The 121,896-nt window shown below is 37.3% G+C and overlaps 1 protein-coding gene across 3 annotated transcripts; it reads left to right on the forward strand.

Moving 5' to 3' along the window:
- Positions 1–19,774: 19,774 nt before the first annotated feature.
- On the forward strand, positions 19,775–121,314 carry RXFP1 (relaxin family peptide receptor 1). 3 transcript variants are annotated; one of them, XM_044224716.1, is made up of 18 exons: positions 19,775–19,997; positions 52,192–52,329; positions 79,695–79,793; positions 83,610–83,715; positions 88,537–88,608; positions 91,803–91,874; positions 95,823–95,894; positions 95,980–96,051; positions 96,641–96,715; positions 103,872–103,943; positions 106,256–106,327; positions 107,416–107,487; positions 111,068–111,139; positions 111,979–112,047; positions 114,092–114,321; positions 116,413–116,823; positions 117,799–118,017; positions 119,909–121,314. In XM_044224716.1, exons 1-18 carry the CDS (start codon positions 19,949–19,951, stop codon positions 120,208–120,210), a joined length of 2,274 nt encoding a protein of 757 aa, XP_044080651.1. In that variant the 5' UTR covers positions 19,775–19,948; the 3' UTR covers positions 120,211–121,314. The 3 variants fall into 3 exon arrangements, with proteins under 3 accessions (XP_044080651.1, XP_044080652.1, XP_044080650.1); XM_044224715.1 differs by having other exon boundaries at positions 19,776–19,997; positions 111,976–112,047; XM_044224717.1 differs by lacking the exon at positions 95,980–96,051 and having other exon boundaries at positions 111,976–112,047.
- Positions 121,315–121,896: the final 582 nt, after the last annotated feature.

Consider the following 121,896-nt stretch of genomic DNA (forward strand, 5'->3'; position numbering starts at 1 on the left):
CTTCCAGAGAAGACAAAAATGTAAAACAATTGAAATAAGAACTGCTTCTGTGGGAGTGAGAGGTAGGAACCCAGATGTCATTCCACCTGGGAAAAAATCAGAGCACATCTCCTCCCTCAAGTGAGCTGCTTGGAGCACAGCTGAGCATGAAAGCACAGGTGAAAGAATCACAGGAAGAAATCTCCTCCCGCTGCCATTCTTTGAACTGCTACAATAGTTTCCCAGTAAGACTTCCCCACCACCAAAAATAATTGCTATGCATACAGTCAGTGCTTAGTCAATACTTTATGTTGGCCTCACTTCTTTTCTATCCATCTCAGATATGTTGAGGCTTAACCATATACAGTTTCTCAGCATTTTTACTCTCGGTGTTGTATTGCCTTAAATTGCTTTGCCTGATAGGATCATGTATAAATCTAATCAATATTCCCTAACTCCCATCTACCACAAGTTCTCCAATTTTTCAAGGATAGAAGATATATATAATTGTTGACTTGGCTAAAGTACTAGGATCAAACATCCAGTTCTGAATTGAGCATTACTATGAATGAAGAAACTATTGAAAGGATTCAAGAGAAATAACAGATGAAAATATGTGGAAATTAAAGGAAGTGAACCTGGGGACTGGTTAACTGGTCAATGACAATGCAATGAGAAACTCAGTAACTGTCTTCAGGTTAGAAGGGGGGAAAGCATTATGCATTAATAACTTCAACTCTTACTATTTCATGAGAAATTTAAGTCAGAAAAGAGAGTATTCTTTCTTTTTTATTAATTTAATTTTTTTTCAATGTTCCAAGATTCATTGTTTATGCACCACACCCAGTGCTCTGTGCAATATGTGAGAATTCTTTCTTAATGAGAACTGACTGAATCTCCCAGTGCTACTCAGCCACTTCAAAACTGCAAACACGCCCATTCTTCCGAATGGCTTTTGCAAACACTTGCCACATTCTTTAAGATTTCTATAGCACTCCCACTCTCCGGTAATATGCAAGAAAAATTAGAAGGCATAAATAAAAGCAATGGGAGTGGGACTGTAAAACAGATGTGGCTTTAAAAATAAGGGGAAAATGATCAAGGTGGCAGGTCCTAAGAACAAGAAAGGATAGTTGATGCATAGCTCAGAGAATGGTGCTGCTGTTCACCCAGACAGAGCATGTTGGAGGAAGCTGAAAGTGAAAAGGGATAGGAAGAAATTGTAACTGAATCCCAGTTCCTTCTGCTTGCTGCACAACAGGACAAGTTGAGAGGCAAGATGGTGGGGCAAGGAAAGTGACTTTATTCAGAAGACAAGCAAATCAGGAAGATGGCAGACTATTATCCCAAAGAACCATCTCTCCTCAGCATGAAATTTGAGCTTCTTTTATGTTAGCAAAAGGGGGAAACAGAAGGGGTAGGAGTCAAAAGATGACAGACATCTGTAGACATCTGAGGAAGGTCGTGTAACTTCTTTACAGAGTGTGGTCACGCTGTTCCTGTAAATCTTAAACCTAGCATAGTCATTCCTATACATACTTCTTTATCTCCTCAGGTGAGGTAGATTTCATATTAAAAACGGTTTTTACAGATCTTAGCTATAACATGCTTATGTGCAGGACTAAGCAGAATTTCTAAGTTATAGGTCACAGCAACAAGGGGGATGGAAGCAATATGGAACCAGACATGCTAAGTCTCTCCATATTACAAAATGGTGATAATTAGGGGAGGTGGGTCAGAGTGCTGCCTGTTGAACAGACTGAATCAAGTCACTTAGGAACAAGCAATGGAAATGTCTAAAGGCAGTCAGATATACAGAACTGAACCTGGGCTGAGGACATAGATTTCAGAGTCCTTGATGTGTCTGAAGTCATCAGTGTGGTTGAAATTAACCAGGAAAAGTAGGTGAAGGAGGGATCCTCAATTAGGTTCAAGCACCCCAATAGTTTCTATGAGTCATCTTCAGCAAGTTCTTTTAATCCCCTAAAAATCATGTACAAGTCTATGAGCATGTTCATTTCATATGGGAATAAGGTCTACATCTTTCTTCAAATTCTCCAAAATTCATGACCTCAAAGGTTTTGAACCAGAGGCCTAGATTCAGAAATGAAGACATCTAGGAAGCACACCCTGAAGAACAGAATGTTCATACACATAAAAGGCATCAGGACCAAGAGAGAGTCTGAAAAGTTGCTAACAGCAAGGGTCAGAGAAGCGGAAAGATTGAGGCCAGGGTCCAAGAGAAGGAAGGCTTTCAAGTGTAAGAATGCCCCATCCCATCATTCAGGGTACAACTCAAATGCCCACTCTCAGCAAGGCCTTCTCTGACCACTAGCTCAAGCACACATACATATTTATGGTATACCTCCACCATTAACAGGCAAGCTTCCTGTGGACAGGAAGCCTGAGTCCCCAGTGCCTGGAAGAGATGGAATCTAATTGTTGACTGAGTATTTAATCCACTGGTATCAGAGACCATCTGCCATTTTTTCCATTTGCTTTTTACCTTTCCTTCTTCCAAAAATAGATGAGTTTCAAGTGGTTCATGTATATTTTTTGAACAATTGACTAAGTGGAACAAGTGAACATATATCTTCCCATTTATTTCCTAACACTACAAATAACAATTCAGGCAGAATGCCATCATGGACTACAGAGGAAAAGGGAGAAAAATAAAACAAGTAATGAAACAATAAGGTAATGAAAAGGATTCATCACTGAAATTTTACTTATTTGTCAGTTTTCTGCTAATTAAAATTATTTATGTGATCGACAACTTCTCTTTTATTCCATAATCCATAATGTGAAATAGGAATGGAGGGACCCATTGTCAAAATTTGCTAAAGGCCAAGCAAACTGGACAACTCAAAAAGCTTTTATTATAAGCGAAATTCTGTGAAATAGAATGTCCTAAGGCATTTAGACTATAAATGTCCACTGAGGAAAAATGAAGTCTGCTTTATGAGGGCAATTTGAATTACAAGAACATTATGTTCATTAAACAACATTAAAAGGCATTTCAACAGTTTCAATATGTTTTAACAGTTTTAAGATGCTACACACTCATTTTCAACAAAGTATCTTATTTCTCAGAATTGTAGAAAATTATCTTATTGAATCCAGACATGTTTCCTTAGTTTTAATATTTAAGCCATGCTTACCACTCACTACAAATAAACTTAGCAGGACAAGAAGAAATCCCACCTTGAACAATGTACCCCAAACTTCCGCTCTCAGACGTTCAGAATAACAGTTGAGCTAGATTCTAAAATATTAAATTCAGCTTCTGAGATCCAGGTGTAACAAATACATCAATCTGAGGAAAACCATTTCTATATAATAAACAGTGCCGGTAGGAGGTGGTCTCTACAATCAAAGACCTTGTAAACGAACACATTTTTAAAGATTCACTTCAAAGGAATACTTTGTGGGACAGCAGTATTTTCAAAGTGGCAGCCATGTCCTCATTGGTATACTGACTCCTAAGAGCCAAGAACAGAAAAAGGCAAGTTGACATGTGGGCCTCAATTCCGTTGGCACAGGCACAAGGCCAGCTACACGAGTTGCAAGGCCCAATGCAAAGTGAAAATGTGGAACTCTGCTTTTATGAAAAACAGAGCAAACTGCCATTAAAAGTATGAAAATAGAAAACCCTCTCTTTTTTCCTGTGGCTGCTCTCTCCCTCTGTTTCTCTCTCTCTTGACTCGTCACAGTGTTTTTTATTTCCTGTTTAATATTGTTCTAAGTAAAGAGAAATTAAAATTTTATTTTTTTAATATTTTATTTATTTATTTATTTGAGAGAGAGGGAGGGAGGGAACGTAAGCAGGGGGAGCAGCAGGCAGAGGGAGGGAAGGAGGAAACCCCCTGCTAAGCAGGGCACCTGATGTGGGGCGCTATTCCAGGACCTCTGGACCTTAACCAACTGAGCCGTCCAGATACCCCAAGAAATTAAAATTTTAAGCTATTAGCATGAATTTTGTCATCCACCTTTACATCATATAATGCTGGTTTTAAGTGCAGATATAAGAACATTTAACTTGTATGCAAAATCACCAAACTTACAAGATTTGTGTTTTGTAGCTCCTATAGGAATACTTAGTAAAACAGTGGAAACACTGCACAAAACTAACTTAACTGTTTTTATGTCACTTCTTGACACAGCATATTCTGCAATACTCTCCGTCTTTGACTTAAAATCAGGAAGAGCTGAAAGGAAAAGGAAGTATGAGTCTCTGTATTTTTCAACTCTCATTCTATGTCGTGTTTTTCCTGGTGAACGGTTAGCTACTTCATGGAAGTAATGGGAGTAAGCAAGGATATGCTGCTAGGGTCCGTAGGATATTGGTGTTTCTTAGATGCCGTTGTCCACTTTTGAAGATTTTACGTATGTATGTATGTATGCATGCCTACATTTGTTTATTTATTTATTTGAGAGAGATAAAGCGGGGAAGGATCAGAGGGAAAGGGACAAGCAGAGTAAACGCTGAGCACAGCGCCCTATGTGGGGCTTGATCCCACAATGCTGAGATCGTGACCTGAGCCAAATCAAGAGTTGGAGACTAAACCAACCGAGCCACCCAGGCGCCACAGCCATTGCCCACTTTTGGAGCAAGTCCAGTTGGAAAGGAACGTGAGTCCCTCAGGGCTCACACCACTACACCTTCTCAGTCACAGGGGTGGCATGCTTCCTCTGTGCTCCCTTGCGTCTCACTCAATTTCCTTTTCCTAAACAATAACCAAATATTCCTGTTCCCAGTCTCCACTTGACTGGGAGATTAGAGATTAGATTTAGAAACTTCCCTTTAAAAAAAAAATTTTCCCTGTGCCAATTCAGAAAATGTTGGGGCTCCAGGGTCCCTGAGGGAAATGGAGAGGAACCAGCTACTCTAGGCCAGAAGAAGGTCTTCACTTAAGTTTCAAGAGATGGTTTTGGCTTCTGCAAGACAAGGAGGCCCATAGGATGGCAGGCTCTGTAAGTTCTGGGACCTGTGCCCAGCTCATAAGCAACATCTCAAAGGGGAAGAAAAGTTCTAATACCGAAGGTAAAGAGCTTCCTGGGTTCTGAGCCTTACACACCTGGCTTAGAAAGTAAGGATAAATATCCACTACCTGTGACCTTATAAAAGAGCCAGACTCTGAAAACAACATCACTGCCTTAAGCACCAGGGCTGCAAAGTGGTTGACATCTGCAATCACATACCGAAAAAGCAACGGTAACTACGGTGACCACCCAGGACATCCAGGGTCTGGGATTCCCATGTCATCCAAGGAAGAGAATGAAGTCAGGTGGGTGTGGGTATAGACCCAAATTTAATTTATTTAGAAAACTAAAGGAAAGTGACAGTCCCTGCATGAGTCTCATAACTACCTCTTGGTTGAGCTCAAGAAAAAATGCACCTCGGTCTCTTCTTTTTTGATTGAGACATGATTTACATATAACATTGTTATACACCTTTACAGTTTAAGGTGTACAATGTGTTGATCTGATACATACCTCAATATGATTAGCACTGTAGCTATAGCTAACACTTCGATGTCACATAAGTATCATTTTCTTTCTGTGATGAGTACATACAAGATCCAGCCTCTTAGACATTTTGAAGTACATGATACAGTATTATTGACTATAATAACCATGCTGCACATTTGATTTCTAGAACTACTCATCTTCTAGTTTCAAATTGATGCCCTGAAACACCATCTCCTCAAGTCCTCCACCCCCCAGCCCTAGGTAACCACCATTCTACCCTCTACTTCTACACGTTCAACGTTTTAAGTTTCCATGTATAAATATCATAACAATATCTGTCTTTCTATATTTATTTTTACCTTTTCAAATTATATCTCTTGAACATAAATCCCAGTCACACAATTTCCTATAAATGCAAAATTCTGAAACCTCTTTTAAATAACATAGGTAGATATTCAAATTAAAATTCAGAACTCAGCAAAAACAAACCTCCTTATACACTAGACATTCGTAACTATTACTTACATCATTTGCTTCTAAATAGAGAAAATCTGTTCGGCTGGAAACCACAGTCTACTTATGCAGTTGAAATCACTTTTAGTTCAGTGTGAGAAACCATACATTAACTTGGAGATTCTTTAAGAACTATGTATGCTTTTTTAATAAAGTAAATCAGTTAATGTAAATTAGTTCAGTAAATATTTCATCAGGATAGAATATGGCATTTTGCAATATTCCTTATTCCTATAACTATCAAAGTCCTTCTGCAAGAGAGTTTCACAATTACATTTGCTTCACTGCACTTAAAATGGCAACGAGATCTACGAGCAGGTGTTTCACTTGGAATTAAAGATACAGCAGACCTAGGTTTGGTTCCAACAATAGAGCTTGGCTTTAGGTCTTCATAACAGAACTTTCTAAAATCACTGGCCTCAAATGTGGTATTTAAAATACAAGATTTTGTTGTTGCCATCAAAAGGAAGCACTGTAAAACCAGTTGCTTATACCTATATGTATCTACCCCATTGCTCCCTCCATTACCGATTTAAGAGAACATTTAACGTTCTTAAAATTCCTTCACAGATTCCTAAGACATATTTTCCAAAACAAACGATTAAAAAGATAAAATAGTTTTTATTTTAAGTCACTGATTGGTCTTCTAGACTACCTTGATTTCTTTTTAGCATCTGGCCCAAACCCAATGATAATTTTTAACCACTTTCAAAAATGTATTTTTCTGGGAATTAAATAAACATACTTTTTCCCTGCAGTCCCCCTGCATTGCTACTGTGGTTTGTTTTCCAAATCGCCAACTTGAAAAGCCACCATAAGAAGAACTCCCATTGTTTTTGTCTAATGATCTGTGCCGATGGGCATTCTTTACTGATTTGGTTTTACCATTTCAACAGAGCAGGACCTAAACCTGAGGACAAAATTCTTCACTATTTTTTCATGTCTCAAATGAGACAAGAAAAAACTCTCACTTCTTCTAGACCAGTGGTTCTCAAACTTAGGTGTGTCTCACAATCACCTGGAAAGCTTGTTAAACCATAGATCAGTGGGCTCCACCCCTAAATTTCTGATTCAGCAGATGGGGCTGGACAATTTCTGTTTCTAACCAGTTCCAGGCCCACACTAGGAGAACCACTGTTAGAAACTATTCTAGAGGTACAATAAGAAATAAAAAGTGTTAAAAAAAAAACTTAAAATTCTACTGAAGAAAATGAAATATTCATACATAAATTTATCAAGACTTCACAACATTTCTTTAAAAAATTTTAAACTTATTTTATTTTTTTTTTTTTAGAGAGAGAGAGAGAGAGTGTGTGTGTGTGTGTGTGTGTGAGCAGGTTGGGAGGGGCAGAGGGAGAGGGCAAAACAGAATCTTAAGCAGGCTCCATGCGGAGGGCAGAGCCCAACATGGGGCTTGATGTCGCAACCCTGAGAACATGACCTGAGCTGAAATCAAGTGTTGGACACCTTAAGCAACTGAGCCACTCAGGCAGCCCAAACTCACAATATTTCTTAAAAGAATTTTAAATAAGTAATAATATTATAAATATCCTTTCTTTCAAATCTAAAATGTGTCTAACATTATTATATTATATCTATTTTTAAGTTTAAGCATAGCTATTAATTTTATTTTAGTTTCTAGATGTTTTCCAAAGAACATGTATCTTTCATTTCAGAATAATAGAAAGTTAAAGACACTGTATAACCCTTGAAAAACAACTTAATTAAAGTAAAATTTTCTAAAGTCGTACATGATTATATGGGTGCAGCTTGCTACCAATTATTTGTACCTCTTTTCAAGACAAAGCCACCTTTTATTTGACTTCCAGTTTGTACAACATATTATTGTATCATCATTTATGAGATAAAGTAAGAAATGGCATTTAATCAAAAAATCAACTTACCTTATATCCTAAATCCAAAATGCACATACCATGTTAGAGAATAAAAAAGAGTAACCCTTGAAATTAATTAGTGTCCCACATCAGTTTCCTAAATCTTACGGTGTAAATTCATGTCCAGAGGAAATACTTTTCATTCATTAGAGATCTGAAACTTCAAAATATTAAACATGTTTGCTTGAGAACTTAATTTTAATTGACATTAGGCCCTGTATATTTTTCATGTTAATTTGAAGCATTTTTTTTAAATTAGTGTGTTTGTTGACTGCCTCTCACTGTTCAGCTCTCTGAACACTGACTCCTCTGCTGTACACTGTTTGGTGCAGATAAAGAGAATTTTGTGGTGACAAAGATAACTTCAAGGTGACAAGGTTACTTCTCAGAACTTTGGGTTGTTTTTCCTATTGTGATGCTTAATAATCAAACATGTTCTTAATTAAACCCTTCTCAAAAACTCATTTAACCATGCTAAGACACCAATTCTACCAGCCTTTCAAAAGGAAATACATTTGAACTATGGCTTGGAGACTTATAAAGAGCAAATCTTAATTACCATATAAAGTTAATTTGGGCAAAATTAACAAAGAGGAGTAAATTGCTGGAGTTAAAGAATGGATACTACTTACTCTAAAGAAAGAAAAAAAGATAAATTCAAAAACAATCATCAAAGATATTCAAGTAAATAAAGTTTGCCATCAATTGACTAATTTGATGAAACACGCCTGAATTCATTGCCTCTCCAACCCTACTCTTCCTAACACTTTAATGCATCACTGTTTTCCCAAGCTTTCTCTTCCAGGAAGTACCAGGGATCCGATTCCAGACACGCATGACTGTCAGGAACAGTCTCAGCTGTCCCAGCTGCTGGCTAGTAAGGGTCTCAGAGGCAAGCTGTCCAGCACACAAGGTGGGCTCGTTTAGCATACACACTCAGAGCCTCATTCTCATCCTACTCGCCCTCCTTTCCTCTTTCATTCATTGTTAGTACTCAATAACTGTTAGTGCCTTCATAGTTAAGGGCCTCCTTTTTCTTAGTGTTTCCATTTTGAATTTTCATGATTCTACTCAGCTCATCCATTTGTCCCTTTGTGCCATGATTAAAGCTGCTGTTCCTCTAGTACCTCCTCTCCACCTCGCTCTTGGTTCCAACACATATCCATGTCCCAAAGTATTCGACCCAGAAAAGTTCTTATTTTCCTATGGCAAATCTGGTGAGACATTTGAACCTTATCCATGTATGACTATTTGATATGTTTGCAGATTGACAAGTTGTGGAGAAAACCCAATTTCACATTTCAAAAAGTAAATAGCAGCCTATTAACAGTACAGGAATGAGGAGCTGCCAAAAAATGTCTAAATTAAGATTTTTACCTCCAGACCCAAGTTTGATTAATTTCTGGAAGATACAATAGCTAAGGAATTCCTTATAGCTATTTCCTGATGAGTTAACATGGGCAACAGCCAGTTATCTGGCACATTAATTAGAAATCCCAGGAACCCAGATTTGACCTCAAGTAATTCTAAAAGAAGATTCAATAAGAACTAGGAGACACATTTTTGTTTTCACAACTAGAATTTCTTATTCCAACACCTTCTTATTTCAGTCACACAGCCTGAAGAGTGTTATCTCACCAGGAGGAGAGTAATATGACAAAACTGATCTGTCTTCCTATAGCAAAATCATAAACTTAATTGCATGGTAATATACTGCTTTTTTAATATTTGCATTTATGACTATTGTGATAACAGTATTCACTTTTCATGGTCTTCATAAGTTCATGTATACCAATTCATAAAACCTGACAATATTCCCATGCAATGTACATTAGTTACTGTTTATTTGCCATCTGTCTTTACCTCTGTCAATCTTTCTTTTTCTCAGTCCTCACCCCAACCCCTGCTCCATTTTCCTCTTACTTATACTCACTAACTCTGAACATGTTCTAAACATGTTCAGCCTTGGTGCTATTTCCTTCTATACTTACTGGCAGAGAAAAGTTCTGGATTGTGGTAGACTATGTACCTGCCCACCAATCTTACCCATTCTGCATCCTCAAATGCAGGATGGGTAGAGCACATCCACAAATAATGTGCTCTATACTACCTTCTAATCATCAAGATAAATGCATAATCTAGTCTCAGACAATTCAAGGCCCTGTTCCCCTAGACACAATGCTTAATTCGTGGATCTGAAAAGATAAGAACCAGAAGTTAACAGGAACCATTATGCCAACCACATAGACAAAATCTATCTAAAGTAATAAAGCCGAGAGAAGCAGAAGTGGAAAAAAAAAAAAAAAGTTAGAGAAAGGAGGAAGATACCTATAGAAATAGACAAAGAGACTTGAAGAGCTTGGCTGAGTTGGAGTTCTGTCATTTGCCCTCCAGGGAGTCCTGACCAATACAAAAATGGGAAATGGTTTGTCACAAATAAGAGAAGCTAAAATGTTGGCATAACTGAGTTGATAAGGGGTGGAAAGCAATAAAGATTCTTCCATCCCATATTGGGAAGTTGACAACTTAGTTATTCAACAAAAAGTCTCCTGATAAAACTACCACCTGTCATATCTTAGGACTAGCTCATGGCCCGCCACCTTCTCTTTTTCCTACTGTTGTGAAATGAGTTATCCAGAGACACTATTGTCAGTTTTGGTCCCTAAGTGACCACAGCGTGAGAAATAAAGTTCCATAGGGGACGTTTTTTACTGCAACTTAACTCAGCATATGCTAGCTGATTCAGGGATTGGTAACTAGACATGGTATGCTGTCATAACAACAAAAAGAGAATATGTAACATTGGCTTAAAAACCAAGTAACATACAGGAAAGAAACTGTTGTAGAAGCTGTAAGGAGAGTTATCCGTTTTACATAGTGACAAAGCATTTGGTAATATTGTCACTAGTGGTAACCCAGCAAGCAGTGTACTAGTGAATTTATAATCCTACAAGAGATCATAGAAATTTAGTATCTGCTGTTGCTGTTGCTGGTTGCCATTGTCTGTGTCTCACAAGATTTTACAAAAACCACATAAGGTTAGCAAAGAATTAGCCAGTTTGGAAAAAAGAAGAAAGAAAGGGAGGGAAGGAGGGAGGGAGGGAGGGAGGGAAAGAAAGAGGAAGGAAGGAAAGGAGGGAAGAAAGAGAAATGACAGAGCAATAATCTTTTTTTTTAAGATTTTATTTATTTATTTGACAGAGGGAAAGAGATCACAAGTAGGCAGAGAGGCAGGCAAAGAGAGAAGGGGAAACAGATTCCCCGCTGAGCAGAGAGCCCGATGCAGGGCTCAATCCCAGAACCCTGAGATCATGACCTGAGCCAAAGGCAGAGGCTTAACCCACTGAGCCACCCAGGCACCCCAGGAGAAATAAAACAGAATCCAGAAATTTAGCACTTGAAGCCCTGAAAGAACTGTGTGCTTTTCAGTCACAACCAGTAAAAAATAAAACTGAAAAATTCTCTTAGCACCAAACAAAAAAAAAATTCTCTTAGCAACAAAGGCCAATCAAAATCAGCCTTATAGTAAGGATAAATTAATGTTACAGCCATTACATCCATTGTTAAAAATCTCTGAGGGAAAACTTCTCTCTCTCTCTCTCTTTTTTTTTTTTTTTAGGATTTTGTTCATTTACTTGAGAGAGAGAGCATCAGCTGGGGGGGGGGGGAAGGGAGAAGGGAGAGGGGTAAGAAGGAAGGCCAGAGGGGAGAGAGAGAAGCAGACTCACTGCTTGGCAAGGGTTTGGCAGGGGGCTCAGCACAGGGGCTCCATCCCATGACCCCAAGATCATGACCTCAGCTGAAGTCAGATGCTTAACAGACTAAGCCACCCAAGTGCTTCTAAACACACTGAAATTTCTAAGAGTGAGGACCTAACTAAGATAGTGGTTCTGTAAATCCTTTCAATTGGACCAAATAGCTCAGGGAAAAGTGGCTGTCCCAACAAAACTTAATAGACTCAAGTTAGTTGCAGTTAAGTCATCAAATACAGAGAGATACAGAGGCATGGGGACAAAAAAAAGTAACATGATATATCAGGGAATTATGTCCACAAAACTTTTCTGAGAAGAAAACTATAAGGTGGCCATCAACACATGAAACTGATTGGTATCAAATAAATAACACAGCTAAGTCCTTGAGAGAGATGTAGTGCTATAAGGACTATCAACCTGAGCTTAAAAAAATAAAAATAAGTAAATAAAAAATCTGAATGCAAAAAGGAAGCTGTGAACTCCTCTCAGCCCCCACCTCTAGACACTGAAGGGCATAGTCTTCAATGTCAGTATATGTGGAAAATCAGATCATGCAAAGGAAGGACGCTCCAGGGTGCAGACCAAGGGCCATGTGAACAATGGACAGGGGATCCCCTCCCAGGGAGCAGACTCAGCCTAATTAAGGAACGTTCCCCATCCTCAGGGTAAGAAGCTCCATCCCCTCTACGCACCAGGATTTCAGAAGTGCTGCACACAACTATCTTCAGGGTTTCCCTTCACCTTCTGCTTTCCAGTAAGAATGTTTATTGCAATTATCTTGTCCCTATTCCACCATCACATATTGGGGAAATACAGCTTGTCATTTTAGTTCATAGATGTTTAGTCAAGAGAAGCCACTGCTAGACATCACATGAGAAGTACCCACAATATATCCCTCAGAGACTCTGACCTGTGGGCTTGATATTGTGACTGGATTCAACTGCTGGAATGTCTGCCTTAGAAAAAAGATTAGTACATTATACTTATAGGTAATTGGAAAGGCAGATCGAAGTCATCAAAATATGTCTGCTCTCCTCCTTCCAGGCACACGGTTGAATGGTTCTTCCCATACCAATTTTAAAATAAGGCCAGTAGAATGTGAGCAGATATGATGTGTATCGCTTTCAGGTAGAATCTTTAAAAGCCAGTGTGCAATTTACCATGTTACCTTTTTCCTACCCTAATGATCATGGATTCATGTGTCAATAAGGAACCTCCATCAGCCTGACACCTGAAAGTCTGAAACCTGAAGTCTGAAATCTGAAAACCTGAAACCTGAAAGTCTGTAGTGATTAGAGCCCCCTACTGACACATGATGGTCATGAAGAGTGAAAAACAAATTTCTGTTGATTTGAGCAACTGAGATTTTTGCAGTTACATTTTATCACAATATATAATCTAGTGCATATTGACTGAGAGAACTTCTAAAAGAAAATAAAACTATGTTAAGAAAGACCTTTTCTATAAAGATCTCTATAGGTCATATGATGATTTTTTTTTCACAGCATTGTAAAATCTAATTACATACCCAAACCAAAAGTTAGGGCCCTGACTAGGAAGAAGAATACCTAGAAAGAGCTAAAGAAATAAGGAAACCCTGACTTCTCAACCTCTCTCCAAGATGCCCCACAGGACAACATCTGAGTTATAGAGGTAACAATGGCCCCCGTCATCAAGAGCCAATCCCTGGAATGCATCCTGGCATTAATGGCAGATTAGCTCTGCCACATGAACGCATGAGTTATTTTACTTGCCTTGAAGGAGAAGCCAAAGTAGCAGCCTTTAAAATAAAGTTGGGGACTCCAGCACATGCTAAAAGGGAGACTTACAAAGGCAGTGCCTAGAGTCATTGACCAAGACTCTAAATTAATTTTTGATTAATAGCTGAGTGCCTCAAAGTCAAAGGCACTAGCAGTCCACCAGGGTTTTAAAAGACCTGAGCTGCCAGAGAGACTCTGAGCCTAGACCAAATCAGTGGTTCCTAAATTACAGTCAACAGATAGGGTCTTGGAGAAGTCTTTCTTTTTATTTGCAAAGACAAATGTCATTATTTTTATGAAACGAAATATATTTAGTTTAAAAGATGGTTTTATGTTTGAACATTCTATCTTCTCCAATTTTGTGGTAGTCAAATGTCCTTACATTTATAAAATGGTGGCCAAAAAAGTGGTAAGTAAAGCTTTTGTTTTTCTTCATTTTTGTGCTTGACCAAACTGTTTGGTAACCTTGTGTTGTTCCTTTTGTTGTTATTAAAATTCTATTTAATTATAAGATGATCATTTTTCTTTGACCTTCAGATTTAAGAACTTCTGATGGCATCATAAAGAAACCTCTTGCCCCATCCTCTAGAGCTGCAGCGTCCAGGAGAGCTGCACACGTAACCACCAGCTACATGAAGCTACGTGTGGCTACTGAGCACTTGAAAGTGGCTAGTCCAAATTGAGATGTGCTGCACGTGTAAGAAACATACCCCAGATTTCAAAGACAATAAAGACAAAGGAACAAAATATCTATTAATAATTTTGTACTGATTACATATTAAAATGTTAATATATAGAATATATTGAGTTAAATAAAATGTATTCTCAAAATTAACTTTACCTGTTTCTTTTTACTTCTTTTCATGTGGCTACTAGAAAATGTTCAATTTCATGTGTGGCTTACTTTGTACTCCTATTAGACATTCCTGTTTTAAAGTCAAAGTCTGTTCAGAATCAACCATGATTAAAACTGTTATCTTTCTGGCAGTGGCTGGTGTTAGCAGCCTTTGCTGTCACACCAAACCCTAGTGGCTGACTTACATCTGTTACACAACAGCTATATCTGTCTGGCTAAAGTCTGTCCTTTCTCATCTTCTGCATCACACGGTCATGAGACCAGTCTTCTTTATTTGTCTTCTTTTGATGTTATCAATTGCTCAGAAATTGATATCAACTTTTTTTTAATATTTTATTTATTTATTTGACAGACAGAGATCACAAAGTTGGCAGAGAGGTGGGCAGAGAGAGAGGAGGAAGCAGGTTCCCCGCTGAGCAGAGAGCCCGAGGCGGGGCTCAATCCCAGGACCCTGGGACCATGACCCGAGCTGAAGGCAGAGGCTTTAATCTGCTGAGCCACCCAGGAGCCCCGAAATTGATATCAACTTTTAATCCTACTTTTAGTTATCTAGTCAACCTAATGTCTGACACCCAGCAGCTGATTACCCCATAACTTTATGATACCATTTCTTCTTATATTTTGGGCTAGATCCATCCAGAACCACCATTTGCACGTTTGCACACACTTGTCTTCAAAGTGAAATGTTGCCTCTATTACTCTCTGTCAGCCCATGACCCTCTCTGCCTTCCACACTCACTACCCAAATATTCTTCCCTAAAGAAGCTCCCCTAGTTGACTCCACCTAGTTCTCTCTATCTTCCTTGGTGCCCTCTTATACCTTCTTTACTACCTTATGTTCAATGGCACCAATTTACATTCACTGAGAAATTTGGTAAAATTAAATTTTAGGTAAATCATATGTATATGCATTGCATGCTAAATTACAAGTTTTTTTTTTTTTAAGCAGAGTATGATGTTTCATAAAACGACAGCACTATAGTTAATCTAAAAGATCAACTATTGGGGTAACCGACTGGCTGTCAGTAGAACATGTGACTCTGGATCTCGGGGTTGTGAGTTCAAGCCCCACTTTGGGTGCAGAGATTACTTAAAAAGTTAAAAAAAAAAAAGTAAAATTAAACAAATAATTAAAAGATCAACTATTTATTTCACAAGTGAAACAACTGAGGACCAGAGTCATTTAAGTGACTTATCAGAGGTTACATGTGTAATCAGTGGCAAAATTGGGACTGAAATTGCCTGCCCATCTTCTACTGGTACTACTGGAACAAGCCTCCTTTACTTTTCTAATCTACTTTTCCTTCCAGCATGTCGGAGATGCCCCTCGCATAAATCAGGTGTCTCAGGTGGGCCATGTAGAGGCATCAGCGGCAGACGGGTAGGATAGTGTGTTCAAGAGAACACTGGGATTGTGAAGTTAGGGCTAAGAGCATTAAATCTCCTTCAGGGTCGACCCCCATGGAGTCAGTACAAGCGGAATTGTAGGCAACTGAGCCAGGGTTAGAGGCAAGGCTTCTCCGGCAGCAGAGGAGCTGATGTTCAAGCTGGGATCCTAAAGCAACTGAAGGCGATCACAGCTGAGCAAGCGCAATGCGCATGTGCGGAAGAAAGCAGGAACCTGCAGGCGCAGGGAGCCCACAGTCTGTTGTAAATGAAACAGCAACTTCAGTTTCGAGATCCCATCCACTGGCTCAATCAACAGACGACGTTTTCCCTTTAATACTGTTGGTATTGAACCACATAGGCTCATTCCAGATAGAATGAGCCTGAAACTTGAATGTCGTTGATTACAATAGTTTGGGGGAATTAAGTAAGGCAAGGTTAATAGGAGTAGGTTCTGTACATAGTTTTCATCTAACAAAAGCCAGCTACTGATATTCTGCATAAGATCATGATCAATGGATAGTTAAAAAGATGGATACAGATAACCCTGTCCTCACCATCCTCACATTATCAACTTTACAGAGGATTGTTCAAGTCTGTTGCATACCTATTATATATCCCTCAAAGGCAATACATGAATCCAAATGGGACTTGGTTGACTATCTGCTAACTGACATAATAGCTTCTGATCACTTCCATCTAGGGTGAAATGGTTTAGGGTGAAATTCTGTATAAAATGTCTTTTGAAATACCTGTAGCTATTCATGGTTCTGTCTCAGTGCCTATTTTGCCTGATATCATTCTCCAGAAGTCATTTCATTTCAGAATTGTGCAATTAATGCTAAATCGAGATGGCTAAAATTGTCTTGGTATGACTTGGAGATGATGAATATCTCAAGAGTGTTGCCTGACTGACAGCTGTCAGTCAGGAATGGATCCATAGGATGAACAATTTGAGTATATGCATTTTAGCCCTGGGATTGTACTTATTCTTAATTCATGAGTTGTTTACTATTGCCTGAATATCTCTACACCATGAGTCTTTGACTGAGATTTTACCAACCTCTTTCAGTTAGACTTTCCCAGGTCTGCAATCAAACATTCAAAGGCTGTTTCCAGGATTGGAAATGATGATAGCAAATAGGCTGGGACGTGTAGACAAAAAGCCCTTAAGTGTCATGATCTAATTTTAAAATATGATGCTGAAGAATGTACTAGTGTATTTCAGTGAATGGAAACACCACAGATGAGAAACTTGAATCTATATAGTGTACACAGATTGAAGATGCTTGTCTAGGTCAACTCATTAGGTTGTCCCAAGAAGTAATTTTCAAATGGAAAGTTTTGTTATTATTCAGAGAGCCTAAGTAAGATTTTTCGAAGAGATTCCAAGGTAAGAAAGGGTGTTAACTATTAGCCTGAGTCAGCACCAAATCTAATGTGGAAAACCATGAAGTACTCAGCCAAAGAGAGGCAATGACGTCACAGAGTCTACCAGGCCCCTAGTATATGTTTTATAATTGAACAATATAAAGAGGAAGAGAAGGCTAGAAACATACACCATCTGTGTGCATTTAAAACACTGTAATGTATGTCCTCAACCTGCAGAACAACAAAATGAGGAAACACATTTTTATTAAATTTTAAATGAGAAGAATTCTATTGTAATTATTTAGTAAAAATCAATACTCAAATATTGTCCAGGCCAAGTCTTTTGCTATGGTGCAGTTGTTGTCCACCAGGAGCAAGTTTGCCCCCCAGGGGACATTTAACTATGTTTAGTGACATATTTAATTGTCCTAACTAGGGAGTGCTATTGACATCTAGTGGGTAGAGGCCAGGGATGCTGCTAAATATTCTACCAATGCAAAAGACAGCATCTCACAATGAAGAATTTTCTGGCCCAAAATACCAATACTGCCTGCTGCAGTGTGTGGTAGAGGCACTCTATGTTCACTCCTGGGTTTTCCACCAATATACCTACATGAGATTCTTATTCCAGATTCACTGTCTTGGCTTAAAATAAGAAAGAAGTGATATTCTTTTAAAAAAAAAAAGAAGAAGAAGAAGAAGAAGAAGTCTGAAATTGCTCCTTCAGGGAAATAACTATTTCAGCAACAGGTAACATAGTCTCAGTGAAATGAGAAGTTATTTTGAAGTTTTGCATGGATAATCTGAGATTAAAGATACAATAGATGTATATTTTGTTGAAGACTACTTCCTGGCAATTGGCCTACTGATTGTATATGTCTGCAATAATCAGCTCAGGCAAAATGCTCAAAGCTAACAAAATAACCTCAGGATTACTTTGAAAACTCAGTGTCAAGAGTCAGTGTCAAGAGCTAAACTTTATGCTGGACAATTCTCAAAGCAAGTTCCTCGGCTTTACAGTTCAGAAGCTGCCTATGGGTTCCCATTCAGCTATTGCCCTTGATATGTCTCTCAGAATCCTTTTAGGAAACACTATTTCTAAAATAAATAAAAGGGGCGCCTGGGTGGCTCAGTGGGTTAAAGCCTCTGCCAGCGGCTCAGGTCATGATCCCAGGGTCCTGGAGACCGCATCGGGCTCTCTGCTCACCTGCTTCCTCCTCTCTCTCTGCCTGCCTCTCTGCCTACTTGTGATCTCTGCCTGTCAAATAAAATAAATAAAAAATCATTAACCACTTAAAACAGTTCAAATATTATTACAAAGAATAAGCACCTAATAAACACTTAATGAGAATTAAATGAGTGTTCAAATTCAGTTAACCATAAACATTTCTACTAAAATAACAACGTCTGTATTAAATAAATCTACTGACATACAAATGACTTGTAAAGTTCAGTACCTTTTTTTTTTTTTTTTTTCCTTTCGTGGTATTAATTACCTCTACAGGAAAAAAGAAAAGTAGTGTTAATATAAACCTTGAGCCACGATTTAGAAACAGGCTTCTTTTTTTTTCTTTTTTTTTTTTTCAATTATTTATTTATTTGACAGACAGAGATCGCAAGTAGGCAGAGAAGTAGGCAGAGAGAGGGGGAAGCAGGCTCCCTTCTGAACAGAAAGCCCAATGCAGGGGTAGATCCCAGGACTCTGAGATCATGATCTGAGCCGAAGGCGAGGCTTAATCCACTGAGCCACCCAGGCACCCCTAAAAATAGGCTTCTTATGTTGAAGTCGATGATATAGAGATATGTAATTTAAATAGATTCTACAGGTAGAGTGATTAGAAGGCATTAACCTCACAAGACAATTTCTCCCAGCAAGGTGCTGTACAGTTGTTTTAAAAATAAATTATTACACACTGCAAAATAAGAATGACATAGCCTGGTTAAAAGAGAAAGCATTGCATGGAAATGTTCTTTACATTTGCCAGCTTTTTTTTCTCTGCTGATTAAAGTCATCATCATATGAATGGCTGCCATTCAGTAATCACCTATTGTGTACTAGAACCAGACATTCAGTTTGCACAGGGCTGGACATCACTGCCACCTTGCTGAATAGATATTTTCCCCCAGAAAACCAAAGCTCAGCCAAGACAGGCACCTACACAACTAACAATTTGAATCAGACTATGATTCAAACCCAGGAAGGCTTTATTCCACAACCAATGACCTATCGTGGTCTCCACTTGTAGTAAAACTCACGAGCTCAAGAAAATTTAAGATTTGTTTTTTATTCCTTTGTATTTATTCTTTATACAACATCCTATCATTCCAGTGCCTAAACTCAGATCACAAAAGATTGCTATAGCTACATTTTAATTCTTGCCTTATAGTTAATTCCACAATGGCATTTTGCCCCGTGTACTTCTGTTTTTTTCCCAGTCCCAAGTCACTGAGGGAAAAAATTTTTTTTTTCGTTTGTAATATATCTCTTGGTTTCTTTCTAGTTGTGTGACTGATCAGCTCAGACATTTGTCAGTTCACACACACCGTCATTTGTAGACTGTTGCCGGACATAGAAAAAAAGATGTTTAGAGTCAACAAGAAGAGCTTGTATGTTCTCTGTCTGAAACTTTTGCTCACTGCTCAGCTTTGTCTGTGTTCACGCTGGGGTGTGTGTGTCTGCTGTGGCAGGGCGGAGGGGGGTAGTGGGGGGGTGTAAAGAAGGATACTAAGACTTTTAGAGAAGGAGGGTGGGAGGAGAGATTCTGAGAAACAGAAAGGAAGAAAGAAAAGAATAGGGAATGGAAAGAGAGGGAGAGGAAATGAGAGAGGAAGGAGGGAGGACTGCTTTGTAGCTGCTAAGATTGCAGACAGAAATAGCACACAACCACCGTGAGCTGTGTGCGACTCAGAGACCAAGACCAAATTGTACTCACTTTTATTAATCAGTTGCTCACAAAGAAGGAAATGACATCTGGTCCTGTCTTCTTCTACATCTTAATTTTGGGTAAATACTGTAAGTATGCTCACTACTTAATTTTATATACCTTAATAATATTGTATGAACTAATCACAATTACAAATGTTTATTACTTACATTTATGCTTTTAATATAAAACTATTTTTTTCTGATAAAATTGTAATCTTACTTCAGAATTATTCTTAAGTCATTTCTGGTATTTATATTGGAAACTGGAATATATTGGCAGAGGCAGTAATTAAGCAAGATTAATATGACATACAAACCTATGCTTCATAACAACCAATTTGTTTAAGCAACAATTATTTTATAAATAATTTGATACTATTTCAAGAGAAGTAGTCTTTTAAGAGATTGTGTTCAAGTAAGATGCCCATGTGAAATATCTGGTAAAGTCTACATTTATTCTGGTGTATGTGTAGTTTTAATACTTCGTGGTCCCAGTCTTTGTGATTTGATATCATAGGTGTGCCTTCTAACTGAGAAATGCATTCATAAAACTCCTTTTTTATTTAAAAAAGATCTTTCACGTTTCCTTGAAAGAAAAGCACAAAGCAATGAAAAGCACAGACCAGGAGCCCAAATGGGCATTTTTTGTTAAAATGACAATTCTTGCTCTCTCTTTGTTTGCTATAGTTTACTTTTCAGGAAAAAAAAAATGTAAATCAAGAGAGTCATTTTGCATTGAACCTTACTTAAATGGTATTATGTAAGTAGAAATAAAATGTTTATATTTCCTAGATAATCACTGATGAGAAATCCAAAGCATATCAAGAAGGAAAACTTTCTGTGGATCTGTAATACCTTCTGATGCTGGAAGGAATTAAGCTTTAACAAATTAGAATTCACATGCATATTTACATCCCTCGATCTCTTAAAAGTTTGCAGAAGTCGGTTTTCACTAAGATAGTCTATTGACAATGCCTCCAAGTAATTTCCCTCCGAACTCTCCCAGTTCTGATGCCCATGTCCTGCATCAAAGTGACTTTTCTTTTTTTCCTCTCCTCCCTTGACCTCCAGTATGCTTTACTTTAATGGTCAAATGGGAGAGACAGCTTCAAAACCAAGGCAACAATTCAGAATCCTGAAGAAACATTCTAGCTCCTAGCTTTCTCTGCCTCTAATCTTGGTAACTATGATTTCATTTTTCATTCCAGTTTTATTTAGAAATAATTGACATACATCACTGGAGAAGTTTAAGTCAAAAAGAATGATGGTTTGATTTATATATATTGTGAAATGATTATACAACAGGCTCAGCTAACATCTGTCTTCTTATATGGATACAATATAAAGCAAAAGAGAAAAGAATAAAGGGGAGCAAATTGTTTCCTTGTGATCAGAACTCAGGATTTACTCTCTTGACACCTGTCCTGTACATCAATCACACTGAAGTGGTGGCTGTCATCATCTTGTTGGACATGACATCCTTACCACTTACTTCTCTTGTAGCTGGAAGCTTGTATCTTTTGACGACCTTCCTTCACTTCTGCCAGCCTCCACCCCTCCCCCATTATTTCTGGTAACCACAAGTGTTATCTTTTTTTTCCATGAATTTATTTTGAGACTTTCCTTTTTTTTTTTTTAAGGCTCCACATATAAGTGAGATCATACAGTATTTGCCTTTCACTGTCTGCCTTATTTCACTAAGCATAATGCCTTCAAGGTCCCTCCGTGTGTCGTAAATACTAGAATTTTCTGGTTTTTATCAGTGAATAATATCCCATAGTGTTTGTGTATACACACACACATATGTATATGTATATATTCTTATATATATGCCCCCACCTCTTTATTCCCTCAACCATAAGGGAATAAAGGATGGACATGTAGGTTGTTTCCATGTCTTGACTATTGTAAATAATGCTGCTATGAATACCAGGGTGCATATTAACAAGTGCATCATATTAACGAGTTAGGGTTTTCATTACCTTTAGATATATTTCCAGAAGTGCAGTTGCTGTATCATGTAATAGTTCTATTCTTAATTTTTTGAGGATACTTCCATAGTGGCTATGCCAGTTTGCAATTCCACCAACAGCGTCCAGGGATTCCCTTTTCTCCACATCCATGCCAGCTTTCTTATCTCTGTCCTCTTAATGACAGCCATTCCAAAATGTATGAGGTGGTATCTCATTGTGGTTTTGATTCACATTTTCCTAGCATAGGACTAGTGATGTTGAGCATCTTTTCATGTACCTATTGGCCCTCCATATGTCTTCTTTGGAGAAATATCTATTCAGGTCCTTTGCCCATTTTTTAATTGGGTTATTTGGCTTCTTGCTGTTGAGCTATGTGAGTTCTTGTTATGTTTTGAATATTAAGTCCGGGTCAGATATACAATTTGCAAATCTTTTTCCCATTCTGGATGTTTTCTTCTCATTTTGTTGATGGTTCTCTTTGCTGTGCAGAAGCTTGTTAGTTTGGTGTAGTTCTACTTGTTTCTCTTTCATTGTGTTGTTTGTGCTTCAGGTGCCATACCCAAAAAATCACTACCAAAATCCATACCCAAAAGCTTTGTTTCTATGTTTTCTCCTAGACGTTTCATGGTTTCAGTTCCTACATTTAAGACCCATTACCCATTTTCCTAAGTAGAGCCAAAAGCCCAATTGTAAACCATCACTAAAAATTGAATGTTTCTCATTACAATCCAAGCATTTAAGCTACTGGAGTTTTTAATATTTGTAGCCAAAACACTCATAAATCAATAACATTATTTTGTTCCCTATTCCATTTCAATGAAATAAATAGGTTAAATAAGCCAAAGGAATACTTCCAAGTTAAGCATTCTAATATGGAAAATGGAATTCTAATATGAGGAATTCAAGGATATGTAATAGGTGCTCATGGCAGGTTAAAAAGCAACTTTAGCTAATGTGTTACTAGCCAATTCAGCTGAGTAAAAGAAAGTTCCCTGTTTACATATTCTCTTTTGTTAAAAAAAATTACTTTCATGAACAGAAAACAAAAAGTAAATGATAATGATGATGATGTCAAAACCTTCCAACTTTTTAAAATTCAAGTTATCTTGTGATTCAAAAAAATTTTTTTGATATTGTAGTGTGAGTGAGTACTTAAAGGGTCCAATTTCTCATCCTTCCACACCATCTGCAAAAGATAAAGGTACAAACATCTGATGCAGAGTTTGGCAAGCAGGATTCCTGGCTATAGGGTGTCAAAGGAGTGGGGAGGGTAGAAGGGCATTTGGCAGGAACCTCCAATTAACAACCCACACCCATAATTCACTTCCTACTTTATCTCACCATTCAACTCCACCAAGAGAGGATTTTCTATGCCCAAAGCAAAAGAAGTCAACAACTATGTAGGGACAAATCTTAAATCTCTGTAACTACCATATGTTGGTTATTGTTTGTTTGTGTGTTTTTTAATCCACTCTCCTATTGCCTGAGAAAGGCTATGGGATCTCCTAGAAGACTGCTGGCTCAAGGTGCTTCGGAGCACCCCCGTGTATTGGTCCTAAGATTTGCAGCAATGACTTACCCTCGCGAACCTTAGTTTGTAAAATTGCAATAAAATTTTTCACCCTACCCACACCCCAGAGCCCTTATGTTTGCTTCTTTCTTACATAAATTACCTCCTTGAATCCTTAGAGCAACTCTATTATGTAGAATGAAACACACAACAAAGGCAAGACCCAAGGACATTCAGTACCTTGTCACAAGATTCAGGCTCATAAATAATAACAAGACTTGAGATTTGAATGCTTTTAAAGTCTATACTCTTTCCACTAGACCATGAACACTCTGAGAGATCGTGTGTGTAAAGACAAAAGCAATTATTAGTTATCTTTTCAACCAAAAATACTTATTGAATGCCAGTTACCTTAATAAGAATGAGACTTAAGGGTGACTACACTATGAACCCTGCTCTGAAGGGGAGAATGGAGAAGATAGAAAGTTAATCTAGGATTACCAGTGAGACAAGGGCAAAAACCTATGTGTACACAGGTTGGGGCAACATTAAGATTTAGAAAAGGTATTTTTTCACCCTTGAGAATTTATAATTCTCCAAAAATTCCTCTGTCTGTAGTCTAGTTAGCTATATTGTGCCGGTGTTGATTTATTGGTTTTGATAATGTACTGTGGTTATGTAATATTTTACCGTTAGGGGAAGTTGGGTAAAGAGTACATAGGACCTCTCTGTGCTATTTTTGCAACTTCTTGGGAGTCTATAATATTTCAAAATTAAGAGTTAAAAAACAATCCCCAGGAAGAATTGTATCTGAAATCCTTATCAGCAAATGCTTTACTTATTACCTAAATAGTATCATTCAATAAAAACAATCATTTTACTTAATACTTCAGAGAGACAGGGAACCAGTGAGGAACTAGGAACCAGAAGAAGCCCAAACATAAACTTGATCCACTGCAGTGTTTGCCAAGAACTGATCCAGCAGGGAAAGTCCTCACTTTTAGATTCCAAGTGGATATTCACAAGACCATCTGGGCTTCTTCTTAGGTCTTACAAAGTTATATCTTCTAGCAATTTTTCTCTAACCATTAAGAAGGAGAAAGGAAGAGGTTTTCCCAGAACAGACGATCAGGATATGAAAAAAGAGAATACTGACCTATTTACCCACCTCCAAAAGATGAGAGAATAAACTCTCCAATATGCAGACTACAGAATTATCTATTATTCCATTCAATATTTTTGAAGGTTACTAATACTTTTTTTATTGTTCTTTCTTTGAGTTTGGAATCATATTTTTAAATTTTAAATAGAAAATTAACAAGTCTGTGCAAATACATCATCATCATCTACATAAAGGGAAACAAAGTACTGCATTTGTGAACAAATAGTTTTCCAAACATAATTTCACATATGAGGACAAACTTGTTAAATTGAAATGTGCTTGGAATTGGGTGTTCTATTTAGGTGGGTTTTTTTTAATTTTTTGTTTTGTCTGAAAAATTATAAACATTTATACCATTTTGATTTCAAGTACTATGATTGTGGTTATAATTGTAGTTGCTATATTTACCATTTAGTGAGAGTTTTCCATGGACCATGAACTATGTACTAAGTGCTTTATAAACATTATCTGATTTTATGCCCATAAAAGCCTGAAGAGATATTCTCATTTTGCAAAAGAGGAAACAGAAAATGAGAAATACTGAGTAGCACGCCTGGGATCATTCCCTAGTAATTGTTGCAAAAGAGATTGCATTCCAAGCCTATCTCCTTGAAAAGCCTGTGTTAGTAAAACATGATTCGGTTCTAATATTTTCTAATAGTATGATATCTTAGAATTAAACAGTCCTTTAAAAATTGATCTATTGGGGAGGGTATGTGCTATGGTAAGTGCTGTGAAGTGTGTAAACCTGGCGATTCACAGACATGTACCCCTGGAGCTAATAATATATTACATGTTTATAAAAAAAAAAAAAACTTAAAAAAAATTTTTAGAAAAAAGATTGTCTGATCTAACTCACTGGCCTTGAGACAAGTTAACTATATCCCCATGTTAGAGATTAAACAATAAAGAAATATTGACCAGTCCAAAATCACAAAACTGGTATATCGAAACAAAAACAGAGTTGCACATTGGGGAGGCTATGTACTATGGTGAGTGCTGTAAAGTGTGTTAACCTGGCGATTCACAGACCTGTATTCCTGGGGCTAATAATACATTATATGTTAATAAAAAAATTAAAAAATTTTTGGGGTGCCTTGGTGGCTCAATGGGTTAAGCCTCTGCCTTCGACTCAGGTCATGATCTCAGGGTCCTGAGATCGAGCCCCGCATGGGGCTCTCTACTCAGCAGGGAGCCTGCTTCTCCCCTCTCTCTCTGCCTGACTCTCTGCCTACTTGTGATCTCTCTCTGTCAAATAGATAAATAAAATCTTTAAAAAAAAAAAAAAGTACCAATAAATATTTACTCAATTCCTAAGTTAGCCTACCTCTCCATCCTCCTGGATATATTCTCCCCTCCTTATCCCCACAACTCCAGCAACTCTATTTCTTGTCCTGCACATAAGGATCAGGTACTTTCTTATCCTCTTCAATTTTATATATTTTCACCCATTACTCTGATCAGAACTACCAAAAGCTTTTTCCTTCTTTGGAGATAAACAGGAATCAACAAGTCATCGATATTTTAAATTTGGCTTTTATTGTCTATCACAGTAATGCCAAAAGCCAAGTTAAGAAGAAAGAAAAAAAAAAAAAGTATCAAGTGAGATCTCCTGTTACTCATGTTAGAAATTGCTATTTTCTGAGGGGCGCCTGGCTGGCTCATTGAGTTAAGCATCTGACTCTTGATTTCAGCTCAGGTCATGATCTCAGGGTTGTGAGATCAAGCCTCATGTGGGGCTCCATGCTGGTCGTTGAGCCTGCTTATTTAAGATTCTCTCTCCTGCTCTTTTTTCCACCTCCCCACGACTCCTCTCCCTGGTGCATACATTCTTTCAAAAGAAGAAAGAAACAGTTGTATTTTATAATAATTTGACTGTTTGATTTTTTTTTTTGCTAAGTTATTCATTTTATAATTATTTCAGTATTACCTAAATTAACTAGAGTCACCTTATTTCTTAAATCTTCTATAATAACAAATATATCTTTTTTTAAGTAATCAGTACTCTCAAAAAAAAAAAAAAAAACCCTCTGAGAATTAGTCTTTGTGAGGACTCTCAGGGATTTTGCACCTGCTGCTGTACAACATGTGGAGTCCTTGCTTCTGGCAATTGTCCCAGCTCCTCTCTCCACCCTCTGTCTCCATCATTCCTCCTCAATTTCCCCTCAATATTGTCCCTGGAACTAAAGTTCTCCTTCCATAGTGCAGAACAACACAGTTCTCTGGCCTCAGCTCCTGTCTCCAAACTCAACTCCAGGTCCATCTCTAGTCAACACGCTCAGTTGAACAAAATGCCCCCCCATATGGTCAGCTACAAAAAAGGACAGCAGATAATCTTATAAGTTCTTTAGCAGTAAGATTCACCCTTCTTAAAAGGCAGCTAAAGAGTTAAAATATTTATTTTGTTTTTATTGAAGAACTTAATATGCATTTGAACTGAGAGGTTGTACAATTGCATGAGCTAATTCATTAAAACATCTAATTATGTTGCTGTCCCTTAACCATCATTTCTCTTAACTAAAATACTTAGAGAAAAATACTCTGTTCTGTTTCCAGCATCTGAGTCTCCAGTGAATCGCTATCTAGTTAGTTTCATCTTATGTCTCTCAAATTCTTTTTTTTTTTTTAAAGATTTTATTTACTTATTTGACAGAGATCACAAGTAGGCAGAGAGGCAGAGAGAGAGAGAGGAGGAAGCAGGCTCCCTGCTGAGCAGAGAGCCCGATGCAGGGCTCGATCCCAGAACCCTGGGATCATGACCTGAGCCGAAGGCAGAGGCTTTAACCCACTGAGCCACCCAGGCGCCCCTCAAATTCTTTTTTAATTGAAGTTTCATATAATTAGGCTTTCGAGTTCAAGAGAAAGTCAAAGTTTCTAGAGTAGCAAGTTCTCATTCTTTTTTTTTTTTAAGACTTTATTTACTTATCTGACACACAGAGATCACAAGTAGGCAGAGAGGCAGGCAGAGAGAGGGAGGGAAGCAGGCTCCTCGCTAAGCAGAGAGCCTGATGCGAGGCTCGATCCCAGGACCCTGAGATCATGACCTGAGCGGAAGGCAGAGGCTTAACGCACTGAGCCAAGTGCCCCACAAGTACCCATTCTTTACATACAAAGACACTGAAGTCATATAGCTATGTTCCCTTTTGTTGCCTGGGGTATTATTCTTTACTCACCATTACCATATGGTTTCACTTACTTGTGGAGCATAAGGAAGAACACGGAGGACATGGGGAGATGGAGAGGAGAAGTGAGATGGGGGAAATCAGAGGGGGAGACGAACTATGAAAGACTGTGGACTCTGAGAAATTAACTGAGGGTTTTGGAAGTGAGGGGGGTGGGGGGTGGGGGGTTGGTTGAACCTGGTGGTGGGTATTAAGGAGGGTACATGTTGCATGGAGCACTGGGTATGGTGCATAAACAATAAATTTCATAAAAATGAAAAGAAATAAAATTAAAAAATTTAAAAATAAAAAGTAAATTTTTAAAAATGGGCCTCCAAATTTCATATGTAGGACAAGAAGGGCAGGAAATATGAGAGGCGTAGAACATCACCTTAAAGTAGAGAGAAACTACGCTGAGGTTATTAAAATAAATTACTTATCCACCAATATCCTGGCCTCCAAGACTAAGACTTTGCCAGTACACTGAGCTTAATATAATCATTATTCAGTTCCCTGCCTAGAGATAAACCTCTTAAATCGTTCTCACAACCAGGTAGAGAATGGGCAGGGAGAGAAGAGTCTGATCACATCTCTCCAAGTCCATGCCTGCAGTCAGACCCTAAGGAACTTCTATGACAGCGGCTTTTATCAATCTCGGAGTAGATTAAGATCCAGCAGATGCTTTCATTATCTGTATTCCCTCTCCAGTCCATGCTCCCATGTTCTTCCTCAGACAACTAAATTGGTTTTAAATATTTATTTACTTATTTTAGAGAGAGCAAGAGAGCAAAAGCATGGGGAAGGGCAGAGGGAGAGGAAGAGAAGAAGACTCCCCACTGAGAGTGGAACCCAACTCATGGTTTGATCTCCAACCTGCGATCATGACCTGAAACCATGAGTCAGACGTTTGGCCGACTGAGTCACCTAGCACCCCACAACTAAATTGTCTTTAAAAATACAGGCCCAGGGCACCTGGGTGGCTCAGTGGGTTAAGCCTCTGCCTTCAGCTCAGGTCATGGTCTCCCGGTCCTGGGATAGAGTCCCGCATCAGCCTCTCTGCTCAGCAGGGAGCCTGCTTCACCCTCTCTCTGCCTGCCTCTCTGCCTACTTGTGATCTCTGTCTGTCAAACAAATAAATAAAATCTTAAGAAAAAAGAAAAAAGATACAGTCCTTTCCATTGTATGCCGCGTAGATACTAAATCTGGCCCTTGGAGCCGTGCCTCTAAGATGCGGGAACCGGAGGATTGCTATGCAGGCGTCCACTGAAGCTGTGGTGGGAGAAATTTTGTCAACTCTTCAGGAGTAATTTATAAACTATTAGAATCTTCCAGACATTTCTAGTTTCCAGACAGATGCTTTCTTTTCTCTAGGTACACCCAAATAACTTGGACATCAAATACCTATAATACCTATAAACTTAACCTCTTCCATCCCCTCTCCCCCAACAAAAAAGAATACCGTGACTTCTGACTTCTATCTTCCTGCCTGTGCTGAGGTGCCGGAGAGGGCAGATACAGTTGAGACCATGTTCATGTTGAACAGTCACCCTAAATTTCTTTCTTCATCTCTCACCCCACCTCAGCACACACAATTTCCTGAGATGGAATAACATGTTTTCCGACTTCACAGAGATTGAAAGAACACTTAGAGAAGCAATGAGAGGCATCTTCACTGTTGTGGGAAGCTACCCAAAGGCATTAGCAATTTATGATTTTGTAGCAAATAAATCCGACACTGGTAGTAAGCTACCCGCTACCATGCCAGTCTGATATCCTCTTTATCCTGTGGGGTGAGAAGATCTTTGCATTGAGATGAAGTGGGTATATGAAAATTGAATGCGTCTCCCTGGCCTTTCCTACTTCCCTCAGGCTTTGATCCTGCTGTGTGTTCACTTTCTCCTCCTTTTCATCTCTGTCACCTATAGTCCACTTAGTGCCAACTGGAATCAGCAGCATTTCCTTGCCTGGCCTCCAAGATGCCCAGATATTGCTTTCCTATTCTAATCTACCACTTCCTCTTCCCCCCCTCACCACCACCTGATTTCTCCTTTTTTCGTCTCTATTCCTCAGCCGCACCAACCTCTTGACGTAACACACACCAAGAGAAACTCCAGCCTCTTGGTCCCCAATCTTGCAACCTGAATTCTTATTTCTGCCTACCTCTAATCCTTGAGATCCCCTCCTCATGAGTTAGGAGGTTCATAGAGGATAGTTTCCTATTAAACACACTTTCTGCAGGTAACATATGCCCCCATTTTGCAGTTACCTGCTCTCAGGGACTTTATGGCTAATATTTGCCTCATTCAGTAAGGCCGTTCCAACATCTAATCCTCACAGCGTAAGGAAGCTATCACCCTGCGGGTTCCTCTAGGTGAAGCCATTCAAACAAATAAATCTTACTTTACAGATTTGAAATTGAAATGTTAGCAAAACATGCTGTTGGACACAAAGTGACAAATTTTGAACAAAATTTATAAATGTACATGCCTGGATCTCCTGAGAGACATCCCATAAGCTACCGCACAAAGCTGTTTTGAAAGCTTGTATCCAGGTTTCATGACGCAGGTATAAATTAATGAAAATAACTGATAACTGATTACATTCTCAGGTGCATCAGGCACCAGCTTCTGAGAACACAATTGGTGCTGCCGTGACGTCCACCCAGGGAACCTCTGGTCCTTGTCTTTCCTCTCCAGCCTCTTCTCTCCTCCAGCTCACCCTCGGCCTTCTGATATTTTAATAGGCTTTCCCAGAGCGGGCTAGAAATATTTGACTCATTTTCAATAGTCTAGAAGATATGCCATTTTTGCTTTCCTAGTTGTGGCTGATTTGTTGGAAACTGCAAAACTGCTTCTTGGTTTATAAATGTTTCTCCTTTCTCACCCATTTCCAGCTTAGACAAGAAGACGTCATCATTCATGCTTTCTGTTAGATTCTCTTAACCTTCACTTAACCTCCCCCTTTGTGTTAAAATCAAGAGAAGTGACTAGTTTAGCTAAGTTAAATTTAGATTTTTATTTCTCCCCTTCTGCCTGTAACCCTCGCCTTGATCTTGAAAGCTCCCTGGAAAGAAGGATTGTTTTTGTTTGTTGAAATTCAATAACTTTTCTCAGCAACTGAACATTCATCCCCAGAGTTGACCTGAAATAATATAGCAAATCATTTGTCCATCCAATCCATTTTAATGGGGAAAAAAATCTATACAAATCTTTTTGTAGTGCTGCTGGCTCTTGGCATCTCTTTCAAAGTTTCTATGTTGGTAATATATAGCGGGTTCAATATTATTCTCATGGTCCATTATAGTCATTACCTGGGAGGAGCTGCACAAAGGAATTAAATAGACCTATTCCCTTCCCTCTAGGAGTTCACAATCTATGACAGCTTTAATGTCTGTCTTATAAGATAGATCCAAATAGGCACACGCTAGAATTATTAACTTAAAGATGTGAAGAGATAGGTCAAGACCAAACATTTTGTCATGATTAAATCCCCTTGACATTTTGCCTTTGGTTCAGCTCTAATGAATACCTGAATAGATAACTAAGGAATGAATGTGGTACTGATCAAGAAAAATGGAACTTAACAAAGTGTGTCATGAAGGAGTCCAAGGAAGAATGATGCTACGTCGCATGAAATAAAAATAAGGGGTGTTTGCAGACCGAGAGTAAGTGCTGAGAGAGAAGAGAATTCAGGGAAATCTCCCAGCAGTCCATGATGGAGAGGCAGCAGAAGGAACAAGCCGAGGCAGGATGTGTTGGTGATGGTGTTAGTGTAACCTTTATAAAGCTGTTATATGTGATCCAGTGTCGGAATGGGTTCACATTTAATGAAGCTCATATAGAACAAGGCATTCACCTTTACTCATGCCTCTGAAAAGATTTAAAGAATCATCTAGGCATGTACATTTAAAGACATCCATCCCGGAGTCTTATTGAAGTAGCATGTAATCTCTTCTCTAGATTTCTCTTCCTCCAGATTTCTCTCTTTGATGCAAGACCATGTAGACCCCTCCTGCCTCCTTTCCCCTATCACTCAGCCCTCACTCCTGATACAACACGCTCCTCTGCCACACAGACTCTTTGCACACAAAATCCATTTTCTATTCTGACCACTTTTTTTAGGAAAATTCATCTCTCAGTATTGGGGGCTTTTTTTTTGCCCTCAGGAAGTAGAGGGTAGGGGAGGAGTTCAGAGAAGAAAGTTAAAAGGCAATGCCAACATTATTGGTCATGAAATTTAAGGATTCAGGAGACGGTGTAAACTATTACACCTTCTATATTACACATATAGACACACACACAAACACACAGAGTAATAGCTTTGCCCCGCCATTAATATTAAGTATATCAAAACCAGATGGGAAGTATAATATACAAATTTTCATTTTTAAGGCACAGATCTCAGAAGTGCAAAGTTGAAATTTTGTTTCTGTGACTAAACTCAGAGCTCATGACTCCCACAAAAAAAAAAAAGATATACATTTAAATTTGCTAATTCAAAGCAGCTTCGTTTACGAATTGGCAACTTTATCTTTAAAGTACAATCTTAATCCCTTAAGAATTGTTACCCATACCACCCACGCATTTCCTCCTCTGCCCAGTAGCAGGTGGGTTCAGAGGAAGCTTGGAAGGCACTTCCTGCATGGAAGTGGAGGGCAAGTGGAGGGATGAACATCTGCAGCAACTTTGCCAGCTCCATGTGAGGTTTAGCTCCTCTGTCGGGTGTTGGCACCAGCACTCGCCAAAGCGTTCAAACACATCCTTATTCTCCAGCTGGCAGGGCCGGGTAATCCACATGCTTCTCTCCCGGCTATAATGCCTCTCTCCACTGACCATCTGCTCATAGCCAACCTTATCCGGAGAGCATAGGAAACCCTCAAATGGCCTTCTCCTGTCAGAAGCCCAGGGAGATTCAGGGCTGACTCGGCCCCTGTTTTAGCTTACCTCGGACCACAGCTCCCCACGCCCCTCATATCACATAGGACATGTGTCTTCTGCTAGAGACGTGCCCTTTCCTTGTGCTGCAAATTAGGATTTGGGACAAGAATCACCTCTGTTTGGGCAACCCCCCAAGCTCTCTCAGTGATTTCTACCTCCCCTCTTCCCCAAAGGAATTTTAGATTCCAAGCTGACAGGGTGTTTCATGCTCACATCTTGTTCCCACCCAGTTCAAGAAAACAGCTTTGAGAGTATCACACATGGTTACCCACCTCTATAGGTTGGGGAAACATTCAGTTCTCTGAGTCCTTCAGTATTTGGTCTTGACTGTCAAAACCAAGATGGTCACATTCAAAGAAATGAATAAAAAGGAAAAATATGCACTCTCAAGTATCTGGCTTTTGCAGTTCAAAGGCATGACTTTTAAGCTTTGGAATTCAGGCAAGAATTTGACTATTCCAGAAATCTGGGCTCTACCCTCTTTGAGCAATAAAGGACAGTCCAATTGCCTTGTATTAGGGGCAGAAGGTAAAAAACGAATAACTAAGAAAGAAGAATATTTGGATATGTGATAAAAGCATGCAGCATTTGATAAGCAGGAATTATATACACAAAACCATAGTAATTTGAAAAATTAATTATAATGCCATATTTTAGTAAAATAGGAAATCTTTGAGAATTTGCAAAATATTTAATGTCAAATATTTACTTAGATTTCCCAATAATGGTAAGTGGATAAAGTGAATATACATGTTAATTCTCACTTTTGGCAAATTCTAAAGGAAAATCAGATTATTCACAATTTAAATAATGGCAAATAGTGTTATTCACTTTATCAAAGGAATATCTTCATTTGGTGTTTGGTTTTGTTTTGTTTTGTTTTGTTTTGTTTTTAAGTCGCATGAAAATGTACCTATTCTATCTGGATTCTAACCCAAATATTATGACTACATTCTATATTCTTGCTGGTACCATTTCTTCCCACCTTTTCATTCTGTTGTCCAAGCCAGTTCCTCTTACTATACTTACACCTATCTTTTGCACAATTTTTATTTTTAATCTCTTTTCCCTACATTTTACTATATGTTTTCTTTTCCTATTGTTCTAACCAACACTGATCATAATATTATAGATGAAAACACCAAAATATAAAAGTATTATTTGAATTGTGAAAAATCTCCAATCATTGTGTTTACCTATTAACTTTCTTCTAATAGAATGTGTGGAACAGTAGAGTTTGTGCTCAACAGTAGGAAGGAACCAAGAGTAGTTTGCATGGCTCTCTCAACACCAGAAGCTGCACTATCACAAACGCTCTTCTCCAGTCGGTCCCCAGGAACCTACACTACTTTTAAACTTATTCTGGGGAAGCTGCTGCAAACGTTTAACATATATTATAATGTGCCATATTCTATGTACTTAGATACATAAAATGTGCCAGACCAAAGTTACCATCTTCTGATTATTAACATGAATTATTTATATTACTGAAGTAACTAGAATCAGTTACATTGTTGAAGTTTTGGTTGAAGATAAACACTTGTAGGTATTGTCTAATTAAATGCTCACATGAATCCTGGAGGGTAAATGTGTGCTCATCTCTCCACATGAGGGACATGTGTGTCCACAGGTGGGACTGTCGCAGATTGGGGAATTTGCTAAGATCACTGGCTCCTAAGTGCTTAATTTAGAATTTGAATTCAGATAGATCTGACAAGTTTGAGTTCTTTCCACTCCTCATATAAACACCCAAATCATGAGTCATAATTATTGCATATTGTCTCTCATTTTTAAAACAAACATTTTTATTCCCAATTATAGATGAGCAAACTGATCAAGCAAGTTGAACTCAGTTCAGATCCACCACTGACTGTCTCCTGGGGAAAAGGAGAAGTCACTGGCAGGCACAGATAGAGTGTGGGCAAAGCCACAGAGGCAGGAAAGGGTATGGTATGTACAGGAAATGATGAGAAGTTGGGATGGTTTAAGAATAGTGCAGAAGCAAACGCTTGCGGATAAAGTTACAGACGATCATTAGAATCAGATTATGAAGTCTTTGTAAGCCGCTCTCAAGAATGGACTCTGGATTATAGTACATAAGAGATTGTAGCAGAAGTTATGCACAGAATGCTATAATGAGATGGATTGTTTTGGAATTTACTCTGGCAACTTACCAAAAATGATCTAGAATGTGAAACACTGAAAACAATCCCTAAAAGAAGTGTCCACAGCACTTAAGTCACTAGAGAGGCAGAGGCTATGACCAAGTCAAGTCTGCTGCTGGTACTTACATTGTTTTCATAGAACCTTAATATATTTTTAATATATTTTCTCCCTGACTTGTACCTATAAAATACACAAAATATGTGTGGAATACAAGACAAAGTTTTTGTCTACTACCCTGATTATGATATGACTGGCTTTTTTTGACATTGTACTCCACAAATATCCAATAATTATCCCTACTTCTAGCCCCCCAAAAAGTCTTTTGATCCACTCTGTGCCTGTATTTACATGTTTCCTATTTTTCTTGTGTTATTTTCTCAGTTTTCTTTAATAGCATAAAGCTTTTGGATCCAAATTAAAAATAAGGCAAAAGACAAAACACAATAGAAAACATTGTAAGAAATGTACATGCAATAATGGACAATGTGTTTATTTGAATCCAATGGAAAGTACTATCTGGAAGTACAATCTCTACTCCTTAATGAATAAGTAACTTTGCCACACACACAAAGCTGTTACTAAGAAAGTATCAGTAAACAAACTCAAGGGATTTTACTCAGAACTCACAATACACAGTAATCTCACAGTAGTGGGAAAACAGTATCGATTTAAATTATTTAAATGCCTTCACAGGACCAAGGTATATCTGTAAGATATAATTTTATTCTTTGTTTTAATATATTTGTGTTTTAATGAGTAACACTACGCATGATAAGTTTGAAGCACAAGGGTACAATTCATTATTTTATTTCTTAGAGTTTCCTTGGTGAAGGTCACAGTAAGAATGGGGTGAAATGGTGCTGAAAGTTTAGGGCATGTTACTGATCAGGCATCAGAGATGTCCTCAACCTTCAGCACATTTCTAGTCTCCCTAAAAACTGCATATCCATGGTCATGCTATTTAGAAAAATAGCTTGCCCAGGACCTTTTCAAAATGAGAGTATATTTTATTATTCCTGCAAGCATTGAGCCAAAGGAGATAGAGTGAATTGGCCAGTTAGTTCAGTTGGTTAGATCGTGGTGCTAAAAGGGATACACAGCTTGGGGCGCCTGGGTGGCTCAGTGGTTAAAGCCTCTGCCTTCAGCTCAGGTCATGATCCCAATGTCCTGGGATTGGGCTCTCTGCTCAGCGGGGAGCCTGCTTCCCTCACCCCTCCTCTTTCTGCCTGTCTCTCTGCCTACTTGTGATCTCTGTCTGTCGAATAAATAAATAAAATCTTTAAAAAAAAAAAAGGATACACAGCTTCTTTTGCAGATATTGTAAACATTATATAAAAACCATTGCTAACAGCTTCTGTGACTAGAAATGTTATAATCACTAGTCACAGAAAACTAAAATATAGTTTCTATATATTTATGAAAAAACAAGAGATTCATTTTCAGTTGGACAAAACTTTCCACTGGATAAATTACTCTCTAGTATAAATTAAATGCATATTTGGAAACTACATTAACTCTTGAAAATGACATAGTCAGAAAACCACATACATTCTGGAGTTGGAATATGTGCGTACTACATAGGATTTACAGTGGTGAGCTGAAGGAATGCCACACATCGAGAACGCACAAAGTTTTCTTTACGGTTTTCCTAAGAGTAAGTTCCAAGCCAATTTGTCAATCTAGGAACACTTAGCTTTTGGATTTCTGTTCACTTGATTAATACAGATGTATATTCTAGATTCAAAATTTAAAATCCAACCTCTCTTTAGGATTTTTACCATCATTTGATGACAGACAACAGCTGTGATAAATACAGTATTATTGCACCACTAGCTATACCAAAGAGCTAGTCAAATTTCAAATATTTCTCCTTGCAGCTCTTTCTTTCCTTAATTTTCTGTTCCTTTCATCCTTTCTTCCCCTTGCCCATACACACACACACATACACACACACACATACACACACACACTCACACACACACACACACACACATCAGTCTAGTCTTTCTATAGATAGAAATTGTGGTCCCTACAGTTGCTATGAGTCTGGTAAAAGAGGTAATGTCCTTTGAAGAAACAAAGATTTGGTGGCTACACAAGGATCAGGCTCAGGATGTGTTTGGGACATTTACAGAAATTGGGTCCTAACTAGCTAATGCCAGAGTCTGGAAAAAGAGCCACAGACATCTTTATAGTACCACAATTTTAAAATACTATTCTAAATGTTTCAAATACATGGACAATTATTCATTCTCCCTTTCCTTTGACTAATTTTTTTTAGTTCCTACAATAACCAATACAAGCATCAGAAATCAATGGCGTACAAAACAAAAAAGATGCCTTGCCTATGGGAATTTACATTCTAGGGTTGATATTCAAATAGTAAAAAGAGGATCTTTGGGTGGCTCAGTGGGCTAAACATCTGCTTTTGGCTCAGGTCATGATCCCAGGGTCCTGGGAACATGTCCCCACATTGGGCTCCCTGCTCAGCGGGGAATCTGCTTCTCCCTCTGCTCCACCCCCTTGGTCATGCCCTCCCTCTCTCTCTCTCTCTATCTCCTTTGCTCTGTGCATGTGCAGAAATAAATAAATAAATCTTTTTTTTTTTTAGATAAACTAATAAACTAATAAATAAACCTGATAGTATAAGTATTGTGAAGAAGAGGAAGGGGGAAAAAAACAGTGTAATAAGGTAGTCACTAGCAAAGAAGGTAAAGAGACTTGAGTTAGAGTGATCCCAGTTCCTGCAAGGCATGGATATTTATGCTGAAACCTGAGCTACGAGCAATAGTCAGGAAAGACCCAGGGAAGAACAATCCAGGCATCCAGATGGTTAGAACACCTAACTCAAAGACTCTAAAGTAGGAACAAACAGCCCATCGAGAGGACAGTTAATATGGCTAAAATTAATTGAAGCAGGAAAAGTGTAAAGAAACTAAATCAGTAAATAAGAGTGGCTCACTCATGTAAGGTCAAAAGAAGAGGGTAAAGAGTTTGGATTTTTATCCTAAGAATAATGGGGTGACATTATCAGTTTTGAAAGAGGGTATTTTTGTGATCTGATTTCTTTTTGAAAGATCCCTCTGGGTAATATATGGAGAACAGGTTAAAGAGAAGCAGGAAGTCTAGGTGAGAGACAACTGCAGCTAAGGAAAGACCGTGGCAGACAGACCCTATGAGGGGAAGAAAGAAGCTGAGATCAGGATACATTGGCACATTCAGAATAGCAGTGAAGAGAAAGTCACCAGCCCTTGCTAAAGGATCACTAAAGGGAGGTGAGGGACACAGAGAAAGAGAATCCTTTACCCTTAAAATATGAGAGAAGGCAAAAGGAATTAAAAGAGTCAAAGATAGCTGAGGGAATTTTCTTTTAAAGGAAAGAAGAATATGTAGGAAAATTGCCATGTGAAGTATAGATTCTCTGTTTAGTCATTCAATCCTGGAGGCATGATGCTTTCCCTTACCTGCCACAGATGAGCATCCAACCCATGTAGCAGTCTTATGAGCTGGTACAGATGGGCAGGTCAGCAGGCAGCCACTCAGAGGGAGCCCAGCTGGCAACAGCCATACTAGAGTATGACCAAGGAAGGGAAGAGAAGACGAATCCTTTCTCACTATCTAACCTGGCGACCTGAATTAGTAACCATCTCCCCATATAGGCTTCAGCTTAATTTGAGATGTCAGCCTGGACAGAAATAGGCAGTCAGGCAGTCAACAACACAAACAGATACCCACAGAGAGCCACCTCATTAGAAACCAATTGTGAAAGGTTTGAGGGTGGAGTGCCCTACAAAAGATTAAGGAGAGTATTAACTAATTCCTGATAGACATCAATAAGAAAAGAAAGATATAAACAATATCTGCTTGTTATCAGAAGGTCTTAGCATCAAAGTGGGGTACATGTGACTCTTAGCATCTCGACCAATATTGTAAGCCCATAATGCTTACAGTTTCATGGATCCATGATTGAATGGATGGAAGAGATTCCATTAAATATATTCTCAGCACAGTTGCTAGTTACAATAGAAATAATCTGGAAACTAAAAACAATGGACTTAGAAAGAAGGGAAATTTGCACGTAGTACACGTGACTTCTGTGAAAGGCAGTGAAGAACAATTTCACCTCCATTAGCTTCATCTAATCATGCCAAAAAATCTGGGAGGGAGACATTACGTATACCTGTGTTCTAGAAGAGGAAACTGAGAAGTTAAAAAACCTGCACCAAATTCACAATGGCACAACTAAAAACTTCCAAGAATAACTCTCCCCACCCAGCAGCAGCCACACTTAGCCTGGGCTGAGAACACGCAGTGCCCGTGAGGGGAGCAAGCCTTGAGGACTGCTGTTGTCTGAGGTTGGGGTAATTCTAAGGAAAGGCACAAGCAGGAAAACAGTCAGATTTAAATAAGCCTCTTTGATTTTGCTAAATAATAAGTAGCTATATGGAAAAGCATTAAAATTAAGTCCATGACGGATGTTATTAACAAAATAGCCACCATGGGAATTTTAAAAAGGAAGCAGTGGTTACTCGACCCAGCCTGCAGACATGCAGTCAGTCAACAGTCAGTGGTGCCTGGAATAGCCCTGCAATGATATTCAGAGTCTTGCCTTTTATATTTCTCCCTCGGAGGTAATAGCCCCACTGCGTACCTTGAGACATCTATGTCATACCCAATTAAACCCTGTCCAACTCCCATGGTATATACATATGCCTTTGAAATTGTCCTTTGGGTTAAAGATGGGAAAGAAACTAGACTCGGAGTCATAAACACACAGATGATATGGAATGACAAATCTTATAAACAATATGTCTGGCATTTAAAGTTGTTTATGTCTCACAGCCATAATTCTCAGAAAACCTAAAGCATACATACATATGTCTCTCTCTCTCTCTTTCTCTCTCTCTCTCTCTCTCTCTCACACACACACACACACACACACACACACACACATATGGTGTCCAGGTAATTTCATATAATTGTGTGTGTATGTGCTCAAATACCAGCCAGAAGGGAGGTTAGATATTCTTCAAATAACAAACATTTTTAAGTCTGGGAACTTGACAAAGCTTTTCAGCTATAGTAATTTTAAAAGACTAAGATATTTACCAAACTATTTCAAATTTTGGAAAAATTTTAAACCTATATAAAGATGACAAAAGCAGTAAATGAACACCCCTATACCTTTCACGTGGATTCACCCATTATTAGCATTGTCTCACACTTGCTTTCTATCTCTCATCAAACATACAAATTTACACGTTTTTCTTGCTGAATGATTTGAGAGTAATTTGCAGACATCATGATCCTTCTCTTCTTTTTTTTTTTTTTTTTAAGATTTTATTTATTTATTTGAGAGAGAGAGACAGTGAGAGAGAGCATGAGCGAGGAGAAGGTCAGAGAGCGAAGCAGACTCCCCATGAAGCTGGGAGCCCGATGTGGGACTCGATCCCGGAACTCCAGGATCACGCCCTGAGCCGAAGGCAGTCGTCCAACCAACTGAGCCACCCAGGCGATCCTTCTCTTCTACTAAATAACTTAGGCTGTATCTCCTAAGAATTATGTTCTCTTATCTCCCAAGCAATGATTACATTCAGAAAAATCTAACACTGATAAAATCAGACTATCCAACATGAAGTCCATATTCATATTTCAACAATAATCTTATGACTTCTGTAGAAAAAAATTATTTTTTTCCTAATCCAGGCTCCAATCCAGCATCACACCTTGCATTCAACAGCCACAGCTCTGTCTTTAATCTGAAGACAATGACGTGAGTTTTGAAGAACGTTGTTCTGTAGAACATTCCTTAGTTTGGGCTTGTCTGACTCAAGGGTGTGCTTTTATAAATACCTAAAATAATACCTTTCTTTTTTTTTTTCAAACACAAGACTGTTAAAGAAGCTGTCACAGAAATATACCAGAGGAAAGCTACGTGCTATGCTTCGGGGCTCATCTCCTGTTAAAATGTCTCCTCATATTGCATCATTTTGTCTTTAAAATAGGGCTTGCAGAACTCCGTTTCCATATCTCACTTGTTCTTTCCATTGTTCTCCACCAATTTTCAAACAAAAACATCGCACTTACCTGACTTATCCTGACTTATCCTGATTTATCCTGACTTTCAAAGTCATTTCTTTTTTTTTTATTTTAAGATTTTATTTATGTGACAGAGATAGAGAAAAAACATGAGCAGGGTATAGGGAGAAGCAGGATCCCTGCTGAACAGGGAGCCCAAGGCAGGGTTGTATCCCAGGAACCCAGGATATTGATCCCAGGACCCCTGAGATCATGACCTGAGCCAAAGGCAGATGCTTAACTGACGGAGCCACCCCGGCTCAAAGTTACTTCTGGAACCTTAACCTAAGCCCACACTTTGCCTTCATCTGTTGGCAAAGATTTTCATTTTCCTAGGTTCCTTTACCTAGAGATGCATTCATAGTTCTCATGCTCCCCTTCAGGGTAGGGAGTCTACGTCACTATTTTTATCAATCCCCTCTGCATCAGAAATGCATTTGAGGGGGCTCCTGGGTGGCTCAGTGGGTTAAGCCGCTGCCTTCGGCTCGGGTCATGGTCTCAGGGTCCTGGGATCGAGTCCCACATCGGGCTCTCTGCTCAGCAGGGAGCCTGCTTCCATCTCTCTCTCTCTCTGCCTGCCTCTCCATCTACTTGTGATCTCTCTCTATCAAATAAATAAATAAAATCTTTAAAAAAAGAAAAAAGAAATGCATTTGAGGTACCCCAAAGGGAAAGATCAAGCAACAATGGCTTAAATAAATAAGGGTTTATTTTTCTCACATGAACACTATCCAGAAGTAAGTGCCAGCTGACACTGGATCAGCTGTTTGGCCATACCATTAGAATCCCAAGCTCGCTCTTTCACTCCACCATCTTTTGAGCATTGGTTATTGTGTTAAATGGTTATTTCCTAAGGCATGCCAAGATGGCTACCGTAGCACGAGACATTAAGTCCATGCTCAAAGATGACATGAAACTCCATCTTTCCCCTTTAATCAAGAAGGCAATAGATTTTCCAGAAATTCTGCCAAGAAGACTTCTGCTTCTCAGATCTCATTGGTAGGAATTTGGTCACATAACCTGCCTAACAGCCAAGGCAGCAGGGGATGCAGGAAATAGGAGTACCATTATTGTTGAGTCCTGCCATCTAATTTTCCAGTACTAAATACATTGTCACCACTGGAAAAAAAAAAAAAATGGGGAGGGAGGATTCCAATATGAAAGGGAAGGGGGAAATAGATAATGAGTAGACAACTAGAAATTCCTCTATCTCCTCCCAATCACTGTTTAACTGGATCCATTATTTACTTCTCAATTTCATTCTATATTTCTTCTTAATTTTTCTTCATTTATCTCCTCTTCCTAGTACTTCCCCTTGAAAAATGAATTTTCAAACATTTTTGTTAGCATTTTATTTTCCACTCAGAATCAAATAATATTACAACAGCTGGTACTGTCTTCTCTCTCAACATGTGGGGAAACCTGAAATCCAGCAAGAGGAAGTGATTTGTCCACATTTGCCCATCAATTTGGAGACATACCCAAGAATAAAACATAACTCCACTGAACATCAGAACTGACATTAAATGGTGCATATTTGTCCACTTGGTTCTGTTTGGTTCTTCTTGCCTATATCTTGGCCACTTAAATATAAAGTTCTCCACAAGGATTCATCAATTCAGTTGTTTATTTCTGGAAACTTCTCTAAGAGGAAAGATCATGAGAATTGTGTTTCCCTTTTTATTTTTAATTTTTTATTTACTCTCTAAATATGAAGAAAGGAGAAACCAGGGTTAGAAGTCATTGTCTTCATTGGTAATCATTGTGCCATATGAACCATGAGTTTGAATTTATAAAACTGCCATCTCCAACACACCTGCCAAGAAACAATAGGAAAATGTCTACTTAGATGCATTATGTTCAAATTTGACCTTGTGGGGAAATATCCAGGGTAACAAAAACATAAAACACCCTGATGAAGTAGTCTCTCTTCCTTGTACTGGAAAGATTTCAAAAAGAGACAGATCGCCCAGAATAGAAGTCAAAGAGGAAGTCAGTCAGAAGGGATAATTGACCTTGATCATGAAGGGTAAGATCTAGAAAAAGAAGATATATAGGGATGCTGTCATAAGCCACAAAAAGGAAAGCTGAAATATGAATGACTTTTCCAGGGGCTCACAAGCAGGTCAATACGGGGGATGCGTTGAGGCACTGTGTTAAGAATACATGCTCTGAAGGGAGTCAGACCTGAGTCTGCATCCGTTCTGCCATTTACCCCTTCTTCGATCCCACACAACTAACCCTCTATGCCTTACCTTCTAAACTGCAAGGTCATGGTAATATTAGTAATTACTTCATGGGATTGTCATGAGGATAAAATGAAGCAAGGCATATGAAATGCTTAGCCTTGTGCCTCACACAGTGTAAGTGCTCAGAAGCATGAAAGAAAGAACTGCAGATCGGAGAGAAAGATTAAAGTAATGGATTCTTAGGTTTAAAAAACTAAATTATGACGAGTTGTGACCTCTTTGACTGTAAGGCTAAAAGTGTAATCAAAAGGAAACCACTAAAAATTTATTACCTGGACATGATATAATACAGACTGGAATCTGTTGAGACTGTAGGAATGGAAATACGGTGCTGAATGGAAGAGCTATTAAGAAATACAACTGCCCTTGATTTAGGGTCTCTATTTCTTGGCTGCTTCACTAGAGTAATCAATAAAACTGACTGCTATCCTACCAGTGGGTAGGAATAAAATGTGCTGGTTGGATAGTCAAGACAACAGTTTTGTCATGATTTGAGAAATATGCTAGAAATGCATAAATAGAGAACTCAGAAACCTTGGCTGCTCTTAGTGTTGGGAAATATGTGCATCCATTCAATAAATCCTTTCTGAATACTTATTATGGCAGAGTACTAAGCCCTAAGAAATGTTTATAATGACATCTCACCCAGCTGAAAATCACTTATGCTGGAACCTCAAAAATTTTCATTCTTAAAAACCATTTAAAAAACAAAAGAAGAGGAAGGAAATCTTGTCCTTTTTAGGCACTTGTTCCATCTTTCTGTGTCTTCTTCAATTTCCTTCATAAGTGTTCTGTAGCCTCCGATGGGAGGGGCTTCAGTCCATTGCTGGATCCTTCATACAGGAGACCACACCATGCATGCTTTGTTCCTGGTTCTCCATCTCGTCGTATCTCCTGGGGAGGCATCTGCTCCCCAACACTGTCCTGCAGTCACATGGGTCAGTCTGCATCTTTCTCCTTTCCCTCATGAAACCTCTCCCAGTCAACTGGCTCATTCCTGGCAACTTCTGTCTGCTCTGGGGAGTGCTGTAAATTTCAGGATGCCCTTCCAGTCCGGTCCAGGACTTCATAAAATAAGACAGTGTGAAAAGGAGCCCTCCGTTCTCTATCCTGAAACACATCTCCGTTTTATTTTACTGAAGCTAATCCATGTGGTGGGGGGTGGAAAAGTTTCATAGAAGTTTGTGATCTCTTTACTCACCCAGGGCATAATTTCCTACTATTTTTTGATCTTCCCTCCAGATTATTTGCTCCCAGCCCAAGGGAATGGAGGTTCCATCCAATCCATTCCCTCCTGTCTTCTGATGAATCCTTATATCTTTGGGAGGCAAGAAAATTACCTCATCATATGCTAAATCTGTCAAGGTTCTACCAGAGAAAAAGAAGCAATAGGATATATACTTTTTTATTTTTATATATTTCTCTCTCTTTCTATATATATATGTGTGTGTGTGAGTGTGTGTGTGTGTGTACACATATATATACACACATACATACATAAGGTGATTTTTATGTTCATATTATTTGCATATATGCTCATATATATGTATGTGTGTATGCATATATGTGTATAGATTGATAGATATAGAGTGATTTATTGAATTGGCTTACTCAGTTGTGGGCTCTGTCTGGTCAAGTCTGAAATTCACCAGGCTAGAAACTCTTGGGAAGGAACTGACACTGTGGTCCACAGGTGGAATTTCTTCTTCCTCAGAGAAACTCAATTTCTGCTCTTAAAGTCTTCAACTGATTGGATGAGACCCACCCACATTGTCAAGGATAATTTCCTTTACTTAAAGTAATTGTGGATATTAATTCCATTTACAAAATGCCTTCGCAGTACTGAATGAAAAACTGGGTGCTACAGCCTAGCCAAGTTAAGACATAAAACTAACCATCACATATGCATTCTCAATCTGTGGTTTATGTATAAATTTGATGTTTTAAATTCTCCACACTAATCAGCCTTTACAAAGTAAAGAAAAAGAAGTGTCTCTCCTCAAAATTCTGGCTCTTGCAGGGGTGCCTGTGTGGCTCAGTCAGTTGAGCACCCCAGTCTTGGTTTTGGCTAGGTCACGATCTCAGGGTCATGGGATCAAGCCCCAAGACCAGCTCCGCACTCAGCACTGAGTCTGCCTGAGATTTTTCCTCTCTCTTTTCTTCTGTCCCTCTTGCCATGATCTCTTTCTCTTGCAAATAAGTAAATAAATGTTAAAAAAAAATTGTTGCCTCTTGCAGTGGAAATCCAGGCTTTCAATAATAATGTTTCATCTAAAACGTTATAAGTTAATTCCAGTAGGAATGTATTTCTTGGTTCTCAGCAATGAATATCACTGAAATAAGTGAAGAGCCCATACAACAAAAAATTTCAGAAAAGGAAGAAACCTCAACTCTTTTTTTTCAAACTTTATCCCACCTAGCTTTAAGACCCACAAATAAACTAAGACTCTCTTTTCTTTCTCCAAATTTTTATTTAAATTCTTCTTAGTTAACATATAGTGAGATATTAGTTTCAGGTATAGAATTTAGAGATTCATCACTTACATACAATGCCCGGTGCTCATCATAACAAGCCCTCCTTAGTCTCCATCACCCATTTGGCTCATCCTCCTCCAAGGCCCCCCACCTTTCCTTGGCAACCATTAGTTTGTTCTCTACAGTTAGAAGTCTGTTTCTTGGTTTGCCTCTCTTTTTTTTCCCCTACATACATTTTTTTCTGTTTCTTAAATTCTACATGAGTGAAATCATATGGTATTTTTCTTTCTCTGACTTATTTTGATGAACATAATAATACTCCCTAGCTCCATCCACATTATTGTAAACGGCAAGATTTCACTCTTTTATATGGCTGAGTAATAGTCCATTGTGTATATATGCCACTTCTTCTTTATCCATTCATCAGTCGATTGACATTTGGGCTCTTTCCATAATTTGGCTATTGTTGATAATGCTTCTGTAAACATCAGGGTGCATGTACCTCTTTGAATCAATATTTTGGATAAATACCTAGTGGTGCAATTGCTAGATCGTAGGTTACTTCTGTTTTTAACTTTTTGAGGAAACTTCATACTGTTTTCCAGAGTGGCTGCAGCAGTTTGCATTCCCACCAGCATCGTGAGAAGTTTCCCCTTTCTCTGCATGCTCCCCAACACCCATCATTTCCTGTGTTGCTAATTTTAGCTGTTCTGACAGGTGTGAGGTGATATCTCATTGTAGTTTTGAGTTGTATTTCCCTGATGATTAGTGATGTTCGGCATCTTTTCATGTGTCTGCTGGCCATCTTAATGTCCTCTTTGGAAAAATGTCTATTCATGTCTTCTGTCATTTTTTAATTGGATTATTTGGTTTTTGGGTGTTGAGTTTGAGAAGTTCTTTATATATTTTGGATACTAAACCTTTATCAGATATGTCATTTGCTTAATCGTCTCCCATTCTATAGGTCACCATTATATTTTGTTGATTTTTTTCTTTTGCTATGCTGAAGTTTTTATCTTGGTAAAGTTTCAATAGTTCACATTTGCTTTTGTTTCTCTTGCCTAAGGAGACATAACTAGTAAGAAGTTGCTATGTAAACCAAAATTTTTGAAAATAAAATGAAATTTATTGGAAAGATATTAAAGACATGAGCTTAATAAAAATATAATATATTTTGCTTAGTTTTTCTAGGTTCTTTTATCTTGGTTTTTATGGGAAGTTATTTTTTTTAATTTTTTATTTTTTTAAACATATAATATATTTTTATCCCCAGGTCTGTGAATTGCCAGGTTTACACACTTCACAGCACTCACCATAGCACATACCCTCCCCAATGTCCATAACCCCACCCCCCTTATCCCAATCCCCCTCCCCCAGCAACCCTCAGTTTGTTTTGTGAAATTAAGAGTCACTTATGGTTTGTCTCCCTCCCAATCCCATTTTGTTTCATTTATTCTTCTCCTACCTATGGGAAGTTATTTTTAACGGTATGTTCTTAGATTCTCCTAGGCTAATGATACAGAGAGGGTAGGAGTGAAATAGAGCATGAACTATTAAGCTGGTAAGAATGAGTAGATAATGCTAATGAAAATTCTGTCCGTCTCCAGTTAATTCAATTCACCACATATCATTCAGGTCTCATTCATTCATTCATTCATTCAAAGTATTGGTTGCCATCTTATACTACCATGCTCAACACAAGAAATATGACCATGATTTGAAACACGGTCTCTCTGCTCCCAGAATGCTAACAGAAGAGACATACATGGACAAGGATTACAATATAGTGCAACAGGGGGCTATTGAAAGGGATAGGTTACAGGATGCTGAGAAAACAGAGAAATATACAGTCCAGCCTGGAGAACAAATAGAAGCTTTCAGAGTAAGGTGATATGTGAATCCTAAAGAAAATATAGGATATTGGCAAGTAAATAAGGAAAACACACTGCCTACTTTTTTAAAGATTTTATTTATTTATTTGACAGAGAGAGACACAGCAAGAGAGGGAACACAAGCAAAGGGAGTGAGAGAAGGAGAAGCAGGCTTCTCACTGGGCAGGGAGCCTAGCATGGGGCTCAGTCCCAATACTCTGGGATCATGACCTGAGCTGAAGGCACACACTTAACGACTGAGCTACCAGTGCTCCAGCGCACTGCCTATTTACTGCCATTTTCTTGGTAGGAAACAGCAATGTGCGTGACACTTTTGGGGACTGCAAACAGTCTGTCCTTGGGTCAGTTTTGTGTGAGGCCTTAAGTCAGACTGGAATCAGGATAGGCAGCAATAAATCATAATTCTTTGTTGTTGTCGTTGGAAGAACGGTGTGTTTATTTTAGTTGGGAGAATGGTATTTTATTTTTTATTCAAGTATGATTAACATACAGTGTTATATTACTGTCAGGTGTTCAAAATAATGATTCAACAATTCTATATGTTACTCAGGGCTCAAGTGTAATTTTTTTTTTTTTTTTTTTTAGGAGAGAGAGCACAAATTCATGGCGGGGTGGCGGGGGAGAGTGGGAAGAAGGAACAGAAAGAGAGGAAGAAAGAGAATCTCAAGCAGGGTCCACACCCAGCACAGAGACTTGGCGCAGGGTGCAATCTCACGACCCAGAGATCATGACCTGAGCTGAAATCAAGAGTTAGACACTAAACTGACTGAGCCACCCAGGCGCCCCACAAAATTGTGTTCTTAATCCCTGCCACCTAGAGAAAGGCATAATTCTTGGGAAACAGAATTTAATTTATCTGTAGCAGTGTAAGTTATGGAAAAGTCATAATAAAATGCTTAAAATGAGAAATGGGGCAGGGGCACCTTGGGTGGCTTAGTTGGTTAGGCGATGACCTTCAGCTCAGGTCATGATCCTGGAGTCCCCGGATTGAGTTCAGCATCCGGCTCCCAGCTCTGCCGGGAGTCTTCTCCCTCTGACCTTCTCCCCTCTCATACTCTCTCTCTCTCTCAAATAAATAAAATAAAAAATCTTTAAAAATAAAATAAAATAAAATGAGAAACTGGGCAGAGGCAATATCTTTGAGAGCTGTTGAGCACCTGGATTTTGTCAGGACAAATGATTTTGGGGGGGGCTATTTTTTTCAACTTTATTGAGGTATAGATTAAAATTTTTTTCAAGAATTTTTTTCTGTGTATACAGAATGCACACATTTCAAACTCTCAAATTTGAGGTCCAAAATGTCCTTTTAAATAATACCTTTTTTTAAACATCTGTTTCATTATTCATAGATTCATGGAACTAGTTTAAGAGGCCTGAAAATGTTTTGTGGCTGATTTTTTTTTTTTTTTTTTACTTTTGGCAGAATATACTTAAGTCATCTATCCAGTTTTTCAGAACCTTCAGAGACCATCTTAGTAACCCAATCCATTGTTTAATAATCCTTGTAGTTAAGAAATTATTCCTTCTGGGTGCCTGGGTGGCTCAGTGGGTTAAAGCCTCTGCTTTCGGCTCAGGTCATGGTCCCAGGGTCCTGGGATCGAGTCCCTCATTGGGCTCTCTGCTCAGTGGGGAGCCTGCTTCCTCCTCTCTCTCTGCCTGCCTCTCTGCCTGCTTGTGATCTCTGCCTGTCAAATAAATAAATAAAATCTTTTAAAATAAAAAAAAAAAGAAAAAGAAATTATTCCTTCTAACTACTATGCAAGTCCTCCCTGGCATTAGTGGACATAATAAGGTGCAGCCACTTTCCCAATTGTCAAAACAACATCAGTCCAAAGATACAACAGCTGCACTGGTCCCTCTGGCAATGTCCATCCACTTCTAAAATCTCTTAAAATCAACTGGAAAGTCTCCACTAGAAGAAGAACAGCCACTGAGTATTAATCAAGTAATCGATTGCCTGTACTGCAAGTGAGCTCATGCATTAGTAGTCTGCAACATGGAGTGCTTTCCCATTGATTTTTCAACAATGCTGAGTCCTGGGTTTCTCAGCCTGGGCACTACTGACATTAGTATAGATAAATCTTTGTTTGGGGCAGACTTCCTGCGCATTGTGAGATATTTACCAGCATCCCTGGACTTTATTAGATGCCAACAGCAGCCTCCCCCAAGTCATGATGATAAAAAATAAAAATTTGATCCATTTGATCCCTGGGGTAAAGTGAACAAATCATTCTTGATTGAGAACCACTGACCCCATGCTACCTTGTTTCAAAAGGTCTAAAGAGAGCTAACTACTATTACAAACAAGATATTTGATCTATGGCTAAGAAACCAAATTTTCACACATTTGAATTGATTGTGAATAACTTCAGAATATTTTTATTATTAAAGGAGTACTCACTTTATGGGATGCCTGGGTGGCTCAGTGGGTTAAATCTTCTGCCTTCTGCTCAGGTCATGATCCCAGGGTCCTGGGGTCAATCCCCGCATCAGGGTCTCCGCTCCGCAGGGAGCCTGCTTCCCCCCCTCTCTCTGCCTGCCTCTCTGCCTACTTGTGATCTCTGTCTGTCAAATAAATAAATAAAATCTTTTAAAAATATATATTTTAAAAAGGAGTTCTCACAAGTCCAAATTTTCTTAAAGATGTAAACTACAAAGTAAAATCTCCTGTTTGTCATGCAATTATTAGTCCCATTTCCCAAAGATGACCACTGTTGACAGTTTGCTGTGAATACATCAGCATTTAATAAACACAAATATTATATAGCCTTTATTTTATATAAATAAGATCAAACTATACAGACTATTGTTCAACATACACATGTGAATATATAGTTCTGAAATTGCCCCCATGTATTTAACAATCCTCTGCTATGACTTATATTTTTGTTTTGTCTTCAAATATCTTAAATAGTTGTTGGAAGTCATCATTTAAGATAGAAATTATTTTTTAAAATAAATGGACTTGGCGCATCTGGGTGGCTCTGTTGGTTAAGCACCTGCTTTCAACTCGGGTCATGATCTCAGGGTCCAAAATAGCATCATGAAATCACAGGCAGGTATGTCTAGTTAAAACATCTTCAAACAGTAACTGTGGCTCAAGGCTGACAATTCATCAGAATTTTTCTGAAACCCTTGTTATTTTTTTAAGCAAGCTATATATCCAATGTGGGGCTCGAACCCATGAACCCTAGATCAAAATTCTCATGCTCTACCAAATGATCCAGCCAGGTGTCCCTGAAACCCTTGAATTTTAAATTTTGTTCTTAAGAAATTAATAGAGATATCAAAAGTCAGCATCAATACAGATTAACCTTATTTTGTATATACTTGAAGTCTCTGAAGTGTGTGGTATTCTACCAGTGACATTCCGTGGTTTACAAATCCTTTGACTTCATTTAAATCAATATGTTGAAAAAATATTGATAATTTTAAAATAACTTCACAAGTGAGAAAACTATTTACAACATAGCTCATTATTACATAGATTTAACTATTTTCTCCTTCAAATGATATGCTCTGAAACAACTAAGTACAGCCAAAACCTGACATAGCTAGATTTCTTCTCTATAAAAGTCACTTGTCATTATTAAAATGTTCTGCTGCATCTTACAAAGAAAATACACACCTTTATTCTTTTCATGTGTTGATGACAGATTACAAATACTTTTTTTAAAAAAGTAAATGTTATTGACAGTTCAAACTATTCTGTTCTTATTTCTCATAATTGACAGTATTCTAGAAAGTTCTAAGCATGTACAAACTTGATAAGAATAATAAGCAACAGAATTACATTTGGAGTCTCCAATAATCTTTAAAATTTATATAAATTGGAGGTTTTAAAGTGGTATAGTTAACTTATATCCACAGAAAACCCACATATGGATGTTTATAGCAACTTCATTCATAATTATCAAAACTTGGAAGCAACCAAGACGTCCTTCCGTGGGTACATTCAGATAAAGGAATATTATTCAGTACTAAAGAGACATAGAGAACCTTAAATGCAAGTTACTAAAGTCATATAAGTCATAGGAAGACATAAAAAGTCATAATAGAGGACACTTAAGTGCATGTTACTAAGTGAAAAAAGCCCATACGGAAAGGGCAGGAAATTCATTTCATTCAATGAGGTTTGCGCAAAATCTTGCACAGAGCCTCACACATAGGAATTATCTAATCCGTGAGTGAGCAGGCTCATGTGCTTTCCTGATGTTCTGTATGACTTCTTCCTCTAGTACCAGACCAATCCTGATTCTGGGTAAGAACTCAATAAATTCCTAATTTTTTAAATGACTGGCTGAGAGATTTTTGAAAAAGAAGAAGGGAATTGAATAAAACTGTAAAATATGGCAGACATTTTATGGGAAAAGGATTGAGGTGGGAGAAGGAAGAAGAGGAGGGTGGGGCTGGGGGTGGACATTCCACTTGGGAAACAGCATGAGAAATGAGAAAAGGCAAAGAAAGGAGAAGCCTGGCATCTTCTGCAGACATGGGAAAGAACGTCCCAATAGCATGGAGGTTCTAGGAAAATAGTTGGCGTCAGGCTAGTAAGCAATGTGGGGCTCCCCTATAGAGGGCTGTACCTGCCAGAACGAGACTACAAGTTTTAGGATATCGGAGGAAACCGCTCTTTTACACGTTTTTGTATTAACCTTCTCTCCTCGTTCCTCGTCAGTGTTTCCCGGGAGTGGGCAGGATGTCAAGTGCTCCCTCGGCTATTTCCCCTGTGGGAATATCACCAAGTGCCTGCCTCAGCTGCTTCATTGCAACGGTGTGGACGACTGTGGCAACCAGGCGGATGAGGACAACTGCGGTGAGTGAAGCGCCCATTGTCACCGCAGGACCCTGGGCTGAAGCACCGAAGGTGAAGTCGCTGAGACCTCTCCTAAGGAGGAAAGAGAAGGGGAAAGAGAAAACTAAATCGAATTACAAAATAGGTGTCACTTAATGAAATCTTCCCTTTCTTTTATTAGCTTAAAATATCCATTCTTTCCCATGTAGTAGTCTCACAGCCAGAATTTCAGGAAAGTGGTGAGTGTGCACAGTGGTTTGGGTCTTTAACCTGCAAACTGGTCCAGTTAGCGTCTTCCCGGCAGAAGCGTGTAGAAACTGAGAATCCGGGCTCTGGAGCCAGACTTCCGGGTTTGAACCCGGGTACAACAAGAACCAATGATACAGTCTTGAGAATGCTTTTTTAGCCTCTGATTGCCTCCGTTTCCTCGTGTTAGAAAAGGGTTTGGAAACTGATCCTACACCAAGAGAATTTGAGAAGATTATATATGAGGGATTGGAAGAAAGCAGGCATACAGCAGGTGCTAATTAAGTGTTCACAGCTATTGCCCTTTGTTATCTTTTGTTTACCACGGTTCTGAAGGACAAATGAGACCTCCTAGAAAAGAACAAACCATAAGTCCAGTTTACTTATTACTTTACCAACAATCATATTTATAATCTCATAAGACCATAGGGCTTCTGGCCAGCTAGAATATCTGGAAAACTTGGCTTTCGGTAAGAATTTTGTTCAAATTTCTGAACCCTCAAAAACACAAATTAATAAAAGAACTTCGGTTGGCTGGATTTGACTCACCGGGAAAATGAGCTTTGGTTAATAATGTAAAATAATGAGATTTCTCACTCATGGAGAAATAAGGTGCTGTTTTTGGAGGATAAAGACATGCATAATAATTTCAAGTGCTGCATAAATAATACACTGAAGAGGACTTGATGTTTTCACTCCCACAAGTAGTAGAGACTTTTTAAGGCACCACTTTGAAGGAGTTAAACTTCTCACTTTGGAACATTGTCTCTAGGTGGTGGAGGTTAACTCAAAACACACTTTCTGAACTGGTGAGCTTAAGCTAAAATTGCCCTTGATTTCGGTGGCTATACATATGTTTTCTTTTTTGAAAATATATATTTTTAAACACATAAATATAAAATATATATAAATATATATTATATATAAGAATATTAATATAAAATACATATAGTATATATTTTAATATATAATATAAAATACATATCCTATCTTGTTAAAATACCTGAATACTGAAAAAATTTAAGAAAAATAAAAAAGAAGTGTTCTGCCCATTGCCAGACACTTTCCTCTCAAGCTTGGAGCAGTTCAGATAGAGAGAGTGGATTAAGAGCTTGCCACCAATGGAAATGTTGGTAGGAAGCAGGAAAGAACTTGGGGAGGGACAAGAAATTCACCACCAAAAGTAGTTTCTCAGTGAAATAAAGCTTGGAAGCTCTTGCTTTAGTGTCAAATTTAAAGAAACCAAGTAACAAAAGTAAAAATCCTCAGAGTAATAATACTTAGTTACTCAAGTTTTTCAGGATCCAGCAAATTCAGATAGAGGCACTATGACACTGGAGTGTGGAGATCAGGTTCAGGAGATCTGGGTTTCATTTCTCCATACGAAGAGTGTGAAAAGGGCTGTTTTCATCTCTGTGAAATGAGAATGATAAAAGTATCTGTGTCCACCCAGTCTTGGAAAGATTCAGTGAGATCTTGTCTATAGCATGCTCAGCCCAGTCCTTGACACATAATCAGCATTCAGTAAATGTTAAGTTGTGTATCAGCGAGCTGTTATTATTACATACTTAGTGACATAAGAAGTAATCATTTATTTAGCTGGCCCTTCTGTGGGTCAACAACCCGAGCTGCGCACAGGCGATTAGCCCGCAGTTCTCAGCTCAGTTGGATTTTCTCCTGCATCTGCGGTTATCTGTGGATCAGCTTTGTTGTCATGCCTGGGATCTCGGCTGAGATAACCAAAATGACTCAGCTCCAGAGTAGTTCTCCCGCAGGCTAAGCCAAGCTTGTTCTCGAGATAGAGACATGGCACCCAGCAGTGAACTGGAAGCATACAAGCACTCCCCACACCTAGTTTCAAAAATGGCACACTCGCCCCCACGTCCATGCCAAAGCCAGTCACAAGGTCAGCTGCGTTTCAAGGGGTGAAATGGACGCCTCCCCCTGCTGAGAAGAGTTGCAAAATCACACTGCCAGGGTCTTGGGCAGAAGGAGGGCAGCAACTTCTGCAAATTCTACTACACGTGTTATTATCATTCCCCCCCACCCCCACACCGCAAGCACTAGTACTAGCCCTCAGCGACTCAGAAGCCCCACCTGATGACTTTAGGAAGTCCTGTTAGTTAAACAATTTAAGTATTTCTAGGAATAACCATGATTTGTCTAGTTACTTATTAAAACAGCAGCTCATATTTGAAGGAATGATATTTGCTTTTGTAGTTATATGTTTATATAAGTGGATGTGTGTGTGTGCATGTGTGGGTGGGGGGGTGCGCATACCTCCTATTGATTATGGGATAGTCAGGAGGTGGATGAGATTTCCCACATCTCCTGAAAATGTAATTATAGTTTATTTGCATGGGGGGGGTTGTTAACTTTGTAGATTTGTATATTTGCATCTTAATTATGTTAGTTATCCTGATTAATTATCCTGGTGAATTTTTAATAGAGAGAATATAACAGGGAAAATATTAAGGCCTATTTCTTTATACATAGAATTTGAATTCTGATGACATGATTGGGCTTAACGCTTACGAAAACAATATAAATCAGAGCAAAAATCTGGTTGGAGACGTATCTATGCATCATGATTTCTTCTTTTTCCACTTCTTTGAATTTTTCTTCCTCCCAGTGTTTTTTCAGCTCTCTGAGGATGTGAGGGCCATGCTCTCTCCTTCCATCTCATCATTGCCATGTCTCCCCACTTCTATTCTGCCCCCGGAACTGTCTCCATCCCTTTTTTCACTCTCTCTCAACTTCCCTTTCTATTTCATGCTCCTCTTTTCCTCTATTCTTTTCTATCTCAAAGCAAGTCATCACAATATTCGTAAATTAGGCTTTAATTATTATTTAGCTCACTTCATTGAGTTTATAAACTGTTGTTTAAAAGATTTTAATATCTTTACCTCCAAAATATAAACCCCAAGCAGATGCTTTTATTCTTTTTTTAAGATTTTATTTTTTTATTTGATGCAGAGAGAGAGAGCAAGTAGGGGAAGGCAGGGGAGAAGCAAGCTCCCCACTGAGCAGAGAGCCTGATATGGGACTTGATCCCAGGACCCTAGGATCATAACTTGAGCTGAAGGCAGCTGTTTAATCAACTGAGCCACCCAGATGCTCTGCTTTTAATTTCTATGTAGTACTCAATAGTTACCTGCTATCCGTACTGCACCTTTGGGCTTTGTATCCCAGGATAGTGGCTTAGATTTTATGGTCAGTAGACTCTGAGGTTCAAGAAAATCTTCAGAGGGTTCTGTGAATTCCCTGGAAACTATAAAATGCTGTATATTTGTGCACATATAGATTTTCAATGAAAACAGTGTCCATAACATCAGCCTTGCAAAAGGTTTTAGTTTTTAAAAAGCAAAAAAGATTCCTAATCCCTGCCATTGACTAAAACAGATTCTCCCCCAAAACTATTTAATCCTGAGTTGGATTCAATTTCCCCCAATTAGCACTCCAAATTCACTCATGTAAAATTATTGTATTGTCAGTAGTTTACAAAAATAATCACAACAACAATAACGAATATTCTTCACCTTCTTTGATTTCTCTTTAAATAGAAATAGAAGGGTGCCTGGGTGGCTCAGTGGGTTAGAGCCTCTGCCTTTGGCTCAGGTCATGATCCCAGGGTCCTGGGATCGAGCCCCGCATCAGGCTCTCTGCTCCTCTGCTTTCCCATCTCTCACTGCCTGCCTTTCTGCCTACTTGTGATCTCTGTCTGTCAAATAAATAAATAAAATCTTTTTAAAAATAAATAAAAAATAAAAAAAATAAATAGAAACATAATTGCTAGAAGATTCTCAACCAGGCATCAGAAATTTCATGCTCAGATCCTGGAAATGCCTCTTTCTATCTGTTGTTACCTGGGCATATCATTTTTTGACTCCGTCCCATTTTCCTTATTTGTGAAATCAGAATAATGTAAATTTGTTGTGAAAAGTAAGTGAATTGCATATATATATGCAATTCATTTACTTTATTTATATATGTGTGTGTGTGTGTGTAAATGAATTTACAGACCAATTTCCTGCAGTTCAGATTATTGATCCCTATATTCAGTAGTTACTCTGGAGTTTACATCTTTTTAATTCAATCCCAGGAATTGTTTATATTTGATTAGACTTCAAAACAGGGAAATACAGGTCTGTGTGTATGAAGGGAAGTGTGAAGCAAGTTAAGTCAAAATAGTATAAACAATCTGATCTGAAAGTTTTGCTAATTTGTTGTCTTAAGGACCTCTGACATGACCAGGGAATTCATTCATAAAAATAAAATATTCAGGTCACAGATGAAATAACTCAAGTTCTAGCTATAGGTGTATATAAAGATCTTAATCTTGGCATATGAAAATGAACAGCATTTTGTTTAATCAAAAATACTAATTACCAAAAATACAAGTGACATTTGAAAAGAAATTAATATTAAAATTTTTTTATTAGCCCAAAAAGAATATGCTATTTTAAAATCTCCTTTATTCACCATTGGCAACATTTGAAAACCCTTAAGTCCAGTTTTGGAAATACGGGTAAAATCATAATCTCTTCTTATGGAAACATATCTATGTAACAAATGCTATGTTAAACTATTCCCGATATTATGTCAGAAATATATCTCTCTGGAAATTCATCTAGACCAGCAGATCACCCAGTGTTGTTCTGGACCAAACCCCTCAGCATTAGCCATGAAGTTGTTAGGAATGTAAGTTCTCAGACCCCAGAGCAGCCGGATGGAATCAGAAACTCTGCCAGTGGCTCAACAATGTTTCTGCAAGTTCTTCAAGTCATTCCGATGCACACTAACCACATTTTGAGAACTACTGACCTACGCCCAAGTGAGCAGAAAATAAGAATGCATGTGAAATAGTAGCATCAGTAGAAATAAACTAGAATCAAGGTTTCCATACACTATGCCAGCGTGCTCACTTGCTAACAAACCAATATCATTATTACCAAATGTGTTCATTTCCATAAGAAACTCTAACACTGTTTTTTGTTGCAGTCATCTAGAAATACCAAAAAAAGGGGCACCTGGGTGGCTCAATGGGTTAAGCCTCTGCCTTCAGCCCAGGTCATGATCTCAGGGTTTTGGGATAGAGCACCGCATCAGGCTCTCTGCTCAGCGGGGAACCTGTTTCCCCCTCTCTCTCCACCTGATGCTCTGCCTGCTTGTGATTTCTCTGTGTCAAATAAATAAATAAAATATTTTTTTAAAAAAGAGAAATATTAAAAAAAAAAAATTGAACTCTGGTTAAAACCTCAACAATGGTCAGCTGACACATTGTTGCTGTCCATGAGTGAGTAGGCTGAAACATCCCACGAAAGGTAACAAAATTTTACCACCACCTTTAGGACTCTGGTGATAAAAATGATGAAATGCAGTTATTTCTTTTGCATCTTATCACTGAATTCCTTTCACCAGCCATGGGTTTTTTATTTTTCTTCTCATTTTATAGTATTTGTGTTCCCCTGGCTGTTAGTTTTTAAGATATTCCTGTTTATATTCTGTTTAATGCTAATTAAATCAAGTCAGAAAGTTGGTTTTCAGAATATGTAAAACTCGTGCATATTTGAATAAACAGCATTAAGTATATTTATGATCACATAAAATACAGTATCTTAACATATAAGTAAAAGAAAAATCCACAGCTAAATATTATTTTCAGGGGGATCATTTACGACTTAACAGTATATTGCCAAATAAAAAACCTTCTTGTAATGGAAGAGGGTGACTTTTCCTTAATTAGATCTTTTAAAATATATCCAAAAATATGCCTCTAAACTACTTAACATTGACACCAATGATAATTATTAAAGAGGAAAAGTAAGTCCAATCAAAATAGTAGTAATAAAATTTAGCAGTTAAAAAAAAAAAAAAAGCACCACTAAATAAATTTAACTGATTCCCCACATATTGAGCTGGAATATGAACTAAATATATTTAGGGGAAAAAATGCAACATTTGTATTATCACAGGCATTTTAAAGGAGCACTCTGATTTGACTATTGAATTCCCAGTTTTCTTTTAAAAAATAATTTCTTGATAATGGAATAACTTACTAAATACAAAAATAAAATTAAATGTCTCAGTATAAAAAATATAACACATCTACTCACTGAACATTTTTCATGGACACAGTGTGAACAAAAGCAATAGATTTAAAATTTTCCGTTACATTCACAAAAATCCCTTTCTTTCTAAAATATTTGGGCAATACAAAATTTTTTTAATATTTTATTTTTATTTATAACAGAGAGAGATAGCAAGGGAAAAAACACAAGCACAGGGGTGCTGGAGAGGGAAAAGCAGGCTCCCCACCGAGCAGGGAGCCCTATGTGGAAACAGATCCCAGGACCTCGGGATCATGACCTGAGCCAAAGGCCGCTGCTTAATAACCGAGCCAACCAAGCGCCAGCAGCCCCCCCTTTTTCAACTGTCTCTTGTTTGATATATCTTTCAAGGAAATATTTACTATTTTTAGAGCTCCTGGACACAGGGAACAAAACATTTGTCATATATTTGTAAAAATCAATTGCACCATTTTTATAATAACTTTGAGCCTGACTGATAAACTTCAACATGTAAATGAATAATTTTTTCCCTGAGTTATACCGTTTGATATAATTCTCATACAATTTTCATATGCTTTTGCCATGTATCACTAACCCATTTTTCTTCTTAGAACCGTCACAGATGCAATCAAACAGGCTAGAGACCAAAAAAAATTTTTTAAAATTTAAAAAAAAGTCTTAAAGAATCATTAGAGCAGTATTTGTTGCAAGAATGACAAACCAAAAAAAAGGGGGACCTTTCACTTTTCAGCTAAAACTCTCAGATACTTGGGAGAATACGTCTGGGTAAACACTGAGGGAACTGGATTACAAAAAGGTGAGGACCCTCACTGAGAAATCATTTATGTCCATTGTAAATGGAGTGCTAACTCAGTAGTAAAAATTAAATATTAAAGTAGAATAAAATTCTCAGATACTATAGCATTTATTCACTACCTCTACATTCTTATTTAAAAAGCCCTCTGCATTTCCAGATTAGAAAGTTGCTTGCCTTCCTTCTTTTGTATTATAAGCAGATGGGGTCATACAAAGAGGACTCCCCACTGAAGTTATGTCCACCCACCTCATCCCCCTGTCGGGGCCCAGTTGAATTACTCTACCATAAAGACCCGAGGTCTGATGTCGCCCCTCTGTAGACTCCTTCTTTGACCATTCCTCACTTTAGCAGAGGACAAGGATGTCTACAGGAAAAATGGTGAAGACGTTTGCTATTCTGTTTCCATGTTAGTATTTCTATAATCCACAGGGGAAATAGAAATCTCTTCTAATACATTTTGAGCGTTATAGTAGGCTAGTAACTACTAAAAATTTATGTCCACCTACAACCTCAGAATGTGACCCTATTTGGAAATAAGGTCTTTGCAGACATAATGAAGGTAAAGAGTTTCTGGTTTCCCCCAGCTTCTGCTGCCTAGGGAAAAGTAAGGGCAAGAAGACCCTTCCATTCTCTCCCTCTCTGGCCCAGGTATCCTGTGCAGATGAGGAACAGCAAATCCCACCCTTCTTTTTTTGTTCTTCCAAATCTCAACCCTCAAATATATGCCTTTGAAAATTGAATGCTTAGAATTTGACTCCTTTCGTTATTTGAAAACTTCTGCTTGCCCTTTCCCCAAGGTAATGAAAGTGGAAAAATTTAGCTGCCTGCCGTAGAAAAAAGGACAGAGAATGCAAAAAATTCAAGGGAAGGAAAACTTTGTTAATACCCTAAAATATTTTCCTGTCACTGGTTTGGTGCTTCCTAACCTATGAGAATTAGATATACAGTAATTTATTTATGAGTGTGATAGTGATGACATATATTTTTAAAATTTTAAAAAGATTTTAAGAATGTTTAAAGTGTATTCAAGGACTCCTTTAATTTTTAATTGGACCTGAATTGAAAACTCTGGAACATCAAATATTCCTTCATTTCCTAAATACAGCTCTTCATCCAGTTGTCAAAATGATGGCAACGCCAAGCATGTAGAACTTAGCTCATTTTAGAATATTCCATTTAAAGTTGGTGGCTAACCTTTTTTAAGGTTAAAAACGCAAGAGAAAAAATGACATGGGTCATGAGTATGTGTTAATACATAACCATGCATTGTATGTTCAAGAATACCTGATTTTCTATTTCTCATTCTCAAAATAACCTTGGAAATACCTAAGTAGCTGAACCTTTGATTTTTCCATACAGACAAACTTCAGTTTATTTTTTTAAGCTTTTATTTAAATTCTAGTTAGTTAGCATACAGTGTGCTATTAGTTTCAGGTATACAACACCTGCGATTCAACACTTCCATACAATACCCAGTGCCCATCACAGCAAGTGCCCTCCTGAATCCCCGTCACCTATTTCACCCATTCCCCCACCCACCTCCCCTCTGGGAACCATCAATTTGTTCTCTAGAATCAAGAGTCTGTGTCTTGGTTTGCCCCCCCCCTCTCTCTTTTTTTTTTCCCCTTTGCTCAACAATTTTTTTTTTTTAAGATTTTATTTATTTGTCAGAGAAAGAGAACAGAAAGGGTACAAGCAAGGGGAGTGGCAGGCAAAAGAGGAAGCAGGTTCCCTGCTGAGCAAGAAGCCCAACTCAGGACTTGATCCCAGGGCCCTGGAATGATGACCTGAGCTGAAGGCAGACACTTAACTGACTGAGCCACCCAGGCGTCCTGACAAACCTCAATTTAACCTCAAGTTCATTTATCCAACAATGCTTAGCACTGTTTGGGTTAGCTTCACCAAAACTTCCATCTCAGGACACTTCCTAGTAGATAGGCCACAAAGGACAGTTTCTTCAGTGGCATTAATTTCCTTTAAAATGGGCCCAGGATAACGTCACACCCCTTAATTTCTTCAGAGTTGCCTCCAAAGAGATTAAGCCTTTGGAGAAGCCATTAACCTTCAAAGAGGTTAATGCATTCTGTCCAGCAAACTACTATTGTCACATGGTTAGCTGGGAGAACCGCTCTGCCTGGCCAGCCGGCGTCCAAAGGTTTATTCTAATGGCCCAGGGCACATTTACATTGGAGATCATTACTTTCTGAGAAAAAGATTCTCCTTATGTCCCAAGAATGGATGCTGAGAATTGAGTAAATGTCTAAGAATCCAGAATGCTCACTTTATGTAAATCCAGACTTTAAAATTATTCATTCATTCATCAATCAGCAGGTATGCTCTGTAACCCATAGTACTTACACCTTCGTTTTTTTTTTTAAGATTTTATTTATTTATTTGACAGACAGAGATCACAAGCAGGCAGAGAGGCAGGCAGAGAGAGAGGAGGAAGCAGGATCCCCACCTAGCAGAGAGCCCAATGCTGAGCTCCATTCCAGGACCCTTGGATCATGACCTGAGACGAAGGCAGAGGCTTTAACCCACTGAGCCACCCAGGCGCCCCATGCCTTCATTTTAATAAAAGAGGAAGACTGTTCAGAGCAGCATCCTTATATCCTCCTTTTGCTGGCCTCCTCTCAGACTCAAGTCCCTTAACTTTTGATTATTCAAAATCCAAATATCAAAGGTACCCAGGAGTTCAGTGCTGAACTGTGGGAACTGCAAATCTGTGGGAACTCTGGGAAGCCAGCTCTCAGAACTAACTGCAGCACTGTTCCGGGGGGCTGGTGAGAGGCGTGAGAGTTCTGAGCTCCACCCCCTGAAATGCTGACCTTGTAGGTGAGTCCAGAAATCTGCATTGTTAACAATGCAACAGCAGATGAACATCACACTCATTAACATTTTGAAATGATTCACTTCCCGATGTACAATTTTATTGCTGTATTTGGAACACTTAGAAAGTGATTAATGAGTGCAGAGCAGTGGTTTTCAAGCTTCAGCAGATCAAGCTTCTTAAAACCTACAGGGCTCAGCCCCATCTCCAGTTTCGGATTCAATGCCTCCGGAATAAGACTGAAGAATTTCCTTTTCTTCCAAGTCCCTAAGTGATGCAGATACTGCCGGTCGTGGAACTACATTTCCAAAACCAGTGATCTAGGCATACTCTTTCTTGTGCAAATGCAAAAGCAAACACTTTCCAAAATGTATGGCATCTTATAACAAGAATTCAACAAAATTCAAGTTATTTCTTTAATGCTTGCCTTCTCCTTTCCTCATGCCAACACGCACTATTAATCCTAAATGCCAATATAGGACACAGCATTTCCAAACATATTTCACCACAGAGCTCTCTTCTCATGGAGAATCCCAGGAAATTATTAGAGGGAAGACTAATACAACACCATAGCAAATTAATGTATTCAAGAAACTTGACCTGGGGCTTGCCCAGTTGGTATGTGACTCTTGATCTCGGGGTCATGAGTTCAAGCCCCACATTGGGGATGGAGCCTACTTAAAATAAATAAAAACATATTTTCAAGAAGAGAGAGAAGAAAGAAAAGAAACTTGGACCTTTTGATTAGCATCCAGACCTCATCCCCTGAACTCCCACCCCTGTCCTGCACCCCATGGCAAGAGAATCTGAGAGCATGGGCAGGGGAGGTGCCTTTGTTGGGAATTCTAACTAATGTGTAATCTACTTTTCCATAAAACTAAATTATAACAAATACTTGGTGCAAGTGAAATTATGTTTTAATATTTCCTGTGCCACATTTTAAATATGTTAAAAGTACCTCTAAAGTCACTGAAGTATATTTAAAAATGTGTGAAGTTTGTAAGATTATTTCCTACTATACTCCCATAAGGAGATAAAATACGCATATAAATAAGCATAGTATGAAGCAGATTATAGTTAGTGTAATAAGACAGATAGAAGCAAAGTGCCCTTAAATGAGGGACCATTTGCATTAATCTTATTTAGTGCTAATACTGACCCGTACTCACCAGATAAATCAGAATGTCCAGTAGAAGAGCCTGGAAAACTGTGTTTTCAGTAAATGCCCCAGTTCCCAAATTTTATTGTAGAAGAAGAGACTGGGTTTTCTCTGAAGTGTGTTTGAGGATAGAACCTCATTCATTCATTCATTCATTCACTCAGCAAATACCTACTGAGCCCAGGCAGCATGTGCCACCAGATTTTTCTTGGTCTGTGTCATTAATTTTTATCCACACTATGTTAAATAACTAATATTCAACTGAATAAATGGATCAAATTGGCTTTATTTAACGATTCATGAATCAAGCAACATCCAAACTCGTAGGTAGAAAGAAGCCTGTTGAGCTGTAGAAAAGAAAATGTTTCTAGGGCGCCTGGGTCCATCATTAGGCATCTGCCTTTGGCTCAGGTCATGATCCCCAGGTCCTGGGATCAAGCCCCATAACCAGCCCTGTATCCAGCCCTGCGTCCAGCCCCACATCCAGCCCCACACCCAGCCCCACATCAGGCTGCCCATTCAGTGGAGAATCCACTTCTCCCTGCTCCCCAACCCCAGGTCCCTCTCTCTCTCCCCCTGCCACACTCCCTCTTCTTCTGACCCTCTCCCTCTGCTGCTCTCCTCTGCTCCTGTTTTCTCTTTCTCAACTAAATAAATAAAATCTTAAATCTTAAAAAAGAAAAGAAAATGTTTCTAAAGGCATAGAGGGAACCAAAAAAAGGAAATTATTAACAAAGAATGCATTGTTTTAGGCAAGGGTGCCCTCCTAAGAGAAACAGAAGGGGTTTATCAGCAGATTACCTCCTAGTGCTGACCGGGAAATTTCAGGTTGGCTGGTTCAAGGTCACATTCCTAGGGCATTCAGACTGCATTTAGGTTAAGTATTAAGTCTTCCATTTGCTGATGCGGGGGATTAGCACCAGTGATACCATTTGGGGCCTGGTGTCTCCTTTTTAACACTAGCATCATTACACCATTTTTTAGTAGAAAAATCACTTTTTTAGTAAACATATATATATATCTGTCATCAATGCTACTCATGCAGCAATACCAGCACATAGGGACCCATAATCCCTACCACAGTGTTCTTTGGGGACAGTGTTATTACACTACCCTGCAATACCTCAAGAGAAGTCAGAGAATCAAACTTCAGTGGGATCATTACTCAAGTGTGAAAAACCATTCTGCTCACTGCCCCAGACATTCTTAAAAATGAAGGAATTAAAATATAGAAACACATATACCAAAAGCCGTTTTCTTAAAAATGTTAAATTTCCAACTTTGCAATTTTGGCTACAATTCCTATGTTCTATGTTCCTGCCTTCTGGTGGGAGGAAGAAATGGGTGGGAAGAAGCAAATGCTTTACGAAGGCGGAAAGGAAGGTAAAAGCTAATTACTAAAAGGCTTGTGTGTTTGAAGATGTTGCTGTTGAAAAAGAGATCTCCCCGGAAAAGATGTGTTCTATCTTGGGGAAGTATAAGCAGTTTTGTCCTGTTTCTTTCTGCATTCTAAAATTCCCAACATCTATCCTGATATCACCTCTCTTCTCCTCCTTTTTCTTTTTTTTTTCACTCTGTGTGTACATATATGTGTTTGTGTTGTGTTGAGGTACAATAAGGTAGAAAGGGAGAGAAGAGGAATAGGATTAAGAAAAAGAAAAGAGGGGCTCCTGGCTTGCTCAGTCAGTTAAATGTCCAGCTCTTGGTTTCTGCTCAGGTCATGATCTCAGGATAATGGGATTGAGGCCTGCCTAGGGCTCCGCACTCAGAGGGCAGTCTGTTTAGATTCTCTCTATCCCTATCCCTGCCCTTCCCTGCCCCCACTCCCACCTCTCTTTCCTCTCTCTCTCCCTCTTCTCTCTCTAGAATAAATAAATAAATCTATTTTTTCAAGATTTTATTTATTTATTTGTCAGAGAGAGAGAGAGAGAGAGCAAAAGCAAGGGGAGCAGCAGAGGCAGACGGAGAAACAGGTTCCCCACTGAACAGTGAGCCCAATGTGGGGCTTGATCCCATCCCAACAGGCTGAAGGCAGATGTTAACTAACTGAACCACCTAGGCACCTCAACTAAATAAATCTAAAAAGAAAGAAAGGAAGGAAGAAAGAAAGGAAGGAAACGGGAAAAGAGAAACAGCATAAAAAACTACAGAATGTGGGGCGCCTGGGTGGCTCAGTGGGTTGAGCCTCTGCCTTCGGCTCAGGTCATGGTTCCAGGGTCCTGGGATCGAGCACCGCATCAGGCTCTCTGCTGAGCAGGGAGCCTGATTCTCCCTCTCTCTCTCTGCCTGCCTCTCCGCCTACTTGTGATCTCTGTCTGTTAAATAAATTTTAAAAAATTAAAAAAAAAAAAACAAAAAACTACAGAGTGTGAATTTGTTTGACCAAAATGTTGCAACCAAGGCCATACACAGTGAACCTCTTAAAATAGAGAGCAGCAGTGAGGGACAAAGGATTAGCCCAGGGCCCCCAAGCCTGGGATTTTAAGCACCGCACTATCAGTTAATGGTTAAAAACAAAAAAACAAAAAAACAAAAAAACAAAAAAAAAAACCAGCAGCACATTAAATAGTTCATTTGTTAAAGTTCAGTTTAATACAGGGCTTGCTAAGAACCAGAGGGAATGAGGAGCACGTGGGTGGCTCAGTGGGTTAAAGCCTCTGCCTTAGGCTCAGGTCATGATCTCAGGGTCCTGGGATCGAGCCCTACCTGAATTGGGCTCCCTGCTTGGCAGGGAGTCTGCTTCCTCCTCTCTCTCTGCTTACTTGTGATCTCTGTCAAATAAATAAATAAAATCTTTAAAAAAAAAAAAAAAAAGAACTAGAGGGAACGAAAATCAACATCTACTGGCACTGGCCCAACCCCTGATCTCATAAATTTCCTCACAGTAGTGAAACACTAACCACAGAAACAGCCCTGTGTTCTGGAGTGCTGTCACCTCACCTGATTTCCATGGCTGTTTTCTGAGGTCTGGGCCACGTGTCAGGAACACGAACATGAACATGGGGTGTGTACATCCTCCTCCTACAAAGCCAATAAGGCGCTGGCAGGCTGCAAGGAGAAAGTCTTCAGACCTTTGCAAACCACTGCGTCCCTTGCTCTGTAGATACATAACAAACTTGCTTATAAAAATAATTACTGTCTCAACATATCCAGAGCCAAATGATTTATCTTACTTGTTTTATCTATAACATTTATAAATGTATAAAAAAATGTGAAAATTAATTTGTTTTTAAATTAATTTTTAGTAATATTTTAATGATTTACAATGCTTTCACTGATTCCATAAATAACAATAGCAATGGACGTAGATTCCAGTTGATAACTATTTCTGGTTGTTATTTTAATGAATTTTTGTATAGTTCATACAATTCTGATGTAAGAGCCTCGATGAAGGAAATGAAATAGAAAACAGAAAAATAAGTAATAAACAGTAATAACTAGGTATTTAAAGCCAACATCACACAAAAGTTGGAATTCTATAGGTAGATTATCAACTGATAAATCATGTATTTGGCCTAGAAAAGAGAATATGAAAATAATTTTATTTTTTAACTCCTTAGTAATTTTTTTTAAAGATTTTATTTATTTATTTGAGAGAGAGAGAGACAGTGAGAGAGAGCACGAGCGAGGAGAAGGTCAGAGAGCGAAGCAGACACCCCATGGAGCTGGGAGCCCGATGCGGGACTCGATCCCGGGACTCCAGGATCACGCCCTGAGCCGAAGGCAGTCGTCCAACCAACTGAGCCACCTTAGTAATTTTTAATAATCTGTTACACTTCAACTTCTTAGAAGTTTTCCATCTGTAAATGGAGATGACAATAATGATCAAAGAGAGTTATGTGGACAAAATAAAGTACCTAAGGTAATTGCTAAGCACAAGTTTTTTGTGCTAAGTGCTAATACTCAATTTCTCTATTAAAATGGGGGAATCAAGGGATACCCGAGTGACTCAGTCAGTTAAGCGTCTCCCTTCAGCTCAGCTCATGATCCCAGGATCCTGGAATCAACTTCCGCAACAGGCTCCTTGCTCAGCTAGGAGCCTGCTTCTCCTTCTGCCTGCTGCTCCCCTGTTTGCACTCTCTCTCTCTCTGACAAATAAATAAGTAAAATCCTTTTTACATTAAAAATAACTAAATAAATAAAATGGGGGAATCAAATCTCTCACAGAATTTTCCTTTCTTATACCCAAAGATATGAACCAAGTTTTTAAAAGTAAAAACTTGCCAAAAAGCCAATAAACACAGCCAGACCAGGAAAAGGGCATAAGACAATGTCACAAACCAAAACCTGACAGCCAAGGAAACAAATAGAAAATTCTGCACTTAATCCTAGCCAAAAGGCTGAGAAGCAATACAAATAGTTCTGAAGCCCAGAAGAGTAGTATGTTTTGTAAGGCTCCTGATCCTGTTCCCAGAACCCACATGGGAGATGCAGAAAAATGTTGAAAAGTGTCATTTCTGTAGCAAAACCACAAAAGTCAACTACACTGAAGCTCAGAGTTTCAGAAAAAATGCACTACTTTTGCATCACTCATGAGGTTCCACTTAAGCTCCCCAAATGCTGTAAATGTCCAGTCACACTTAAACCATATTTTAATCCAATAATTCAAACGGTCTCTGTATCAGGGTTTAACGCATAAAACAGTTCCCATTATAGGTATGTTGAACAGAAATCGTATACTTAGAAAATTCCCAGTAAGGCTATAAGAGTGGGCGTCAGCAAGTCTCCCATTTGCTCCCAAGCAAAATCTTTTGGTATGTCAATCTTCATTTTCTAAGTCCAACTTGTGCTTGGCTCCTGTGGTGTGTTTATAATAGGCTAGGAGTCAAAAAAGAATGCTCAAAATGTGGGACCTGGAGAGACATCACAAGTTATTTACCTCAAGTAGAGTAACTAAGTGTCTCCAACTACAGTCATGGGACCAAGGATGGGAGCTGCTTATGCTGATGGGAGAGGTTGCATGGGGTTGGGATTTAGAGTATTCAAATTCAACTCCACACATTTAAATGTCTCTTTACAGTTCAAAGGGTCTCTCTCCTCCCAAATCAGTATCCTGATGTTCACTTAAAGGAGATAACAACACATGAATTGGGCTTCTACTGTAACCTTGGTAACCCATTGCATCAGATTCTATCTGATTTGAGGTTACATCAACTCTGAGATCACAAGAGATAAGATTATCTTAGAGTGGTCATGGAAGATCCCTGATTCTTTGAACTTTTTCAAACTAATAGTGTTAAACTCTGGGCTTCTCATTTCCTTGCCTTAATCTCTCCAGGACATCTCCATAGCTGTCTTATTACAAAACCCTTGAAGTTCCCCAGTTTCATTCTAATGATTTATCAGAACAAACACTGTGCCAGAGTGTAGCCTTCTAAGAAGCATGTCATGAAGAAGCCATAAGTGATCATTTAAGTAACTTCTTTGTCACAGTGTTCCATAACCTTCGAGAGTCCTATTTTCTGATAGTAACAGTATTGCCTTTATCTTCAAAACCAACCAGGTCAGATCATCAATTCAATGTTTCCATCCTTGAGAGTCCGCAATCTCCTCTGGGAGAAGGAAACAGAAACCACTCTAGATTGGGGTTTGCAGGGGAAGCCCTTAAGAAAAAGAGATTTCATACAAGGAAGAAAGTGTTCATAGAGTTGTAAAGGCTATAGAAGCAGGAGTCAGGAATGGGGGAAACACCCACAATCATTGCAAGTTCAAGATCAGGAAGCATCTGCTACTATTGCCACTAGTCACGAGTGTGTCACTAGTGCTAGTCATCTCTTTACCTGTGATAAATGAACCCTGAGCCTGGCTTCAGTAACGGCGCCAGCTCATGCTAGATACCCACAGGACCGGTATCTCAAACTTCCAGTCTCACTTGCATGCATCCAAACGGTAGAAACTTATCTGTAACAAGAACCCTAGCTGCTCGAGTTCTGGAAAACATAGATTTGAATTACCAACTTCTAAAGAACACAAAAGCATTCTAAACCCACTATAGAAAGAGGAGGATCAAACTGCAAAAAATCCACCCTTGTCTCAATAATTTGTCTCTATTTGTCTATACAAGCTCAATCTTTCCAATTTCCTCCCTTCTTCCTGTTTCTCTGCCTGAAATGTCATCCTCATCATGGGAGAGGCTGGGGAGGCACCTTGAACTGGTTCGTATTTGATGGCTGGTATTTGCTGTTTGTAAGATGTTGTTCCTGGCCATCTAGTTACTGGTACCAAGCTGGGATCTCATGCTGACGTCTGTAGTTGATAAACTTAAGGGCCATCACTTATCTCCCTCTGAATTGAGATACCATTCTATTACTTTGCAACCTTTATTTTGAAGTCAGACAAATCAGACAAAAAAAACTCAGATAAAATAAAGAGTTTTAAATAAATAAATAATTATATACCTAACAAATAAATTATTTTATATAATAATTATATATTATTAAAATATATATTATAATTATATATCAACTATATAATATATAATATAATATAATTATATATTACAACAATATATTAATAAATAAAATTAATAAAGTCAGATAAAATAAAGAGTTTTTAGACAAGAGTTTTAAAACTAAAGAAGCAGGAAATAAAGCTTTGCTTGACCTTCAAAAAAAAAAAACTAATGAAGCATGCTAAAGGAAGGAGAATATTTTAAAAACAATGTTTAAATAATCTCTCCAATTTTTCACTTTTCCTGGGATTTCTTTATAAAAGGAAGTCTAATATTACAAATATAAATAGCATTTATGGTACTATGCATTTCCTTTTCCAAAGATGATCTTCATGGAGGCGTTAATGAGTGTGAAAAAATAAGAAAATTACCAGGAGAAGAAAAGAAATCATACGAATTATATTTCATCAGACATGAGCAAATTCCCAGAAATTTAACCTTTCAGTTTCAGGCAGTGTGATAGATTGTGGAGACCATTCACCAATCCAGATAATTTAGGAGGAGTAACAAGATTATATAGAAAAATATAATGAGTTGCATTTTAGAAATGTTGAATTTGAGATGCCCGTAGTAAACTGAGCATGTATTATCACAGTAGAAAAAGTGCAGGCTGGAGCTATAATTTGGAAGTCCTCTGATCAGAGCTGGAACCATGGATATGATCTAGACAATGTCATCAAATCCATGCAACTATACAAAGTTCTAATATCTGCATTCAAGTCTCAGATTTGAATTACATATCTATGGTAGAAATAATTTATAAAATCAGTGCTAGATTTGGGACACCTGTGTGGCTCAAGTCAGTTAAGCATCTGCCTTCTGCTCAGGTCCTAACTCCAGGATCTTGGGACCAAACCCAGAGTTGGACTCTTTGCTCAGCAGGGAGCCTGCTTCTCCCTTTCCTCCCCACTCCTGCTCTATCTTTGTCGCTATCTCTGTCTCTCTCTCAAATGAATAAGTGAAATCTTAAAAAAAAAAAAAAAATCAAAGCTAGATTTAACACTAGGTTTATAAAAACAGGATAAACTTTATAGTTTTTATCAACCACTCATATGTTTATGCATCCTTAAAGAGTCCTGGCAACATTACCAAAAAATTTTAGAACCTCTGGAAAGAATCACACTTGCACTCTCCCAGTAAGGTAAAGCCTTGTGCCATCTGCAAAGACCTCCAGAGAAGCTGTCCCTACACCCCCATTCATAGTCTATTTTATCATGTGATTGGTTTCATTTTCCCTTATGTATAAAAATAACTAAAAGGTTGTAAGGAATTCTGTGAACAAAAATTATTTTCTTTCTTTCTCTCAAGAGAAAGACTTTTACTATTTTGAGGGTTTTTAAATGATACAGGAGTTTAATATCAAAATCGGAAAATCTGGATGAGAAAATATGTAAGCATTCAGAGGAGAATTTGTCTTTTTTTTAACTTTTTTATTTTTTTAATTTATTTATTCATTTATTTATTTTTATTGACATATAATATATTATTTGCTTCAGGGGTACAGATCTGTGAATCATCAGTCTTACAAAATTCATAGCACTCACCATAGCACATACCCTCCCCAATGTCCATAACCCAGCCTCCCAATCCCTCCCACCCAACCCCCAGCAACCCTCAGTTTATTTCCTGAGATTAAGAGTCTCTTATGGTTTTTCTCCCTCCCTGGTCCCATCATGTTTCATTTCATTCATTCCCTAACCCCCACAACCCCCAACCCTGCCTCTCAAATTCTTCAAATCAGAGAGACCATATGATAATTGTCTTTCTCTGATTGACTAATTTCACTTAGCATAAAACCCTTTAGTTCCATCCTAGTCGTTGCAAATGGCAAGATTTCATTTTTTTAAATATATATATATATATATATATATATATATATATATATATAACTTCTTCTTTATCCAGTTCTCTATTGATGGACATCTAGGTTCTTTCCATAGTTTGGCTATTGTGGACATTGCTGCTATAAACATTCGAGTGCATGTGCCCCTTTGGATCACTACATTTGTATCTTTAGGGTAAATACCTAGTAGTGCAATTGCTGGGTCACACAGTTGATATTTTCAACTTTTTGAGATTTTATGCTGTTTTCCTGAGTGGCTGCACCGGCTTGCATCCTCACCAATATCTTTCATGTCCTGACTTGTTAATTTTAACCATTTGACTGGTGTGAGGTGGTACCTCACTGTAATTTTGATTTATATTTCCCTGATGCCGAGTGATGTGGAGCACTTTTTCATGTGTCTATTGGCCATCTGGCTGTCTTCTTTTTAGAAATGTCTACTCATGTCTTCTGCCCATTTCTTGATTGGATTATTTGTTCTTTGTATGTTGAGTTTGATAAGTTCTTCATAGATTTTGGACACTAGCCCTTTATCTGATATGTCATTTGCAAATATCTTCTCCCATTCTGTTGGTTGTCTTTTGGTTTTGTTGACCCTTTCCTCTGCTGAGCAAAAGTTTTGATCTTGATGAAGTCCCAATAGTTCATTTTGCCCTTGCTTGCCTTGCTTTTGGCAATGTTTCTAGGAAGAAGTTGCTGTGTCTCAGGTTGAAAATTTTGCTACCTGTGTCCTCCTCAAGGAATTTGATGGATTCCAATCTCACATTGAGGTCTTTCATCCATTTTGAGTCTATTTTTGTGTGTGATATAAGGAAATGGTCCAGTTTCATTTTTCTGGATGTGATTGTCAAGTTTTCCCAACACCATTTGTTAAAGAGACTGTCTTTTTTCCCATTGGACATTCTTTCCTGCTTTCGTCAAAGATTAGTGGACCATAGAGTTGAGGGTCTATTTCTGCACTCTCTATTCTGTTCCATTGATCTATGTGTCTGTTTTTGTGCCAGTACCATACTGTCTTGATGATGAAAGCCTTGTAATAGAGTTTGAAGTCTGGAATTGTGATGCTTTCAACTTTGGTTTCTTTTTCAACATTCCTATGAATATTCAGGGTCTTTTCTGGTTCCATATAAATTTTAGGATTATTTGTTCCATTTCCTTGAAAAAAATTGATGGTATTTTGATAAGGATTGCCCTAAATGTGTAGATTATTCTAGGTAGCATAGACATTTTCACAGTATTTGTTCTTCCAATCCATGAGCATGGAACATTTTTTTTATTTCTTTGTGTCTTCTTCAATTTCTCTCATGAGTACTTTATGGTTTTCTGAGTACAGATCCTTTGTGTCTTTGGTTAGGTTTATTCCTCAGTATCTTATGTATTTGGGTGCAATGGGATCAACTCCTTAATTTCTCTTTCTTCTGTCTTTCTGTGGTGTATAGAAATGCAATTGATTTCTGTGCACTGATTTTATATCCTGACACTAGCAGTTCTAGCAGTTTTGGAGTGCAACTTTTGGGTTTTCCACATAAAGTATCATATCATTTGCAAAGAGTGTGAGTTTGACTTCTTCTCTGCTGAACCAGATGCCGTTTATTTCTTTTTGTTGTCTGATTGCTGAGGCTAAGACTTCTAGTACTACGTTGAATACCAGTGATGATCGTGGACATCCGTGCCATTTTCCTGACCTTAGGGAACAAGCTCTCAGTTTTTCCCCATTGAGAATGATATTCACTGTGGGTTTTTCATAGATGGCTTTGATGATATTGATGTATGTACCCTCTATCCCTACACTTTGAAGAGTTTTGATCAAGAAAGGATGCTGTACTTTCTCAAATGCTTTTTCAGCTTCTATTGAGAGGATCAAATGGTTCTTGTTCTTTCTTTTATTAATGTATTGTATCACATTGATTGATTTGTGGATGTTGAACCAACCTTGTAGCCCAGGAATAAATCCCACTTGTTCATGGTGAATAATCCTTTTAATGTACTATTGGATCCAATTGGCTAGTATTTTGATGAGAATTTTTGCATCTGTGTTCATCAAGGATATTGGTCTGTAATTCTCCTTTTTGAAGGGATCTTTGGTTTGGAGATCAAGGTAATGCTGGCTCATAAAATGAGTTAGGAAGTTTTCCTTCCATTTATATTTTTTGGAACAGTTTTGGAACAGGTATTAGTTTTTCTTTAAATGTTTGGTAGAATTCTCCTGGGAAGCCCTCTGGCCCTGGGCTCTTGTTTGTTGGGAGATTTTTGATGACTGCTTCAATCTCCTTACTGGTATGGGTCTATTCAGGTTTTCTATGTCTTCCTGGTTCAGTTGTGGTAGTTTATATGTCTCTAGGGAAGCATCCATTTTTTCCAGATTATCAAATTTTCTGGTGTATAGTTGCTCATAATATGTACTTATAATTGTTTGTATTTCTCTGGTGTTGGTTATGATGTCTTCTCTTTCATCCATGATTTTATTAATTTGGGTCCTTTCTCTTTTCTTTTTGATAAGTCTGGCCAGGAGTTTTCAATCTTATTAATTCTTTCAAAGAACCAATTCCTAGTCTTGTTGATTTGTTCTACTCTCCTTTTGGTTTCGATTTCATTGATTTCTGCTCTGATCTTTATGATTTCTCTTCTCCTGCTGGATTTAGGCTTTTTTTGCAGTTCTTTCTCCAGCTCCTTTAGGTGTAGGGTTAGGCTGTGTACTTGAGACCTTTCTTATCTCTTGATAAATGTTTGTATTGCTCTATACTTTCCTCTCAGGACCACCTTTGCTGTGTCCCAAACATTTTGAACAGTTGTGTTTTCATTATCATCTGTTTCCATGATTTTTTTCAATTCTTCTTTAATTTCCTGGTTGGCCCATTTATTCTTTAGTAGGATGCTCTTTAACCTCCATGTATTTGAGTTTTTTTCCAAATTTCCTCTTGTGATTGGGTTCTAGCTTCAGAGCATTGTGGTCTGAGAATATGCAGGGAATGATCCCAATCTTTTGGTACTGGTTGAGACCTGATTTGTGACCCAGGATGTGAACTATTCTGAAGAATGTTCCATGTGGACTAGAGAAGAATGTGTATTCTGTTGCTTTGGGATGGAATGTTCTGAATATATCTGTGATGTCCATCTGGTCCAGTGTGTCATTTAAAGACTTTATTTCCTTGTTGATCTTTTACTTAGATGATCTGTCCATTTCAGTAAGAGGGTGTTAAAGTACCCTACCATTATTTTTTTATTGTCAATGCGTTTCTTTGATTTTTATATTAATTGATTTATATAATTGGCTGCCCCCGTGTTAGGGGCATAGATATTAAAAATTATTAGACCTTCTTGTTGGACAGACCCTTTAGGTATGATATAGTGTCTTTTCTCACCTCTTATTATAGTCTTTGGCCTAAAATCTACTTGACCTGATCAAAGGATGTCTACTCCATCTTTCTTTTGATGTCCATTAGTGTGGTAAATTGTTTTCCACTCCCTCACTTTAAATCTGGAGGTATCTTTGGGTCTAAAATGAGTTTATTGCAGATAGCATATCGATGGGTCTTATTTTTTTAATCCATTCTGATACCCTGGGTTTTTTTTGTTGTTGTTTTTTGTTTTTTGTTTTTTTTTTCAAGGGCAAATTCCAACTCTATTTCAAAAAGTTCACAAAGAAAGTGTTCAGAGGTGATCTACTACTTAACTCAAAGTTATTCACCTCCAAGTAAATACTGCATTGGGCATAAAGGGGAAAAAAATGGCCATATTCCTCTGCCTTCTCAGTAATGGTACCTAGTAATCAATCATTCCATTCGAATGAGCTCCAGTTACTAGTAGTCAACATACAACTTGGGACTTTCTCCCTTTCATTATAAGGACAAAGTTAAAAAAAATTAATAAGAGAAATAAAAGGTCCCTAAACTTTAAAGTATTATGTTCTAGCTGCCAAACATTTAGAACATAAGCTGACAGAAAGAATTTTGTCCTAGAATTTTCCTGTAGAAGATTGCATTACAATAATCAAGCAATAAATATTACTTTGTTTCTATTTCTACACTACCAGAGACCTAAAACATCGGAAGAAATAATCCTTTAAAAACTGTCATAAATTTAAGGTAAAACCCTCTTAAAAAAAAGATGAAAGAACCAGTTTTTGAGGAAATACAGGGGTAGATATGATACAAAGATTTGCTTTAAGACCCTTGTATTTGCGGCGCCTGGGTGGCTCAATGGGTTAAAGCCTCTGCCTTCGGCTCAGGTCATGATCTCAGGGTCTTGGGATCGAGCCCCAACATCAGGCTCTCCGCTCAGCGGGGAGCCTGCTTCCTCCTCTCTCTCTGCCTGCCTCTCTGCCTACTTATGATCTGTCAAATAAATAAATAAAATCTTTAATTAAAAAAAAAAAGACCCTTGTATTTTAGTACTTGGTTTTCATTTCAGAAAACACCTACATAATCTGAGGGACATAGAGAATTCATGTTTCTCATAGCTAACCTTTTTCAATGCCCCAAAGATTTGTTTTAAACAGGCTTTTTAAAGGAACCTATTCTAAGTACTGCTGTCTTTATAAAAGCAGAAGCTTATTACCATTGGATTTGAATCTGCTATGAGATCCCGCAGAGAATCCAGAAATCCCTGATCTTCCACCATTTGGGCATTGATATCATGGAGTTTTGCCACACAGACTGCTGCTGTTTTCCGAACATAGGGATCTTCATCCTTCAAGCACTTGCGGAGAGGCTCACAGAGATATTCTGTAATCTTGTCCACCTGAATGCACCCCATGGTCCTGACTGCTAAGGCCCGAATTAGAGGATTGGGATCTTCACAGTCCTTCACAAAGCTGTTGACAGCCATGATGGCCATGTCTGGCTGACTCTTGGCGTAGTTCATCAAATAGAGATAAACAAGTTTCTTTAATTCCAGGTTGTCGGTTTGCATACAGTTCACTACATCTGGAAACAGAGAACTAACGTCCTTTCCTACAGTCATGGCAGCAATCACTTTCTTCACAGCCTCCTTCCTCTTTTCTTTCTTTTCATTATTGAGTTCAGCCTTTAATTCAAAGATTTCTCCTTTTATATTGGTTGTGAAGTACTTGGAGTCAGTCATGGTTTTGGATCTTTAATGTGCACCGGAGGCGAGGGCGGGGGTGGCGGCAGCAGCCAGAGAGCACGGCCCGAGCGGTGTTGTAATCTACCCTGGGTTTTTTTTTTGGGGCATTTAGACCATTTACATTCAGGGTAACTATTGAAAGATATGAATTTAGTGCTATTCTACTGCCTGTAAGGTGACTGTTACTGTATATAGCCTCTGTTCCTTTCTGGTCTGTTACTTTTAGGCTCTCTCTTTGCTTAAAGGACCCCTTTCAATATTTCCTATAGGACTGTAAAAGAATTAAAAATTCTTTTAATTTTTGTTTGTCCTGGAAGCTTTTTATCTCTCCTTCCATTTTCAATGATGTCCTACCTCAATATAGTATTCCTGGTTGAATATTTTTCTCATTTAGTACTCTGAATATATCATGCCAGTCCTTTCTGGCCTGCCAGGTCTCTGTGGGTAGGTCAGCTCCCAATCTAATAGTTCTACAGTTTTATGTTACAGATCTCTTGTCCCAAACTATTTTCAGGATTTTCTCTTTGTGACTGAGACTTTTAAATTTTACTATTAGATGACAGGGTCTTGACCCATTTTTCTTGATTTTGAGGGGTATTCTCTGTGTCTCCTGGATCTTGATGCCTATTCCCTTTGCAAAATTAGGGAAATTCTCTACTATAATTTGCTCCAATATACCATCTGCCCCCCTCTCTCTCTCTTCTTCTTCAGGGATCCCAATTATTCTAATATTGTTTCATCTTATGGTATCATTTATCTCCCTAGTTCTCCCCTCATGGTCTAGTGGTTGTTTATCTCTCTTTTTCTCAGCTTCTTTATGTTCCATCCTTTGGTCTATATCACTAATTCTCTCTTCTGTCTCATTTATCCTAGCAGTAAGAGCCTCCGTTTTTTTTAAAAAAGATTTTATTTATTTATTTGACAGAGAGATCAAAAGTAGGCAGAGAAGCAGGCAGAGAGAAAAGGAGAAGTAGGCTCCCCAGTGAACAGAGAGCCTGATGTGGGGCTTGATCCAAGGACCCTGAGACCGAACCAAAGGCAGAGGCTTAACCTACTGAGCCACCCAGGCACCCCAAGAGCCTCCATTTTTTATTGTACCTCATTAAAAGCTTTTTTTATTTCAACTTGGTTAGATTTTCATTCTTTTATTTCTCTAGAAAGGGACTTTATTTCTCCAGAAAGGAATTCTCTAGTATCTTCCATGCTCTTTTTGAGCCTACCTAGGACCTTGATAATTGTCATTCTAAACTCTAGTTCTGACATCTTGTTAATGTCTATATTGAAAAGGTCCCTAGCCATCAGTACTTCCTCTTGTTCTTTTTTTTTTTTTTTTGAGGTGAGTTTTTCCACCTTGTCACTTTATCCAGATAAGAATAGATGAGAGAACAAAATACTAAATAGGTAACAATGACCCCAGAAAAATATACAATATCCAAATCAGAAGAGACCCAAAACTGAGGGGAGAAGAAAGGAGAAAAAAACAGTGAATAGAATAGGGCCATACATAGACTGGTGAATAGAATAGGGCCACACACTTGATTTTGGGTGTATTTTAGTCTTTTAGAAGAAACTGCCTCCCCAAATTTTAAAGAAAGAAAAACTTTTATATATATATATATATATATATATATATTTTTTTTTTTTTTTTTCAAAAATAAGGATAAACATGATGAAGGGATGGAATACGAGTGCTCACGCAGCCTGTGACTGAACGTTTCTATCTCTGGCATACAGCCCCATTTGAAGTTTTCAAACCCAGCAGACTCCTGCTGCGTGCTCCCATGCCACTCCTCCCACAGGAGGAAGGAGGTGGTCTCCCTGGATCTGCCACTTGTATGGTCTCTGCTCCAAGAGCAGTGGCCTGACTTTGCCTCAGATCAGGGTTTAAGGTAACCCCGAGCTAAGAGCCCACTCCTCAGCTCTGTCTCTGCAGCTGGATTCCCTGCTTTGATACCTGGGGCTCTGTGACACTCAGACATCCCTGGTGTTTTTGTGACCCCATGCATCATGAGACACTGTCCCCAAAAGGGCTGCACCCCTGGCTTAGCCTCTGGAGTGACATCCCTCTGTGGAGTAGACTTCTAAAAGTTCTGATATTGTGCTCCACTGCTCCACTGCTTCCCGGGAGCCACCCCCACCCCCTGCAATTTATCTTCCTGTATATCACCTCTCCCCATGTCCTACCTTCCAGAAAGTGGTTGCTTTTCTGTTCCTAGAATTGTCGCTCTTTTTCTCTTTGATCTCCTATTGAGTTTGTAGGTGTTCAGAATGGTTTGATAACTATCTATCTGAACTCCTAGGACTTGATGACATTTAGGTCTCGTACTCCTCCACCATCTTGCTCCTTTCCCCCCTCCTCCCCCAGAGGAGAACTCCTCTTAAAACCATCCCTGACATCATAGTGCCCTTAAAAAAAAAAGAAAAGAAATGCAATCTTGCTGAGCATGTTATTTTTTTCTTCTTTTCTTTAATAGTCATGACTGTCTATCCATGTCAACACACCTCCAACATCAATTTAAATGACAGAAGAAGATTGAAGGAATCATAACTAATATTCTAGGAACAGTGTGCTGTATTTCAGTACTTAAGAAAGTACTGTTTCTTTAAATGTGGTTCAAATACTACTTACAGAAGACTCACCTACAGAAGAGACACCTACAGTGCCCATAGTGGAGACTTGGGGACCCATCTCAGACCTATAAAATCAGGACCTCTGGGTGGGGGAGCCAGAAATTTACATTTGTCAACAAGCTCCCAGATGATGTTTATCTTACTAAGTCTGAGAATCTCTTGTTTCTTTTATTAAAGAGAAGAACTATTTTTCCCAACACACCAGATTTTTTCTGTTTTCTTAAACTTTTCTGCTCTCTGATTTTTATTTTAGGAGACAATAATGGATGGTCTTTGCAATTTGACAAGTATTTCGTCAGTTACTACAGAATGACTTCCCCATATCCCTTTGAGACACAAACATCGGAATGCTGTAAGTAATCAAAAGGATTGAGTCTCCTTTTCCATGAGTTCATAAAAAGATACCATGTTTTCAAAAGTTGGATCCAACATATTTGTTTGAAAAGGTTAGCTATAGTCTTCTAACAGCAAAATCTATTAGACATGCAGCCTTAATTTGGGGATTTTATTTAAAAGTGACTCAAGGATCTTAAGGATAAAAGCAATATATCATGCTAGATATTGTGAACAAAATTAATGTCCATCATCCAGGATTACAATCATAGGCTCTGATACAAAGGAAATTGTAGAAAAGGAAGAGCAGAGGAGCTGTTCGCATTTTAATGTCTGCAAGTGAAAAAGCTTCTGGAGTCTAAACTACTTTAGAACTACAAAAAACCTCATTAATTATAACCTTCTATGCTTAGTCACATACTGAAAACCTCCAAAAACACTGAAGGCGTGGTGGGAGGGTACAACCTCAGGACTGACTGTGATACTTTAGAACAGGAAGACCTTGTAGACAACTCCTTTTAATAAATTTTGTTTATTCTAATAAATTATGGAAATGTAATTTTGTGCCTTAGCGCTACAATTTTGGTCCTAGTTTTACAAAACCTTGGTTAAATAGTGAGGGAGAGGTGGGCCTTACTATAATTTTTCCTTTATGATCTATCACAAATTGTAAAGTCAAGCTTTTTTAAAAAGGTTTAATTTTTTTGTCTTCAATATTCAAACGAGATTAATAAAAAATACTAACAGTCCTCAATTTAAAGACGTGTACATCCATCCTATAAACACACAGGCTACTCAGCAATCTGTCTCAGCCTCACATTTTCTCACAGAGACCAAATTATTTGATCCCTAAATCCTTCTGGGAAAGAAAAAATGTAACAGGTGTAATTTACCTGCTAATACAACGCAAAAAAATTAAACGATTTTGCCATGTTATCTCAAAACACAGGGGTTTTTTTTCTTGTTTTGTTGTATTGCCTTTTCTTTTCATATCTTAAATTTAAAAATTAAGAAATTTTCATTTGTTAAATTTTAATTGAATCTTCCTGTATCTTCTTATTCCTAAATGGATTTTATGCAGTTTACAATAAAAATCTGGCTGCTAACAGACGTTAAGTCATTAATACACCATATAAGACAAAAATTCAACAGTGAATGGGAAAGAAAATGCGAAGAAAAATTATATAAGGAAATCCTCACTGAGAAAAGTTCAATATCTGTTTCCAAGGCTTAGTTCTGAACTTTGTAGTCATCAGGCTAAAGAAGGACGATAATGGGTTACATAACTTTTATAGTCCCGCTTGTAAAGCAAAGACAAACAAATGAGGGAAAAAACAGATCAAGTCAGCAAGAGAGATAATTTTTTGCCTAATTCTGAACTCTGGGAGAAGTGTGTCCTTAAGTATAACTACATAGGAAGAATGGAGCTACACAGTAAATGATATACCAAAAAAAAAAAAAAAAAAATTTATCAGTTTTTAGTAAAAAACAAATATATAATCTTCAATTAGAGTTCTTATAAAGATAGTTCAGAATGTGGTGGTAATAACTAAATGTCTTTTGCAAGCATAAAAGCAGTATGGAACAGAATGGAAAGAGTAGTGTAAATTTGGGGGTGAAACTTTAAGTTCCTTTTGTACTACCTTATGTAAATGATTATTATAAGGATTTATGGGAAATTAAACTGAGAATAGCTTATAATAATTTTTGGCTGGGTGAAAGAGTGTGAGGAATTGGCTTTTATAAAGTCACCTCTCAAGAACAATATCTTGGAAAATATATCTATCATTAACCAATGTATTATTAAAGTTTAAACTTGAGGGATATGGAAAGTACAAAGATTTAGAATTGTTTATTTACTCAACCATAATTTCATCACTCAGAGGCTACTGGCATTAACCTGTTGGTGCATTATTAATCTTTTTTATTTTAACATTGTTGAAATTTCCTGTACAAACCATTTTTATCATGTTTTCACTTAGCATTTTAGCATAATCAGGTATCCATGCTGTTACAAGCTGTTTTTGAAAATACTATATAATATATTTTTAAGTGAAATAATGTGCTTAATCATTCTTTTGATGTTGGATATTTAGGTGTTATTTTTTCATTTTTCCTTATTATAGGTAACCCTGTTAATCAACATATATGAATTATCTTAACTCCATCAATATAAACAGAAAAAATACATTGGAAGTAGTGTTAATTTCACTACCTCCATTTTTACCCTTCCTAGTCTCACACGCAAACCCTTCATCCTCTCTCCCAATCCACACCCTTCCTTCGCCACAACACTCAAGTTAGACGTGGCTTATAACTGGAGACAGAATCAGTTTTCAGCTTCAGAGATCCATAGCCAAAATGGTTACTTACAACCATAAAACTGTTTAAAAGTTCTTGGCAGAGACTCTGTTTACAAAAAACACATATCCTAAGTTATGATTTTGATCTCTTATAACCCTGAAAAATAGTCAGGAGAGTTATTTGGGAGGAGAGGAAGAACACCTGTCACCCCATAGCTGAGCAAAGGGATATTTATTAGGTCAGAGTCTTCCATTTACTACTCAACTGTGCTCATTAATAGTCATCCACCAGCTTTGTCATAGAAATCTCTTCTTTGCCATAAGACACTTTTCTGCTCTGTGGAAGCTTGACTGTAAAGATCATATACTAGAAGCCTACCAGCAGAAAATTCTCATAGAAAGTTTTGTTTGTTCTGTGATGTTTTAAAATATTTTGAGTTGGCAATTCTCATTTTTCAAATAGGTAATCATCAACACAACACTGTATTTCTGGCTTCTTTGAGAAAGTTGGTTGACTTGGCTACACATGTTCCTATCCTAATATGGCAACAGGAGAAGCAGGTCCACTGGGACATCTGGATAAGGCCAACACCTATTTTGCCAGTGCCCTGTAGACATGAGTCGGTAACCTCTGCTATTCAGGACAGGGTTTCAAAGTAAATGTAGAGGGAAAGCACTTTTCGTAACTCTTGTTCATCAACCATTCCCCACAGCGGCAGGAATCACACTCTATAATATGGAATAACAATCTTATTCTACTATTGAGCTATATGAACACATCACTACAAGTCTCTAGTAGACTTTAGAACTATGGGATCACATCTTTAAGACTATGACTGCAGCCCCACAAGATGGCCAAAGGCCAACATCCAATTCTCCCTCTCCCCAACATTAGCAGTGAGAATAGAATGGTTGGCTATGCATAAAAAAAGTTCGCGCCCATAAATGACTTTTTAGACATCCTTACATCCCTGCATAAGCCAAAAGAAGATCATAAAAAAAAAAAAATCCTTTAAAGAACTCCTGAATTTTCCAGGAAAAAACAAAAAAAGAATTCTACCAACACTATGGTTCATGTTTAGTTCTCTTTCTCACTAGTTAAAAATAACTTAGTCTTCCCTTAAGAGTTTGATTATGCTATTAATACTTTAGTCTTAAATAGCAGCTTTAATATGGACATTAAAGCCCATCATCCACTATCATATCACCTCTGAACATAACCACTCACCTTGGGTGAATAAAAGCAGATGACATCACTCATTTTGCAACAAATGGAAAAGAGCAGTCTGCTATTTACAGAAATGCATGGGCTGGTAAATGTGTCTGTTTTATCTTAATGTTGTAACATCATTTTAACATTAAATTAAAAGCAAACTTTGTAACCTTAATTTAAAGCATTGCCCATATTACTTGGGTAAAACATACTTTTGTACTAAATAATTTTCTCATAGCTTTTCATTTCTTTCTTTTCATTACCCTCCTCTTCCTGGTCCCTCACTATCCCCATTCCTTACAACTTCCTTCTTATTCAGTGGTCGGTTCTGTGCCCATGCAATGTCTTTGCCGAGGTTTAGAGGTTGACTGTGATGAGACCAATTTACGAGCTGTTCCATCAGTTTCTTCAAATGTGACTGTAATGTAAGTAGAAAAGAATGGCTTCATCGTGACAGCCAGAATAGCACCTGTAAAACTGTATCATAATTAAGGCCTTGTCATTAGTAATGCATTTTTATTCAAAGATGATGTCATTGTTCTCGGTCAATTATAATGATTGCTGCTATTTATTTTACATTTATTAAATGCTAGGTTCCACTTTAAATTATTCTACATATTAATTTACTTAGTCCCTCATAATAATCCTATGGCGTATTTAGATATATTAACTTATATAAACCCTCATAATAATCCCATTTAATATTTAGTATTATCATACTTTATCTAAACAAAAGATGTCGTCATTTGTGTGCTACTAAAGAAAAAAGGCTGCTAGTTAAACTATTATATAGAGCTTTCTTATTACAAGAACTGACATTTATTGAAAGAGCTCTTTTAGACTTTGTTGGAAACACTCTTATCGCTAAATAAAAAAAGAAGACAAGTGAAATAAATGGGATAAAATATTCCCAGAACTTATTTCACATTTAAAGTCTAACTCTTCTGAATCACATTTGGCTCAGAGATGTTGATGTCTCCCCCACCCACCGCCCAAATAACTCAAACTTCTGTATGTAAAAGAAACTTATCCTCATAATAAGTGGTTTGTTGATCCAGTACTAATTTGAATTCAGCAAACTTTAGCAACACAGTCACACACATTTGGCTGAAACTTTTCAAAAGAAATCAGTGGAAGGAAGATATTTTAATCTGATGTTTTTGCTGAGTTTTTTGTTTCATCCAGATGTTTTAGTGCCATATGGCTCTGACTTTTGAGTACATGAAGACAGAATAGGAGTAATTCTTAAGTTTACAAATATGGGCAAGTCCTGCCTTTGCCAACGCAAACCACATAACATGGCAACTCATATGCTTGATGTATAAGGAGCAGAGAGAGCTAGAGCTCAGTTTCTGTCAGCCAGGATGCCATTAAATTAACAAAATCTGGGAGGGTTTACTCAATCAATGGTGACCTGCAGAATTTATCCAAATGGGTAATGAGCTAAAAACATCAAACAGGTTAAACCACAAAGACTTGTTTTCCCCAAAGGAGCTGACAGTCCCGCCTGAACTAAGGCTGGCATTCTAGTCTATCCTCAAGTCACCATAGCTCTTTTTCATACTAATTAGTCTTAATAGAAAACAATAATAATATTTTACTAGAATAAAATAATAATCTGAGGTTCTGTGAAGAGTTTCCATGATTTAAATCATGACTGGACCTGCTTGGTGTAAAAATTGAGATGATTTCATTCTATTTTCAAAGAGAAACATTTATCACCCCCACTGTCCATATCATATTACCAGAAAGTCAGTCAAAGAATACCCTGAGGCTGCCAGTCTCATTTTTCCCTTTCCTACAAGTAAGAACTGAATCTGTTCTTCCACAGATTAACTAACCTTTGCATAAGAAAGGAAGAGAGGCAGAGATCTGGAGGAATGGAAGAAGATAGGAAATGACTAACCTGAGAGCACATGTCTTTAAAGAATACCCAAAGGCATTCTGATTCAAATTAAAATGTACTGGCTCAGAACATTCATACATACATTCATAAAGAGGTGTGTGCAGTCCTGTGGGCCACCAGCTTGCAGTCCTTGGTATAGAGAAGAAAACTGGAATGGGATAACTCCTCATGATGATGGGCTACAGGAAGGCAAGGGAGAAGGAAATGTCCAAGATGATTTCAGGCTTTCCCGAGTAATAGCGTGCTGGGGGGATGGGGACTTGGTGACAGAAAGTGGGAAAGATTAGGACTCCAATCTTCTTTGCCTTTTCCAACTTTGGGTTAACAGATCAGTCAATAGAAATTCTCAACAGGCATTTGGAGATGTAGAAATAAAGCTCAGGAGTCTATGTCTGTAACACTTTATTTTTTGTTAAAAAATAGCAATTTCGTGTGCTTTGGTTTGAGCAGCTTGATTCAAGCTGTCCATTTCTACTTTACTCTGCAGTAAACGTTAACTCCAGCTCAGCATCACAACTCCCCCCAGTCTTCGTTCAATTCCACAGAGAAAGGAACTGTAGGCTTTACAGCAAATACATTAAAAGAGTAAATATCAAATTTTATTACAGAGCTCATTCCGTATTTTGAATTGGAACTCTCATAGGGAAATGCTGGAAATAGACTAAATCATATATAATCATATATAAGTATCAAAGAAACCAATAATCCCAATAATATTTATTGAAGTGGGGATTTTTAAGACCTTTCACATAAATGCAATTGAACAAAAGAGACAGATAAATATGATGATTTATGTCTTGTTCGGGCTTCCTAAACATTAGTTTTGACTGTGTGAGTGCTGACTGAAAGATCCTGGAATTTAATCACTAAACTACACAATCTAATTGTAAGAACTTTATCAAAACTATAGCTAACTTTGGCAATAATAATTAAACTAGGTAGTTTCTCTCTTTTGCACACACACACACCACTTTGTAAAGAGTCGGACTTGGAATATTACATTTTAAAACACAAAAATTTATCATATTAAAAAGTTTTTTTGGCTTGTCCTATTCAGTAAGAATAAAACTTTCATTTCAACAGGGTATTATGAAAATATGGAGAATGTTATTTGTTAAAATATTTGACATCATTTAGAAATAAGTCGCCTATAAATCCTAGGCACTATCAATAAAAACCAACTTTCTAAGAAACATAATTTAGGAATCCTTAAATGAGCCTACCTTCCCTCCAGTGTAACCTTTCCACTCACGTGCAATTCGCCTTTTCTTCCTGGATTCTGTCATAGAACCCCACTCGTGTCTCTTTGAAGCACATCAGTCTTCCTTGTGCTGCAGTGATTGGAGTCCTAGTCTTCTCTACCAGAAAAAGGGAAGTGCCAGAAGCTCAATGGAGTTTTTCTATATATCCTCCAAAGTTCCTAATAGATACCATAAACCCTGAACACTGTTTTTGAAATGAAGTCATATGAAAATAAATAAAAAATAAAACAAGATGATAGCCTTTTTAGCCCTAGGCTATAAAACTAAAGTTATCATCCAAAGAAGCCCTCTATTTATAGATAAAATAGGTTCTTTGTCACCCTAATAGAGTATAAGCTTCTTAAGAGCAGTGACATTATCCTTTTTTCCCAAAGTACAAATGGAAGGCATTCAACATACATTGAGAAAATGAATGAATGCCTGAATGAATGAACACATTTTTGAAAACACACTAAGCTTTTATCAATAGATTTAAATCAAACTCAAATATTCAACCATTTGTTTTTAAACAACAGAAACATGTACAAGATGTAAAGCAGAATTGAAGATCCAAGCCAAGTGAGAAGGATTAGGAGGACAGGAATTCTCATTTAGCTAACATAAGAAATGAAAGAACATTTAGAGATAGCCCGGCAGCTACGAATGATTTCAAGGGGGAGTTCATAGTTAATCAGCCTTTGGCATTCATTCATTAAAAAACCACTAATGACTGTTATGTACAGTCTAGAACTTAAGTTTTCCTTTTTCTTTTCATTACTACCCTCCAAGCTTTTTTAGACATTTTTTTTCTATTTGTCCCCTCCTGTGAAATTTTAATATTATACATATACTCGTCTATATCTGTATGTATACCCATTCTTCATCCATTTAAAAAGGTAAAATAAGATTTTTTTCCTCCCTCCTTAAAAACCAGTTTTCACACCTCAGAGCAATAACATCCCCATCGATAATACATGGTCTCCTAGACTCTAGCATAATATTTCTCAGATTCCAAAGATGTGTTCTGTGGGAGTCTGAGAAACTATTTTGCTTTAAGAAGTCTTCACTATCAAATTTAAGCAACACTGGTCCAAACCAATATAACAAATAACATTGGTAGTGCCTACTGTATGGTGCTGTTGTAACCGAGTCCTTTTTGCCCGTCAAGCATCTCCAAGTGTTTATCCCACAGTGGTCAACCTAGAGACAATGTTATCTATTGCTCACTTAACAAGAAACATCTGCTCCATCGTATTATATAAAGACAGTAACAATTGCATCATATTATTACAGGTCATCTAGTAGAAATCGAGGTTTTCACAGTTAAAGAGATTGACAAGGAAATATTGTGTATGGTTCTTGCAAGGGACTCCAGCAGCAACAGTTTGGGTGTTTGTCCATTTGGTTTGGTTTTTTGCTTCTTTAAGTTTGTTCCTACTGCCTTACACTGTTTTTCTTTAAGACATTAAAGGTTTAGGTCCTTTCCAGTACAACCACAATTATGTGCACCTCGTTTGTGCCAAACTACATATCAAATTGTGATTCAAGGGGAAATCTTTCTATAAAATTTCCTAGAAATTGAAATAAAATCATTTATTGAATAAAGAGTTTCAGTTGTACTGACCAATTGACAGTTGCCTTCGTAATTAATTTTAAAAGGAAGTAAAAGTAGTGGAATGTGACCAATGAAATACTGAAGAATATAAAATTACTTAAGCTCTTATATGTTCTTTACACAGAAAACAGTATTTTTATTGTTACTTCAAAACCAAGATGGTTTCTAGTGTCTGTTAAATAAAAAGAAAAAAGGAAAATGAACTGATAATTATTTTCCCAGTTACATTATTTTGTGTTTTGTTAGAATTACAATGTTGTAGCCTAAATTTAAGACAAATATCTTTAGTAATACAAAACTAACAGTTAGACTTGGTTCAAATAGTACTATGGATATGAGAGTAACACCATGAAATAAAATGTTTCCTGAAAATTGATACTACACTAAATCAAGCTTGTAATTATTTATATTGTTCCTATAAACTGTTGTAGTTTAAAAGTAAAGAAAGAAACACTTTAAGAACCACAATTTACATTTATTTCAGGTCACTTCAGTGGAACTTAATACGAAAGCTTCCTCCTGATGGCTTCAAGAAGTACCATAATCTTCAAAAACTGTAAGAAAAAATTTAATTCCCGTGTTAAAATTAACACACCATTTTGGCCTGTCTTTTCCCACCTCTGCACATAACAACACTGTATCACCGCTTAAGTCCAATCCGTCCTCGGAAAATTATTTAGCTGTTAGCTAGAGACTACCAGGTAACTGTTTTTTTGAGGAGTTCTAGAAGTCATTCTAGAAAAATCACATTTATTCTCAAAGAAACTGGAGCATGCGAGATATGAGTTCTTCTGGCACACACTAGCCTGTGAAGAATTTTCTTCCATATGTTTGCAAATTCGTTCTCCACCTAAGAGAGCAAGTCGTGGTGGTTGGAAACCCCAGAGCATGTTGTTTTGGGGACTTAATTCCATTTTCATATCTGCCATGCAGTTTTTTATTTTCGATTCATGTAGTATCTGACATGCTAGATTCCCATCAGTTCAGCATTTTTATGTATACTCCCAAAATCCATAATGGTGCAGTTTGTGCTTACCTGTGATTCAGTCCAACTCTGTGACTAAATCTTATCATACTTTCATATCAAGTATGAAAACTGTTTGGTTTAAATATCCTCAGCCTGAATCATGGTCTCCAGAAAACATCCGAGAATTCCTAGATTCATTCTCATACCTATGTCTGTTTTAGTTCTGGTCTTACACTGAAGAAACCTCATACATAGTTGTATATATATCTGTACATTCTTCTTTAAGATAACAGAAATAGAACAAAATCAGAATAAAAATTAATCTATTCCATTCGATGAAATGTACTCAAAACCCAGATAATCTGCAAAAAAGTATGTTTCATATTTAAAAATAAAAATGTCACTAAAAATGACATTCAAAACTACTGGATGTTTAACAATCGAGAGAAGAGCTTTTCAAAATTAGGCCTTATGTAAATATTTCAAGAGAATGCTTCTGTATTCTATTTTCTGATTTTTGGAGGCTAAAGAATTTTTCTGATCTGTAGCACCACCTTATGTCCACGTGTTTAAAAGGAGTTAGTACTCTAATTTTAAACATCAAAATTCAGGTTTATATAACACAGTAGTTTATCATTTTTACATAATTAACATTGAACTAATTTTTTTAAGATTTTATTTTTAAGTAATCTCTACACAACGTGGGGCTCACACCCACCACCCCAAGATCAAGAGTCATGTGCTCTACTTACTGAGCCAACCAGGCGTCCCAAATTACTTCTTGAACAGCCAATTTGTGTTAACTAATAGATCAAAATAGCGTAATTACAAAAAAAATTCTACTTGATTATTAGAGATACAGCTTTGCTCAACCTTCATGCAATACAGTCTATTAATCATTAATCATGAAAATACTTAGAAACAAATAAATACATGCGTAAGCTTCTCTGCGTATTAGCATTCCCTATTTTGTAATCGAAATCACAGTCAGTACATTCCGTGAAATTGTTAAGTGCATAGTAAATTTAATAATCAAATTTTTATAATCAAATTTAGGTTTTCTTACATGTTGGAGAAATAGGGAATCCTCTTTAGTCAAAATTTCTAATTAACTAAGAATTTGTTCATACTGAGAGTGCCTGGTTAAGTGTCTGACTTTTTTTTTTTAAGATTTTATTTATTTATTTGAGAGAGAGGGCATGAGAGGGGGAAGGGTCAGAGGAAGAAGCAGACTCCCCGCTGAGCAAGGAGCTTGATGCAGTGTTTGATTCTGGGACTCCAGGATCTAGACCTGAGTTGAAGGCAGAGCAGACACTTAACTGACGGAGCCACTCAGGTGCCCTGTGTCCAACTCTTGATTTTGGTTCAAGACACAATCTCGATCTCAAGGTTGTGAGCTCAAGCCCGAGCTGGGCTCTGCGCTCAGCTGGGAGTCTGCTAAAGATTCTCTCTGTGCTCTCTGTCTGTGCTCTCTTTCTCTCTAAAATAAACAAATAAATCTCTTTAAAAATGTGTTCATATTGGTTTCTACCTTATTCCTCCTTGTATTTATAAAAATATATATATAAACTTCAGAACTCCCTAAAGGACAATGGTGACCTGTATTCAGTACAAGAAGTCAGGCTTGAAGCCCTTATTTGTCGTTTCCTAAAACCTGGGGCCAGTACATGCAGAGGGACAAAGCTTTGCAAGGGTGCATTTGATGCAATTGCTTGGGTTCTGGTATCTGTTTCCTTTGACCTCCAGTTAACCCGAGGCCAATCATCCTGGATGACTAGTTAACTATTTAAGATTGCATTCTTGTCTTGACCTGCCAGTCTAATTTATATTCTTCTAGTCCTGGGTCTTTTTACTTCTTTTTTCTTTCTTTTGCCATAAATACTCCTTCTAAGCTTCATCAAACACTTTTGGAGCAAGGCTTGGAGGGTCAAATTAATAAAATTAAAGCTAACTTGCTGGGCAGATTTGTGATTAACATGGAATATGATCCAGGACCTTAAAGATGTCACATACTTGTACTTTTGCCAGCGTTATGCTAAATGCCGATCTTTCTATTATAGCAGGAAATGTTAAAAAGTCTGATTTCTGGGCCTGTTGGATTACTGAGTGCCTTATTATGCCTTAAAGTTTTCCTTAAGGAAGATTCAAATATTAAATTTTTAACTATTACATATTCATCTTTATAACTAGAATTTCTAAGTAAAATTTGCCTAATCATACATGAAGTTAACAGCAAAACAAAATGAGATGATATCTAGTTTCACTCAATTATCGTTAGGTCTACCTTTTTTTAATTAAAAAAAGAGGCTTATGGGTAACTGGGTGGCTCAGTCAGTTAAGTGGCTGCCTTCCCTTAGGTTGTGATACCGGGGTCCTAGGATCTAGTCTGGTGTGAGGCTCCCTGCTCAGCGGGGAGTCTGTTTCTCCCTCTGCCTGCTGCTCCCTCTGCTTGTGCTCTCTCTGTGTCAAATAAATAAATAAGATCTTTTAAAAAATAAATTCATAAAAAATAAAAAAATAATTAAAATAAATTTTAAAAGTTTATTATGCAATGAGTACTGTTATGCTGAAAATTAATTAATTAATTAATTGATTTTTAAGAAATGTTTATTATGGTAAAACAAGTAGTACGTAAAATGCACCATCTTAACCAATTACAAGGGTGTATTCAGTGATCCATTAAGTCCATTCCCGTTGTGCTAGGAGAACCACCACCCACCCAAGGAGCTCTTACGTCTTGCAAAACTGAAACTGTGTCATTTTTTTTATAATTATCTTCACAGGTGTCTGCAAAACAACAAGATTAGATCCATACCCATCTATGCATTCCGAGGACTCTACAGTCTTACTAAACTGTAAGTACCTGCGCAATCAGTTCACCAGTCCTGCAGTTTGCCCATTGTGCAGCAGCCCTCCTGCCCACAGCAAGGGAAGGGTGGGTGCAGCCCTGTCCCTGGGGGGTTCCAGCTCAGACAGGCCCATGCTTGAGTCCTGACTCCAGTAGTCCTTATTTCTTCACATCTTCATCCATACTTCTTATTGTCTGGGAGTTTGTTGCTTGGGGATTTTTTTTTTTTAACAGTCATCTTAATGGGTATGAAATGATATTTCATTATAGTTAAAAGCAAAGCTTTTTAAAATTGGCTTTCTGGGCACCTGGGTGGCTCAGTTGGTTGAGCGACTGCCTTCGGCTAAGGTCATGATCACGAACTTCCAGGACTGAGTCCCGCATCGGGCTCCCAGCTCCTTGGGGAGTCTGCTTCTCCCTCTGACCTTCTCTCTCATGCTCTCTCTCACTCATTCTCTCTGAAATAAATAAATAAAATCTTAAAAAATATATAATTTTTTTAAAAAATGGCTTTCTCAAAGTTCGTTTCGTTGAGTTTTACTAAGCAGCTGAACCTAACCTCCTGTAAGAATTAATAGCATGGAAATATAACCAAAAATCGCTTAAATCAACAACTTCCTGTATTTTTTTTATTTTAATTCTTTTTTTATTAACAAATAATGTATTATTTGTTTCAGGGTACAGGTCTGTGAATCATCAGTCTTACACAATTCACAGCACTCACCATAGCACGTACCGTCCCCAGTGTTCATCCCCCAGCCACCCCATCCCTCCTACCTCCCCTCCCCTCCAGCACCCCTCAGTTTGTTTCCTGAGATTAAGATTCTCTTATGGCTTATCTCGCTCTTGGGTTTCAAATGAAACAATTTCCTATATTTCTACTTCTGCCCCCCTTGCTTTCTATCTTATACCACCTTTTTAAAATCCTAATCCAAGAAACTCATTCCAGCCAGATTCCTAGTTTGTGGCATGAGGGTTTGGGATTGAGGAAAGGCTGCCTAGTGATTTTACTAGCAAAATGAAAGAAGGGCCCTGGAGACTCAAAGTCTTAAAAGTAACCTCTTTTGACAAACCCTCTTCCCTTCTATCCCATCCCTGTTCTTTGCTCTCTTGGCAAATCACCCAAAGTCAATACTGGATTCATTCCTATTAGACTCCCGACTATCTTTCTCTCTAATACCCCATGAATCTGTTGAAAACTTAGTAAACCACATCTGCTTGGTTTAATGTTCAATGGTTGTGAAAAACAGTCCAGGCTTGGTTTAGAGTTCCACAGATGCAAAGAATAGTACCACAAATTTTAAAGGGTCCGCCATCTCCTTCCATAGTTATTCATAGCACTGGAATATTGTTTGGATATTAAAGATGTCACACACTTCTAGATTATCTGCGATAATCATTAGATTCCTGCTTTTCATTCATCCATAAATATTCATTAGCCATTGCAGTGTGTAAATTTCTCAGCTAGACACCATGGGGAGGTGGCATAGGAAGATAAGTCAGACAGGCTTCCTTCCAGCAGCTTACACCGTAAAGTTTCAGGCAAAGGGCTATGCTACTGCTAGACAGAGGCATGCCTCTTGCACTCTGGAAGCTTATAATCTAAGGTGGGGAAACAAAACCAGTTTTGTGATAAATCAGTTATATGCAAAATAATTAGAAAATTATAAAAGAGGTTACTTAAATAAATCCTAAACCTGTGTTGTTCAGACCAAAACTGCTACTAAATTCACTGAAAGGGGTGTCTGGGCAGCTCAGTCAGTTAAGCATCTGATTCTTCAGATGTTGTTTTGGCAAAGGTCATGATCTCAGGTCATGCGATTGATCCTGGCATCATCAGGCTCTGCACTCAGAGCAGAGTCTGCTCGAGATTCTCTCCCTTTCCCTATGCCTCTCCTCCTGATTATACATGCACTTGCTCTCTCTATTTCTCTCTAAAATAAATAAATAAAAGAAAATCTTTTTTAAAAAAAGATTCACTGAAATGAGTGACCATTTGGGATCTAGAATAGTGAGGGATGACTCGGGAAAACAGACAGGACTGGGCTAAACAGATGAGTATAAGATATGGGAGGAGTCAAATGCCTTGTATCTAAGGGATTGCTATTGGCTTTTAAAGGAGACCCCTGAGGCACATGCACCCCAATGTTTATAGCATTACTATTCACAATAGTCAAAATATGGAAAGAGCCCAAATGTCTAACAAAGGATGCGCAGATAAAGAAAATGTTAATACACACACACACACACACACACACACACACACACAAAATGGATTATTACTGAACCATCAGAAAGAATGAAATCTTGCCATTTGCAATGACATGGATGAAACTAGAGAGTATTATACTGAGGGAAAGAAGTCAGTCAGAGAAAGAAAAGTACCATATGATTTCACTCATACATGGAATTTACAAAATAAAACAGATGAACAGAGGAAAAGGGAGGGGAAAATAAAATAAGATAAAACCAGAGAGGGAGGCAAACCACAAGACACTATACACTATAATACAGGGCATCATCTCTTGTTATCCCTAAGCGAAAGTCAAACCTGATAGGGACAGGGGAGACTACCAGCAGGAGGAATTTTATAACATGTCAACTCTAAAAATTGTCAGAAAAGAGAGAAATCCATGTGGTCCATGTATCTGTTGGAAGTAAAATTTCTACAAAAACTTGCAAATGAATCGTAGGCAGAGAGGAAAAAGAGGAGAAATCAGAATGGTAAGCATGAACAGAGGTGCTGTTGTCATGAACAATATGTGCTGAGTGTTTATGACGTGTGTTGCCTCAAACATTACCACAACCTAATAAAGCAGATACTCATATTACCTCCATGTTAGTGTTGGGAACACTGAGGCTTTCAGAAGTTAACTGCTTCCTAAGGTCACACTATTAATAAGTAGCAAAGCCAGGACTTGAACTGACAGCAGAGAGAGCCGCACACTGCTGTGCTAAAGAGACTGAGGTAGAAATAAACACGGCGAAAGGGCAAGAGCAGCGTAGCAGAACAGAGTTGGTTCACTCTGCAGTAGGGTTAGAAGTAAAGTTCGGTAGGTAAAGTGGGGTCAAGCTCTTTGGTAAGGCATTCAATGTCCTTTGTTTCTAGAACAGACCCCCACCTGCCTCCCAGGTTCACTCCCTGTCTCTCTTCCCAGCCCCTTCAGGGTGAGGCTGCACTGAGATACCTGGTGATCCCTTCCCTTGTTACTCTCTCCTTCAGACTTCTTGCTTTTGCATAAGCGATCTCCTCTGCCTGTATGAACTCCGACCCAATCTTTGCTTTGCAAATGACATCTTCATCCAAATCTCCATCCATCCCGTTGTGCCCCTTTTAGTACAGGCTTCTGTGTCCTGACTTCTCTGTGCCCTGCAGTCCCCACCTCCAACAAAGCTAAGCGCTGTCTGCACAATGTCAGAACAACCATACCTTGTGCACTTCTCTCTTTTCCCCACGTTGCTATAATAACCTGTTCGTATTCTACCTTCCCTCTAGACTCAAAGCGCCTCAAAGAAAGGGATGATACACCTAGCACAGTGCCACAGAGTAGGTGTGCAAAACAATTTGATTAGTAAAGGCGTAGGTGAATGAATAGAGTGTGATTGATTGACTGATTGATTGATTTTAGGGGAACTAAAACCTACATATGAAAAGGTAAGTGACCAAGTCCTTTTAGAGACCCCAAAGAAGGAAAAAGGAGTGATAAGAATAGCATATAAGAAAATCTAAGATGGATGACTATTGTTTTTCCTTTCCTTATTATAAGATATCAAGAAAGTAACACATTTGGGGCACCTGGATGGCTCAGTCAGTAGATCATGCAACTCTTGATCTCAGGATTGTAAGTTCAAGTCCCACATTGGGTGTAGACGTTACTGAAAAATAAAATCAAAAAAAAATCAAGAAAAAAATAAGAAGGTAACACATTTCTTGTGGTCATTTCTCTTTTCTCAGGTATCTCAGCCATAACAGAATAACTTTCTTGAAGCCGGGTGTTTTTGAAGATCTCCACAGACTAGAATGGCTGTATGTTTATTTACATGGCATTTTATAGTATTAGTTTTTATATTCTAAATATATAAATGAATCAATTTTTTCTTCTGGCTGGCAGGATAATTGAAGATAATCACCTCAGTCGAATTTCCCCACTAACATTTTATGGACTAAATTCTCTTATTCTCTTGTAAGTACTAAAAATTAAAGCAAATATTTCAATTGAAGGAAAAGACATGAATAAAAATTCTGCTTTAAGTTTAACAGCATTAAATATGGAATTGTTAAAGCCCCAAAAAGTCCTTTACAACTACAAACCATCTCTTAATCATATTCTAATGGCTATTTTATAGTTTTAATAATCTTATAAGGTCTGTCTTCTAGGATATCAGCCCATCAAAACTAAATATAGCCTTACTTCCATATTTTATTGAAATATTCTCAAGTACACCATTACTGCCCATATTAATCTTGGTAAAGAAAAATAACATTAATTGAAAATCAATTTCTTCTCACTACCCACTTTTGATGGGAACAGGCTTTCCTTCAGTTACTAACTTTGCTGCTTCTTCCATATGACAACTATCATTTGTCGAATTTTATTACTAACAAGCAATCACTTAAATATAACAAGACTTACAGAGAAAAAAAAGAGAGAGAAGACAACTAACGCAATAGATTTTTGTGGTTTTATAAAGAATAATGATAATACCATGTTTGACTTAAGACGAGAGAAGAACCAGAAAAATGTGAATTCTTTTCTTCCTTTTCTTTTTCAGAGCATTGATGAATAATGTCCTCACCCATTTACCAGACAAACCTCTTTGCCAGCACATGCCAAGGCTGCATTGGCTGTAAGTTGATGAACCTTTCTTTAAATAAGTTAACTAACTTTCCTGGTTTTGCCTAGTACACTTTGGATATTAGGTTTTTAAAAATGATATGTTGTTTATGTCATGTCACATTTCCTCAAATTACTTTAGTATGATTTTGTTATTAAACATGCCAATTATCCAAATTAACTCTTCTAGACTCTTGCCTAGATAAAACACCTCACACGCACACACACAAAAATTGGAGACAGGAAGAAGAAAGACAGAAGAGATGTCACAGTAGCTGTAGAACATCTCTTCCTTCCTTCTGTCATCTATTTTCGCCTATTTATTTGGTACAGAAAGACTAAGTCACTTTAGTCTCGTTTCTAAATTCTGCCTAATGAGAATATGATACTTATAATTTATTTTTGAAGTCTAATCACAATAGAATATGTCTCATGGAAATGTTTACACAGTAACTTTGCTTATGGTAATAAGTATCATTCTACCTGTCCAGAACTCAATTACCCAGTAAATTTGCCTCTTAACATGCAGGTAAAAAATGAAGAAACAAGTAACTAAAATAACTATTTAAAAGTTCAGTATACCACATGTACAGTATTATATGAAAACTTTCTCTTTCATTTTGTAGGAAATTTTCAGAAGCTTTTTTTGTCGCTTGATTTCTAAGCTCACAGCAGAGTGTAAGAGCCAGATTAAAAGTTGAGGGGAAAAGGACACCTGGGTGATTCAGTTAAGCATCTGCCTTTGGCTCAGGTCCTGATCCCAGAGTCCTGGGGTGGAGTCCTGCATTGGGCTCCTTCCTTAGCGGGGATCCTGCTTCTCCCTCTGCCAGCTGCTCCCCCTGCTTGTACTCTCTCTCTCTGCCCTCGGCTCAGGTCATGATCTTAGGGTTCTGGGATTGAGCCCTGCATCAGGCTCTCTGCTCAGTGGGGAGACTGCTTCCCCCCTCTCTCTGCCTGCCTCTCTCCCTACTTGTGATCTCTGTCTATCAAACAAATAAGTAAAATCTTAACAAAAATAAAAAATAAAAAGTAAATTTAAAAAAATTAGAGTGAAAAGATAAGTTCAAAACATTAGTGTGAAGTGACAACAATCGACCTGATAATAAAGCAGGAGTGGGAAGTGCTATAAAAAGCAGACATAATAACTCAAAACACACTAGTTTGGAACCATTTAGAAGAAGACAAACATCCCCAGAATCATTACTGAGTCCAAAGGGCATTTTGGTATGACAGCATAGTACCCTCCCTTGTTGACAAGGTAAAGTATTCAAAAAAAGGGTATTTAAGTTCAATATCCTTTGTTGTAGTTAAATTTTATTTCAAATGAAGACATTAAACAGCTATTACATGCTCAGTAATCCAAGCATAGTAATAAAGCAAAATTGACTGATATTTACATAAGTAAATTAGCAATTAAAAATTCATGTGCTGAGACCAGAAGCAAATGTAGGAGATATTATGCAATACATTAATAAGCATTTTTTGTGCTTTTAAAAAGGCAGCCTAATATACATCTCAGATAAAACTGTATTTTTTTAACGATTTTTAGGTATTTGTGAGAGATAGAGCATGTGGGGTGGGAGGGATGGGATGGTGAGAGGGTGGGCCTTGTGGGGGAGGGCGCTCACAGGGAGAAGCAGAGCAGGGAGCCCCATAGAGTGCCAGATCCCAGGACCTCAGGATCATGACCTGAGGCAAAGCCGGATTCTTAACTGACTGAGCCACCCAGGCGCCCCTCAGATAAATCTTTAAATGATTAAGATTTATTACTAAAGGGGCACCTGTGTGGCTCAGTCTGGTAAACATCCAACTTTTTTTTTTTTTTAAGATTTATTTATTCAGAGAGAGAGAGAGCATCTGTGCAAATGGAGGGAGGGGCAGTGAGAGAGGGAGAGAGAATACCAAGCAGACTGTTCGCTGAATTGGCAGCCCCATATAAGGCTTGATCCCACCACCATGAGATCTCCACCTGAACCGAAATCAAGAGTCAGAATCTTAATCAGTTGAGCCACTCAGGCACCCTACGTTAAGCATCCAACTCTTAGTTTCAGCTCAGGTCATGATCTCGGGATTTTGAGATCAAACCCCAGGTTGGGATCCATTCTCAGTGTGGAGTCTGCTCAAGATTCTCTCTACTTTTCCCTTCCCTCCCCCTCTACTGCTTCCCCTGCTCCCACATGCCAGCGCTCTCTCTCTCTCTCTCAGAATATAATAAATAAATAAATTTAATATAAAAAAAGATTTATTAGTAAAGAAGTGGACATTTACAATTTCATCACTAAAGTTACTATCTTTAAATTTTAGCTATCCAAACAAGTCATTTCATATGCATTCCTGACAGTATTATCCCAATGTTAATGCTAATAATAATAATTTTTGCTTTATAAATATTCATTTCTGCTAAAACTATTCACAATACCTTTATCTTGCGCATGAACTTTTATTTAGCAAAGTATAAACTGAAAAATCTGTTTCATGTGTTGGTAAAGAAAAAATTATTTAACTGATTTACTGGAAAAATATGCATAAAATAAAAGACATATGACAGCCCCAGATAATATGCTTGCCAGATATGTGACAGACAGCAGATTAAAACCTTTACTATCATTGTTTCAAAGCAAAAAATAAAAACTGTAAACACCACAATAAAAATTTGGAAATTCAAAAAGTTGGAAATATAATTAATAAATAAACCACATGAACAGATGGGGCAATAGCCAAAGGTGAACCAAAAATCAAGACAGCAAATTAAACTTATTTTGATGGGAGATGAAGTGGGTTTATAATTATAGGCGGGAGAAGCTAACACGAAGAATTTGAAACTATAGAAGATGATGAAGATACATTATGGAGCAAGGTGCTGGAAGATGTGGGCCCAGATGGAAAAATAAAATGCATTTTAGAGAATATCACACAATGATAAGAGGGTATGTTCATCAAGAAGACATACTAATCTTAGATGAATAAACAGTTTCAAAATAAATAGAGTGATAACCATAGAACTAGAAAGAAAAATAACTTGGGAGTCAAACGTCATCACTTAAAACCAACAAATCCCCCAGTATGTAGGTATCTGATATTCCTAAGATGAACATTATAAAAAACTTACAATTGATCAAAATCATATGGTGAAAGAAAAGTAGAGGAGCATAAAGAAATACAATATATACTCATTTTATCATTGCTTATAAGATAAATTATAACAGGAAATTAATAAGTATTGTTATTCTCTAAGAAAGAGAAGATACGGTGTATTAGGTATGTTATAAAGATAACCAATAGAATATACAAACCTTTCTAAAGATTAAAAGAAAGTTTTTTTAATTTATTGAGAGTTTTTTAACCTATAAAAACTATACAGTGGGGCGCCTGGGTGGCTCAGTGGGTTAAGCCGCTGCCTTCGGCTCAGGTCATGATCTCGGGGTCCTGGGATCGAGTCCCGCATCGGGCTCTCTGCTCAGCAGGGAGCCTGCTTCCTCCTCTCTCTCTCTCTGCCTGCCTCTCTGCCTACTTGTGATCTCTGTCTGTCAAATAAATAAATAAAATCTTTAAAAAAAAAAAAACTATACAGTAATATTTTTAAATAGCAGACTAAAGTCAGATATATTAGTCATATCAGTACACTTAAGCAGGCTTAACTTGTTTTTTAAAAACAAGTTAAGTTTGGTTGGCACACAAACCAAAGCCTAATTCAGCGCTATTTACACAGAAAAAAAAAATACAACTATAACTTAGTGATTAAAAAAGATAAAAAAACAAAAGATAAAAGATAAAAGAAAAAAAAAGGCTGGTCTATAGTATTCCATGTAGATGCAAAACAAAACAAAACAAAAAGCAGACATCATATTTTTTTTTATCTAAGTAGGTAAAATTCTGGCCAGTTTGCAATAAACAACACTTAGAAGAACATTCAAATGATATAGTGTGAAATTTCTCACAAAAGATATTACATTATAAATACATATGCACCAAATAATTCGTATAGTAACCTAAAGGGATATGAAGAACTAAATAGCATAACTAATGACCCAATTTGTATATCAAACTGCAGCGTCCCTTTTCAATAACAGAACTGATCTATTTGGGACAGCATGTGCCCAGCAAAAATACAATATTCCCAGACTTTCCTGCATCTTCATATAACCACACGACCAAGCTCCACTGAAGAAGGTGGAAGAAGTATACTGTGGAATTTCTGGGAAACAACCCTGAGGTGAAATAGGCAGGCTCTTCCTCTGTTTCCTTAATTAGAAAACATGGATATGATGGCTCAAGCTTTAGCATCATCCTGGACCATGAAGACAGGGCATGTAAAAAGCGAACATGAAACAACTTCATAAAAATACCATGCTGTCCCCAGACTACCAAACTGCAGTTATGTATTTATGCTCTTACAGTTGGATGCGTGCTAGACGTACCTGCACCTAATTTTAACGAATATAAACCTGAAAGCAAACAAGAGCCAAAGAACATTCACCAAAACTGACCATGTGTTTTAGGACACATACATACTTAAGTCAAACTCAAAAAAATAGACGGAGGAACTAGCTTGAAACAGGACAAGGGTCATCCTCTTCTTGAGACTAGGAGACCAGGTATTTGTACAGGTAAGTGTTTAGATGTTGAGTAGAAGGTCAGGGGCTTTTCCTTGCTTCATCCCCTCAATTTTCTCCTTGAAATAGGAGCTGGAAATCTTTCAGAAGTATGGGGAGGAAGCAGAGGTTAAGGAGATTTGCATGTTTAGAATGCCACTAGGGGTAGGTGAGGAAGCTGAGAAGAAACAGGCAAGATTATTGGTATTGTTATTGTTCTTCAGCTCAAAGAACCAGATTTTCAGGTTCCTGTGTATCAAGGACTAAAACCTCTCATTTTAGGAAGGAGGCAAAAACAAATTCCCAAATAAAGGTTAAAAATGAACTAAAAATTAAACTAAACTGACAATTTAATCAGAAGTCCCTAAATGATGCCTCGATGTGTGCCTCTTACTGCTTTTTACAAATTAGTACACTAATACTAACAAATATTTTTATCAGCTTAATAAAAAAACATGTCATAATAATAGGTAACAAGAAAAATATATCGACTCACCAAACGATACTTTGTGAGGCTTAAGGAAGTATCACCACCTGGTGGTAGTTTCATGGTAACAGCAATTAGAGGAAAGAAGTGAATCCTCTCTGTCGCTGACAGTATATATTGAGAGACCAGACGCTTTGACCAAAACTAATGACCAAAAAAGAAGTACTATAAGTACTTAGTTTCCAATTTAATAGGATAGTAGAATTTTTTCTTTCAAAGGATGATCTAGAATCAAGATTTAAGACAATACAATATTCCATATAGAACAGAAATCCTGTCTACAAAAATTCTTCAGTTATGACGTATTGCTTCTGTTACATATCTGTAGCAAATATAAGCTATTCTCCAGACACTAGATTTTGAGCTGAAATTTGAAATATTTTGTGTCCTTCATCCAGTAAATCTAATGTTGCAACCTGATACAACATAGAAAAACCTTAGGATATCTTCTACAGCCTGACTTCAAATACAGTTCTCTTATTTTGCACTTTTCTTATACGAATATACCCTTGTACTCAATTGACTTGATTTCTAGGCCCCTTACACCCTGGTCTTCCAGATTGTTCGATATGTCTTGATTTGTCCAAGTCTATTTTTATTGCAATGCCCCAAATAGAAGTATCCCAGATACAGCCTAGCCAGCAGAATATGGGTACTTCTTTTAGTGTTACCTATGTTTGCCTGGCAGATTTTAATACCTGGGTCAGTTCGTATACTTTAGTTTCAATTGTTCTTGAATGGCTCCATATTATTGGTTACCAGGAAACTAAGTATTGGGGTAGACCAAACAGATTTAAAGACCTACTCCTGAAAGTATATCCCTAAGCTCCGCTAACGCTCTGATCTACAAACCTCCACCATCAACCTAACGATAACATAAAAGAGATACAACAAAAGAATGCCTTCATGATCACCATAAAGAAGAGACACTCAAACATACATTTTTGGCATGTTTTACTTCTCAGACCAGACTTCTGCTGGTGACAGCATCACACAGCAAGAGAGCGTAAGCAGGGTCTGTGTACATCTCTCTGAACTGGAAGTTGGAAAGCCAAAGACAGCATAGCCTGTGTGGCAATATAATAAAGCAAACCGTGGTGTTCTTGGCGGTAAAAGGTTATTGAGAATTTTCCTAAGGTGTGTTTAGGCAAGGGGGGTAGAGGTGAAATTCTGTTTTGGCAGCAGAAGCTTCTGCAGCAATAATAGAATCTTCTGCAGACATAGCAAATAGGGTCACAACACTTAGAGAAACGCCATTGGTAACTCTAGACAGATGGTTTTTTATTGTTGCTTTTTTTTTTTAAAGATTTTATTTATTTATTTATTTGTCATACAGAGATCACAGTAGGCAGAGAAATAGGCAAGGGGGAGGGGAAGGGGAACTGGGCAGGGCTAGATCCCAGGACCCTGAGATCATGACCTGAAGCGAAGGCAGAGGATTAACCCATTGAGCCACTCAGGTGCCCCTGTTGTTGTTTTTTAAGGAGATGGGAGTTTTTAAAATATATCACTAGGGGTTGCTATAGACAGATGTTTAACACATATCACTACTAAATGTCTGGTAAGGAAGTGGGTATTTATCATAAAATAATTTTTTTAATTTTTTTAAAGATTTTATTTATTTATTTGACAGACAGAGATCACAAGTAGGCAGAGAGGCAGGCAGAGGGAGAGGAGGAAGCAGGCTTCCTGCCAAGCAGAGAGCCCGATGCGGGGCTTGATCCCAGGACCTTGGGATCATGACCTGAGCTGAAGGCAGAAGCTTTAACCCACTGAGCCACCCAGGTGCCCCTATCATAACAAATTTTTTAATTTGACTTCTCATTCGCTTCACATTTCTCAAGGTAGCATATGTACTCATAAGAACATATGATACAGATATGACTTAAAACATTTTTACTATGAACACAAAAAAAGAAGTATTACATATATGTATTATTTTAGCTCTTATGTAAGTGGCTACATGTGGGACTCTATATGAAATAAACAGTATGTGAAAAAAAGATATTTTATTAGAAAGCGAATAGTTCTTGACCAATTTATTTCTATGATTAAAATTTAGCTTTATTGTTTTTGTTTTTATGTTTCAGGGACTTTGAAGGCAACCATATCCATAATTTGAGAAATTTGACTTTTATTTCCTGCAGTAATTTAACTGTTTTGTAAGTAGAGTTTTATCCTTTTGAAGTGATATTATATCTCTTTACAAACAAATTTAATCATTTATGTGAACATAAGTTAGCATAAACATGCAAAGTAATTATGACAAATGTTCACTTATGACTTAAAGTTTTCTGAAACCAAAGTGCATTGGCAAAATTATTGAAGTTCACACGAACCTTGATCAAGATTCATAACATGCATGGATCATCACAACAGTTCTGTATTATATGAGACCTGTCTTTCTCAAACTTAAGAAATACCCATTTTAATGGAAAAATTTTCATTGACCACCTAAAATCTCTCCTTGGATCTCAGTTTGAGAAACACTAAATTAGTCTTAATCTGTAAGAATGTTTGCCCTTTGCAAATTACAACTGTAAAGATTGTGGAAAAAATTTAATTACAACCAAAATTTTTTAAAAATGTGGCAGAATGTCTACACCCCTGAAGATATAGTTGAAGACACCAGGACAAATTTTAGAATGTTGTTGAGTATAATTTCTCCTACGTCTTTCTGGTCTATTTTAAAGTCACGCTGCTTTTTCCATGGAAAAGCATGATGGAAGGATGATGGCGCTTCTTTCAGGATAAAAACACAATTGCCTCATTTACGGGGTTTTTTTTCAGAATAGTGTTTTTCCAACTGTGGGCTGAAACTCACAAGTGGGTGATGAAAGCAATACGGTATCTTCTGACTAGCTTATCTAATGAAACAAGCTGAATTGAATTGAATTGAATTGAAATAACAGAATGCAGTTCAGATGGTTAAACGTAAATCTTGGGTTCTGTGGATGTATGTTAAGCCCAATGTTTTTAAGAGCAGTTACCATGGGCAAAGTTTGAAATCCACCAAAGTAGAATCTGTCTAGAAACCACCCCAGAATCCATCTCGAAATCCATGCTAGAAACCATAATACAAGGACCTCTGTGTACAGGCAACGCAATAGCTATCCCTGATACAAAAAACTTTTTTTCCAGTATCTTCCCACATTCCAATGGGTTCAAGCCCCTGAGATGTCTGAATTCTTGCCCGATGAGCTCAGCAGTCTTCAGGTGCAGGCTGCCTCATGTCAGTCACGCAAAACAGTTCTTACTAATTGCTGGAAAGAAACCAAGTGGCACCTGAAGGACATAGACCAAAACTTTCAACTTCTTTGATGATATACTTTTCTATGTTTTTAAAGAAGCCTCTGTGTGAGGAAATTATCTGTGAGTTTCCTCTTGGCAGTTGCTTGTGCTTTTCTGGTCTAGAGATACTGGCTGGAGGTGGTAATGTTTGGAGAGCTGAGAGAAAATAAATGCTTCAGGATGGAACAAGGCCAACCTCTGAGCCATCACACATTTAAAGAATTGAAAAAATTTTGAGACTTTTTTTAAGATCTTATTTATTTGTCAGAGAGAGAGAGACGACGGGGGAGCAGGTGGCAGGCAGAAAGAGAAGCAGGCTCCCCGCTGGGCAAAGATTCCATATAGGACTGGATTCCAGGACCCCGGGATCATGACCTGAGCAGAAAGCAGAGGCTTAACCAACTGAGCCACCCAAGCATCAGGCTTTTAAAACTTTTCCATGAGTTACTCCTTTATGCTGGCTCATAGTACATGAGACCAGTGCAGAAATGAACTCGTCAAGAATTACATACAGTCTGTGGGGCTCCTGGGTGGCTCAGTCAGTTAAGCATCTGCCTTTGGCTCAGCTCATGATCTCGGATCCTGGGACTGAGCCCAGATGAGGGTCCCTGATGAGCTGGGAGCCTGCTTCTCCCTCTCCCACTCCTCCTGCTTGGGCTGTCTCTCTCTGTGTCAAATAAATAAATGAATCTTTAAAAAAGGAATTACGTACATCCTGGTTCAACATTCCAAACTAGAGATCTTCCGAATTGGTCCAGTGTAGACTAGACTTCGTTAGAAAGCTCCACCCCAAGTTGCATCGCCGACCAGATGCATGAGTGCTACTGTGCACCTGCACTCAGGGCGTTCTGTTAGCAAGAGGAGCTAGGCAGATTAAATGTGCTCTCTGCTGCAAGAAATCAGTCTGTAGTCTCAAGAGTTCACTTTTCACTATTTCCCTTGCCGAGTTCTTCCCTACTTTACTTAAAATTTTGAATAATATTTTATTTTTATCATCATTAAAATTTGAGACATTTAAAACTAAAATTAGACTGGATAAGTTACTGTACTACAAAATACTTGATGGGAAAATGCACTATATATAATTATCTTTTTTTTTCAGGCTATTAATCTTCTTTCCAAGAACTCATTTATCACTTACTTCAAGGAGCCACAACATATTTTTTTTTCTTTTTACTTTCAGGGTAATGAGGAAAAACAAAATTAATCACCTAAATGAAAATACTTTTGCACCTCTCCAGAAGCTAGATGAGTTGTAAGTTTGTTAAGACTTTTCCTTCTACTGTTTTAGTTCATACTTGTTACACATATATGCTTCTGTACATTTGAGAAATATTTATCTCTTTTCTAACCATTATTTGTATACACTTTGAGACATAAATGACTTCAGATAGCTTACAAAAATATACATAAATATATATGTGTATATATATATATATATATATATATATAACAACTATTTGAAGAAAATGAGATAAAGGAAACATAGCTACAAGGAAATAATAAAGTCAAGGTAAAATTAATAAATAAAATATATCCTACATCACTCTGTCCCACTGCTAGAGAGGACCAGCACATTGCTTTTATGTTCCTTAGAGAGTTAGGATTCAGAGACCATAAGATAAAAGACATACTTTGCTAAATCCAGAAATAAAAGATAATGTTAGATCCACAAAGATACTAGATGTCCTTGGATAACATTCCGACCTATAATAATGGAAGAGAGACATAAGTTAAATCAACTGTTTACACTGTCCTTCTTTTTTAAATCAATGACCCAGTTCCAAAGGGCATTAAAACAACTCTCTTATAAACCGAAGCTTTGTGGCCTAAGCACATAGTAGCTGATTGTCAGAATAAAATATATGTTGGGGGATGGATGAAGTACATGTCCTTCAGACAGTTATTTTATATTTTACTATTAATTTCCTCTAATGGATTTTGCTAAAGTTTGCAAACTACAGTCAACCCTTGAATAACTTGGGGTAGAATTGTGCAAAAATTAAGTCTCCAAATTATATTCCTACTCTAATGCAAAAGGAAGAAGGGAATGAAGGGAAAAGGAAAAGAGGCACAACACATATATTAATTAAATTAAATTAGAAAATTGAAACAAGATCAAATACCATCAAGCATTTGCCTCTGAAGAAGTGATGAAATGGGATCAATTATTTTTCTATTTTCCCACTACACTTGCTTTTCTAAAACTTTTAGACTTCTGGTAATTAATGTACCTCACTAATAGCACTGTTAAAAAGTTTTATAATCATTTCCTAACAAATTACAGAACAATGAATAAAGTCTTAAGAAACTAATATGACATGGTTGCAATTGTTTCCCTAGGGATTTAGGAAGTAATAAGATTGAAAACCTTCCATCGCAACTATTTAAAGATCTGAAGGAGCTCTCACAACTGTAAGACTGATACTAATTTTGTCATTTCACTTGTTTTAATGTCTTTTATTTTTTTTAATTTAATATATATAACTCAAAATTTAGCATTTTAACCATTTTTAAATGTGCGGTTCAGTGACATGAAGTACATTCATGCTGTACTACCATCACCACCTTCCATCTCCAGAACTTTTTCATCCTCCCAAACTGAAACTCCATACCTATTAAACAATATCTCCCCATCACCTCCCCTGACCAGCATCTCTGTTCTGTATCTATTAATGTGACTATTCTAGGTACCCCATATAGATGTAATCATTCAATAGTTGACCTTTTGTGACTGGCTTATTTCACTTAGCATAATGTCCTCAAGGTGCATACGTTTTGGAGCATGTGTCAGAATTTCTGGATATTATTCTGAATAATAGCATTAATTCATAACAATATTGTTCTAAATAGTAATTCATTGTATGTGTATATATAGAGATACATATGTGTATATATACATATATATGACATATACATATGTATAGAGAATATGTATATAGAGAGAAAAATCCATTTCTGAAATTTGCTATTTTACAAATTCTTCATAATTTCTTTATAAAATTTCTTTGAAAATATAATATGTACATATATACACACACATATATATATACATATACATATATATGCTGCTATGAACATGGGTGTATAAATATCCATTTGAGACATTCTTTCAAATCTTTTCAGTATATAGCCCAGAAATAAAATTGCTGGATCATACAATAATTCTATTTTAATTTTTTTAGGAAGCAGCATGCCGATTCCCAAGCACCTACACCATTTTCATTCCCATTAGCAGTGCACAAGTATTCTAATTTCTCTACATCTTCAACAACACTTGTTCTTTTCTCTTTTTTCGGTAATATTTATCCTAACAGATGTGAAATGGCATTGTGGTTTTGATTTGCATTTCCCTAATGGTTAGTGATGTTGAACATCTTTTCATGGGCTTATTGGCCATGTATCTTCTTTGGGGAAGTGTCTATTAAGTCTTTTGCCTTTTTTTAAAGATTGGGTTTGTTTTTGTTGTTGAATTGTAGGAATTCTTTATATATTTTAATATATATAAAGTATATATATTTAGTAAATCCTTTTCAGTTATATGATTTATATATACTTATGATATATTTAGTAAATATAAATATATTTATAAATATAAATATAAATATAAATATATTATATATATATTTATGATATAGTTAGTAAATCCTTTTCAGTTACATGATTTGCAAATATTTTCTTCTATTCTGTAAATTGCCCTTACACTGTGTTGATAGTCTCCTTTGACATATGAAAGTTTTTAATTTACATGTAGTCAAATTTTTCTATTTTGTTGTTGTCATTGCCTATGCTTTTGGTGTGGTATACAAGAAATCATTGCTTAATCCAGTGTCCTGAAGTTTTTCCCTTGTGTTTCTTTTTTCTTCTTCTAAGAGTTTTCTAGTCCTAACTTCTATATTTAGGTCTTTGATCCATTTTGAGTTGATTTTATACATGAGGTAAGATAAGTTCTAAGTTCATTCTTTTGTATGTGGGAGCAATCTGGTTTTCCCAGCTCCATTTGTTGAAAAGACTGTCCTTTTCCCTATTGAGTTGTTGCGGGACCACATACACAAGGGTTTATTCCTGCGCTCTCTATCCTATTCTACTGGTCTCTATTCTCTTCTTTATAACAATACCACCCTGTTTTGATCACTGTGGCTTTGTACTAAGTTTTGAAATTGGGAAGTGTGAAGCCTCCAACTTTGTTCTTCTTTTTCAAAATTGTTTTAGTTATTCAAGCTCCCTTAGGATTCCAAGCAAATTTCAGAATGGATTTTTCTCTCTATGCCAAAAAATATTAGGATTATGATAAAGATTGCACAGAATCAGTGGGTCACTTTGGGGATTTTAAAATATGTATTTAAAATACATATTTTAAATATGTATTTAAATTTTTTTAAAATATGTATTTTAAATATTTTTTTAAAATATGTATTTATTTATTTTAGAGAGAGAGCACAGGAGTGGAGGGGAGGGCAGAGGGAGAAGGAGAGAATCTTAACCAGACTCTGAGCTCACTATGGAGCCAGACACGGAGCTCGATCCCATAAGGCCAAGATCACACCCTGAGATCAAGACCTTAGCCAAAACCAAGAGTTGGATGCTTAATCAACAAACCAACTGTGCCACCCAGGTGGCCCGGGGAGTTTGACATCTTGACAACACTAAATCTTCTAATCCATAAACATACAATGTCTTTCCATTTAATGGTGTCTTTTTAAATTTCTTTTGGCAACATTTTCTTTTCAAACACAAGTCTTTCACTTCCTTGGTTAAGTTTATTCCTTAATATTTGATTCTGTTAGTGCAATTGTAAATGGAATTATGTTTCGAATTTCCTTTTTGGCTTGTTCATTGTTAGTGTATAAAAACGCATTCGGTTTTTGTGTAGTGGTTTTATATCTGGCAACTTTGCTGCATTGAGTTGTAAGTTCTAACAGCTTTGTGTGTGTGTGTGTAAGTGTGTGTGAGAGAGAGAGAGAGAGAGAAATCTTTAGGGTTTTCTACACATAGTATCATGTCATATGTGAACAAAGATAATTTTACTTCTCCCTTTTGAATTTGAATGTCTTTTTTTTTCCTGGCCTAATTACTCTGGCTAGACTTCCAGTACTATGTTGAAAGAAGCAAAAGAAGTCCTCCTGGTATTGTTACTGATTTGGGAGGAAAAGCTTTTAGTCTTTCACCATTGAGGCTGATGTTAGTTGTGTGCTTTCTGTATATGGCTTGTGTTGTGTTCAGATAGTTTCCTTCTAGCCTTAGACTGTTAAGTCCACTTTGTTTCTTTAATACAACTGAACTTTCCTTTTCATTCTTCCTCTCTTTCCTTCTACAATCACTACCTCCCAGAAGATCCCTCAGTTAACTAAAAATCTAACCTGGAATAAGTTTCTCAAATAGAATTTGCCTTGAGAAGCTCCCTTTAATCAATGATTCTTTTCTCAAGGTGTTGTTTGTTTGTTTGTTAACAAAGACTCAGAAAATTTTTCCATCAAAATTGAGCTGCACTGTCTCTCTGATCGCTCTTTCTTTGTTCCCAGCTATAGCCTTTTGCTTTCCATTTCACACCTCACAAATCATTAGCACAAATGTCACTCTTTGGCATAAGATTTTTTGTAAAAACCATTCAGTGTGATTCCATTAATTCAAATTTGACAAAAGAGATGGTTTTTCATTCAACTCAATGAGATCCTAGGAAAAAGGTGTGGTTTCTTGTCGAGACCTCTACTGCTTCCATGGTAGAGCCATTTCTTGACAAGTCCACTTTTGTTCTTATATTGTCTTAGTTCCCCATCACTAACAAAATCATAGTGCTAATTAAAAGTCAGGCACAATTCTAGGTGTTTTATCTCCATTAATTCATTTAAATATTTAATGAACTCTGTAAGGCAAGTGCTATTCCTATACTTTTTTGTTAATGTTTAAAAGTAATCCAGTCAACAGATACACTTTCTCTTAAGAAGTTTCTTGAAATGACCTATTGCTGCCTTTTTTTTTTCTTTTTTAAAAACAGGAATCTTTCCTACAACCCAATCCAGAAAATTCAAGCAGATCAATTTGATTATCTTGTAAAACTCAAGTCTCTGTAAGTATATACCTATGGGGATAATTTTATGATGAAATTGTTATTTATACACTAATAGCTAATAAAGTCTATAAAATTAGATTTGTAGAATCTTTCAAATCAGAAGCTTTATTCCCAGGATATGAGTTAAACACTGCAGAACCATATGGGTGCTCACTAGGCTATAAACAGGTAGTTTTACCTTACATATTTATAAACTAAAAATCAGGTAATGATTTTATATTTTTCTATAATCACCAGGAGCTTATATTGAATTGTTTGCTTTGATTCTCTGAAAGCAACTCTGCATATTCATTTCTCCATTGTACTGGTATCTAAAAATTTATTATAGCCACTTTTATCCCAAAGATGCAATATTCTGGATTATGTAATCAGTACTCACACCACACACACACACACACACATCTGTTATGGTCTAAGAATTGCCTTTAAAAGATAAGTTCAGTTCATTTAATTTAAATGTACCCTCAGTAAAATGACATCTTATTAGAAAAAATATATTATTTAAAAATTATTAGAAAAATTTCAAATCTCTCTGCTTTTGTAATATTGTCTGAAAGATAATGTGTGTTCATTTATTCCACAAACCCTTATTGAGAAGTTACTATGCACAAAGCATAGGTTATGATCTATAAGGATCAAAAAAATTTCAAATAGAGGAGATATTTGTGTATAAATGCCAGAATCAAAAAGGAGTTGGGAAGTACATGCATAGGGCAGGCTGAGTATGAATGTTTGGTTCACAATCAGTGTTAACAGACAGCATTTTGTCACAAAAACTCATTTTATTATACTCTTGTAATATGTTATTTTGATGATTAATTTGATATTTTTAGCAGCCTAGAAGGAATTGAAATTTCAAATATCCAACAAAGGATGTTTAGACCTCTACTGAATCTCTCTCACATGTAAGCAGATGTTTTTCTTGTTTTTCACCCTGATTTCCATCTTTTATGTTTCCTCATGCACTGTGCTAATACATCCATACCCAAAGCATCCAATCTAGCAAATTTTCTGCTGACTTATTTGTCTAATTTATTATTCCTAAAGTGTTGCTATTGGGTGGGATGATTTTTAGCACCCCAAGGTTTAGTAGAATCAAAGGTGATTTTTTAAATGTCAGAGAACATGAGGGTGGAGGGAAGGCACTCAGTCGTATAAGCTCTCCTTAGCACTGATACCATTCATACATAGGGATGTTTGCCTGATGAGCTGGTAATTTGCACACATGGTATAAGTGCTACCAGATGAAGAAATAGGAACTTATATAAACCACACAAAATAACTGTAAATAATTAATTGCTGTAAATGGAGGAAAGCATGGAGAAATACTCCTCAGTAAAAAATGCTGCCAATGGCAGGACATGATTGAAGCAAATGGGTATGGATAAAATGGCAAACTTTGAAAAATCTTTTTTTTTTAATTTATTTTTTATTTATTTTAAGCATAACAGTATTATTTTTTCGCCACACCCAGTGCTCCATGCAATCCGTGCCCTCTATAATACCCACCACCTGGTACCCCAACCTCCCACCCCCCCCACCACTTCAAACCTCTCAGATTGTTTTTCAGAGTCCATAGTCTCTCATGATTCACCTCCTCTTCCAATTTCCCCCAACTCCCTTCTCCTCTCTAACTCCCCATGAAAATCTTTTATTCAAACAGTGTGTATTATGGTGCCATTGATTCTTTGCTTTGGAAACATCTTTCTTTAATTGAGGGCAGTCTTACAGCAGATGTTAGGTTGATCTCAATGCAGGGTAATTAAGTCCCAACAATTTAGAAAGTGTCATGTCCACCAACACCCCTCTATAATTTTGATTATATTTTAAGTCTAATGCAGGACATTCTTTTTGTTTTCCATAACTCTTCAGAGAGGATGCTTATAAAATTTTCTTTGATTGCACACAACATAAAGCACTCAGACAAATGTAAGCCAAATACAGTTTATTGGGAGAAAATGGTTAGCTCATAAAACCCAAGAAACAACTCAAGGAACAGACTTGAATTGGGAAGAAACCATATCAGATCTAAGGGATTCGGGCAGCAAGAGTTAAACAACAGGACGATATACTGTAATTGTCAAGCTTTTATCTTGTGTTATTACTACAGCTCTCTAAACTATAAAGATCATTTATATTTTTTGCCAGAATACATGGCTTTAGAGGAAAATACATCTAATTTGAACTTCAATTTCTACATTTATTAGAAAATTTCGTAGTAAATAATTTGCCTTCACTGAAGATTCATCTCTTCCTATGGTGGTACTGTTACATAATGCATGGAGTTGACTTGAGAATTGATTCCTGATACCGAGAAGATGATCAGTCAATGGTGTAGGTGTTGCTGGTAATACAGTAGCAATTACTGATTATCTGGGTAGTGTCTGTATCAATAAAACAGGTCTCTCTATTGATGAAAAAATTAACTCAACAAATATTTATTGAACACCTTATTATGTACCAAAATCTGGTCGAGAGATAAGCATGTAAACAGGCAGTTACAGCTCACATAATGACTTCTGTAGTAGAAAAGCCATGGAAGTCAGAGAAGAAAACATTTGGCCCTCTCCTCCCCTGAGGGCTGAGAAGCAGGATTAGTTGGAGCAACAAGAGAAGCACGTAAACACTAAAAATCCAATAAAAGTTTCCTTAGATGGATTAATTCTCTCGATCCCATGCTGATGGTTTATTTATGTTTCAAGGCATGTCTAACACTTATAAATTCATGGTGCCTATTTGCTGCTCTGACCCACGCATTCTTTTGCAGTGAAATCAAGTTCACAAGAATTAAAATTTCAACCTTTATCTTTATCTTTAGTGTTTTACCTTCCTGTGAGCCTCATATTAAGATGTTTTCTTCCTCCTGATAAGATGTAGAAAAGAAATACGAATGTACTGTGACACTGAATTAAATTTGAAATCTTATTTTACTTTCTCTTTGTGCATCAGATATTTTAAGAAATTCCAGTACTGTGGGTTTGCACCCCATGTTCGCAGCTGCAAACCAAACACTGATGGGATCTCATCTCTAGAAAACCTCTTGGCAAACATTATTCAAAGAGTGTTTGTCTGGGTTGTATCTGCAGTGACATGCTTTGGCAACATCTTTGTCATCTGTATGAGACCTTATATCAGGTCTGAGAACAAGCTACATGCCATGTCAATCATTTCTCTCTGCTGTGAGTATTTCCTGATTGAAGAGGAATTATAGTTTTGAAATACAGGAGAGCACTGCTATTAGAAAATAAGGAAACAGAATGGTAGAAATATGAGATTTTACATTTTCCTCTTTTTTGCTTCTATGTTGTTTTCATATTCACTGTAATGAAAATCAAATGACTCTGGTGAGAAGAAAATAAGTTTTTAAAACAGGAAAATTCAGTTACCTTACACAGATTAATGAAGCTCTTATTAGCTTTATCTTGTAAAGAAGCTCTCATTCATTAGTTTTCTTCTCTGAAGGTATGTTTTGTTAAAGCCTGTAAACTCTTTTACTATGAATAAAATGACAACCTTTCACAGTCACCTTTTTATATCCAGGGTTGTATTTACTTTTTTGTTTGCATCTCTGGATCCTAGATATTGACTTACCCGATAGCTGGGTTTCTGGTCTCTGAGCTATGAAAATCTCTTCCATTCATAATTTGAGATATTTGAATTAAAAAAATGTTTTTGGTAGTATTAAAATTTTTAAGTTTTTGAAATGTGATTGCAGAGTACTGTGTTAAATGAGGACTACCAAGAAAAAAAAAGTAAGAAACCAGTGGTCAGGCTGTTTACAGTATGGGTCACATGGCCTGTAATGTAGCCATACTTTCTCCAGCGAGTATCAATCTACACGATGTTTTCCTTAATGTTTACATGCCCAGACTCATTTAATGTCTATTGTCTTATTGTTTTATTCATTGCAAGCTACCTAGGAAATAGAAGTCGGAAACTGGTTACTTCTTCATATTGTTAATTACAAAATTTTGAGTATGCTCAATTGCTCTGGGGAAGGCTAGAGTATAACTTCAATGTTCAAGGATTAGGACCAGCTTCATCATTTATACAGTGATGTGATTTCAGAAACCTTGTGTAGAATCCCTGTGTAGTAAAAAACAAAACAAAACAAAAAAACTCACCTACTCTCGGGTATGAAATATATGCTTAAAAAGCAAAATCACCAAATAGGGCATCACACTGACAACTGATTCTGGGGATGGGAGAGCCTGATATGAGACAGTGAATGATGTAAAAATAGGAAGAGAGAATCAGAGAGAACAGATTTGCTTAGACCAGCTCTGGGTAAATAACTCAAGCCCTTCAAAATTATACTGACTATAGAGCACTTATTTTTTGGTTAAGATTTTATTTATTTATATGAGAGAAAGAGAGAGAGAGCACAAGCAGGGGGGAGCGATGGGAGAGAGAGAGAAGTAGGCTCCCCAGTGAGCAAGGAGCCCCATGTGGTGCTCCATCTTATTACCCAAGGATCATGATCTGAGCTGAAGGCAGAGGCTTAACTGACTGAGCCACCCCAAATGCGCCTATGGAGCACTTCTTAATTGTTCCTATCTTGTAAATTGTAGACCCTAAAATTCATAGTCATTAGTCTACCACAACAACTTCTGAATTATTTTCCCAAGAATTTTGGATGATATCCTTAGCCTGTTAAGCTAGGACCATATTTAAACAGAAGATATGACCCAAAAAATAACTTCCCTATACTGGTCCTTAATCAAAGGCTCAACATAATTGCATTTTTTAAAGATTTTATTTATTTCACAGGCAGGGGGAGTGGCAGGCAGAGTGGCAGGCAGAGGGAGAAGCAGCCTCCTCGCTGAGCAAGGAGCCCAACTCCAGGCTCAATCCCAGGATCCCGGGATCATGACCTGAGCCGAAGGCAGATGCCTAGCTGACTGAGCTATCCAGGTGCCCCTCAACATAATTACATTTTATCCATTTACTCAACGCCTCTAGGTAACGAGACCAGAATGGAAAACAAAATAGACAAATCCCTACTCAAACAGACCTGAAAATTAAAAAAAAAAAAAAAAAAAGAGGACATAATTACGTAATTAGCTATAGAGGGTGCTGTAAGAGTGGTTATTGAAGAGAGCTGCTGAAGAGGTCCTTACCCATAAACAAACTGCTAGAATAAAAAGTACCTCCTCCCAAGTGGAAGTAAATGAGATATTTTTTGCTCATACTGAAAATACTGCCACTTATTGTTAATTCCATTATACCTATTTAATTCTCTAAATTTGCAACATCTCCTGATCCTATAGGTGCTGACTGCCTCATGGGAATATATCTGTTTCTGATTGGAGCCTTTGACCTCAAGTTCCGTGGAGAATACAACAAGCACGCACAGCTGTGGATGGAGAGTATTCACTGTCAGCTTGTGGGATCTTTGGCCATTCTATCCACTGAAGTATCAGTGTTACTTCTAACATTTCTGACCCTGGAAAAATATATCTGCATTGTCTATCCTTTTAGGTGTTTAAGACCTAGAAAATGCAGAACAATTACAGTTCTGATTCTCATTTGGATTACTGGGTTTATAGTGGCTCTCATTCCATTGACCGATAAGGAATTTTTCAAAAACTACTATGGCACCAATGGAGTGTGTTTCCCTCTTCATTCAGAAGATACTGGAAGTACTGGAGCCCAGATTTATTCAGTGACAATTTTTCTTGGTGAGAAACTCTGTATTATAAGCCCTTTTATTCAATTACTAGAATAATTAAAATGTCAATCTCATTATTTCTTCCAATGTTTATACATTTTTATTTCAGGTCTTTTTTTTTTAAGATTTTATTTATTTTATTTATTTATTTGCCAGAGAGAGTGCGTGCAAAGCAGAGTAAGTGGCAGGCAGAGCAGGCAGAGGGAGAGAAGCAGGTTCCCTGCCAAGCAAGGAGCCAGATGTGGGACTCAATCCTAGGACACTGGGATCATGACCTGAGCTGAAGGCAGACACTTAGCCGACTGAGGCACCCAGGCTCCTTTTTTTTATTTTGTATCTTCTAACCAGTTTTTCACATTGACATCAGGGATGGATTCTGTCAGGAAAACCCTAAGGGTTCCCCCCCCCCCATGAATTACCACTTTATCATATAAATTCCAATATGCTCCTTAATGACAAAATGGTAAATACTTGTATTTCATGCAGTCACCCTAATAATACTAAATAAAACACATTTTAACTCTTTGCACTTATAATATGAACAAACTGAAAATAGCCACATAAGTCTTTGCCTTGAAAATAGACACACAAGAGTTTTTTTCTTGTAAAGAATATTCTCAGAGGGAGGTTAAAGAAAAAATATATATATTATAAAATATATATTTTATATATAAATATATACATAGTCTCAAAGAATAACTTAAATTAATTGAATTATTTTTTAAAACTATAATGATTAAAAGATCCAGGATATTCACTGAATCACTATAATCTCATTTTAATATGCCATTTTTTAAATTAAAATTCCCTCATTCCTCATCAGTTCAACATTACTTCCATTTTTTTAAAAATTCATTTTTGTGTACTTAAGTGATTCATATGAAAAAATAAAAAACATGTTCATGTTCAAACAGCTAAGAGTATGTATGTTTGTTTTGAAAGTCTGCTCATACACATCAGTAATAATCTTTGTGTTCTAAAACAGGTGTTAACCTGGCGGCGTTTATCATCATAGTTTTTTCCTATGGAAGCATGTTTTACAGCGTGCATCAAAGTGCCATAACAGCAACCGAAATACGGAATCAAGTTAAAAAAGAGATGATCCTTGCCAAACGTTTTTTCTTTATAGTATTTACTGATGCATTATGCTGGATACCCATTTTTGTACTGAAATTTCTTTCATTACTTCAGGTAGAAATACCAGGTACAACTTTTTTTTTTTTTGTAAAAAATTAATAAATCTGTCTCTGCAGTGTTCCTCTAAGAAGGAAAATTAAGATTCTTAATACCAACTCATTTTAAGAATTTTAAGTCAGAGTTGTATGCACTTCAGGCTCTGTTCATCAATCGAAAGTTTACTGGGAGGCAGCTGTTCAGTTATTTCTGTAAATGTCTGAAACACAATTTTTGCAATTACCATTGGAACAAAGTAATGACTCAAATAAATAACATTCTAAGTTTTGTAATTCTGATAATGCCATGCTTAAGAAAACCAAACAGGTAAAAATGATTATGAAATATTTACTTCATTTTTTTCTTTTTTTTAACTTCATTTTCTTTCGAGAACATAAGACATTTTTCTTCCCAGAATACAGAGAAATTTAGAGAACATTATCCCAGAGTGTGAGAGATGATTGAAGATGCATTCCTAGTATTTAAAAATATTGTAAATCATGCTCATTAGAATAGCTATTATCAAAAACACAGAAAATACCACAAATCGGTGAGGATCTGGAGAAATTGGAGCTCCTGTGCATTACTGGCAGGAGTGTAAAATAGCACAGCTGCTATAGAGAACAGCATGGTGGGTTCCTCAAAAAATTAAACATAGAAATACCATATGACCTGGCAATTCCAATTCTGGGAATTGAAGTAATTAAAAGCAAGAACTCAAACAGACATTGGTACACTCATGTTCATAGCAGCATTATTCACGATAGCCAAAAGCTGGAAGTAATACAAGTGCCCATCAATGGACGCACGGATAAATAAAGTGTACTTACACACACAATGGATTATTACTCAGCCTTATAAAGGGAGGAAATTCTGAAGCATGGTAAGACATGAATGGACCTTGAAGACTTCATGCTAAGTGCAATAAGCTAATCATCAAAGGAAAATATTGTATAATTCCACTGTATTTGACTACTCTAGTAGTCGAATTCATAGAGACAGAAAGTTTGTGTGTCATCAGGGGTTGGGAGGAGAAGGAGATGACAAGTTACTGTTTAAAAGGTATGTAGTTTCCACGGGGCAGGATGAAAAAGTCCTGGTGGTGGATAGTGGTGAGGATTGTACAACACTATGAGAGTACTTACTGCCACTGAACAGCACACTTAAAAATGATGAAAATGGTAAATGTTATGTTATGTATATTTTACCACAATAGAAAGATGTACAAAATGCTATTAATTGTGAGTGCAGTATATAGTCACATTTTTAAAAATTATAAATATACAATTTTAATTTTGTTTTATCCCATGGTTGGTGATAATAGTATCTTACATTTTATAAGCAACAAAGAGAAAAAAAGAGCATCAATTAAATTATAAGAACAAATCTGAGTTATTGGTAGTTACCTCTGTACTACAGTAATTTTTAAGATAAGTTTAGCCAGCAATGTTTTTACCGAAATAAACATCTAGTCAAAAGCCTAAAAATGCATACCTATTTTTAAAACCAAAGAAATCTATATATTTTGATAAATACTATATGTACTACCCAGCAATTAAAATATTATAAAAGGTGTGATTTGAATGCTAAATGATACTGTTTTTCCTAAAATGAAATCATATCACAATAATATGTAATCACGTGGTGGAAAATGTTTCTACCTAATGGAATACATTAATTGATTATTCAGGAAAAGCTACTTAGCGGAAGAACCCTGTTTTTTTGCAGCACCAGCACTCCCCTCAAACACTGGCACCCTGGAAAGACATCCTGGAAACACATTAGACTTGGTATTTAATTGTGTGACATCAAAGGGAAGAAATTAAGACTCAAAAAGGGGTTGGGGGGGAAACAAGGAAAAGGGATTTCTATACCTTGTAAACATCCATGAACACTGAAACTACTGCATTTTTCTCTTCTAGGTACCATAACCTCTTGGGTAGTGATCTTTATTCTGCCTATCAACAGTGCTTTGAACCCAATTCTGTATACTCTGACCACAAGACCATTCAAAGAAATGATCCATCAGTTTTGGTATAACTACAGACAAAGAAAATCTGTTGACAGCAAAGGAAGTCAGAAAACATATGCTCCGTCGTTCATCTGGGTAGAAATGTGGCCACTACAGGAGATGCCGCCTGAGTTAATAAAGCCAGCTCTTTTCACAGACCCCTGTGAACTGTCACTAATTTCTCAATCAACTAGACTCAATTCCTATTCATAACTGACTCTGAAAACCATTGCTACACGGGGAATCTTGTGGGATGTTTCATGATGGATTCATTAGTATAAAGTGAATGCCACAAAATTAATAATTTATAATGGCTAAGATAAAGTCATTACAAGGACATGAGGTTATTTGGGAAAAAAATCAAAGTGATGGGGGCCCGTATAAAGCGAAATAAATTGTGTCAATAATATGTATATACTAGTACATATTTTGCATAGGAAATTAAGAGAAATCTACTTCAGAAAGATTTATTCATTCTTTTGCCATTTATTGAGGACCCATTATGCACGTAACACTGCAGTAAATTTCTGGAAGTGCACAGTATAGATCCTTTTCAATTTACAATGTTAAATTATGTGTAGCTGCAACAGAATATACAAAGGGCCATCTGCAGTACTTAGTTTAAGGTAGAGCTTTGTCATGCACATCAACAAACATAAAAATCATGAACACTTGTAAATAAAGGTTTAAGGTTTTGGAATACTAATATAATGAAAAATGAGGAATGAAAAAATGTCTGATTGTTTGCAAAAATAGATACTTGTTTTAAGAATTCCTCTTACCTTTCTTGAAGTCCCTGCCTACTTGAGAGGTAATACACAAAATTACTCTGAAAAAAGATGTTCGGATATAAACTCAAAATAGCACTTCTCTATACATCCTCACATTTACTGTCAACTGATTTTCAGCAGAGATACCAAAACAATCAAATGAAGAAAGAAGTGTCTCTTCAACAAATGATGCTGGGACAACTGGATATTCACATGCAAAAGATTGAAGTTGGACCCCTACCTTACACCATATACAAAAATTAACTCAAAATTAATCAACAACCTAAATATAAGGCATAAGCCTCTTAGAAGAAAACATTTGGGTTAATCTTCAAAATCTTGGATTTAGCAATGGATCCTAAGATGTGACAACAAAATCATAAGTAACAAAAGGAAAAAATCAATAAATTGGACTTCATCTAAATTAAAAACTTTGTGCACCAGAGAATGTTATCAAGAAAGTAAAAAGACTGGGCACCTAACTGGCTCAGTAGGTGGACCGTGTGACTCTTGATCTTGGGGTTATAAGTCCAAGCCCCACGTTGGGTACAGAGAATTACTTAAAAATAAAATCTTTTTTAAAAAAGAGGTAAAAAGACAATCTACATAATGGAAGGAAAAATTTGCAAATCATATATCTGAGAAAGAGTTAATACCCAGAATATATAAAGAACTCCTACAACTCAACAAGATAAACAATCCAATTTAAGTGGGCCAAGGACTTAGAAAGACATTTCTACAAACAAGATACACAAGTGGCCAATAAACACTTGAAAAGTTGCTCAACATCAGTAATCATTAGAAAAATGAAAACTGAATCTGCAATGAGATAGATTACACTTTACACATACTAGAAAGGCTGTAATTAAAATAACAACAACAAAAAAAGTATTGACCAGGATGTGGAGATTGAAACCCTTCTGCATTGCTCATTGGAATTTAAAATGATGTAGCTACTATAGAAAACAATTCGGTTGTTCTTCAAAAGCTGATCATAGAATTACCATGTGATCCAGCAGTTTCACCCTGGGTTAAACCCAAAAGAATAGAAGACAAAACTCAAACAGTTACCTGTATGCAAACGCTCATTGTGTCAGTTATTTACAGTAACTGAAAGATGGAAACAACC

Source organism: Neovison vison, chromosome 11 (genome assembly GCF_020171115.1).
Source record: "Neovison vison isolate M4711 chromosome 11, ASM_NN_V1, whole genome shotgun sequence".
NCBI classification, from domain to species: Eukaryota; Metazoa; Chordata; class Mammalia; order Carnivora; family Mustelidae; genus Neogale; species Neogale vison.

Excerpts from the sequence above, each read along its gene's own strand:
- RXFP1 (XM_044224715.1), top strand. The coding sequence starts at position 19,949 with ATGACATCTGGTCCTGTCTTCTTCTACATCTTAATTTTGGGTAAATAC. Across the intron at positions 103,944-106,255 it reads TGCAGTAATTTAACTGTTTT|GGTAATGAGGAAAAACAAAA; the intron begins GTAAGTAGAGTT and ends TTTTACTTTCAG. Across the intron at positions 111,140-111,975 it reads CTTGTAAAACTCAAGTCTCT|CAGCCTAGAAGGAATTGAAA; the intron begins GTAAGTATATAC and ends TGATATTTTTAG.